The sequence below is a fragment of the Capra hircus genome, chromosome 14 (assembly GCF_001704415.2).
Source record: "Capra hircus breed San Clemente chromosome 14, ASM170441v1, whole genome shotgun sequence".
Lineage (NCBI taxonomy): Eukaryota > Metazoa > Chordata > Mammalia > Artiodactyla > Bovidae > Capra > Capra hircus.
The window spans coordinates 10,799,560-10,943,738 of record NC_030821.1 but is presented as its reverse complement, the minus strand read 5'-3'; the positions used below and the strand labels follow the sequence as shown (position 1 = coordinate 10,943,738).

Below are 144,179 nucleotides of genomic sequence, written 5' to 3'. Positions count from 1 at the left end.
AGCTTTATATGGTTGACTGGAATTCAAACTCGTGACCTGCCGTCAGTTGAAGAGATATATAAGACCCTCTGATAAATGAACAATCTTATTAATTTAAGAAGGCCGTTCCAATTCAAATGAAGTGCTACTTAAATCAGAAACCATAGCCATGCTTTCATTGGTTTAATGCCTTTTTCTTTTTAATGTTGATTGTGTTTCAAAGAACAAATAAAGATGCAAGGACTGGAAAGAAAAAAAAAAGAAAGAAAGAAATATAAAACCATCTGGGAAACAAAGAAAAAAAGGACAAAGCACCTGGAGGAGATTAATGGACGGAAGTACATTCTCTTTGTTTCTATTTTTTATAAGACAAATGCATTATGTAAAATTTTAAATGTGAGGACTGTACGTAGATGTATGAAACACAACCTGCAAGAGGTTCTTGTGGTTTTTGATGCTACTGTTGGCAGTGTTTCCTCAACTACTGCCGGGCACTTTGGTTTCTGTAATGGTTACTCTCAGCGCAAGCCTCTGCAGTAACCCAATATCCAGGATGGACTATGATGAAGTCACTACTTCTGCCTTGGGGACATAACATTTTAGTACTGAAATTAAAACAAACAGAAAACTCCACTCTTTTCTTTTCCTGGAAGAATCGGGCACGAGTGCGGTCTGTATTTAGGAATTAGTGAGTGAAGGTCTAAAAACTCAACACAAGAATCATATTTCTCAAAGACTTTCATTCCTCACCATCTGCTGTCATCAATGACAATAGTTTCTTAACTACATTAGCAAATACAAATACAGGACATGGACTTTAGTTTTCAGACAAAAAAAATAATTTTAGTATGATGATGTCCCATCCAGTATTTGGGATACACTTACACTTAAAAAAAAAAAAGAAAAAAAAGGGCTTCCCAGGTGGCGCTAGCGGTAAAGAACCTGCATGCTACTGCAGGAGATGTAATAGACCAGGGGTTTGATCCCTGAGTCAGGAAGATCCGCTGGAGGAGAGCATGTCAATCCACTCCAGTGTTATTGCCTAGAGAATCCTATGGACACAGGAGCCCGGTAGGCTACAGTCCATAGTGTCGCACAGAGTTGGACACGACTGAAGCAACTTAGCATACATGCATTCTAAAATTATTTGTGTTTTTTTCCAAAATTCAAAATTAATAGATTGTCCTGTATTTTTATTTGGCAGCTCTGTGGCTAACAGACTTCCCTCCTCTTTTACTCTGACTTCCCTCATTACAGTGTCAGAAAAATGGGATAGCAAAATTTATTGAAGAAGTGAAATATCTAAGTTAACAAGAGTCGTTAAAGATGGAAAAACTTCTGTGCAGTCTTTCAATCATTCAAAAACAGTGAATTGTAGTGTCGTCTATTCATATGACATAGTATCAATACTTAACATGATAATATCAGTAAATACCTGAAAAGTCATTTTGTGAAATTTAAAACACTCGTTCTTCATAAAGACACGGAAATAATACCAATGAAAGGTCAGTATTCAACATAATAAATAATCGAATATTTAGTAACTAACATTCTTGACCTCTTTCTATGTGTCATGGCAGTAAGGGAAACACATAGAAAATATTTAATTTTAACTTATTTAAATCCTTACATCACAATTAAGGTTTTAAATATTATCTTATTTAATCCTCACAATAATGAGAAATAAAACCTTATAAGGCAGAAAAAAATAATTATTATTCCCATAATCATTTTTCATGGGAAGACTCAAATAGAGAATTTAAGCAATTTGTTTCAAAGCACACAGCCATAATTTAGGGAGCTAGGCAGTCCAACCTCAGAGCCCGTACTCTATACACTATACTGCCATTGTTCATAGCAGCAGTAATAAATGTACATTGTTTAAGAATAAGGCAAATAGAAGATATTCAGAACTCCCACTATTAAAAGCAGCTGAATGACTAGATATATGTCTTGTGTTTTATTAAAAGACAACTCTTGTTAACACCTCAGTTCAGTTCAGTTCAGTTCAGTCACTCAGTCGTGTCCCACTCTTTGCGACCCCATGAATTGCAGCACGCCAGGCCTCCCTGTCCATCACCAACTCCCGGAGTTCACTCAAACTCACGTCCCTCGAGTCAGTGATGCCATCCAGCCATCTCATCTTCTATCGTCCCCTTCTCCTCCTGCCCCCAATCCCTCTCAGCATCAGAGTCTTTTCCAATGAGTCAACTCTTCCCATGAGGTGGCCAAAGTACTGGAGTTTCAGCTTTAGCATCATTCTTTCCAAAGAAATACCAGGGTTGATCTCCTTCAGAATGGACTGGTTGGATCTCCTTGCAGTCCAAGGGACTCTCAAGAGTCTTCTCCAACACCACAGTTCAAAAGCATCAATTCTTCGGTGCTCAGCTTTCTTCATAGTCCAACTCTCACATCCATACATGACCACTGGAAAAACCATAGCCTTGACTAGACGGACGTTTGTTGGCAAAGTAATGTCTCTGCTCTTCCCAAATACATATATGACCAGAATTCACTCAGATTTCAAATCATGTTTTTGAGGAAGTTGGCAAAATATTCTAAGATTAATTTGTAAGGGTGCATTAGAAAAAATATTTGAGAGAGTTGCCTGATGGCCTAATGGTTAGAACTTAATTCTGGCCTTCACTGTCGAGGCCCAGAGTTCAATCCCTGGTCAGAGTATTGAGATCCCACAGGCCCATTAGTGGCACAGAGTTGCCAAAAAAAGGAAAGAAAAAAGTTGTTGAGTAAAGGGGAATAAGTAGAGAGAGTTTGATCTACAAAATTGATACAATAGGGAGAGTAAATTTTATAAAGATACCGATTTTTCCCAAATTAATCTTTAAGTTTAATACATTTCCAGTAAACTGCAAACAGGTTTGTGTGCATGTAAAGAAATGTTTAAGCCAATGTTAAAATTATGTGACTGGGATTCGTGGTGGTCAGTCAGGTAACACCTCAGTTCAGTTAGTTCAGGTAAAGAATCCACCTGCAATGCAGGAGACCTGGGTTCGATTGCTGGGTTGGGAAGATCCCCTGGAGGAAGGCACAGTGACCCACTCCAGTATCCTTGCCTGGAGAATCCCCATGGACAGAGGAGCCCGGTGGGCTACCGTCCATGGGTGTTGCAAAGAATTGGACAAAGCTGAGCGACTAGGCACAACACAGCGCAAAATTATATAACTGGGATTAGTAAATGAAGTATCTTTCACTTCATTCAATAATTTTGCCTGTCTAAAATATAAGAGCTTACTCTTTTTGAAAATTGTAGCTAGCCACCAGTATATCATTCTACCTATCTTAATATTGTCAAATACCCACTTAACGTTCAAATTTCCAATTATTTCATAAATGTAGTAATTATTTTACAGTTCCTTTTATTGATTCAGGGTTCAAAGAGGGCCCCTGCATTGCAATTGGTGTAAAGGCTATATATTTCCTCCCACCCCTCAGTCTACTGTTTTTCTTTTTTGCAATTTAATTGTAGGAGAAGTCAGGGTGTTTGTCTTATAAACCTCTTACAGTGTGTGCTGTATCTCATAGTTTTCGTCTTCCTCTGACTTCTGTTTTTCCTGGAAACTGTTAGTTATATGTAAAGACTTGATAAAACTCAAGTACCATTGTATTTTATTTTGCTTTTTGACCAGACGCTTACATGGCATTCTTCTCTTTGAAATATTATCGGTCATTGTTCATCAATGACTAGATCATTAATAAAGATGAGATTTTAAAATGGTGATACTCTAATGCTATGATAATAATTCTTCTACATTATTAGTTAGAATCCTTCTATAAAAAGAAACATTTCTTCACTTACTATTTAATTATCCAGAGTACAGTTTGAAAAGGCAGGAAAACAGCTGATTATTTTAGCTAACATACATTTGATAAACAGTAACAAAGTTAAAAACTCATTCTCTTGGATGTGAAGGTTTATTTTTAAGTATAATAATAAATACAGTCTGGTATTGGCACAGGCATACAGGGGCAAAGCAACAGAATGACTTAGGTCCACAATAAATATTTATCAATCTTTTGAAATTCTTTATTGAATTAGCTGGCAAACAGATGAAGAATCAGAGCATTATCAGCAATTCAGAAACCACTATCTTGGTTCCTTTTGATTACTACTCTTTCTGAAAGGCAGGCACTATTCTGATGTCTAAGAGCTGCCTGTATTATACTTCAAATAAATGGAATCATGGTAAGTACTCCATACTATTTGGCTTCTTTTGTTCAATATTATATTTATGAAATCCAGCCATGTCATTGTATCCAGTTATAAATAATTTGTTCTTATAGTCTGTATAATCTACCATTTTCCTAAGCACTGTTCCAATGCTGAGCATAGAGCAGATTAAAAATAATTGTGTCTCTGCTTTACTGGAGCTTACATTCTGCTGAACAACATCTATGAAGACATATATATGTATGTTTATGTATATATGCTGTTTAGTCGATTCAGTTGTGTCTGACTCTGTGCAACCCTATAGACTGCAGCCTGCCAGACACCTCTGTCCATGGGATCCTTTAGGCAAGAGTACTAGAGTGGGTTGCCATGCCCTCCTCCAGGGGATCTTCCCAACCCAGGGATCAAACCCGGGTTTCCTGCTTTGCAGGCATATTCGTTACCACTGAACTACCAGGGAAGCCCCTATATATATATATTTATATATAAGAGCTGCATATATGCAGTGGTTGGGATATTGAATTCATGGGGCTGAGATAATTTGTTTCCATTTGGAAAACAAAAATAGAACTCTGTTTTATGTCATACACACAAAAATAATTCAAAGATATTTAAAGCCAAATCTTTTATAAGAATAAATATTAATTTATTAATTATGAATATTTATTAAACATTTACTTATACCAAGCACTTTTCTAGGTATTAGGGATACATTAATAAAAATAACAGACAAAAATCCCAGCTCTTACAAAGCATGTATTTAATGTGGTGAGACAGACAATAAAAACATAAACAAATAAATTATATATTAGAAAATTATAAGTGCTCTGGAGAAAAGCAAAGCCAGTGGGAGTAGAGGATGGATAAAGAGTGCCTGCAGAGAAAGGGATAGGATTGTAATTCTCAATAGGATAGCAAGGAATATAGCAGAAAATTCTTTATAAGCTTAGAGTAGGAAGGATTTATGAAATAAGACTTAAAAAACCTAAATCAGAAAAGAGATGTTTGACTAATCTGACTACAGTAGAGGAGCAATGTTTATGCATTAAAAGCACAATAAAACTAAAAAGAAAATGAGAAGATATTTGCAATCCATATACTCACCCCAAGGACTAATATCCAGAATAGAATCAAAAGAAATTCTACAAATTAATATGAAAAATCTGACCAACTACCAGGAAAAATATGGACAAAGGATATAAATATGCAATTCATAGGAGAAGAAACCCAAATTATGACTAAACCTTTGGGGGGAAAAGAGCTGAATATCAAGGAAAATGTGAATTCAGTTTACAATGATTTTTAATTTAGTACAGTAAGTCCAAACACGTTCCATTCCTAAAGCACGTTTGTAAGTTCAGTTTGCTTTTAAGTCCAACAAAGTTAGCCTAGGAAACAACTAACACAATCAGATGCATTGTTCTATACTGCAATAGGTTTATAACACTTTTCAGATAAATAATACACTAAAAAAACCTCAAAAATAAAAAAAGCATTCCTGATCTTACAGTACAGCACCTTGAAAAGCACAGTAGTACAGTAGTAGAGTCAAGTGAACAGCCAAGAAGAGCTTCTAACTGGAGGAGGGAGTGGAGGTGGGAGACGCTAGAGCTGAAGGGTCGTCAGCAATGGGAGATGGAGGGTGAGCTGCAATTTCACTCATGCCTCACGTTAACTGCACAGGTTCTGGTTCCTTGCTGGATTCAATTCTGTCTTCGGTTCAGTTCAGTTCAGTTGCTCAGGCGTGTCCAACTCTTCTCGACCCCATGGACTGCAGCACGCCAGGCTTCCCCGTCCATCATCAACTCCCGGAGTTTACCAAATTCATGTCTATGGAGTTGGTGATGCCATCCAACCATCTCATCCTCTGTCGTCCCCTTCTCCTCCTGCCTTCAATCTTTCCCAGCATCAGGGTCTTTTCAAATGAGTCAGCTCTTTGCATCAGGTTGAAAACATGATCCAGTGAAGTTTGGGTAGTAGCTCTTTTTTTTTTTTTCTTTTTATAGATGACATAGTAGCCCTGGATTGCATTCTGAATGGCTGATGCAAGCTTCATGTACCAGATCCTGTACCTCAACACCTCACAGTGCCTTTCCAAATAAAGAACATTCCCTTGCCATTTCCTGCATTGTGACTCTCCTTGGTTCTTCAGTTTTATCTTCTTCCTCTTGTCTCTCTTTGTCCTTTCTCTGGACTTTCAATTCCATCGGGTCTTTGTAAGGAAGCTCCTTGGGTTGCACGGCAAGGAGCTCAAGAATTTGCCCTCTTGGAGACTTAGCTCCAGCTTCTCACTGAGGGTCACTAAATTGCTGAAGACGTCTTTGGACTCCTCAATAAACATAAGCCTTTGCCTCCAAGTTTTAAGGTCTTTGAAGATAAAAAAAGAAAAAAGTAATAAAGTGGGAGGATGTGAACTGAGGAAACTTGAAATGCCACCCAGCCAAGTTGTTGTCTAATTACTTAAGAAAAAGAAATCCAATTTTTGGATAACCCAGGACCCTTGTTTTCTAGTTTCCTTCTTGATGCTTAATTAATACTCATTTCAACTCAATACTTACTGATAACCCATCAGAAATGATGTAATTCAAATTTGTTAAAAATGGTTGCTCCTTAAAACTGATGTAAAAATGAAACATTCTGTATGTAACGGATATGTGATGGGTGGCTGAAATAGCTCAGTTGGGAGAGTGTTAGATCTTAAGATCTAAATGCTCCTGGTTCAATCTCAGATTTCGGCAACTGTTTCTGACCCTTTGGCTTCCCTGATAGCTCAATTGATAAAGAATCTTCCTGCAATATAGGAGACCCCCTGACCCAGATTCCTTGGTCCGGAAGATCCTCTGAGAAGGGATAGTCTACACACTCCAGTATTCTTGGGCTTCCCTTGTGGCTCAGCTGGTAAAGAATCCTCCTGCAATGCAGGAGACCTGGGTTCAATCCCTGGGTTGGGAAGATTCCCTGGAGAAAGGAAAGGCTACTCACCCCAGTATTCTGGCCTGGAAAATTCCATGGACTGCCATGGGGTCACAAAGAGTTGGACACGACTAAACGACTTTCACTTTTACTTTCTGTGTGTGATGTCAAAGAGAGCTTTCAAAAATGCAGATCGGATCACTACACCCCCATCTGCATTCTGAATTCCAGTTTTAATAAATGATGTGCTCTTCTGCAAACAGAGGACACCCTTGTAATGAATATAGTCTGCTCCCTCTACATGCTTTATTCAACAAGTATTTATTGAGCACGTACAGTGTTATATGAGCACCTAGGTTCCAGGCACTGAGGTTTTCTGTATGAATAAAAAATAAAGTTTCTATTTTTATGGAGCTTAAATTTAAGTGAAAGAAATAGACAATAAGCTGAAAAAAATATAACATGTTAATATATCCAGTGTTCTGAAGGCCTTTTTTTTTTTTTTTAAAGGAGCAGGGTACATAGTGATGGAAAAATGATATTTTAGGTATTTTGGTTAAAAAGAGTTTTTCAGATAAGAAATTTGAGTGAAGACTCGAGGGAAATAACAAGTAAGTCATGGTTATCAAAAAATGTGTACTCTATATTTGTTAACAACAGAATTAAAACAGAAGATTACAATAGTTTAAGGTCTAATATATGGGGAGGGGGAAGATTCTAGCCACTAAATGAGAATAATGTTTCAAATAGATTATATCAAAGAATATGTTTCTTTGAGGTGAAGAAAATGATGCAATTTTTTTTTAAATCCTGCACACTCTCTTGCTAGTTGCATTATCCGTTCTGTAAACCTTAAACCACAGAAACATTTAACTTCTGAAATTCAATATGGTACATTTTATTTTTTAAAAAAATTCTGTTATAGAAAATGAAAGTGTCTGATACTTGATTGAAGGCATCCATATGATTCACCCATTTTTACCTAAGCTAGCTCTTAGATTTCTCTCTGCTCCATGTATTATCATTTCTCATAGTCCTTTCCTCAAATTAAGACACTGAAAGCAGGATTACCAAGGTGTCTATGGACGCTTGAAAAACTCTTTAAAAAACTCTTTAAAGAGTTTTCCAACTATGAATTGAGTGGAAAAATGTGATAAATGTACCTGAACTTTCCTGGGGACATTTAAAAAGGGGGCGGTAATTTGAGGGTTTGTTGTCACAATTTTCCAGGTGGCCCAACCAGCCTTTCCAATAACTCCACTTTCTCAGGGGCTGAGCACAGGCTGAACTAACCACAAGTGTGACCCCCACTCTAGGCACCGGGTGCTGTCTCTCAGCCTCCTACCCAACCACCTAAACACAGAGTCCACTCTGAAATCCCCCCGTCTTCTGAGTTTCTAAAATGTACTAGACGTACTAACACCAAGCATAACTCATCCCGTGAACTCTCCTGGTGGGACATGGGGGCAACTGAAAGAGAACTGATATCAGTACAGTCGTATCTGGTATGGAAAGTACGCTTAAAACACAAAGCACAGGAGGAATATTTAAAGGCATCCCGATTACATATTAAACATGTAAAATAGCCACAGAATACTGGGGAAATAAAATGGCAGATTTTACCATTTGGAGAGCCATTCATTTTTAAAATTCATTCATTCACTTATTATGCATTCGACAAACACTTCATGAACATTTACTGTCCATCAGTTTTATAAGAGTGCCGAGAATTAAACGGTAGTTTCATAAGATAATCACTTGTCCTTGAAGAGCTAGTAGGTCACATAAACATATGAATTATTACAATACAATTTGGTGAGTGCTTTGGTACAGGTTTATGCAGTCAACTCAGATTGTGGAGAGTGAGGCCCAAAGCCCACTCTGTGTTGGGGAGAAGAGAATGTCGAAGAAAGCTGCCCAGAAACATTTTTTTTTTTGAATTTGAATAATCATTCTAGTAATTTAGTGTATCAAAACCTAGAATATTTCTTCACCATAAATGGTGCATAGATTAACAATTTCCTATTATTTGCACATGCATATATGCCTTTTCTTTAACTTTGTCATCAGTTACACCAAAATGATGGTCACTTTTCCAGCCATTCCCAGAAATGCTTACCTCCTCCTCCCCTCTCTGGGTCAGTGGTTTTTCCAGAAATAGATGATGACATGATCTTAACTGTTTAACCATACATGAGACTATGGGGCCATTCCTGGAAATCCTGCATTCAGGAGCTGACATGTGATCTGAAGACTGAACAGGCAAAGATTCCACTTGTTCCGCTTGTACCTCTGAAAATTATCTTTCAAAGCAGAGGCATTAGTCTCTGGAGAGAACTTGACCATTCTTCTACGATGGAGAAACATTTCAGCTAGTTTATAGGGTACAGTTGCTTTCTGCAGTGATTTCCTTTTGAAGAGCAGATGAGCGTCAATAAAGGCTCATTCACGCTGAACTTTCAGTAATCGACTCATAAGGAACTTTAATGTAATTTGTTTTTACATAATGCAGGCTCATAAAATGCATCGCTTTTCTTACTCAATTCATAGTTGGAAGATTTATCATTAGGAGGTTTTATTGAAGGCCAGACCCTTCAAAAAAATATGAACAGTTTCTTTCTCATTCTAGCAAAATCCTCCTGTTAAAGAAGTGAAAAAAGTGAAGTGCTTCAAACACCCTAGTAATGGTACAGTAAATTACATTTTCTCATTTGGAACATTGTAATAGATTTCTCTACAGAGTGATTTATCATGCAATAATTAGGAACCCAAGGGAATTAGATGACCATTTTAAATTTTATCAGCTTGTTTCAATAAACTGTTAATGTGACCCTAATGTTTGGGAAGCACTTTAATATAATCAGATTTTGGTTGTTCAATCTACAGACATTAATGGCCACCTCATTAATCATTGCATTCTCGCTGAGACCTTGGAGGCTGAACTAAGTTCAGTGGACCAATTCTTACAATAATAAAAACAGGCAATTTTTGACAGGGAAATAGTCTCACTTTAGCTACAAAATGCATTTTGTTGTTTCTGAGGGACTGACAGGGGTGACTGGAAGCTCTAAAAGCCTACAAAACAACAATTAAAAACCCTTTAGGTTTAATTCCCGAATTGATCAATTAAATCAAGATCTCATATAATTATTATCTGTAAAGATTTTCTATTATTTTAAAAGTATCAAACTATACAGCAAGACCTAAAATAGGCCAGACAACAAATACTTAATAAATGCCTGTCTCCCAAACCTGGGTAGCATCTGATGGCTTGTACAAATACTGTAGTGGTGAAACATTCCTTCAATTTTTAAAACCCTGTAGTTAATTCCTCAGTGGTCTTTCAGGAGGGAAATGAAAAAGGTACTACAGGTGACTTATAAGATTTCAGGAAATTGTGTGTAAATGTAGGGGTCAATTTTAGTGCTCTTGAGTTTTTTTATTGTGATAATAGACACTCTCTCAGTCTCTCAAATGTCTATAGAACTGAAACAAGAATTATTTTAAAACCACAATATCACTATAGTTTTCTGCTTCAGTTACTATTATAAAACACCTTGGTATTATATGTCATGACTGGAAAAAAGGACTTAGTACCATCTGTTTCTAAAATTATGGTTTTGTTTTATTAATTTTTCTTGTTAAACTTAATAGAATATGATCTTATTGGAAACAGTTTATAAAGCTATATAGTTAGCTGAAAACAGAAATATCAGATGTTTTTAAGTCAGGTTAAAATGCCCTGTGTTTTACAAGAATTTCATTTTTGGTTTCAAGGAAATCTCATCATTAAGTGTGTGGTTTGTACTCTGGGTTTTATATTACCCACAAAGATTAAACTACAGAAAACAGTCTTAAAAAATCAAATATAAAAATTCATAAAAATGAAACCAAATGTATCTACTCAAAGCAGAAAACTTTTTGAAATGTAATGTGGCTTAATCACTGTTCATATTATTTTTAGTTCTCAACTTTTTCTTTACTTAAAAATACATCATTTTGAGTAAAGATTCTTGAGTAGATAAGTTTAACTTTATTCTACTGTACAGAGGAATAAGCCCTCTGAAAATGTCTAGTACGATATGCCTTCTCAAGGTAATTATGAATTTCATAGTATAATTTCATTGCACCTTGAGTCATCAAATTCTTGTTAAGTATCTTATATCTTATAGGTGCTGTGTCTCTTAGACTCTGAATTCTGAAATTTTATGTGTTAGGTTAAGTGCATGTTTTGTGCGTAATAATACTTCGATGTTGTAAAGAAATGATGTCTATTATACTTTGCTTAGCATTCACCAGGCACTCAATTATTTCATGCATGTTAAATGGATACATTACTAGAATAACAAATAACAATCCTGCTTGTTAACAGTAACAAATAACATTTTAGAAACTGTGAACTATGTAATTCTCGGTATAAACAAAAGCCCTTCATTGGAGGACTCCGTGTTTTCAAGCAGACCACTTGCAGGGAAAAATTATGCTGTGCAAGCAAAGATAAAGGTGATTTCATTGTCAGATATGTCACACAGTTTTGTTGTTGTTGTTGTTGTTTAGTCACTCAGTCGTGCTGGACCCTTTGAGACCTCATGGACTGCAGCATGACAGGCTCCTCTGTCCTTCACCATCTCCCAGAGTTTGCTCAGACTCACGTATGTTGAGGGCTCCTCTGTCCTTCACCATCTCCCAGAGTTTGCTCAGACTCACGTATGTTGAGTTGGTGCTGCCATCCAACCATCTCATCCTCTGTTGTCCCCTTCTCCTCCCGCCTCAATCTTTCCCAGCATCAGGGTCTTTTCTAACGTGTCAGTTCTTCGCATCAGGTGGACAAAGTATTGGAGCTTCAGCTTCAGCATCAGTCCTTCTAACGAATATTCAGGACTGATTTCCTTTAGGATTGACAGGTTTGATCTCCTTGCAGTCCAAGGGACTCTCAAGAGTCTTCTCCAACATCACACTTCAAAAGCATCAATTCTTTGGCACTCAGCTTTCTTTATGGTCCAACTCTCACATCCATTCATGTCTACTGGAAAAACCATAGCTCTGAGTATGTGGACCTTTGTTGGTAAAGTAATGTCTCTGCTTTTTAATATGCTGTCTATGTTTGTCATAGCTTTTCTGCCAAGGATTTTAAATATATTATGCCATTCCTTTCTGGCCTGCAAAATTTCTGCTAAAAAATAAACTCATCATGTTATAAATTATTCATAGTTCCTTTGCACATAATATAACTAGCTGCTTTTCTCTTGCTGCATTTAAGGTATCTTTAAATTTTTGATATTTTAGTCATAATATGTCTTAGTGTGGGAACTTGCCCAATGGCTCAGGGGTAAAGAATCTGTCTACAATGCAGGAGCCACAGGAGATGCAGGTTAGATCCCTGGGGCAAGGAAGATTCCCTGGAGGAAGGCATGGCAACCCACTCCAGTACTGTTGCCTAGAGAATCTTACGGACAAAGGAGTGCGGTGGGTTACAGTCTACAGGGTCACAAAGCATCGGACACGACTGAAGTGTCTTCTCATCACGTCTTAATGTGGACCTCCTCGGGTTCCTCTTGTTTGGTGCTTTCTATGCCCCTGGAGCCATCTATTTTCTTCTCTAATTTAGGAAAGTTGTCAGGTAATATTTCTTCAAATAAGTTCTCTGCCCCTTCTTTCTTGTCCTTCTGAGATCCTTATAGTTCTATTATTAGCTTGCTTAATGTCTCAGAAATTTCCTAAACTATCCTCATTTTCAAATATTTAGAAAAAATTTTTTTTCTATTCAGCTTGGGTGATTTCCACTACTCTGTCTTCCAGATCACTGATTCCTTTTTTTCTATTTCATCGAATCTACTATTGATTCCTTCTAGTTTTTGTAAAAATTATTTTGGTTATTATATTCTTCAGCTGTTATATTTTTTAGTCCTTTGTTGAATTCTCATTGTGTTCATCCACCCTTCTCTTGAGCTTGGCAAACATCTTTACGAGCATTACCTTGGATTCTTTATCAGGTATTTGTTACGGCCACTTTGTTGAGTTCCTTTCCTGAGATTATGTCCTATTCCTCCATTTGAAATTTATTCCTCTCTGTCCTAATTTGAACCTGTTCTCTGTGTTAATTTCTCTGTGTTAGGTACGTTGGTTTCATTTTCTGCAATTGGAGAAGGTGCACTATTAGGCGCAGCTGCACACTAGCCTCTGGTCACCAGAGCCATTCTACGTGGGCGCCATCTGCAGTTCTGATTTTGTGGGGCCAGTTACTCTGGCTATCCTGAGAAGGTGGGCTGCTTTTCAGTCTCATTGGCTGCAATGCTCTGCCTGATGCAGTGGCTATCGGTCAGCGGGAGGGTGGGTTCACATTCCTATGCAATTGGCTCGTTAGCCTGTGGGGGCTTAGGGCTTGTGCCAGCTTGCAGTAGGCAGGGTCAAGTCCCCACCCATATGCCATAGAATTTTTATTGGGCAGCATTTTTCTGATTATTCCTCCAGCTTTCAATTTTTTTTTCCTTTAAACATGGATTTTTTTTTCCCAAAGAAGTATTTATCTATTAAGCTAATAAACTTTTCATTTTTGAGAGCTGAGAGACTCTATAGTCAACCTCTCTTCTCTCAGAGACTCCTTAGAATTCTATCTTGTGGCTGAAAACCACCATTTAGATTATTTCATTCTTTAGGATCACAAACGAAATTTATACCCCTCCATGTTTTCGGAAGGTATTTACAGACCTTGTTCCATATGGTGTATTTTTTCAACTGTGACAGAACTTTCTATGAATGACAGTGGAAATTACATATATGAAATGAGTGGGAAATTAATCTCAGCTGACACCAAAATTTTTCTTGAAAGATAAGTGCCTTTGTTTAGAAATATACTTTGAGAAACCTTTTAGAGTGGCATCTGAGACCCTCAAGTCATGAGCTTTGAAGATCAGCGTTAAAATGATAATTAAACTGCTCTGCCAAACAAATATTTAGGATGTAGAGGGCTGGAAAGGAATGAAGAGAAAGGAGCTAGTGAGAGAAGAGGCAGTGGACGTCAAACAAGACAGTGGGGGACGTATATTGTTTAAGTTTTTTATTTTATATTGGAGTGTAGTGGATTAACAACGTTGTGATAGTTTCAGGTGAACAGTGAAGGGACTCAGCTATGCATATATATGTGTCCATTCTCCCCCAAACTCTCCTCCCATCCAGGCTGCTACATAACATTGAGCAGAGTTCCATATGTTGTACAGTAGATCCTTGTTGGTTATCCATTTTAAGTATAGCAGTGTGTACATGTCCATCCCAAGGGACATATTTTCAAAAGCCAAAATGCATACCATACTCCATTAAAATTTCAATTATACATTTGTATGAGTCTCCTACTTTATGGAACATCAGTTTCTGTTACAGATGCTTTGAGGCTTTATCTAATTTATTTCTAATCCGCATAACAATCCCATAATGTACACTATATTCCCACTTGACGAATAAGGATAAGTAAGACCAGGATTCTCCATTTCCATATACATTCTGTTTGACAATGACTTATTGATCACTTACTAGCTGACACATACCCTGTTAGATGCTGGGGGTATGGTAGAAAACAATGGAAGTTAAAAGTTTCTGGTCTCAGTTAGTTTACATTTATTTGCATTATGCCTGTGATGAAAGATTCAATTCTAAGTTAAATTAATAGTCACAGGAATTGCATACTGTGTAATAGCTGAGAAGACTAAGCATTTTTGTTATGTAAAAGTTAAAGCCTGATGGATTTTTTTCAAGAAAATACAGTTCTAATAAGTCAAACTCTTTAAACAAGGCTACACTTAAGAAGTTAACAATCTTGGCTTTTCTACTTCTTTATGTCTTATAATAGACCCAAGGTGGGTGGATAACCTACTACAACTGCATACCTTACCATGTGTTATTGATTACTTCAGGCACCTTTCATAGCTGCTCACAGGACTTGGAACAGTGCTTTGAATTTAAAATGTATTCTTCTGTGCTTGATGTGCCTAATTATGTCAGCACCAGCTGGAAGGAGATATTGACAAGAGAGTACAACACGGCTATGTTCCCTACATAATTCAAATTCAGTGGCAGACTTCCACTTCCATCTCCCCTTCTACCTCCATCAGAATAAAGTGGCACAAGCCTACTGCTTCATATTTAAATGCACAAAAGAAAGGGCATGCAAAGACAGATTTTATTGTGCTTTCAATACTTCAGTATCAAAGGTCGCAAATATCAAAATTATCATCAACAGTTAAATTACTTAATAGTCACAGGAAATGTATACTGTGTGATAGCTGAAAAGACTAATCATTTTCGTTATGTAAAAGTTAAAGCCCAAAGGATTTTTTTAAAGAATTCTATATCCTTAAACTTCTATAATATGAACAATAATAAGAATATTATTTTAAAATAAAGCTATGCTAATTATTTTAATATTGCTATATGAAATTAGCATAAGTCCCTAACGCATTATATCTACACAAGTGCTTAAAATATGAGTTTATGGAAATAAACTCATACATTTCCCCCTATAGATTAGGCATGGAAAAGAAACAAAATATCTTGCTATAGAATGTAAAAGATTGTCCAGTATTAAAATCCTATAAATGCATTTTTTCATTATTGAATGTTGGTGCACTAATAAACTACATTAATACGGTACATATCTCAAGTCCCAAAGTTAACGATTTTTTCTGCTATTTTGGTTCTTATATAGGTTCTTTTGTTTGCAAGGAACAAGGATTCATTCAGGTTACCTCCTACAGGGAATCTTATAAAAATAAAGGAAACAGGAATCTTAGCCAATCCTCAAGGAAAGCCAGGAAAAAAAGAAAAAAAAAGGTGTTTTAAGCAAGAATAAGACTGAACAGCCAAACCTTGTGGCAACTGGAATGTAGACTTGATGCAAATGCAGGTTGTCTCCTTGTTTTCTCAGCTGCCTGGGCTCCACCCCCTGCTCTCTGTCCCTTCCATTCAGCTTCCAGTTTCTGCCTTGAATGGGCTCACTCGGGTATGTTTTCCCCTCCACTTCCACCACCAACAAGCTACCTCTCAATGTGTCTCCCAGTCTAACCCCCACCAAGAGGAAGACTGGGAATCAGTGTTACTATGAAGGAAGACTCTGACTTCACCCCTCCTCAGAAGCCCCCAGACACCCTGAAGTTAGACGTCCAACTGATACATCACAGTGGCCAAGACCACAGTCAGTTGGTAAGAGAACATGACCACCAGGACCAAGCTGCTGCCTGAAGTCCTTGCTTCGGGCCATTTATTAAATTACTAATTCTTACTTCTAACACTTTCAGGGTATAATGTAGCTTCTCATATGCTGATATGAGCGCTCTATGCAATAAAAGAGGGGATTATTCTCTAGGAGCTTCAGTTTTCTCAGGAAACATGAACAGCATGCAGACAAAATTGAAACCAGAAGCAAGTACATTATTTTTTGCATCAAACAACTTTGAAAAAACATAAGGGGTTTCCCTGGTAGCTCGGATGGTAAAGAATCTGCCTGCAATGCAGGAGACCTGGGTTCGATCCCTGGGTTGGGAAGATTCCCCTGGAGAAGGGAATGGCAACCCACTCCACTACTCTTGCCTGGAGAATTCCTCGGACAGAGGAGCCTGGGAGGCCACAGTCCATGGGATCGCAAAGAGTCAGACACAACTGAATGACTAACACTGTTGCTACTGCTAATAGTCAGTATCTGTCATTAAATAAAGTGGATGAACTAAAAATAGGATTTAAATCTTGAGGGATTTACCAGATGAAGCTTTATCAACACAAAATGAAACAATTAGTTGCCTCACTGAATTAACTAAAAGGTGAGGTCAAGAACCATGAACTCAAATCAATGTGTTAGCTATTCAATGTTTTCTCGTTGCCTATGTATTTTGGTAGCGCATACCTATCAATAGACATGCTGCAAATGGGCAAAGTCATGTGAATTGTTATTAATAATTTAAAATGTCAGTAACCCATTTGCCAACATTTATTGACTGATTAATATGTTATATACTCTGCTAAGTTATTTTGATATATTAGCTTATTTAACATCCCAGCCCAGTGAGTTAGCAAATATTAAAACACCCTACTTATAGTTGAGAAAATTATGTTGTAGAGAGGTTTGATTATTCGCTCAAGGTCAGTTTGCAGCTAGGGATTGCTGGGGCCAGGATTTTATAAGGCACCCTGGGTCCAGAAGCCCATTCTCTTTATCACCATTGTAGGAGGGTCTAAAGAGAAATGTTTAAATGAATAGATCATCCTGACTTTAGTGGAAATTTTGCTTCCTTACGTAATCCTGCTGAGGAAAAAGAGTTTTCTTTCAACCTTTAAGTATCTTGGTGGTCAACAGATCAGGAAGAAGAAGAAAAAACATAAGAAACATCTAACAGAATTGACACTGAGGATTAATTTTCAGAAAGGTTGGGTTTTTCTCCCTTGTTTTCAGACTCTAAACACATATAAACATTACATCACCCAAAGTACTTTCCCATAAATTTTGTTATTAACCAAGAGTTCACTAATTTTAATTGCTAAAAAAAAATGTTTTGTGTATATGTGTATAAATACATATATATGTTTCCCAGGTGGTGTTAGTGGTAAAGAATCTGAGCAGGAGATGCAAGAGATGTGGGTTTGATTCCTGAGTTAGGAAGATCCCCTGGAGCAGGAAATGGCAACCCGCTCCAATATTTTTTCCTGGAAAATTCCATGGACATAGGAGCCTGGAGGGCCACAGTCTTTGGGGCCACAGAGACTCAGATGTGACTAAACACACATTACACACACACACACACACACACACACACACACACATATATATATACTGTTTCTGCCCATCTTGTATTAATACTATGAGGTTTTGTGTTCCTCAACTTGTGGAAGGGAAGCTGACTCTGGTTAAGTTGATGCCAGGTCCATTTTGAGCTCTCACAATTGAGGAAAGCAGAAGAGAGCAAGGCTATTTATGTAATTGTGTGTGTGTTGTGGAGGGCAGGATCTCTATGTAGTATCAGGACTCTGAAAACTGTTAAATACAATGCCAATGAGCCTTTACTCAAGCACCTTTAAGTTTACTTGAAAGGCAAGGATAAAAGAAATTGTCAAAGGCACACATTTTATTCAATTTATTTTACTATAAAAACCTGCCTTTCTTATCTTTGGAGTTAAAAAACACACAAAACTCTCTTTAATGATCAGATTATTTCTCTTACCACCACCAGAATCTTGGATATTAGAAGAAACTCTGAAGCAGAAGTAAACCACATACAAACTGGGCTTTGGCTACACTGACAGTATTTCTGTCTGAAATCAGATGCTTTGGGGCAACATCCCTTTCCATTCATGGTATCCATCGTGAGGGATTTTCCATCAAAATATGTCAAAACAGGAAGGATGCAAAAATAGTACTATAGTTTTTGTCAATTTTTTATTTTCCTTTACCAGATTTCTTTTCTTTCTCATTTCTGTTCCAGGTGATCCTTAATCCAGGAAATGGACCTAGACTCATTAAGTTCAGAAGCGGTATGGCTTCAGTAAACTTTTGTCAGTTGTTCTTAGAACCTAACCCATCTACAAGGCATGTGAGTGTCTTCAAGATCTGTTCTTTGCCTACCTTTACTGCTAAGATTATCTCTAGCCTCATACTTTGTGTATGGAAAAATTCCAAACTTATAGAAGAATCAAACAAGTATCACAATATACATGTACCCTTCATCAAAAATAAATAAGTGTTAACATCCAGTGGTGCTTTCTTCAGAACATTTTTTTTTTTTTTTTAAGAAAATAAGGTCTTCATTCATTCAGCAAGTATTTTTGAGCACCTGCTGTGGGGCAGCAGTTCTTGGTGTTTAGGATTTATCAGGGAGCAAAACAGATCGCAGTTGCTGCAAATGGGAAGCTTGCATTCTTTGTAAGCCATTTTTAAATCTTCTAGAGAGGAAATCTTACTGCCTACTGGTGCTGTCTCCTTAGACATAGAGGTCACTGTCATTAGCGCAGCAATACTGGCCTCTCCAAACACTTAATCTGTTTTCTGAGGCGGGGCTGTTTATTTTGGTGAATCTGAGAGAAAAAAACAGGGTTTGGGCATTCACCTCCTCCTCTTCAGACAGTAAAATCACAATATTGCTCTCCCACAGCACAACAATTTTACAGGGAGAAAGACCCTACAAGATTTGACCCTCAAAGAATGATCTATTTACATACATATAATCTATTTATATACATAAACTTATGTCCAAAGCTGCTAGTGACAGTATGGACATCTTTGTCTAAGTTTATTTTCAGTATTATAAAATCTATTTTCCTGTATCTCTACACTGTAGTCCTCAACCTAGACTTCATTAAAATAGAGGCAATATTTTTCTCTTCAGTTGTCATCGTTTTTTTGTTTGTTAATTGATCCTGAGGTTAGTAAAGGAGAGAGTCAAATATTGGGACCTCTCAAATACTCTGAATAATATTTCTCTTCCAATCTTCCAAGAGCAATAGCTTTCTAATATTAGTGCATATTCTTCTGGTCTGTGGTCTTTTGTTTTTTAAATACATTTGTGTATAACCATTAAAAATTGAGTATTTATTTATGTAGTTTTAAACTTTACACATGTTCCACATGTTATATGGAACCTGTATTTAGGTGAAGATGCTACAGTTAGAACTGGACATGGAACAACAGACTGGTTCCAAATAGAAAGAGGAGTACGTCAAGTTTGTATATTGTCACTGTGCTTATTTAACTTATATGCAGAGTACATCATGTGAAATGCTGGGCTGGATGAAACACAAGCTGGACTCAAGATTGCCGGGAGAAATATAAATAACCTTAGATGATACCACCCTGATGGCAGAAAGTGAAGAGGAACTAAAAGAGCTTCTTGATGAAGGTGAAAGAGTAGAGTAAAAAAGCTAGCTTAAAACTCAGCACTCAGAAAACTAAGATCATGGCATCTGCTCCCATCATTTCATGGCAAATAGATGGGGAAACAATGGAAACAGTGACAGACTTTATTCTCTTGGGCTCCAAAATCACTGCAGATGGCGATGGAAGCCATGAAATTAAAAGATGCTTGGTCTTTGGAAGAAAAGCTATGACAAACCTAGACAGTATATTAAAAGGCAGAGACATTTCTTTGCTGACAAAGGTCCATCTAGTCAAAGCTGTGCTTTTCCTAAGTAGTCATGTATGGATGTGAGAGTAGGACCATAAATAACGCTGAGCACTGAAGAATTGATGCTTTTGAAGTGTGGTGTTGGAGAAGACTCTTGAGAGTCCCTTGGACTGCAAGGAGATCCAACCAGTCCATCCTAAAGGAAATCAGTCCTGAATATTCATTGGAAGGACTGACACTGAAGCTGAAGCTCCAATACTTTGGTCACCTGATGCGAAGAGCTGACTCATTGGAAAAAGCCTGATGCTGGGAAAGATTGAGGGCAAGAGGAGAAGGGGACGACAGAGGATGAGATGACTGGATGGCATCACCAACTCAATGGAGATGAGTTTGAGCAAGTTCCAGGAGATGGTGAAGGACAGGGAAGCATGGTGTGCAGCAGTCCATGGGGTCATAAAGAGTCAGACATGACTGAGCGACTGAACAAGAAGAGCAAAAACTATATGATATATATTCAATTGGGTGTTTCTTTTCCACTGAATTTTGTTATTAAATTTTATTCATGCTAAACTATGTTCCGCCAGTTTGTCTATAATAACTGTATAATTCTGTATCATATAAACGCAACAGATTTCTCCCCCTTTCCCTCTGTGGCCGGACTTCCTTTGTGGCTTTCTGACATTGCTCGAGCTGTCGCTCGGTTTTCGGCGCACAGTGTACTCTGCTCTCTGCCTTTGCGTCTGTTGCATATTCTACCATAAATACCTGCCTGTACTCAGCTCACCCCCATCCCCACGCCCTAAGCCTTTGGTCTGATGCCAGCTTTTAGGACTCAGCTCAGGCACGTCTTCTTTCAGGAAGTCTTTCCCAATCTGCATCAGACCATTGCCTTGCCCAGATCATAGGGATTGGATTCACATTTCAGAAACAAGGCCTGAATTTGAAAGTATTTCTAAGCTGGATTGAGTCTCTACGTAAGTGAAACATTTGCAAGGTTCATGTTGTAAATTCTCTGCGTTACATCTCAGCGAGATTAAAATTACAAGAACGCTTTTCTCCATTGTTGGTAGGTTTGTCTCTCCAAGACTAGTTTAGAAAAGCTAAATTGGTAATGAAGCCAAATATGCATCTCATACTCTCTTTTCTATCATGTCACACTGAATAATTTCTATTTAGAATATTAAAATATCCCCTGATTTAAAATCTCTCAGTGAGATCAATGCCAGAAGGCACACAGAAAAGTGAAAAAAAAAAAATTGATCTTTTTTGAATTAGCAAGTGGGCAGCATTTTGTGTTAAATAAGGGGCACTGCTTTGAAAAATATACTTTGTTCATTTATTGTGATGGCTGTACTCTAGTTTAAATTATTTATAATGATACTTTATACCATATTTTATAATCTGTGTAATATGAGTCCTCACTAAAGCTCTATGCTATTAAATCTTTGCTGAGAAGCCTTGAAGATCACTAGTTTTCAGTGAGGATTTCCAGAATTAGTAAAAGAATTAATATGTTTTTAGGGTATAGTATACATAATTAAGTTCTGAGGAATATATATATGTTTGTATACCTAAGGGAGGTTTTGCTTTATTTTATTAAGTTTTATTTGGAAAAAAAGATGGCTTTGTTTCTGATATATAAGGTGTTTTGTGGGTAACATTCATTAGGGTTAATGGGAGTAAGATGCAAAAATCTCTCCTGCTTTGTGAGAAGTACAGGCTCCATAATGTTTCCAGGAGGAATACTCTGAAACCTTCATAAAACATTTATATCAGTTGGATAGAAAAAAAAAAGAAAAGAAAAATCTCCTTTAATAAAACATTTGCCCCTATTACACTATGCTACCATTAGAATTTTATTTATTCAAGAATCACATGCAATAAATTTGCATCACATGTACATCTTGCAAAGAATGAGAAGATACCAATGCCCTCATGTCAAACAAAGGCAGTCTTCTGCACAGTGAAAGTGAAGATTTTGGTAAAAAATTGCATGTTTCTCTGCTGTTCTGGGTTTATATGTGTGTTATTGCTGGTTAGGGTTCCAAGACCTTTATTCAAACATTCGGCCTCAAATTAATATGAAAAGCAAGCTGAGAAAGCTTATGCTTATCTAACTTTCTCAGTGAGGGTTTAGTAAAACGATAAAACTAAAAAGATATAATGGGAAAAATAGTCCATTTAAAAAATAAAAAATATTTTTGCAGAATAACCACACACTATATTTATTTTGCAGTATTGTTTTTCTTTGACTATATGTTAAATGTTATAATTTGGCTGGGATCTTAGAAATATGCTGGAATTTTGGAGAGGGTTTTTTTAAATAATATACTTTTTTTTAAAAGTCTTTCAATACAAATAAAAAATCACAAAAGATAAAAACCTCTTTATGTATTACCTCATGTCCATATATATGCATACTTTTTATAAATTCTAACAAAATATTTCTGGTCAATTTTTGGTAGAGCAGTATATAGTTAATATTTATATCTTGAATAAACTATCCCATTCTTCTTGAGGAAATGTTAAAATGTTGAACATCTATGTTCTCCACAAGTAAATAACACATTGTATAGCTACATTATGACCAGATTATATCTATTAGTTACTGCTGTGCACGATGTAAATCTCTATAGAGTCCCCTGGGAAATGAGAAAATCATTTCAGACTTCAATAACTAACAATCAGTTATTGCTCTGGGCAATAATAAAGCTGAATGCAATTACCTAAAGTGAAGTTAGCAGTGTAACAAATGAAACACAGGTTTTTTTTTTCCCCTCTCTTAAAATAAATGTAGCATCTCACCCCACACTATTATGTATTATAACAGGGTCCTCTAAACAATGTATTCTCACATAGTCTTGATACTTGAAATATATGTGATTAAAAATTATAAAGTTATTTTTTATGATATCACTTAATTGTTACTCAAAACATCAATAACAATTTCAAACAAACAAAATCAAGTAGTAAGATTCTCAAAATTGCAAAACATAAAACATTTATTTTATTTAAAACATTTCTTAGATGGCTTGTGTCTTTAAAAATATTAAGTTTTTCAATGAAAATGTTAAAACTTATTCCTAGTATTTTGTTTATATAGCAAAATAATTTTAATGAAAAACGTTAAAAGAATTTTCAGAGTAAGCTATAATGGGCTTACATATATATTGTTACTTGATTGAAATGAATAGCAAAAAGAAAAAAGTTCTTCACAATAATGGCTAATTCACAAATTTTAATCTTACAAATCTTTTTTCTGTAACATTATTTATTTATCCATAATTGATTTCTAATTCATTATTTGCATATATTTCCTATTTGTCACAACAGAGTGCAATTATACTGAAACAGATTTCCCAGTAGAAAGTTAATCCTGCTGTTCCACATTTTGTTTAACCATTTTTTATGTATAATTGTAGTCTGTGTTTTGGCATAGACCACTCATGAAACAGTAGATTTTCTGGCAATTTGGCTGTTAGCATATATTTGATGGTGAATATAGCCTTTCATTAGCTCTGTATTCAAATAACACTGCCAAAGTATTTTTCATGTTCTTTACTCATTTCTGTTTATAATAAATCCTTGGAAGCTTGAAGCTGACATCTGTTTTCTAAAGTAATCCTTTCTCTTTCCTCTGTATGGGCGCATACTGACATTATTGTAGGGTTGTTTATTATAGTTGGGCTGCTAGCGATTATTATTATTTAAGAAAAATGGATTGTTTTGTGGCGGGAAGCACATAGGAAAACTGCATGAATAATGTTACAAAAGGACATGTAAAAATTAGCACCTACAAACACTGACAGCATCTGCTTAACAACTTATTTATATTCTGTAGTTTTATTATATGTTGAGTAATTTGGGAGATACTTCTATATTATGGACCACACACAATTTAAAAATCAAATTCATGCACAGAAGTAAAATCTTTATTGAACTTGCATGTCTGAAAACCCTATTTTCACTCCTTTATCTTGTTCAAGTTGCCTCTTCTTTCCTGCCCTTACAATCCCCCTTCCCACTTCCCTCATTCCTTCCAATAGCATGTATTATTTATTATTATTATAGCTTACTGTGTGACAAACACTGTGAAAATCAGTAAGACATGGACCCTAACCATAAGAAGCTCACCATCTAATAAGGAAAAGAGATAAATAAATGGACAATAATAATTATTTTTTAAGTTGTATATAGTCAAGCCAAATAGTCAAAGTGTTACTAAATAAAGCCTTATTTAATAAGAACAGAAGTGTTTAAAATGAGGATTTTCTGTGAATTGAATCTTGGAAGACTTTCTTTCCAACCATCATTGAGTGATCAAAAGTTCTTGTAATGTAAGTTCTGCTCAGTTCAGTCACTTAGTCATGTCTGACTCTTTGCAACCCCATATACTGCAGCATGCCAGGCCTCCCTGTCCAGCACCAACTCCCGGAGTTTACTCAGACTCATGTCCTTTGAGTTGGTGATGCCATCCAACCATCTCATCCTCTGTCATCTCCTTCTCCTCCTGCCTTCAATCTTTCCCAGCATCAGGGTCTTTTCAAATGAGTCAGTTTTTTGCATCAGGTGGTCAAAGTATTGGAGCTTCAGGTTGAGCATCAGTCCTTCTGATGAATATTCAGGATTGATTTCCTTTAGGATGGACTGGTTGGATCTCCTTGCAGTCCAAGGGACTCTCAAGAGTCTTCTCCAGCGCTACAGTTCAAAAGCATCAATTCTTTGGTGCTCAGCTTTCTTTATGAACCAACTCTCACATCCATACATGACTACTGGGGAAACCATAGCTTTGACTAGATGGTCCTTTGTCAGCAAAGTGATGTCCCTGCTTTTTAGTAAGCTGTCTAGGTTGATCATAACTTTTCTTCCAAGGAGCGAGCATCTTTTAATTTCATGGGTGCAGTCACCATCTGCAGTTATTTTGGAGCCCAAGAAAATAAAGTCTGTCACTGTCTGCACTGTTTCCCCATCTATCTGCCATGAAGGGATGGGCCCAGATGCCATGATCTTAGTTTTCTGAATGTTGAGTTTTAAGCCAACTTGTTCATTTTCCTCTTTCATGTTCATCAAGAGGCTCTTTAGTTCTTCACTTTCTGCCATAAGGGTGGTGTTATCTGTATATCTGAGGTTATTTATATTTCTCCCTGCAATCTTGATATCAGCTTGTGCTTCATCCAGCCTAGTGTTTCTCATGATGTACTCTGCATGTAAGTTAAATAAGCAGGGTGACAATATGTTGCCTTGATGTACTCCTTTCCCGATTTGGAACCAGTCTGTTGTTTTATGTCCAGTTCTACCTATTGCTTCTTAACCTGCATACAGATTTCTCTGGAGACTGATCAGGTGGTCTGGTATTCCCATCTCTTGAAGAATTTTCCACAGTTTGTTGTGATCCACACAGTCAAAGGCTTTGGTGTAGTCAATAAAGCAGAATTAGATGTTTTTTGGGAACTCTCTTGCTTTCTTGATGATCCAATGGATGTTGGCAATCTGATCTTTGGTTCCTCTGCCTTTTCTAAAACCAGCTTTAACATCTGGAAGTTCACGGTCCACATACTCTTGAAGCCTGGCTTGGAGAATTTTGAGCATTACTTTACTAGCGTGTGAGATGAGTGCAACTGTGCAGTGGTTTGAGCGTTCTTTGGCATTGCCTTTCTTTGGGATTGGAATTAAAACTGACCTTTTCCAGTCCTGAGTTTTCCAAATTTGCTGGCATATTGAGTGTAGCACTTTCACAGCATCATCTTTTAGGATCTGAAATAGCTCAACTGGAATTCCATCACCTCCACTGGCTTTGTTTGTAGTGATGCTTCCTAAGGCCCACTTGGCTTCATGTTCCAGTATGTCTGGCACTAGGTGAGTGATCACACCATTGTGGTTATCTGAGTCATGAAGATCTTCTTTCGTACAGTTCTTCTGTGTATTCTTGCCACCTCTTCTTAATATCTTCTGCTTCTGTTGGGTCCCTACCATATCTGTCCTTTATCGAGCCCATCTTTGCATAAAATGTTCCCTTGGTATCTCTAATTTTCGTGAAGAGATCTCTAGTCTTTCCCATTCTACTGTTTTCCTCTTTCTTTGCACTGATCACTGAGGATGACTTTCTTATCTCTCCATGCTATTCTTTTGAACACTGCATTCAACTGTGTGTATCTTTCATTTTCTCCTTCACCTTTTGCATCTTTTCTTTTCTCCGCTATTTGTAAGGGCTCCTCAGACAACAGGAACCAAAAACAAGATTTTTGGAGAAATTAATATAAACAAATCTGAAAACTATGGTCATGAAAAAGGAGGAGAACACATTAGGAGTTCAAGTTAATTCATTTATTGACTAAAGTTTAAAATATTGTAAGAGGATGTACAACATTAGACCATAAATTTTTAAGCCTACAAAAAAGTATATACTTTTGAGAAAGTGTGAATTTTCAAGTGTGTTCAAGAGGAAGTAGAACAACTGAATTAAACCTCTAACCCCCAAATAAACTGACGTTGTATCAGTCCCAGGTTTTTCCTTAGATAGTGAGTTCTGGTAAGACTTTACAAAGTAAACAACATCTCAACTTTCTGCAAAGTTTCCTAAAACAAAGAACATAAGGTGAAGCTTCCTAAGTCGTTTTATTAACCTAATATACCAAACAGTTCCCCAACTGGGCAATGATAGCAAACCAACACATGTCCCACAGTATGCCAATTATACTTCCAAAATAGATACAGAAAACATAAAAAGTATTAACCAATAAAATTAGACAGTGTATTTTAAAAAAAATCATGACCAATAATGTTTCTCTAGGATAAAATACATTCCCACATTAGAATAGCGGCTAATGTGACACTGTAAAATGCTGTTGCTCATTTCAATGGGCAATGATAAACATTAAATAGAAGCAAATATTCACTCATGATAAAAATATTTAACAAAACGAATCTAGACTAGAACCTCCTTAACTTAGTGAAGTTAAGTGATCATCATATCATAATGCTGAAACTTTAGAAATATTTCAAATTAGAATTGATGCCAAGATGAAGATTCTCTATATTGTTGTTATTCTTCAACATCATATTAAAGGTACTAGCTAAAGGAATAGTAAAAATGAAAGTATATACATTGGAAAGGGAGAAACAACTCTATCAGTTATATATAATTCTAAATTCCAAGACAGTTCATTATTATTTTTACATGATTCTGAAGTTCAAATCACTCAACAGACAAACATTTATAGCAGCTAAGAAATTAAACCAAGTTGAATGGCTGTATATATAATTAGTTTGCAAAAATCAATAGCTTTCTCACAAGCTAATAGTAAGCAATTAGAAAATATAATGCATATAGTTAATGCAATCCATAAAACAAAAAAACTACAGTATTCCAAATACCAAACCTAAAAACAAATATGTATAAAAAAATATGCATGACCTAAACATAAAAATTAGGCAACTTAGGTTGCTGCTGCTGCTAAGTTGCTTTAGTCGTGGCCAACTCTGTGCAACCCCATAGACAGCAGCCCACAAGGCTCCCTCGTCCCTGGGAATCTCCAGGCAAGAACACTGGAGTGGGGTGCCATTTCCTTCTCCAATGCATGAAAGTGAAAAGTGAAAGTGAAGTTGCTCAGTTGTTGCTCAGTTGTGTTCGACTCTTAGCGACCCCATGGACTGCAGCCCACCAGGCTCCTCCGTCCAAGGGATTTTCCAGGCAAGAGTACTGGAGTGGGGTGCCATTGCCTTCAGTGCAACTTAGGTTAATGAGATATAAAAAAAAAGATACACTATGTACGTTCAAGAATAACACTTAATATTGCAAAGGTATCTAAAAATACACTTGCTTCTCGGAAGAAAAGCTTTAACAAATCTAGATAGGATATTAAAAAGCAGTGACACTGATTTGCTGACAAAGGTCCATCTAGTCAAAGCCATGGTTTTTCCAGTAGTAATGTATGGATGTGAGAGTTGGACTATAAAGAAAGCTGAGCACCAAAGAATTGGTGCTTTTGAACTGTGGTGCTAGAGAAGACTCTTGAGAGTTCCTTGGACTGCAAGGAGGTCAAACCAGTCAATCCTAAAGGAGATCAGTCCTGAATAATTCATTGGAAGGACTGATGCTGAAGCTGAAGCTCCAATACTTTAGCCACCTGATGCGAAGAAATGACTCATTAAAAAAGATCCTGATGTTGGGAAAGATTGAAGGCAGAAGGAGAAGGAGACAACAGAGGATGAGATGGTTGGATGGCATCACTGACTTGATGGACATGAGCTTGAGCGAATTCCAGGAATCAGTGCTAGACAGGAAAGCCTGGCATGCTGCAGGCCCCAGAGTCACAGAATGGGACATGACTGAGGGACTTAACTGACTGAATCCCTTAAACGGGTAAGAATATTCAGATATTTATTTGCTGAGATTTGAATATGCAATTGAGAAAAGATTCAAATAATAATTCGCCATTTTAATTTAAATCTTACAGTATTTATTTACACAATATACTTATTAATTTAGAACCAGAACACATTTTAGCTTAAAGCCACATATTTTTAAAATATTGAAGTAACATAATGCAGATCATGAGTTATATAAATGAAAACACTTTTCGTACAGAATGATTCATAACTAGCAAACTTTCAGAAGAATTTGGAAATTTAGTACGTTAAGAGGATAAAATCATTTGTAACTGGAATGTGTTTCCTTTACTCCAACAGTTTTATCATAGTATGGTGGCCATTTTAATTGACTCTCAACACACTTATCCAAAGGCATTGTTTTTGTTTGTTTTTATTTTATTTCTTACTACGATATCTGACAAGATAAACACTTCTGGGTATTGGTATAATATAAGTATATATGATACTATGGTATAATACAGAAAAAGGATTTTACTATTTTAAACCTGCTGCTGCTAAGTCACTTCAGTTGTGTCCGACCCTGTGCGACCCCATAGATGGCAGCCCACCAGGCTCCCCGTCCCTGGGATTCTCCAGGCAAGAACAGTGGAGGGGGTTGCCATTTCCTTCTCCCCTGCATGAAAGTGAAAAGTGAAAGTGAAGCCGCTCAGCGACCCCAAGGACTTCAGCCTTCCAGGCTCCTCCGGCCATGGGATTTTCCAGGCAAGAGTACTGGAGGGGGGTGCCATTGCCTTCTCCCATTTTAAAGCTGCACACATGCAAATCTAGTTAAGACTATTAAGATAACTCCATTTAACGCTACAGCTATTTCTGGAAGGGGAACTGGAGACCAACAAAGGATTTAGAAGGACAGAAAATAAAATTACATTTTAGACTCAATTCCTGACCCTGATATCTTGGGACATCTCACAGAATTTTCTAGTTAGTCTGTTTATACTTGTCTCTTTTGTAAGCTATTCCTTTCTCAAGGTTTTCATGCACTTGTTTGTTTTGAAAGATTTGATGAACTGGCCTAGAGGAAAGTGACTTATACTTTAATGAGACAAAAATTAAAATGGAAGTCACGTAATGTTTTTAAAAAAGAAATTTAAGCTCATTTTACCACAGCATAAAAATAATGACTGCAGGCACTTTGACAATTGAATGAATGTCACTCTCCGACTCGGTTTCCTTGTCCATAGATTGTGGATAAAACTTTCATTGGGTGTTGTGAGGATTATATCAGGTATAAATCATTCAATCGTCAGACGCTGTTCAAAAGACAGCTAGTAACAATATTTCATTCCCATTTCGTATGTGTGAAAGGTGTGAAAACTGGGAATCTGGATATAACGCCAAACCTTAAATATTAGGTTTCAAGAATCACCTTTCCTAAACTAATCAGGCTGTTAAAAGCTTGCACCTGCAAACAACATTGCTTTCCTAGACAGTTCATCCTTCCCTCCAGGGATGTCCCCCAAAGAGTTTGGATGGGGATGTGGTGAGAAAAGTTCAATAATCAAAAGAACGTATTTCTGTGTTTTATATTTAAAAACAAGTGGCCGTCCTTATTTTAAATTTCTAGAGTCAGTTTGCTAGGCGGGAGTGAAGGCTTGAGACTCCCGTTTAACGTTGAGGAAAGGCCACATCGCCCGCGCATTTCCGTCGGGGGGCTCTAAGACAGGATAGACAGAGAGCCTGGCCAATCGGAGCGCAGGTTAGAGCTGCTCCCGCCCCCTTCCGTCGAGCCCGCCTCTTCCCCGTGCCGCCCTCTGGGAGTCCGGCAGGCTCGCCCCGCCCCCTCCCCTGAGTGACAGGACCGTGGACAGCAACATTTCCAGCCGGACACGTAGTTGGTCGGCCCTTGCGCTGGCTGAACTGAGGTGTGTGTGGTGTATGTGTGTCAGGCAGGGGCGGCGAGGGGATTGGGGAGGCCCTGCCCGTGAAGCTCGGGGTCTGGGGGCGAAAGCGGTTCCTCACTGGGCCCTCAGTGCATTTACGGGACGCTCGGTCCACCCCTGGGAGCCGCACTTGGGCGTACTGGGCGGAGTTGGGCGGGCAGGGGTCTTTGGCAGTGGAGGACCCCAGAGCCCAGGAAACCCCGTAGGAATGGTCGTGGCGTGAGGAGCCTTCCGGGCGCGTGGGGCGCTCGCGGTGGGGGTGGGGCGGCGGGCGCGGGGCTCGCGGGGGGGCGTGGCTGCCGCGGTTGCTAAGGAACGGCGGGCCCCGCCCTGCCAGCGTGTCTGGCTCTGGCCGCCCGGCCCTGCGAAGCGGGGCTCGGCCCGCCTCCCCGCGGCCTTCCCCTTGGCTTGGAGCTGGCCCCCGTTGTGCCTTCAGTGAACTAGCGTCCCCTAATATTGCTGTCCTTCTTTCCGGTGTAGTGGGTACAGAGCTCCCACTCAGGCCTCCCTCTCCCGTGTTACTCCTCTGCACACTTCAGCTCCTCGCCTTCCAAAATGAACAAGGATCTGCAGACCAGAACACGTTCAGAGAAGGGTTTCAGGCAGCTTGAGGTGGCTTTATTTGCCGGGATGGTGGGGCGGGAATGAGCCTTTTCCTGGGGTTTGGTGAATGCTTGAAGCCACAAGGTAATGGTGTCCCTGTGGATGAGTAGGACAGGGGAGATAAGAGATGTGATTTCTTCCACCTGGAAGTCTTTTTGATTGCTGCTGCTGTTTGAGTTCAAGGAGCTTCTCAGGAAGTTGAGGCAAGTCATTTTTGGACAGGTCCTAATGTATGACCCTCTTATAGAGAAGGGTGGTTGGTACTAAGTAACTGAAGCCCTCTTTGGCTTCAATGCCCCATTTAATGATTAACTGTGAGATAGAAATCATAGATAACCATTCAGATCTCTTCTTTGCCCCCATCGTCTGGCCCCAAATGATTCAGCAGAGCAAACAATCCACAGAGAAAACACAAAGAAACTAAAAGTCTGCTTTTACTTCCTTGTGCTAGGTTTACTGTATAAATCCCCAAGAAGGAAGCTTGTAGTGCCTGTTACCACTAGGAAGAAGATTGACCTAAAAATCAGGAATCTCGCTGTTATGAAATATTTGCCATTGGGCAGTAACCTTCATAACTTCTCTCATCTGTAAAGTGGAGATACCTATGTGCCCTTTGGTTATAAAACGTAAGGAGAGCTAATTGTAAACTGCTATTGATTACACTTTTAACCTTTTCTTTTTTTTGGTCTATATGATCTCTGTTGTTGATTCAGTATTGGCTCTTCTTACGTAGTACCTGAAATGTCCTGCATACATTTTTTTACCCATTGATATCACTAGATTTTTTCAAGTATATGCATAGCCTGAGAAAATTGGGACAGATTACTTTCTAATTCAATGATGAATGACCTTTTTGGTGGTATATACCATTTTGAGAAGCCAAGGGAAACTACTGACTCTCCCCTTAGAGAAAGACACAATTCGAAACATAAGTGGATGTTGGATAAGGAACATCTGTTTTCGATCAACTTCTTGAGTGTTAAGAAAATTACTCTCCTATCTTGCCTCATTTCAAAGAGTGACTTGAGTAATTTATATCCAAAAGTACTGGGAGGAGAGTTGGGTCTCTTCCATGTCTTCCAAAGTGCATCTTACTGTAGTTTAGTTTATGGTCTTCAATGAATCCTTTTTATTCTTCTTTAAAAAAAAATGTTTATTTTTTTTAGTATTTAACAAACATGAACTACCAATGATCAATAAATTATAGCTGACTCTTAAAACCATGTAAATTGAATTTTATTATAAATGCCATTTGATCATTCTTTCAAAGAATATTCTTATATTTAAGCAAATGAAGAGAGAAATTATTGTCAACTTGTTTGGGGAAATGTTAAATTGTATTTTTTAGACAAACATTAAATACACAAACTTTCTCTTCTATCAAAGTCCATTTTTGACAAATAAAAACATTACTTTTAGTATATGCTACTAGAATTCTTTAATTCAAATGAATGACCTTTATAATATAATTTCTCATGGCTAAAAAATACTGTATTTGACTCTGGTTTGGCTCTTTTCCTGATTTCTGTATTAAAATGGAAGGCAGTAAATAGAAATATTTTGTTTGCTAATATACCTTTAATCTAACTTCATTAATAAAAGTGGGCATCAGTAGTAGATACTATCATTAGATAGGGAAAATGATGAAAAAGGAAAATATGTATGTTTTGTAATAAACATGAGTATTGTTCTTTATCACTTACAATGTTATTCACACTGTTTAGTATTTGACTATTATTTTGTTAACTCACATCATTTATAGTAAAAAAACTAGTATGATGATAAATTGATTGCAGAGACAGTTCTAATGGAATTAGAGTTTTATGGGCTTAGTAAATAATAGCTATTGCATTTGTAAACAGACAGGTGGAGTTGGTAATATCCAGTTCATTACAACAGAGCTGACTGGATGCATTGCTTTCAGTGGGAGACCAAAACTGAGTACTAGTACTTCTTTCCCCTTTCTAGCTCTACTCCCTGTCTCAAAACCTAGACTTTAGTCCAGTGAGAGAAAATTTCAGTTTAAAGAACAGATAGATACACTTAGAATTGCTGGTCTATATGATCTAGTGCAGAGAGGGGAGAAAAAGAAGATAAACCTCTAGTGTTTACAGGTTTGTAATAGGTTATCTCTACCCATTGACATAATATGGACCAATGGATTTCAGCTTTGAATCAAATAACTTCCCTGTTGAGAACCTGTGAATACAGAGTGGGATCTGAAGTCAGGGCTATTAATCTAGTCCTCTGGTTTTTCATCCTGGATAGTACCTCTGGGCCATTTGAAGTTATTAGGGATGTTGTTAAATTGTTGTTGTTCAGTTGCTAAGTCGTGTCTAAAGCTTTGCAACCCTATGGATTGCATCAAGCCAGGCTTCCCTGTCCTTCATTATCTCTTGGAGTTTGCGCAAACTATTATCAGGATATCCTTAAAAGGTACTGACTTTTAGGACCTTGAAGTTTAAGGATGTTGAATATTGTATAATGTAGAGGTCCACCAGCTCAGTAAAAAATTTCCTTCCTCTACTCCAATGCCAAAATCATCTCCAAACTATTCCAATGGCGTTCCTCCATAAAGAAACATGAAACTAGAGCACATTTCCCCCTAGCCTTTGTTCCTGTGTACCATATTTTTTCTTTCTTTTTATTTGTTTTCTTTAAGTGTAATAGTTTTATAGTATTGTATCAGTTTTAGAAGCTACTGGGCTTCCATGGTAGTTCAGCTGGTAAAGAATCTGCCCGCAATGCAGGAGACCCCGGCTCTATTCCTGGTTCAGGAAGATCCCCTGGAGAAGGGCTAGGCTACCCACTCTAGTATTCTTGGGCTTCCCTGACAGCTCAGGCAATAAAGAATCTGCCTGCAATGCAGGAGACCTGGGGTTTGATCCCTAGGTTGGGACAATTCCCTGGAGGAGGGCATGGCAACCCACTCCAGTATTCTTGCCTGGAGAATTCCATGGACAGAGGAGCCTGGTGGGCTACAGTCCATGGGGTCACAAAGAGTGACAACTAAGTGGCTAAGCACACAGAGGAGCCTGGCAGGTCACAAGAGTGGGACATGACTTAGCAACTAAATCACCATAGCTTTCTTTTTAGTTTTGCAGTGTTAAAAAACAATGATAGAAAGATAAATCCTCTGTACTTAGTGGTTTAACAAGTGTTGTATGTGGCTAAGCACACATACAACATAGTGATTCAGAATTTCTGTAGATTATACCCCATTTAAATTTATTATAGAATATTAGGTATATTTCCTATGCTCTATGGTATATCCTTGTGGGATATTTATTTTATACATCGTAGTTTATGCCACTTAGTACCCTACCCCTGTCGTACCCCTGCTCTCTTCCAGTCTCCCCACTGATAACCAGTAATTTGTTCTATGTGAGTCTGTTTCTGATTTGTTATTTTCATTCATTTTATTTTTTAGATTCCACATATAAGTGATAATATACAGTATTTTATTTCACTGAGAATAATACCTTCTAGGCCCATTTGTATTATTGCAAATGGAAAGATTTTATTCTTTTTATGGCTAAATAGTATTCTGTTTTATATATATATGTGTGTATATATATATATACTGGCACACCACATCTCTGCAGCCCCATGGGCTATAGTCCCCCAGGCTGCTCTGTCCATGGAATTTTCCAGGCAAGGATACTGGAGCAGGTTGCCATTTCCTACTTCAGGGGATCTTTCGACCCTGGAGTCAAACCAGTACCTCTTGCATCTCCTGCATTGACAGGCAGATTCTGTACCAAGTGCCACCTGGGAAGCTTTTATATTTACATACCATATCTTCTTTATCCATTCATCTGTTGAGTATGTACCATGTTTTAGATATCAATAGATTTGACTCTAAGTGTGAAGGTCTTAAAAATACTGCATAGAATATGGTTATTTTTTGGTATTCTCTCAAAATGACTAAAATTATATTAGTGGAAAATAGTGATATATATTTAATTATATTTGATATTCTTAAGACTAAATATATCCTTATTGAACATAAAAGAATCATAGACTCCTAAGAGCTAAGTTTTGGTCACACTTATTATGTACATTTAATCCTTTCTTATATGGTTCAAGTGTTAAGTATCTTTGCAACAATAGAGTGAGTAGGTATATATTTTCATGAAAAAGAAAAGATGGTTTCTTAGCTTACTTTTTACTAATTCCCTTGTAGCTCAGTTGATAAAGAATCTGCCTGCAATGCAGGAGACCTGGGTTTGATTCCTGGGTCAGGGAGATCCCCTGGAGAAGGAAATGGCAACCCGCTCCAGTATTCTTGCCTGGAGAATCCCATGGACAGAGGAGCCTGGCAGGTCACAAGAGTGGGACATGGCTTAGCAACTAAATCACCATAGCTTACATGTTAGTTTTGCAGTGTTAAAAAACAATGATAGAAAGATAAATCCTCTGTACTTAGTGGTTTAACAAACTTTGTTGTGTTAAATCAGAAGGTGGAGACAGTTCCCTAAATGAGAGGATCTTATCAGTTTCATGGTTTTCAAGCCATTTAACATGGAGAATGAAGCAGGAATAAAGTAGCTTCGTTCTTCTGTAATGGTATTATACAGAACAAAGTTGAAAAAGCAGCAGACCAGTTAGACTGAACACCTTAAAATTTTGGTGAAGACAAAGATAGTTTAATCCCAAAGCATTTTTTACATACTTTGAATTTTAAAACATTCAAATATATATCTATATAAGAAATTATATGGATACCTGTGACAGATCCTAATTGTGGATTGCAGTTTATAACTTCTACCAGGTAGAAAGTGCACTGGATTGAAAGCTTCAGACCTGGCTTCTTGCAGTAGATATATCATTTGTTAGATTTTATAATGTTTTCAGGCATCAAGTTCCTTATTTGAGAATAGAAAGAGTTGAAGATTTTTATTGGTTTTCTACCATTTTTTTCTGAAGAATATGCTTGAGTATTATGAAAATTTTCATTATTCACAGTGATTCACTATAGCACTGAATCTTTCTGGGCTGGGATATATTAGATTTTTTTAAGGTATAATTTAAACAATAATCTCCCAGTTCCTGATTTCATTTTGTCTGTTCATAGACGTTTATTCTCTTCTCCTTTCTTCAGTATTTCCCTCAACCTCCACACATGCACACATTTGGAAAACACTGGATTATGTAGAAATGATCTATATAGGCTCTTTCAATGCCATTTTTTTCTGGATAAATATAGCATTTGAAATGAATAAAGTGGAACAAAAAAAAAAAATCCCACAAAGCCAAGAAAAAGGAAATTGGCAGAATACTCAGGCATACCTGTGAAAATCTGAGAAGAATTTTAAGGTAAGGAAGAACATTTGATAGAATTCTTTGATATCTAACACATAGAGAGGAGAACTCTATGTAAAAAGAGCCATGATTAAGTGATGGTGGAAAGAAGAAAAGGTAGAACAAAAAGAGGATGAAAAAACTGAAAAAAATGTGAGAATTGTATTAGATTTATATTCCTGATGTAACAAACTACCACAAATTCAGGATGTTATAATTCTATACTTCAGAAGTCTGATATAGGTTTTACTGAACTACAGTCTGTGTATGGGCAAGAATTTTTTCTTTTCAGGGGCCTCTGGGAGAGATGTTTCTTTGCCTTTTCCATCTTCTGGAGGCTGCACACATTCACTGATTTATGAAGATGGTTCCTCCATCTTCAGAGCCAGCAACATTGCATCTCTCTGACTAGTCTTCTGTAGTCAAATACACTTATGACCACAACTAGGATAACTTAAAACATTTAGAGACTCAGTTGGATAGTCCAGGAGGTTATTCATTGAATCACATCTGCAAAGTTCCTTTTGCAGTATAAGGTAACACATTCGCAAGTTCTAAAAATTAGAATTTGGGCATCTTTGAGGGGGAACATTACCCTGCCTACCACAATAACATACTAAATAAGTCCATATTTGAGACAGTCAAGAGTAGAACTGATGTTACTATAGAAAATTTAATGTGTGGAGAACAGACTTGAAAAGTTATCCTAGCTAAAATACTGAATGCATGAAAAGAAAACTGTGTTTGGAGAAAAAAGAATGAAGTCCATTATATGAACACTTGGAATTTCTGATAATTGTTCCTAAAGAAGAGGACAGAACAATTCAGAAAAATGTAATAAAGAGATTGTTGTTGTTGCTGTTTTTCAGTTGCTAAATCACGTCTGACTCTTTGCGACCCCTTGAACTGCAGCACGCCAGGTTTCCCTGTCCTTCTCTGTCTCCTGGAGTTTGCTTAAACTCATGTCCACTTAGTCAGTAATGCCATCCAATCATCTTATCATCTGTTGCCCTCTTCTTCTCTTGCCTTCAATCTTTCCCAGCATCAGGGTGTTTTCCAATAAGTCAGCTCTTCGCATCAGGTGGCCAAAGTATTGGAACTTCAGCATCAGTCCTTCCAATGAAAATTCAGGGTTGATTTCCTTTTGGATTGACTAGTTTGATCTCCTTGCTGTCCAAGGGATTCACAAGAGGCGTCTCTAGCACCAAAGTTTGAAAACATCAATTCTTCAGTGCTCATCCTTGTTTATGGTCCAACTCTCACATCCATATGTGACTACTAGAAAAACCGTAGCTTTGACTATATGGACCTTTGTTAACAAAGTGATGTCTCTGCTTTTTAATGAATTCTCTAGGTTTGTCATAACTAGTCTTACAAGGAGCAAGTGTCTTTTAGTTTTGTGGCTGCAGTCACCATCCACATTGATTTTTGAGTCTAAGTAAATAAAACTTTTCACTATTTCTACTTTTTTCCAATTATTTGCCATGAAGTGATAGGACTGGATGCTGTGATCTTTGTTTTTTGAATGTTGGGTTTTAAGCCAGATTTTTCACTCTTCTCTTTGACTTTCATCTAGAAGCTCTTTAGTTTCTCTTTACTTTCTGCCATTGAAGTGGTGTTATCTGCATATCTGAGGTTGTTGATATTTCTCTCAGCAATCTTGATTCCAGCTTGTGCTTCATCCAGTCCAGCATTTGCATGATGTACTCTGCATATAAGTTAAATAAGCAGGGTGACATTATGCAGCTTTGATGCACTCTTTCCCAGTTTGGAACTAGTTCTTCGTTCCATGTCCAGTTCTAACTTTTGCTTGTCTTGCATACAGGTTTCTCTGGAGGCTGGTAAGGTGGTCTGGTATTCCCATCTCATAAAGAATATTCCACAGTTTGTTGTAATTCACACAGAAAGATTTTAACATTGTCAATGAAACAGAAGTAGATGTTTTTCTGAAATTTCCTTGTTTTCTCTATGATCCGGCATATATTGGCAATTTGATCTCTGGTTCCTCTTCCTTTTCTAAATCCAGCTTGTATGTCTGTAAGTTCTTGGTTCATGTATTGCTGAAGCCTAGCTTGAAGGATTTTGAGCATAATCTCAATGGTATGTGAAATGTGTGCAATTGTATAGTAATATGAACATTTTTGGCATTGCCTTTCTTGAGATTGGAATGAAAACTGATCTTTTCCAGTCCTGAGGCCACTGCTGAGTTTTCCAAATTTACTGCCATAATGAGTGCAGCATGTTAATAGCATCATAAGGATTTGAAATAGCTCAGCCGTAATTTCATCACCTCCATTAGCTTTGTTCATAGTAATACTTCTTAAGGCTCACTTGATTTCACACTCCAAGATGTCTAGCTCTAGGTGAGTGACCACACCATCATGGTTATCTGGTCATTAGGAGCTTTTTTGTACAGTTCTGTGTATTCTTGCTACCTTTTGTTAATCTCTTCTATTTCTGTTAGGTCTTTGCCATTTTTGTCCCTTATTGTGCCCATCTTTGCATGAAATGTTCTCTTGGTATCTCCAATTTCCTTAAAGAGATCTCTCGTCTTTCCCATTCTATTGTTTTCCTTTATTTCTCTGCATTGTTCACTTAAGAAGACTTTCTCATCTCTTTGCTGTTCTCTGGAACTCTCCATTCAGTTGGGTATATCTTTCCCTTTCTCTTTTGCCTTTTACTTCTCCTCTTAGCTACTTGTAAGTCCTCCTCAGAGAACCACTTTGCCTTCTTTCACTTCTTTTTCTTGGGGATGGTTTTAGTATCCCCTTCCTGTACAGTGTTACGAATCTCTGTTCATATTTCTTCACATACTCTGTCTACCAGATCTAGTCCCTTGAATCTATTCATAAGTGTTTTGATATATTCATAAGAGTTTTGATTTAGGTCATACCTGAATGATCTACTTTCTTCATTTGGATCCTGAATTTTCAGTAAACAGAGTTAGCAGGAAATTAAATTTTCTGAGCTAAAAAAGATCAATACACACAGAAAGGATATTTCTTACATAAGATATGATAACTCAGAGACACAATGTCAACAGTTTTTCAACTCATAATGATAAAGGAAAAAAATCCTTCCTATATATAGAAGGAGAGAGGAGAAGATAGGGCATTATTATCAGGAAACCAAACTTAATATGGTTGCAGACTTTTTTTCTATAGTTTTAAATGCTAGATGACAACAGAGAAATATTTTTAGAGTTAAAAACAAAATTCCATGCAATTTGTTTTGTTCACACACAGCAACAGAAAACCATTCTTAAGTATATAAAACCTCTAAACTACATACTTTTTACTTCTGGAGGAAAAAAGATAATAATATGATACAATATAAATGCAAAAGCAATGGTATATTAAAAATCAAAACATATAGATTTCTGGGATATAGAGTGGCTTTAAATAATTAAGTCTAAAAATTTAAATGAAAAAAACTGCATGAGAAGATATATAATGTAAAAATTTATTCAACAACAATAATCCAGATTTAAATAAAGCATGTGATCGTCTGATTTATTTATGCCAGAGATGAAACCTGGTAATTCAAGAGTATGAATAAATTTAAAAATACATCCAGCAAATTGTGACCCAGGCCCACCCACATCTGGCTTGTTTTTATAGAACCCAGGAACCAAAAATAGTTTTTGTGTTTTAAATGGTTGAGAAAAAATTGAGATAATACGTTTTATAAGGTGAAAAGAATATGAATTTCTAATCTTATTGATTATAAATAAAGTTTTATTGAAACACAGTTACACTCATTTGTTTACATGTTGTCTATAGCTGCTTTTGCATTAAAACAGCAGTTTTGAGCAATTGCAACAGTGGTGTAAATGCAGTGCTCTCCTTGCTTTGCATTGCTCCTCAGAGCACTACAAATCACACTGACAAAATTGAGTTACAATTTGATTTTGCCTCTTCACCTGAAGGGCCTAAAGTATGTTTGATCTGACCTTTTACAGAGAAACTTTGCAACTCCTAATCTAAACTATGTATATGAACTTTGGTGTATAAGACTGAGACTTTGATTTCAATCCACAGTATCCAAATTTACTCAGCTATTGCCCTTCAATACGCTACTTACTGTAGCATCTCTTTGGTCTTATATGGACTGAGGTTAAAACCAAGTATGTATTATTCTGTATATTTAATAATCTAGATTTTCTCTTTTTCATTCCATGCTTTAAATGAAACAAAATTCATGTAAAGATTTCAAATATCACTTCCAAAGACAAAAGTCAGTTAATACTGCTGTAAGAAGAAAAAATGAATGCTTTACTATGGTATGCCAAAATCGTACGTGCTTTTAGAGGTAAGCACATACCATATTTAATAAGTTGGTTGTGTGTCAGTCATTTAATCAGCCTATATTTGTGGCAAGCATAGATGAATTATTTCAGAGGAAGGGGCATTGAAATGCAGTTTTGAAGGGTGCCTGCAAATTCAAGGTGAATGAGGCTGGCGCTAAGGTAACATGGAGAATAAGATGTATAAAGCCACTAGGCTGTCAGTAGGTTCGTGTGACGACAGAAATTCTGTAGCTGGAACAGAATTTGGAAAAACAGTGGCTGGAGTTGAAACAATAAAGACCTGCTAGCGAGCCTGGTGGGCTGCCGTCTATGGGGTCGCACAGGGTCGGACATGACTGAAGCGACTTAGCAGCAGCAGCGCAGGCTAAGAAGCCTAGTATATGTCATGCAAAACAGTCTTCATCTTGTGGGCAATGAGGATCCATTTCAGATGTTTGAACTGTAGAGACACATGATCAGATTAGTATTAATAATATATAGATATTGGTTCTTAAATTTTTCAAATATAGCCCCCTCCCTAAAATTCTCCAATGTTATGACTTGTAATTTCATATGGCATAAGTTGCCTTGAGATATAACCATTTATATTTTATTTATAACAGTTCTTCCTTGAGGGAGATATACAAACAATCCCCCAATGTCTTTTCTCCATTTTACAGATGTAAAATCTATATCTCAGATAAATGATCTGAACACAGCTCTTGCTTATAAAGGAAAGTCAGTGAGTTCTTTGATTAGATAGGTTTGAATTCAGTTTTCTATCTTTCCCCTGTTAACTGTGCATGCTTGAAAAACTCACTTAATAGTTAGAAAACCTAGTTTTCCCAGTTGGGTTTTATTGTATTTATCCCACAGGAATATGAGAATTTCTGATAATGTATGTGACATGCTTAACACAATAAATGGAAACTGCTGATATTTTTATTATTACTAATATTAATCATCATCATTATAAGGGTTCAACACCCATTATTCACATTTTCAAAATCCAAAGTTTTGAAAAATTATTTTTCCCAAGATTTTCACAAATTCATTTCATGGAAACCAGCCTTGAAGTGATAGGGGATGACTTATATAGTACTTATTTCTTTAGTCAGTGTCAATATTGATAAGATTTTGCTGTGAAGTATTGCTATGCTGCCCCCATACATGTTATATAATTATAGCAGCTGTGAGACATAGTTACTTTCTGTAGTCTCCAAGACACATCTGGCCCAAGCATTTTAGATAAAGACTATAGATCTATATTATTATGACACCTTTAATAGCAGCTTCATTGAGATATAATTCACAGTCATAAAATCTATGATTTTTAAGTGTACCATTCAGTGGTTTTAGCATATTCAGAGTGAGGTGTGTGATCATCACTATCTAATTTTAGAATATATTTATCACCTCAAAAAGTACCCTGTATTAGTCATTCCCTATTTCTTCTGCTCTCACCCTCAGCTATGAAAAGTTAAGTCGCTCAGTTGTGTCCGACTCTTTGCGACCCCATGGACTATAGCCCACCAGGCTCTTCCATCCATGGGATTCTCTAGGCAAGAATACTGGAGTGGGTTGCCATTTCCTTCTCCAGGGGATCTTCCTGACCCAGGGATCAAACCCAAGTCTCCTGCATTAGAGGCAGATGCTTTAACCTCTGAGTCACCAGGGAAGCCCTCAGCTATGAAAAGTGAAAGTGAAAGTCGCTCAGTCATGTTTGACTCTTTGTGACCCCATGGACTGTATAGTCTGTGGAATTCTCCAGGCCAGACTACTGGAGTGGGTAGCTGTTCCCTTCTCCAGGGGATCTTCCCAACCCAGGGGTTGAACCCAGGTCTAACACATTGCAGGCAGATTCTTTACCAGCTGAGTCACCAGGGAAGCCCAAAAATACATGAGTGGGTAGCCTATCCCTTCTCCAGAGGATCTTCCCTATCCAGGAATTGAACTGGGGTCTCCTGCATTGCAGGCAGATTCTTTACCAGCTGAGCTGCCAGCCTAAGTAACCAATTATCAATCTATTTTCTGTCCCTATGCTGCTGCTGCTGCTGCTGCTAAGTCACTTCAGTCGTGTCGGACTCTGTGTGGCCCCATAGACGGCAGCCCACCAGGCTCCCCCGTCCCTGGGATTCTCCAGGCGAGAACAGTGGAGTGGGTTGCCATTTCCTTCTCCAATGCATGAAAGTGAACAGTGAAAGGGAAGTCGTTCAGTTGTGTCCGACCCCTTGTGACCTCATGGACTGCAGCCCACCAGGCTCCTGCATCCAAGGGATTTTCCAGGCAAGAGTCCTGGAGTGGGGTGCCATCACCTTCTCTGGTAGATTTCTCATTCTGAATATAAAGAATATATATAAAGAGAACAAACAGGAATGATGCATTAATTGGACTTTTTGTAAATGACTTCTTTCACTTAGCATAAAGTTTTCAAAGTTCATCCATGTTGTTCCATGTATCAATATTTCATTACTTCTTTTTATGTTGAATTAATATTGAATTGTATGGTTATACCACATTTTGTTTACCTATTCATCATGGATTGTTTTCACTTTCTGGCTATAGGGATAATGCCTCTATTTACATTTGTGTACACATTTTTATGTGACCATATTTTCATTTCTGTCCCATGTATACCTGGAAATGGAGTTTCTAGGTCATTTGCCTCTCTGTTCAGACTATCAGGAGCTGCCAAACTGTAGGTCATTTGCCTCTCTGTTTAGACTATCAGGAGCTGCCAAACTGCTTTCCAAAATGGCTGCAGCATTCTGCTTTCCTACCAGCAATATGTGAAGGTTCTAGTTTGTCCACATCCACATCAATACTCCTTATTGTCTGTCTTTTGGTATAGCTATCCTTCTTGTTCAGTCTATAAGTTGTGTTTGACTCTTTGCAATTCTATGAACTGCAGCATGCCAGGCTTCCCTGTCCTTCACTCTCTCCCAGAGTTTGCTCAAATACATCTGTTCAGTCAGTGATGTCAATCCAACCATCTCATCCTCTGTTGCCCCCTTCTTCTCCTACCCTCAGTCTTTTACGGCATCAGAATCTTTCCCAATGAGTTAGTTCTTTGCATCAGGTGGCCAAAGTATTGGAGCTTGAGCTTCAGTAGCAGTCTTTCCAGTAAATAGTCTGGACTGATTTCCTTTAGGATTGACTGGTTTGATATACTTGCTGTCCAAGGGACTCTCAAGAGTCTTCTCCAGCACAATACTGGAAAAATTATAGCCTTGACTACACATTACTTTGTCTAGGTTTGTCATTGCTTTTCCTCCAAGGAGCAAGTGTCTTTAAATTACATGGCTGCAGTTACTGTCCACAGTGAGTTTGGAGCCCAAGAAAATAAAATCTGTCACTATTTCTACTTTTTTCCCACCTATTTGCCATGAAGTCATGGGACCACATGCCATGATATTCAATTTTTGAGTGTTGAGCTCTAAGCCAGCCTTTTCACTCTCCTCTTTCACCCTCATCAAGAGACTTTTTTTCCTTCACTTTCTGCACTTAGAGTGGTATCATCTGCATATGTGAAGTTGTTGATATTTCTCCCAGCAATCCAATCTTAATTGCAACTTGTGAGTCATCCAGCATGACATTTTGCATGATGTACACTGCATATAAGTAAATAAGCAGGGTGACAATATATGGCCTTTATCTACTCTTTCCCAATTTTAAACCAGTTCATTGTTCCATGTCTGGTTCTAACTGTTGCTTCCTGCCCTGCATATAGGTTTCTTAGCAGACAAGTAAGTTGGCTTAAAGCTCAACATTCAGAAAACAAAGATCATGGCATCTGGTCCCAGAATTTCATGGCAAATAGATGGGGAAACAGTGGAAACTGTCAGACTTTATTTTTTTGGGCTCCAAAATCACTGGAGATGGTGATTGCAGCCATGAAATTAAAAGATGCTTACTCCTTGGAAGAAAAGTTATGACCAACCTAGATAGCATATTCAAAAGCAGAGACATTACTTTACCGACTAAGGTCCGTCTAGTCAAGGCTATGGTCTTTCCTGTGGTCATGTATGGATGTAAGAGTTGGACGGTAAAGAAGGCTGGGCGCCGAAGAATTGATGCTTTTGAACTGTGGTGTTGGAGAAGACTCTTGAGAGTCCCTTGGACTGCAAGGAGATCCAACCAGTCCATTCTGAAGAAACTCAACCCTGGGATTTCTTTGGAAGGAATGATGCTAAAGCTGAAACTCCAATACTTTGGCCACCTAATGTGAAGAGTTGACTCATTGGAAAAGACTCTGATGCTGGGAGGGATTGGGGGTAGGAGAAGAGGACGACAGATGATGAGATGGCTGGATGGTATCACCGACTCGTGGAGTTGGTGATGGACAGGGAGGACTGGAGTGCTGCGATTCATGGGGTCGCAAAAAGTCAGACATGACTGAGCGACTGAACTGAACTGAATTGAAAGTGATCTGGAATTCCCATGTCTTGGAGAATTTTCCATAGTTTGTTGTGATCCACATAGTCAAAGCCTTTAGCATAGTCAGTGAAGTAGAAGGAGATGTTTTTCTGGAATTCCTTTGCTTTTTCTGTGATGTAATGTCTTTTTGAATTAGTGTTTATTCTCTTCAGAAAAATACTAGGAAATAGAATTAATAGATTATATAGTAGTTCTATTTGTAATTTTTTAAGGAACCTCCATTCTGTTTTCTTAATGGCTATACCAACTTACATTCTCACCAACAGTTTCCTATGTTCCTTTTTCTCTACATTCTTGCCAACCCTTGTTAATTTTTGTCTTTTTGATCATAACCAGTCTGACAAGTGTGAAGTAATATCTCATTTCCCTGATGATTAATGATTTTGAGCATCTTTTAATGTGGCTGTTGGCCATCTGTATGTCATTGGAAAAATGTCTATTCAAGTCTTCTGTGCATTTCGTATTTTTTTTTAAAGCTGAGGTTTATGCATCCTTATTATGTTTTGAATATTGACCCTGTATCAGATCGGTCATTTGCAAATACCTTCTGTCATTCAGTGGGCAGCATTTTCATTTTGCCATAGTTTCTTCAGCTGTGCAGGAGCTGAAGAAATACATTCTTATTTAATGTAGTCCTATTTGTTTATTTTTGCTTCTATTTTCCATGCCTGGTAAGGCAGATCCAAAAAAATATTGCTGAGACTAACATTAAAGAGCATATTATGTTTTTTTTCTAGGAGTTTTATGGTTTCATGGCTTACATTTAAGTCTTTAATCCATTAATTTTTTTTTTTTTGTATATTATGTGAAAAAGTAGTGCAATGTGAGTCGGTCACATGTAACTGTCCAGTTTACCCAACACCATTTATTGAAGAGGTTGTCTTTTCCCTATTTCATAGTCTTACTTCCTTTTTTGTAGATTAATTGATCAGGAAAGTGTACATTTCTTTCTGGACTCAGTTCTAGTCCATTGATTTCTGTGTCTTTTTTTGGTGCCAATATCCTACTGTTTTGATTACCATAGCTTTGTAGTGTAGTTTGAAGTAAGGGAGGGTGATGTCTCCATCTTTGCTCTTCTTTCTCTATATTGCTTTGACTCTTCAGGGTCTTTTTGTGTTTTCATACAAATTTTATAGCTATTTGTTCTGGTTTGGTAAATAATCCTTTGGGATTTGATAGGAATTGCAGAAGTCTGCTGATTTCCTTGAATAATAGGATCATTTTAACCATAATATTTGTCCATGAGCAAAGTATATTTTTCAATTATTTGTATGGCTTCAGTTTCTTTCATCAGTGTCATAGTTTTCTGAATACAGGTCTTTTGCAACCTTCGTTAGATTTATTTCTAGTATTTTATTCTTTTTAATGTAATTATAGGTGGGATCATTTTCTTAATTTCTCTGATAGTTCATTGCTAGTGTACAGAAATAAAACAGTTTCTGTATATCAACATTTTGAATTCTTTGAGGAGTCCTAACCGTGGAGTCCTAACAGTTTTGTGGTTATATCTTTAGAATTTTCTATATATTTGTATATGTATATAAATTATATGGGTTTCCCTGGTAGCTCAGCTGATAAAGAATCCACCTGCAATGTAAGAGACTCCAGTTCAATTCCTGGTTCGGGAAGATCCTTTGGAGAAGGGATACCCAATCCGGTATTCTTTGGCTTTCTTGGTGGCTTGGATATAAAGAATCCACGTGCAATGTGGGAGACCTGGGTTTGATCCCTTGGTTGGGAAGGTCCACTGGAGGAGGACATGGCAATCCACTCCAGTATTCTTGCCTGGAGAATCCCCATTGTCAGAGGAGCCTGGAGGGCTACAGTCCATGGGGTTGCAAAGAGTTGGACATGACTGAGCAACTAAGCACAGCACAGCATAAATTGTATAGGACATACATATTTTACATATATATGTGTATATATAGTATACACACACATATATATATTTATGTCATCTCTAAATAGTCAATTTTGTCTTTTCTTTTCCAATTTGGATTTCTCATTTCTTTTTCTTGTTTGATTGCTGTGTCTATGACTTCTAATACTATGAAGCCATCTATGCCTAGACTTTGTTGAGAGTATTTTTTTTTTAATATATTACTGATTAAATTTTATTACTGGTAATTTTTCCTCTTCATATTTTTTAATTCTTCCTGATTCAGTCTTGGGAAATTCTACATCTTTAGAAATTGATCCATTTCTTCTAGGTTTTCCATTTTGTTGGCACATAATGGCTTGTGGTGATCTCTTATGAGCCTTTTATTGGCACATAATAGCTTATAGTAATCTCTTATGGGCCAACTGTGGTATCAGGTGTAACGTCTGGGCTGACTGTGGTATCAGGTGTCGTGTCTCCTTTTTCATTTTGATTTAATGTTTTGAGCCCTCTCTGTCTTTCTTGATGATTCTGGCTAAAGAGTCATCCATTTTGTTTGTCTTTTCCAAAAAACCAACTCTTAGTTTTATTGAACTTTTCCCTCTCTCCCTCTCTCTCCGTTTTAGTCTCTGTTTATTTCTGTTCTGGTATTTTTTATTTCTTTCCTTCTATTAACTTTGGATTTTGTTAGGTCTTTATTTGCTAATTTTTTTGGTGTAAGATCAGATTGTTTATTTCATATTTTTTTGTTTCCTGAAAAAAACAGGCTTTTATCACTGTAAATTTCCATCTTAGAACTAATTTTTCTGCATTTCAAAGATTTTGGGTTGTTGTGCTTTAATTTTCACTTGTCTCCAGGTATTTTTTTTTTCCTTCATTTAATTTTTGTCTGTTTCTCATTGCTTGTTTAACTAGCATATTGTTTAGCTTCCACATGTTTGCATTTTCTGTAGTTCTTTTTTTTTTTTTTCCCTTCTTGTATTTGATTTGTAGTCTCATAGCATTTTGGTAAGAAAAAACTGCTTGATATATTTTCAGTCTTCTTACATTTATTAAGGTGTATTTTGTGGCCTAGCATGTGATCTATCATTCAATGTCCCATGTGCACCTGAAAAAATTGTGTACTGTGATATTTTGAAATGGAATATTTCATGTGTATCTACTAATTCCATCTGCTCTAATATGCCATTTAAGGCCAGTGTTTTTCTCATTAATTTTCTGTCTAGATGATTTGTCCATTGATGTAAGTATGGTGGTAAAATCCTTTACTACTATTGTATTACTGTAAGTTTCTCCTTTTATATTGGTTAATATTTGCTTTATTTAGGTACTCCCATACTGTATGCATTTATATTTACAATTATTATATCTTCTTGTTGGACTGGTCCCATTATCATCATGTCATGACATTCTTTATCTCTTGTTACAGTTTTTGTTCTAAAAAATTTCATCTGTCAGTGCTGCTGCTGCTGCTGCTACTAAGTCGCTTCAGTCGTGTCCAACTCTGTGCAACCCCGTAGACGGCAGCCCACCAGGCTCCCCGGTCCCTGGGATTCTCCAGGCAAGAACACTGGAGGGGGGTTCCCATTTCCTTCTCCAGTGCATGAAAGTGAGAAGTGAAAGTGAAGTCGCTCAGTCGTGTCCAACTCCCAGCGACCCCATGGACTGCAGCCTACCAGGCTCCTCCGTCCATGGGATTTGCCAGGCAAGAGTACTGGAGTGGGGTGCCATTGCCTTCTCCAAGCAGCCTCTTCCATTTCTCACTGTTATTGGCTTCCTCTCCATTTTATGCCAGGCTTTTTTGTTTCAATTCACATGAATAGTTTTTTCATTTCCTCACTTTCAGTCTATATGTGTCTTTAGATATGTAATGAATCTTTTGTAAAAAGGATATATGTGGGTCTTAATTTCTTAATCCTTCAGTGAATGCCTTTTCATTGGAACATTAAGTCCATTTAAGCTTAAAGTAATTATTTGATAAGTATGTACTTACTGTCACTTGATTAATTGTTTTTGGGTTTTTTCTGTAGTTCTTTTTTCTTTCTTTGTTCTTTTTCTTCCATTTTGATTTGATGACTATTTTAATGTTGTTTAGATTCTCTTTTTTTGCAGTTTTGTGTGTATGTCTATTTTAGGTTTTTGATTTGTGGTTACTGTGTGGTTCATATATAACAACCTATGTATGTATGTATACACATATGTGTATGTGTGTGTGATTATTTTATGATCTATTTAGTTTGAAGGCATTCTGACCATCTTATATTTTTATTCCCCCACTGCTACATTTGAGATTTGTATTTTTGTGTCTCTTAACTATTTGGACTTCCCTGGTGGCTCAGACCAGAAAGTGTCTGTCTACAATGTGGGAGACCAGGGTTCGATGCCTGGGTCGGGAAGATCTCCTGGAGAAGGAAATGGCAATCCACTTCAGTACTGCTACATTTGACTTTTATATTTTTGTGTCTCTGAACTATTTATTGTGGATATAGGTGATTTTACTACTTTAGTCTTTTAATAGTCCTACTAGGTTTATAAGTAGGTGATTTATTACTTTTGCTGTATGTTTACCTTTATCAGTGAGATTTTTTTCATTTCATAATTTTCATATTTCTAATGTGGCCTTTTCTTCTTAGAGGAGTCCCTTTAACATATCTTTTAGACTAAGTTTGATGGTGTTGAATTCAGCTTCTGCTTATCTGTAAAACTTCCAGTTTTGCTAAGAAATCTGAATAAAAGCCATGTCAGGTAAAGTATTTTTGGTTGTGGGGTTTTCCCTTTCATTGTTACATATATTATGCCACTACTTTCTCATCTGCAGAGTTTCTGCTAAAAATCAGCTGATATGGGAGTTTCCTCAGACTTAACTTGCTGCTTTTAATAGCCTTAGCAGAGTTCCGTTGTATAACTTGTTGCTTTTAACTTACTGTTTTTAATATCCTCTTGTTATCTTTAATTTTTGCCATTTTATTTATAAAGTGTTTTGGAATGAGCCTTTTTGTGTTCATCTTGTTTTGGAATCTCTGTGCTTCCTGGACTTGGATGTCTGCTTCCTTCCCCTGGTTAGGGACATTTTCAGCTATTATTTCTGCTCCTTCCTCTCTTTCTTCTGAGACTCCTATAATGTAGATGTTAGTTCCCTTGATATTGTCCAAGAGAACTGTTAAATTATCCTAATTTTTTTAAATTCTTTTTTTTTATTTTCCAGTCAGCTTGGTTAATTTCCGCTAGTCTATCTTCCAGATGGGTTATCTGTTCCTCTGTATCTAATCTACTATTGATTTCTGCTAGTAAATTTTTTATTGCAGTTATTATAATTTTTGCTCCATTTGGGTCTTTTTTATATTTTCTAGTACTTTGTTGACATTCACACTGTGTTCATCCATTCTCCTGAATTTGGTGAGCATCTTTATGATTGTTACCTTGAACTCTTTATTGGATAGATTGCTTATCTCACCTTTGTTTGGGTCTTTTTCTGAGATACGTTCCTTCATTTAAGACATATTTCTCTGTCACCCCATTTTGCCCACTTCTCTGTGTTTGTCTTTGTTAGATAGATCCATTACATTTCGTATTCTTGAAGTGGCCTTATGTAATAGACATCCTGGGTGGCCCAACGGCATCCTCCACTCTGGTCACCAGAACTATATGTTCTGAGAGTGTTTCCTACGTGGACTGAATGTGCTGTCTGTTGTGGCGGGGCCAACTACCATGTTTGTGGTGGTAGATGAGGCTGGCCCAGCCTGGTTGACTGTGAAGTCACGTGTTGTATGTTAGCTGTAGGCCTGCTAGGGGTAGAATGAGCTTCCTATGCAGTTGGTTGTACAGCTTGGGGGAAACAGAACTTGCTTCTCACCTATTGTTGGGTGGGGCTGGGTCCTAACATGACTGCATGGTCCGGGGAGACACTGGGCTGGTGCTTATTGCTAGAGAGAGGAGCCAAGTCTTTGGGTGGCTGTTTACGCATTCCAGGGAGGTATGGGCCTTTTGCTGTCCCACTAGTGGCTTGAGGCACGATTCCAAAATGAGAGTTGACAATGCTGATTTTACTGCCATAGAATGAGCTCCCAGAAATCGTTGTTGCCAGATTCTCTATCCCCACAGGGAGCCCCAGTTGCTTCCTGCCTCTCTGGGAGGCTCTCTGAGTCAGCAAGTGGACTGTTGCCTCTGTGCTGGGAGGCAAAGCTTGTGAGGTTTGGGGCATGCCCTTTGAGAGCAGAGAGTCTATTCCTGTAGCTTTCTGGTTTTCCCAAACACAAGACTTTCTGGTTTTCAAAGCCAAGTGTTCTGAGGGTTTGTCTTCCTGATGCAGGACCCCAGGCTAGGGAGCTTAGTGTGGGGCTCAGACCCCTTAGTCCTTGGGGAGGAACTCTAAGATTTTGATATTACTTTCATTTGTGGTTGGACAACTTGAGGAAATGGGTTCTGACTATATAGCATCTCTCCCTCTCATATTCATCTCTGTGTTTTCCCTTCTTTATGTGTTTATTTGTAGAAGATTCTTTATGGTAGTCTTAATGTTGTTTTCATGGAGAATTGCTCTATAAGTAGGTGTAATTTTAGTGTATCTATTTGGGACAAGGTGTGCTCATGGTCTTCCTACTCTATCATCTTGGCCACTTCTGCAAGATGTTTTTAATGATGTGATTATAATTAGTAAAAATTGTATTCTCAAATACTGAGAGTTACATTTTGAGTTGCTTATTATTATCAGATAGCAGTTTGGAACCACTTAAATTTGATATTCTCATTTATGTGAGAACAGTTGGAACATAAAGCTAGAGATAAGTTCAGTTCCTGGATAATAAATATTTAATAATTTTTTTTTAAACAAAATGAATAAACTACATTATTTTATTTTCTTATTTTTAATGAAAATTTGGCTTAGAAAGTAACATGTACTTAACAAATTGTGGTTGAATAAATATAATTATGTTTATAAATCAACTCTACAAATTGCACTAATGGAAAATAAATTCAAATCAGTCTCTATATTCATATTTAAGTCTAAAATGTAGAAGAAACATCTCTTACTGCTTTACAGATAATCACTATACAGTGAATCATTCTTAAAATATGATCTGCAGAAATAATGTTGCTGTTGATTATAGTGAAAGAAGGTCTTTACTTAAATAAGTTTGGGACACCTCGGTTTAAATAAATTTCAATAGGCTTTTCTATTACAGGACTTCTCAGAGCCTTTTAATGAAATTGTATCTTGTGTAAAGGGGGAATAGTATGCAATGTTTTTTCAAGTATATGTTGGCATAGAAACTTAATTTGAATGAACATATAATAGAGTTAGCAAACCATAAACCACAACTTGGAAAATGCTACTACAGTGATTTTATTTTGCATACACTAAGGAACTGGAGATCATCCATTTAATATTTCCATATACTCTATTTGAATTTCAGTAAGAAAAAGCAATCAGAGTATTATTATTGGTGGAATTGAATTTGCCAGGAATGCGAGCACAGCTTCCTCAGTAAAGATCTTGCCTTTGGAAACATCTTACCTCTTGGCAGCTCTCCAGAGTTCAGACTTGGCAGCCTCAAGGACAAAGCACAAGGTGTGTTTATTTGATTTAACATTTGGCAAAAGGTGTTTTGACTTGTTTGTTTTCTTTCACTTTGTTTTTCTTGTTTTTGTTTGTTTTTGGCAATGAACTTGAGTTTGGAATTTGTTCTTTCTTATGGGAGGCAGGATTACGATGGGGAAATGTTTTTACTTGAATTTATTTTGTAATTTTGGACAAATCCAAGAAAACAGAGTGAGATCTATAAAACCATAAACCTTTATCTGATTAATTTGTTAAATCATTTAGTATTATTGTCTATGAGAATTTGTTGCCAAAGTAAAATATTTGCTCTCTCTTGATATCTGGTACACTATGATATTTTGGTAAATTACTGTATTTTGATAATTATACATTGGTTAAAATCGATGTACCTGCATATAAGCAATTAAGGTCATAGAACAAATTAAGATAATAAAATATCGATTATTCAACATTATTTTAAATCTTTCTTGATTAATTGATACATTGATGTCTCATAAGTTTCATGGAGAGAAGAACTCTGTCGTAAAATGGAAGAAAATGGGCCCCTATTGTATATGTGACCTTATCCTCTACTCTCTTCTGGCACCCCTCATTCTAATCAGAACTCTTCAGTGGTTCCCCATATATTTATGGTGTGGACTCCAGGGCACAAAGGAAGTAGGACACTTTCTATACTTGAAGGAGATGGGACACATCTTACACTGAGATCAAAGTACTGACACGATCAATGTTTGTGTCTGAGCACTCGTATGTGGATTTTTGTCTGTTTGGTGTATGTAAATGTGTGTTTTGGTGTGTGTGAGAGAGTGAGAGTGAACTTGCAAAGTCAGTTGACCTTACCTAAAGATCTATATTTTTGTGATTTGGGAAACAAACTCATGTGCCCAGACTGAGATGTGTTTCAGGAGAAACACAACCTGGAGTTGCTACTGAATCAAACAGGAGATGAGATCAACTTGGGACTGAGAGGTTGCTGGGCAGAGTTCTGTACTTGTACAAAATCAGGTTAAACATTTTACTGTAAAAATTGCTTTGGGAAGTTCAATTATTTTTTTTTCTTCAAATTGTTCAGAGTTCAGTAATAATTTGAAAATAAACATTTTAAGTGAATTTTGTGTATGCCATTTTCATTAAAAGGGCCCATGATATGTAATCTATTCCCTGCTTCCAAATTTTGGTTAAAATAATAAAGACCTAATAGTAGGGGAAATATTTCTAAAATTAGTGAGGTAGCTATCAAGTGCTTTTATAAAATCATTTTTATGATGGACCTTGAAATAAATAGTATGTTATAGTGAAGTTAATTTTCAAAAATAAAATAGAGAAGTGATTTGAATATTATTATATTTTTCTTAAGGGTTTTTTTCTGGAAAACATTGGAATGGACTGTAATATAAAGGATATCCTAAAATTATATTTCTTACTCAGCATTATATTTTAGAGTTAAGGTCATTTTTAACATTTGGAATGCTAAATTTGGTACTGCAAATTCAAGTTTTGAACATTAATGGAACCAGTTTTATCTAATGTCTGATTACCACTGCTCTAGTAAAAAGAACTATACTGACCTACCTAATGCAAGTGTGAATATATAAGAGAAATTGTGACATATAGACTTAGAAATAACATCAAGGATTTACAACTCCTGAACTCCTGAGGAAGAAATAGCAGAAGTAGAGCAAGTGTTGAACAGAGAAGATTCTTTTCTTAGACTGGAGAATAATTTGAGATTTCTGACAAAGATTAAATTGTTATTTAAAAAAAATGGGGCCAGTGTTCAAGATTTTTGTTGTTGTTCAGAAGCCTTCCATTTTAGAAAGTATTTTAGAATGCTCCTTATGCACATAAACTGTAAGCATATAAGCAATAATCTATTCATCCAAAGTTTTCAACACGTTAAGAAGACCGTATATGTAATTTGCTGTTTTAAGTTATCCAAAGATACTTTTGCTGAAGCCACTTAGCTGATGCTAGAAGATGGTTAAGAGACCAAATGATAGCAGAAAGGGTACTATTTATATGTAATTAAGTTACACATAGATATGAGACCATCCTTTTCTTTTTTTCTTTATATATCTCAGTGACTTTTTACGTGAATGTGAGGTCTTCAAGTTCAGATTAGTTTTTTCCTCTTAAAAAGCTTATTTGAACTGTATGGTGACTCCACAGTGAGTAAGTGATTAAGTCAGTATGATGTAATGATGCTAACAACATTTATCCAGCACTTACTATGTGAGGAGCACCATGTTAAGTACTTTAAATGAGCTAGCAATTTGATTTAACACTTAGCAGCCACATGAGATAGGAATTCTTACTGTACTGATTTGAAAAATGGTAAATGAGCTTAGCTTAGTAAACAACTAAAAAGGGACAGAACCAGAAAGGAAACAAGTTAAAGCAAGGAAGAGTTAACTCATAGTTTATCAGACTCATCTCCTTATAAAAGAGAACTTATATTTTAAAATTCAAAGCTTTTAAAATCAAATTTATAATAATTAAGCATAAAATGTGGATGTTTTAAGTTAACATAATAGTTCTGGAAAATATCTGTTCAAAAAAGTACTGAGTATCCAGTGTTCTAATTTGTTTGAGATTTTTTAGTATACAAACAGTTGTACAAACCTTCTACTGAAGGGAAGCCAGAAAATAAAAAAGACTAAATTTAATAAGAAAAGAGCTTTTTAACCTTTTAAAAGTAACAATTGATAGGTCTAAGGTAAAATAACTTTCCTCTTGCAACACTTATCATCTAATTGTTTATATTTTGTCATGCTTGTATCAAATCATGAAGAAATGAAATATTGATTGCTATAATATGGTTATTTATTTTAAATATTATTGACATGACTTTGAAGAAATTGCTTCTCTCCTCCCTTCTTATACACTGAAGATGCAGCATTCCAAGAAAGCAATTAAATGTCCTTTGTAAAGGAACTTTTATTTTCTATAATTACAGACCTAGGTGGTCTGTGGCTTGTATGGATTGACAGTGAGAAGTCTTAGGACATATTTTTCCTATGAAGGACACATTTAAGTGCATTTTAGCATCAAAATAGCTACAAATGCTCATTATTAAAGATTCAATCTTTTTGTTTGCAGTATATAGGGGTGTGTTTATGTGTGTATAGAAAAAAAGAGGAAGGGAAAGAATAAACATGAAAATGAGAATGAATTATGCCAAGGCTCCCTAGGTGTTTTGTTTTAGTAGCTTTTCAGAATCCTAACCACTGTAATTCAGGGGATTGACTAAACATTTACATTTATCATTAAAATACAAGATACCATTTTTTTCTGTTCTCTGTTTTCTCTCAGGTGGTCTCATATTACTGTAGTGGATATTCTTTTATGTAGATATCTTTACTATACCACTCTGAATGTCTCTGCTTGGTAGGTCATCTTACATCTATTCTTTCTTGTAAATGCTTTAAGGAGTTAAAAAACGGATATGGTTTATGAACTTCGTTATTAAAGATGTAATAATGTGGCACAGTGAAAAATTGAAGTGTTCAATCACAAGGTCATTAACAAAGAATGAAAAATCATTAAGGGCAAAAGATGAAAGGAGGTTTTAAGGTAACTTTGAAATTCAGGCATGAAAACACCACTGTGTTGAGAGAGGCATAGGAGAGATTTTTGCAGAGGATAGAACCTGTATTGAAAGTCTGGTTCTGTAGTAACTAGACTTTTGTACTGAAAGAGATAACATGTAAGTCTTAGGAACAGGCTGTAAAAAAATTTTGGAAAAAGGTAGCAAAAGTGACAAATGTATTATAGTTAAAATTAAACAGTAAGGAAATATGATTCATCAAGGAGAAATTTGGACCAGAGATTGTGATTATGGTCAATAATGTAAAAAAGTTGAACAATTATATTTTATTTTGGGCTTCCCTGGTAAAGAATCTGCCTGCAATACAGGAGATCCTGGTTCAATTCCTGGGTTGAACAGTTGAAAAATTATACTTTTTTCTTCATTACAGTTGCTTCATACAGTTTATGAGTACACTCAGTTATTTACTTTCATAAAATCCCATTTTCTAAAAGAACCGAAAAGGGCAAGTTTAAAGACAGGGACCCAGAAGAGTTCACAGCCTTTTTATGACATTCATTTCTAAATGCCTTATTTGAAAGAGAATGTCCTGGTTTATGATTTTCTTTTCTTTTCTTTTCTTTTTTTTTTACTTTTAGAAAGAGGCAGATGGTATGAAAACTGGACTCCCTTATTTAAAGGGAATGTTGATATTTATAACCAAGCTTATCTCCAGCAAGATTTGTTTTTTGCAGCTGTTCCAGGTTGAAAAAAAAATATCTTAAAGTCCTGGCTTGTTTTTCTTTCCACATTTGGGGTGGGGGGGAGAATCTTCAGAATGTGAAAAAGTGATGTTTGATTTTAAACATGAATGCAATGTAAACTGTGATTTTTTTGCTTCTATATGTGAATTTTCTGTTTGTATGCTGTGATGATACTATTCTTTTTGTTTCACTGATCTATTTCCTAGATACATCACACTTGGGAAATAATTTACTCATCATTTTCCTATCATCAAAGTATTCTAGGAAATGTAGTAGATTTTCACTGAGTTAGCCTTTATTATTAAACTATCTTCTGACTTAAAAAAATTTTTTTTTATTTTCTGACTTTTCATTTTGATATATTAGTCATTTTCTTTCTTCCCAGAGTGAGTATATTTTTCACTGGGAAATAAATGTTTTCTGTCCTTTTTTATAGTTATATTATTTTTTATAAGGTGTGATATTCTTTCTTATTCTATTCTTTGCTTCTATTTTCAGTTGTAAAAGCTGCTGTTTCTCTGAACATATATATCTTAGCAACTTCCTTTTATAATTTCATTGAACATTAATTGTATTTTATACTCTAAACTTAATACATGAAACTGTCTTTTTGAGAACACGACAGCACTGAAATGAATATCTAAGTTCAGTTCAGTTCAGTTCAGTCGCTCAGTCGTGTCTGACTCTTTGCGACCCCATGGACTGCAGCACGCCAGGACTCCCTGTCCATCACCAACCCCCGGAGCTTACACAGACTCATGTCCATCGAGTTGGTGATGCCATCCAACCATCTCTTCCTCTGTCAGCCGCTTCTCCTCCTGCCTTCAGTCTTTCCCAGCATCAGGGTCTTTTCACGTGAGTCAGTTTCTTTGCATCAGGCGGCCAAAGAATTGGAGTTTCAGCTTCAGCATCAGTCCTTCCAGTGAACACTCAGGACTGATTTCCTTTAGGATGGACTGGTTGGATCCCCTTGCAGGCCAAGGAACTCTCAAGAGTCTTCTCCAACACCACAGTTCAAAAGCATCAATTCTTTGGTGCTCAGCTTTCTTTATAGTCCAACTCTCACACATCCATACGTGACTACTGAAAAACCATAGGTTTGACTAGATATACCTTTGTTGGCAAAGTAATGTCTCTACTTTTTAATATGCTGTCTAGGTGACTATCTAAGCTTATATACAAACATAATATTTGTTCATATGTGTTATGATTATGTACCTACATATACAGTTTTCCATAATGAAGGATATTTTATCATGAGATATATAATTTATTGTGAATAAATGTGATTATTGATATAAATGGAGATCAATTACATAGTTTGCTTGTCAAATTGGAGCAAGCCCCACTGTTTACATACAGATAACTTCCTGAGTATAAAATATTATGTAAATTATGATTATATCAGGTAAATATTTTTCCTTTTCAATAATTAAAACTAAAATATTTATTTAAAAGTTTTTGTCTGTCGACACTTACAGTTAATCTATTTGATTGAGTATTATGAAGACCAGCATATTGCTTAAATTTATAAAAGCCCAACCATTACTAGTGGGCTTCTCTGAAAGCTTAGTTGGTAAAGAATCCGCCTGTAATGCAGGAGACCCCGGTTCGGTTCTTGGATCAGGACGATCCTTTGCAGGAGAAATAGGCCACCCATTCCAGTATTTTTGGGCTTTTCTTGTGGCTCAGCTGGTAAGGAATCCGTCTGCAATGCGGGAGACCTGGGTTCAATCCCTGGGTTGGGAAGATACCCTGGAGAAGGGAAAGGCCACCCACTTCATATTCTGGCCTGGAGAATTCCATGGACTGTTTAGTCCATGGGGTCACAAAGATTTGGACACAACTGAGTGACTTTCACTTTCAACCATTACTGCTGCTGCTGCTGCTGCTGCTGCTAAGTCGCTTCAGTCGTGTCCAACTCTGTGCGACCCCATAGACGAGAACCCACCGGGCTCCACCGTCCCTGGGATTCTCCAGGCAAGAACACTGAAGTGGGTTGCCATTTCCTTCTCCAATGCATGCATGAAAGTGAAAAGTGAAAGTGAAGTTGCTCAGTCGAGTCCGACTCTTTGCAACCCCTTGGACTGCAGCCTACTAGGCTTCTCCATCCATGGGATTTTCCAGGCAAGAGTGATAGAGTGGGTTGCCACTGCCTTCTCCATCAACCACTACTAGTACCAAACTATTTATTTCCAGAGAGTCTCTGGCTGTTTTCTGAATAAACCCTTTAAATATCAATCTTTGATTCATAAAGTAATCACTCTCTGTCTTTAATCCCGTAGAACGTTTATCAGTTTAGGTTATTCCACACCTCCTTTTATTCTTTCTTTTAGACTTTGGATTGATTTTCTTTTCTTTTATTGGAGTATGGTTGCTTTATAATGTCTTAGTTTCTGCTGTACAAGGAAGTGAATCAGCTGTAGTATACCTATATCCCCTCCCATGTGGACCTCCCTCCCACCCCAGCCCACATTTCACCCATCTAGGTTGTCATAGTCACTCAGCTGAGATTCTTGTGCTATGATAACCGTAGTTAAATGTGCTAAGTGAAAAATACATGAACTATTTGCGTATCACCTCTGCCTATCTTTTTGTAAGGATTCACTCTAGTTGTTCAGCCCCTCAGTCATGTCCGACTCTTTGTGACCCTGATGGGTTGCAGCATGCCAGGCTTCTCTGTCCTTTACTATTTCCCTGTGTGTGCTCAAACTCATGTCCACTGAGTCAGTGATGCCATCCAACCATGTCAGCTTCTGTTGCCCCCATCTCATTCTTCCCTTCGTTTTTCCCAGCATCAAGGTCTTTTCCAGTGAGTTGGCACTTTGCATCAGGTGGCCAAAGTAGTAGAGCTTCAGCATCAGTCCTTCCAATGAATATTCACGTGTTGATTTTCTTAGAATTGACTGGTTTGATCTCCTTGCTGTCCAAGGGACTCTCAAGAGTCTTCTAGAGCACCACAGTTCAAAAGCATCAATTTTCTGGTGCTCAACCTTCTTTATGGTCCAACTCTCATATCCATACATGACTACTGGAAAAACTATAGCTTTGACTACATGGAGCTTTGGAAAGTGATGTCTCTGCTTTTTTTTTTTTTTTTCCTCCCTTTTTTTGCCACTTTATTTTTTAATTCAAGGATAATTGCTTTACAGAATTTTATGGTTTTCTGTTGAACATCAACAAGAATTAGCCATAGATACACACCCATGTTTGCTCCCTTCCATCTCCCTCCCCATCCCACCCTTCTAGATTGTCACAGAGCCCCTGTTTGAGTTCCCTGAGTCATACAGAGAATTCCATTGGCTATCTATTTTACATATGGTATTGTAAGTTTAGTATGCTGCTCAGGTTTGTCATAGCTTTTCTTCCTCGTAGCGAGTGTCTTTCAATTCCATTGATGCAGTCATCATCCGCAGTGATTTTAGAGCCCATAAAAATAAAAGTCTGTCAGTATTTCCACCTTTTTCCATCTGTTTGCCATGAAGTGATGGGACTGGATGCCAGGATCTTAGTTTTTTGAGTGTTGAGTTTTAAGCAAGGTTTTTCACTCTCCTTTTTCACATTCATCAAGGGGCTTTGGTTCCTCTTTGCTTTCTGCCATTAAAATTGTATCATTCGCCTATCTGAGGTTGTTCATATTTCTCCTGGCAATCTTGATTCCAACTTGTGATTCATCCAGCCCAGCTTTTTAAATGATGTACTCTGCATAGAAGTTAAATAAGCAGAATGACAATATACAAACTTGATGTGTTCCTTTCCCAGTTTTGAATCCATCCATCGTTCCATTCACTCTAGTAAGTTAGTTCACTTTACAAATGCCATTTTTCCTTGCATGAGTGTTTGCCTAATGTGGGTTTAGTAAAAATTTAAATGGAATTCTCACAATAAACAAATTGACTTGAAACATTCAGTAAAACTTGCTAGTATTCTATTACTCTGTACTCTCACCATGTAATAAAGCAAGTGATTCTATAAGAAATGTGAAACTGTACAAACAAAAGTCTTGCACCTCACTACTGATTTTGTTGTTATTGCTCATGTTCCCAATGGATACCATGTGAGTGAGCACTTAAAGATCATTGACCAAGGTTGTCTGTATTCATCTCTGCTTCTTTAACCAGAAGATACAAAGTGTATGTTTCTCAGATTCTCTGAAAATAATAAAAATAAGAAAGATGAAAGGATGTTTTTTCAATTAGTGCTATAGATATCTGAATAACATTTAGTTCAAATATCAATGGCTAAGGCAGAAATAAAGTACATTATTTTATTATATGTTATGGCTGAAGGAGATTTGTGCTTAGTTATATTAGAAGTAACAATGCATAAAGGAAAGTGATTTAAATATATATTTATAAACCATATTAAAATAATTGAATTTTTAATTCAGAAGCATTTATGTATTTCCCAGGCTTGCAGAATTTCATTTTGAACATCAGCAATCATAATTCTATTAGTTCATGGGAAAAATAGCACACTGCTCACAATAATTACCCTCTTTTTTTATGAAATATTCTTCTAGAGGACCTGATTCTGAGATAAAATGTTAGCTTATATCAAGGAGGATTTAATTAACACTGTTGACAATTGACCAGTGGGAAAGAGAGAAAACTTGCAAAGTAGTAATGCCAATTTATAAAGAATAAAAATTGATTATAAAATAGAAACCTTTAAAGGATATGTTAGTAGAGTATAATGGCAATTGAATTTCCTAATAAGAATGTAGCTTAGAGAGCATCTAAGAAACTTGACACATTTCTTTTTTTGTCTTTAAAAATAATTAGTGAGAATTCCCTGGTAATGGTTAGGAGCCAGTGCTTTCATTGTGGGAACCAGATCCAGTTCCTGGTTGGGGAATTAAGAACTTGCAAGCAGTGTGGTGCTGCCATCAGAACAAAAACAAAAACAAAATAAGTAATTGCTAATGATAACCAACGGCTATGTTTAACTGATTGAATAAACTAGATACTCAGTTCAGTTCAGTTCAGTCACTCAGTCGTGTCCAATTCTTTGTGACCCCATGAATTGCAGCACGCCAGGCCTCCCGGTCCATCACCAACTCCCAGAGTTCACTCAGACTCACGTCCATCGAGTCAGTGATGCCATCCAGCCATCTCATCCTCTGTCGTCCCCTTCTCCTGCTCCCAATCCCCCCTAGCATCAGAGTCTTTTCCAATGCGTCAACTCTTCGCATGAGGTGGCCAAAGTATTAGCTAATTCATTTCTAGATATGTATTAGTTTTCTATAAATACATAATTTGTTACCATAAACTTAGTGGCTTACAACAACAATCACTTATTAGCTCACAATTTTGTGGGTCAGGAGTCCAACGTGGTCTCAATAGGTTTTCTGCTTGGGATCTTGCAAACCTGAAACGCCAGCCAGACTGTTCCAAGCTTTGTGAAAAAATCTACTTCTAAGTTCTTATAGGTTGTGGGCATAATTTAATTTCCTGTGGTTGTAGGACTAAAGACCTCCTTTCCTTCTTGGTTGACTGATCTTCTCCATGTCAACCTTATTTCTTGCTACATGGACCCTTCCATCAATGGAGAATTTCTCATTCATAAAATTCCTTTGAATTTCTCTGACTTGTCTTACTTTGACCTCTAGACTGTGATTTAAAATGCTCATATGATTAGATCAGTACCACTTTGATGATGTCCTTATTTTAAAGTCAGCTGATGTAGAAGTAACTAAATGTTTGAAACCCTTTTGCTGTTAATGTAATATAATCTTAGGAGTTATATTTTGTCATATTTACAGATTCTACCCACACTCTAGATGAGGAAGAGATTCACAAAGAACAGCATATTGGAGGCAATCTTAGAATTCTACCAATCATATTTGATATAGTCATTGCTTATCAGTATAATGTATGGGTAATTTTTAATTTACTGGGTGCTCCAGGGTTGCCTCCAGAGAAGGCAGTGGCACCCCACTCCAGTACTCTTGCCTGGAAAATCCCATGGAGGGAGGAGCCTGGAAGGCTGCTGAGGGTCAGACACAACTGAGTGACTTCACTTTCACTTTTCACTTTCATGCATTGGAGAAGGAAATGGCAACCCACTTCAGTGTTCTTGCCTGGAGAATCCCAGGGACGGTGGAGCCTGGTGGGCTGCCATCTATGGGGTGGCACAGAGTCGGACACGACTGAAGCAACTTAGCAGCAGCCAGGGTTGCCTCATTATTTTTGTAGTTAATACCAGCTCTTTCTTTCTCTACTTACTTACCATTTTTGTATTTGTATCTAACATCCTACTTTCTACATGTCTGTTGCTATTATTATAACTTTCTTCTTATCTGTGTTTAGAACCAATGAGACTTAGGAACCAACACACTGAGATTCCTACTTTTAAAAAGCAGCTGATGAATTCCTATGGAGAGTTATTCTTGGCCTCTCTTGGTCATTCAAAACTGTTTTGAGAAAACACAGTTAATTGTACAAAGCTGTATTGTATTTAGAAATTGATAGGGCAGAAGTCGAGTAATGAATTATATATTTTACCACCGGCTCCCCAGACAACAGATTCTGAGGCACAGCTTAAACTTGGATGCAATACAAGGGAGACAAGAGTGAGTGAAAAATAGAAGGAAAAAAACTAGATAAGGAGGAAAAACAAATATAAGGTGGTTACTGAACTGGCCACAGTGTAAGAGAAAATAGAGACTTTTATTTAGTCATGTGGGACATCTCCAGGCTGGCTGTATAGAGCCAATTAGTTGGATTGAGGAAGAGAAAAGAAATTTATCTGCTAACATCTTCCTGTCACTTATTTTTTATTGGTCAAAGCTCTATCCTTGTACTTTTCAGATTGTTTTGGGGCTAAGGGGCTTGGGATTTGGAAGTGGTAGGGGAAGCCAAGCTTCCTATTGATCTAGGTGTAGGTATTGCTGTAGCTGTGGAGGTGGTGTTGGAAGTTGTACCTTCACCCACCCCCCAGAGGAACCATGTCAACTAGCACTAGTAGATTAGTTGTGGGTAATTGCTGGTGCTATTCATTGGGCAAGTGGCTGAGCATCCAGGAGACAGTGAATATGGGAAAATACATCAGTTCAATTCAGTCACTCAGTCATGTCTGACTCTGCGACCCATGAATCGCAGCACGCCAGGCCTTGCTGTCCATCAGGAACTCCAGGGTTCACTCAGACTCATGTCCATCGAGTCAGTGATGCCATCCAGCCATCTCATTCTCGGTCGTCCCCTTCTCCTCCTCCCCCCAATCCCTCCCAGCATCAGAGTCTTTTCCAATGAGTCAAGTCTTCTCATTAGGTGGCCAAAGTACTGGAGTTTCAGCTTTAGCATCATTCCTTCCAAAGAAATCCCAGGGCTGATCTCCTTCAGAATGGACTGGTTGGATCTCCTTGCAGTCCAAGGGACTCTCAAGAGTCTTCTCCAACACCACAGTTCAAAAGCATCAATTCTTCAGCACTCAGCCTTCTTCACAGTCCAACTCTCACATCCATACATGACCACTGAAAAACCATAGCCTTGACTAGACAGACCTTAGTTGGCAAAGTAATGTCTCTCCTTTTGAATATGCTATCTAGGTTGGTCATAACTTTTCTTCCAAGGAGTAAGTGTCTTTTAATTTCATGGCTGCAATCACCATGTGCAGTGATTTTGGAGCCCCCCAAAATAAAGTCTGACACTGTTTCCACTGTTTCCCCATCTAATTCCCATGAAGTGATGGGACTGGATGCCATGATCTTCCTTTTCTGAATGTTAAGCTTTAAGCCAACTTTTTCACTCTCCACTTTCACCTTCATCAAGAGGCTTTTTAGTTCCTCTTCACTTTCTGCCATAAGGGTGATGTCATCCGCATATCTGAGCTTATTGATATTTCTCCTGGCAATCGTGATTCCAGCTTGTGTTTCTTCCAGTCCAGCATTTCTCATGATGTACTGTGCATAAAAGTTAAATAAGCAGGGTGACAATATACAGCCTTGATGCACTCCTTTTCCTATTTGGAACCAGTGTGTTGTTCCATGTCCAGTTCTAACTGTTGCTTCCTGACCTGCATACAGATTTCTCAAGAGGCAGGTTAGGTGGTCTGGTATTCCCATCTCTTTCAGAATTTTCCTCAGTATATTGTGATCCACACAGTCAAAGGCTTTGGCATAGTCAATAAAGCAGAAATAGATGTTTTTCTCGAACTCTCTTGCTTTTTCCATGATCCAGGGGATGTTGGCAATTTGATCTCTGGTTCCTCTGCCTTTTCTAAAACCAGCTTGAACATCAGGAGGTTCACGGTTCACGTATTGCTGAAGCCTGGCTTGGAGAATTTTGAGCATTACTTTACTAGCGTGTGAGATGAGTGTGATTGTGCAGTAGTTTGAGCATTCTTTGGCATTGCCTTTCTTTGGTATTGGAATGAAAACGGACCTTTTCCAGTCCTGTGGCCACTGCTGAGTTTTGCAAATTTGCTGGCATATTGAGTGCAGCACTTTCACAGCATCATCTTTCAGGATTTGAAATAGCTCAATTGGAATTCCATCACCTCCACTAGCTTTGTTCATAGTGATGCTTTCTAGGGCCCACTTGACTTCACATTCCAGGGTGTCTGGCTCTAAATGAGTGATCACATCATCATGATTATCTGGGTCGTGAAGATCAGGACTTCCCTGGTGGCTCAGACGGTTAAGCGTCTGTCTACAATGTGGGAGACCAGGGTTCAATCCCTGGGTTGGGAAGGTCCCTGGAGAAGGAAATGGCAATCCATTCCAGTACTATTGCCTGGAAAATCCCATGGACAGAGGAGCCTGGTAGGCTACAGTCCATGGGGTCGCAAAGTGTCGGACATGACTGAGTGATCTTCTTCAATGGCACCCTCCAAGAGGACTTATGCCAAGATGCATCTTTAAATATTTAAGTATCTTTAAATAATCTTTCAGGATTATTTGTAATATGTATGTATGCCTTTGCTAGGATGCAGGTCAAAGTTATAACTCCTTAAATGTTTAATTTTTATATAAAATATCCTCCTTTGTTCTCAGATGTGAAGTGCAGTGAAAGTCATTCAGTCATGTCCAACTCTTTGCTACCCATGGACTATACAGTCCACAGAATTCTCCAGGCCAGAATACTGGAGTAGGTAGCAGTTCCCTTCTCCAGGGGAATCTTCCCAACCCAGGGATAAAACCCAGGTCTCCCTCATTGCAGGTGGATTCTTTACCAGCTGAGATTCTCAGATAGTCCTTTCAAAATTTAGATAGCTTTTTTTTTTTAAAAGATGGGGAAGTTAACCAAGCATAATTAATGTGATATATCATTCCTTTGGACATCCTTTGTTAGTTGAGTCCTAGAGTTTTACTGAAAGACATCAATTTTGTGGATGTGTTGCTTTTCAAATATGAGCATTCCTAGGTCAATATTCTTTACTAGTGGAGACAAAAGCCAGTTGTCTATTTTCACATGATTACTGTAATAGCAGAATCTGAGATCAGTATTTACATGATCCTTCTTAGACAAAGATTTTGTTATTATTTATTTTTTGCTATTGTTAGTAGGATCAGTGTAGGGTTGAACTCAGGTTCTCCAGTAAGACTTGTTGGACTTTCTAAGCTAAAACGGTTAAGAACAAATGGATGTATTTAATCTCTTATGTTTCTTCTGATTCTGTGATTCTGTTGTACTAAATCAACTGATATGCTGGCTAGTTATTCTCAGCTCCTACCTTTAAAATATTTAAGGTAGGTTCCATGACTTCAACACTGACATTCTTATTCGCAAGTTTGGGTATATTCATATGTCTTTTCAATGGTGAGGCTGGGGATCCCTGAGCCTTTTGAGGTTCCTGGGTGGCGGATCAGCCCCAGGGCAGCCAGTGGCAGCAGAGAGGCTGGGAGCCCTCCACTCCTGGGCATCCTCAGCATTCGTCAGCTCCAGTCAAAAAATCCAGCAGATCCTTTGCTCAGGCCCTGGGGCGGCACATTGACCAATACCCAGTAGCCAGTAAAGGTTTGGTGGTTGTTGTTCAGTTGCTCATTCATGTCCGACGTTCTGCAGCCTTATAGACTGCAGCATACCAGGCTTCCCCAGTCTTTCACCAACTCCCTGACTCTGCTAAAAGTCATGTCCTTTGAGTCAGTGATGCCATCCAACTATCTCATCCTCTGTCGACCCCTTCTTCTCCTGCCTTCAATCTTTCCAAGCATCAAGGTCTTTTCAAATGAGTCAGCTCTTCACTTCAGGTGGCCAAAGTGTTGGAGCTTCAGCTTCAGCATCAGTCCTTCCAATGAATATTCAGGGTTGATTTCCTTTAGATTGACTGGTTTGATATCCTTGCAGTGCAGGGGACTCTCAAGAGTCTTCTCCAACACCACAGTTCTAAAGCATCAATTCTTCGGCCCTCAGCCTTCTTTCTGGTCCAACTCTCACATCCATACATGACTACTAGAAAAACTGTAGCTTTGATTATATGGTATTTTGTTGGCAAAGGTCTCTGCTTTTTAATACACCACCTAGGTTTGTCATAGCTTTTCTTCCAAGGAGTAAGCATCTTTTAATTTCATGGCTGCAGGCACCACCCACATTTTAGAGCCCAAGAAAATAAGGTCTGTCACTGTTTCCATTGTTTCCCCGTCTGTTTGCCATGAAATGATGGGACCAGATGCCGTGATCTTCATTTTTGGAATGTTGCATTTTAAGCCAGCTTGTTCTCTTTCCTCATTCACCTTCATCAAGAGGCTCTTTAGTTCTTCTTTGCTTTCTGCCATAAGGATGGTGTCATCTGCATATCTGAGGTTATTAATATTTCTCCCAGCAATCTTGATTCCAGCTTGTGCTTCATCCAGCCTGCAATTTCTCATGGTGTACTCTACATGCAAGTTAAATAAGCAGGTTGACAATATATAGACTTGATGTACTCCTTTCCCTGTTTTGAACAAGTCCATTGTTCCATGTCCAATTCTGACTGTTCCTTCTTGACCTGCATACAGGTTTCTCAGGAGGCAGGTAAGATGGTCTGGTGTTCCCATCTCTTTGAGAATGTTCCATAGTTTGTTGTGATCCACACAGTCAAAGAATTTAGCATAGTCAATGAGGCAGAAGTAGATGTTTTTCTGGAATTTTCTTGCTTCTTCTATGATCCAACAGATGTTGGCAATTTAATCTCTGTTTCCTCTGCTGTTTCAAAATCTAGCTGGCACATTTGGAAGTTCTTGGCTCACATACTATTGAAATCTAGCTTGAAGGATTTTGAGTATTACCTTGTTAGCGTGTGAAATACCTGCAATAGTCTGGTAGTTTGAACATTTTTTGGCATTGCCCTTCTCTTGGATTGGAATGAAAACACATATTTTCCAGTCCTGTATTCACTGATTTTTTTCAAATTTGCTGCCATATTGAGTGTAGCACTTTAACAGCATCATCTTTTAGGATTTTGAATAGCTCAGCTGGAATTCCATCACCTCCACTGGCTTTGTTTGTAGTGATGATTCCTAAGACCCACTTAACTTCGTACTCCAGGATGTCTGGCTCTAGGTGACTGATCACATGATGGTTAGCTGAATCATTAAGATGTTTTCTGTATAGTTTGTCTGTGTATTCCTGCCACCTCTTCTTAACATCTTCTGCTTCTGTTAGGTCCATACCATTTCTGTCCTTTATCATGCCCATCTTTGCATGAAATGTTCCCTTGGTATCTCTAATTTCCTTGAAGAGATCTCTGGTCTTTCCGAAATTATTGTTTTCCTCTATTTCTTTGCAGTGTTCACTTAGGAAGGCTTTCTTACGTCTTCTTGGTATTCTGCATTCAGATGGGTATATCTTTTCTTTCCTAGATCAGTGAAAGTTTACACACTCAAGAGGATCAACAGTGGGGCAGCCGGTACCTGGGCATGTCCTATAGCTATGTGGAATAGCTGAAGGGCGTGTCCCTGCTTGTCTGGGCCTGAGAAAACGTTGTCCACTGGAGAAGGGAATGGAAAGTCACTGTCTTGCCTTGAGAATCCTATGAAAAGTATGAAATATGACACCAAAAGATGAGCATTCCAGATTGGTAGGTTTCCAGTATGCTACTGGAGAAGAGCAGAGAAATAGCTCCAGAAAGAATGAGGAGGCTAAGCCAAAGAAGAAATGACACCCAGTTGTGCATGTCTGGTGATGAAAGTAAAGTCTGATGCTTTAAGGAACAATATTGCATAGGAACCTGGTATATTAGGTCCATGAATCAAGGTAAACTGGACGTGGTCAAACAGGAGATGGCAAGAGTAAGCATTGACATTTTAGGAAGCAGTCAACTAAAATGGAGGGGGATGGGGCAAATTTAATTCAGATGACCATTATATCTACTACTGTGGGCAAGAATTCCTCAGAAGAAATGGAGTAGCCCTCTCATGGTCAAAAAAAGAGTCCAAAATGCAGTTCTTAGGTGCAGTCTCAAAAATCAACATAACGATCTCGGTTCAGTACCAAGGAAAACCATTCAACATCTCAGTAATACAAGTCTATGCCCCAACCACTAATACCAAAGAAGCTGAAGTTGAACAACTCTCTGAAGTGCTCTAGGTGAGTGACCGCACCATCATGGTTATCTTAGTCATTAAAACCATTTTTTTATAGTTCTTCTGTGTATTCTTATCACCTGTTATTTTCTTCTGCTTCTGTTAGGTCCTTACTGTTTCTGTCCTTTACTGTGCCCATCCTTGCATGAAATGTTCCCTTGATATCACCAGTTTTCTTGAGGAGATCTCTAGTCTTTCCCATTCTACTGTTTTCCTCTGTGTCTTTGCATTGATCCCTTAGGTCAGGGCCAGGGATATAGGTCCTTGGGATATATAAGTACATCTGTGATGGAGTGGGGCACCCAAGGAGAGCACATGTGGACTGGTTGTGCTATGCTGTGCTTAGTCACTCAGTCACGTCTGACTCTGCAACCTCATGGACTGTAGCCCACCAGGCTCCTGGGTCCACAGGGGTTCTCAAGGCAAGAATACTGGAGTGGGTTGCCATCTCCTCCTCCAGGGGATCTTCCCAGCCCAGGGATCAAACCCAGGTCTCCTGCATTGCAGGCAGATTCTTTACCATCTGAGCCACCAGCGAAGCCCAGTTGTACTGTGGGTGGCACCAAAATTTAACAAGCAGACAGGAAAAAATGCTTATGATGGTTGTAAGCAAGAGATCAAGTTGATGGAGGTGGAAAATCAGGTGAGTACTGACTTGAAAACTAATGCCTAACAGTTTCAATACTAAGTACAGTTGGCCTTCCATATCCCTGGGTTCTGCATCCACTGATTCAACCAACAATGGGTCAAAATGGTTCAAAACAAGAAAAGAATTCTAGAAATTTTCAAAAAGAAAACTTGAACTTGCCACATACTGGCAACTAGTTTGATAGCATTTACATTGTATTAGGTATATAAATAGTCTAGACGTGATTTAAAGTATGTGGCTGGATGTATATAGGTTATATTGGAGAAGGAAATGGCAATGCACTCCAGTATTCTTGCCTGGAGAATTCCATGGACAGAGGAGCCTGGTGGGCTGCAGTTCATGGGGTCACAAAGAGTCGGACACGAATGAGTGACTAACACCACTGCTATATAGGTTATATGCAAATATTGTATTATCTTATATAAGGGGCTTGAACGTGAAAGATCCTGGCATCCTTGGGGATCCTAGAATTAATCTCTTTATGGGTACTGAGGGACAGCTGTACTCAGTACTGCCACATATCACCAAGAGAGAGGTTTCATAAATAAGAACTGTTTGTCCTGTGGGACAACCTGATCTTGTGGTATTCTCATATCTGCAGCATATGTTGTCTAAAATAGTCATCTGTTTCCTGAAATGTAAATATTCCAGAAGAAGATTTGCCATTCTAACCTTCACCCTCCAACACTTTGTAAAAGACAAACCAGTTGAGCTACAGTGTGTTGTGAATTGCCCTTGTGTGCTTCATAGTTGGGGTTAGAGTAATACTGATGGGCCCTGGTTTATAGTTGTTCACCTGGTATCACAGGGCCTCATTGACATGAGACCTCAAAAGTGCCCTGATTTGGGATGGTAAATTGTATAGTCCCCCTATTTTAGGTTCCTGTTGACAGAATATTTCTTTCACATCTGAAGCTGGGAAGCTGGTTGATGAGCATGTCTCTTAACCAGTTCTTGATAACTTTTATTCATTAACCAGATGCTTATTCCCGTCCGTTATAATCCTAAATCAGCTTTCTGATAATCCCTTTATTTCACCAAACGTTGCATGAAACAGAAGTTTTATAGGGTAATAATGTGCAAAATTTGAAAAGTCGGACAAGTAACATTGGAAATGTGGCATTTTCAAATTTTCTCTTAGAAACTGACAAGGCACAAGTGGAGGCTTGGTAAAGCTTTTAAGTAAAGCCAAACTAATAATGGTATATTGTCCTAAAACATTTTGGGAACTTGATTCATGTTTACTTCAATGTAAAATAAATGTAAATTAAGAAAGAGATTTTTAACTTTGAAATAAGCCAAACTTGGTTATGAATAGTGATTTTGATAGATTTAGAGTGAATCAGAACATTTGATCTATACAGATATATTATTTAGAAATTACCAGTCAAATGTGTAACATTGGGCTAAACATAACGAGTTGTACATTTTGCTCCTAAAACCTGTGTCTCAGGTAACTTATTAAAAGCTCTGAGAAGAATTTGCTAATATTACTTCACAGCCAAGAAAAGGGAATTCATATTGAAGAATTATCATAAAACAAACATATATCTGTTTACTTAGGAATTTCAGAGATAAGAATAGATGCCATCTGAGATGTTTGCATCTGGAGCTTATTGTTTTCTCTCATCATTTAGCTACCAGTTTTGGGTACCATCTGGATAGAATCAAGTTTTTTGTTGTTGGTATAATTGAAACAATGTTAGGTTTCATAAAATTCTCTTAAAATAACCAAATTTTAAAGGGATTTTAAGTATTGAAAAACCAGTTTGTGACCTTTATAACTAGAATCCTATTTTTAATTACTTGTTTTCTCATCAGGAAAAACAATCTGAAAGTGTTTTGGTCAAAGATATGAAACTGCCTTTTCTCTACTTCGAGTCACTGAAGCCAAAGCCAGCCTTGGTATCTCTCATTCTGAGCTACTGTTAGTAGCTTGTAGCATGCAATGTACACACTGCCTAACTTACTGATTTATATTAGAATTGTGGATGTCTTTGCTCTTTTTTTACATGGTTGAGTATGTTTCTCTTCTTATATCAGCTTATATATTACTTTGTATTAGTAAAAGCAGGGTCTGCAGTATTATTTGGTACCATATTATGGTAACCTATAAACTTTTTACAAGTACAGTTTCTACTCAAAATAACCTTTATTTGAAGTGTTAGTTGCTCAGTCATGTCTGACTCTTTGCAACCCCTGGACGGTAGCCCAGGGTAGGCTCCTCTGTCCATGGGATTTCCAGGCAAGAATACTGGAGTGAGTTGCCATTTTCTTCTCCAGGTGATCTTTCCAACCAAGGGATCGAACCCTGGACTCCTGAATTGCAGGCAGATTCTTTATCATCTGAGCCACCTGGGAAGCCCCCTTTATTTGAAAGACAGTATGTCATTAATGATTGTTTTATTAACTATTAAAAGTTATATGATATGCCAGTCTAGCTTAATTAACACATCTTTTTTTGTAAATATAGTACAGGAAATTAAAATACATTTCCGATTTTGCTGATTTTAAACCTTGTAAATCATAATGATCGTTTCTCTGCTTAGGAACACGGTCCAGATAGAAATCCTTCCTAGATTTGAAGTGCCTATTTCTTTGATATTTATGCAATTCAGAATTAAAAAAAATAATGTAACTAATCTCCCTACCCCTAAATGATGCACGTTGTTGATGGTACATGCAAGGCAGCCTTTTTGTCTATTCTGGGCAGTATAAATTTAATGTGTTGTTTTCAAGTATGTCATGTGTCCAGATGCCACAACAATCTGTGCATCAGAAAGGCATTAAAATAAAAGTAAAATATTTGTTGATATTTTTTAATGAAGACCAGTGAATTTGTGGTGCATTATGTTTGGATTAACTAATTCTATTAGGTTTCAGGAAAAAAGGACATTGTTTTCTTATAGCCATTTGAAACATTTTATAATATGAATTTATAATAATATTCTGCCCTCACCACCTACCCCATACCTACTTCTCCCACTGTATTACCTATTTCTGTTGATGATGGTATCATATCTCTAACCCAGTATTTTGCCAAGTATGGCCCACATAACAAATTAGTTGGAAAACTCTGGCATGGAGTTGGTGCTTGTTTAAAATGCAGCTTCCTTGACCCCTCCTCAACATTACTGACCAGGTATCTCTGAAGAGTGCGACCTGGGACTTTGTTTTTTAATTATGACTCTACTTTTAAAGCACAGTTGGCTTCCCCATTTCCTCTGCCTCATGCCCCCATCCAGGGTGTCCCCATAGTCTAAAAGTCGAATACCAAACTGTCACTTCCTACCCACTTGCTGCATTCTTCCCCTAGTGGGTTGCCTTTGAATATAATTTGGCTTTTTAAAAGCTTATTAACTATGTTCAAACCTTCTAGTCTTTCTAATATCATTAAAAAGTATCTGATTTACTCACCACATTGCACAATACCCTTTTATAACTTTCTGTTGAATTCAGAAAAAGCCTGAGGTTTCAGCTGGTCCTGAAAAGCTTCCACAAGGCAGACTGTCCACTCAGCCTCTACTGAAGAGGCCAAAAAGTTCTCATGGTCCCAGTGCAGGCTTCACATCTACTTCTAGCAGTGTTCCTCAAATGCTCCCACAGAGGAGAGTTACCCAACAGCTGGTTAAAAAGAAAACTAGTATCTTTCAAACGTTAATGGCCTAAACAAACAAACAGAAAAACCCCTGGAGATTCCTGGACCTTAGCCCTTGGGATTCCTGGGGCCCAGAAATCTACATTTTTGCTGGTGATGGAACACATTTTGGGAAATACTGGCCTAGGGGCTCTAGTCACTCCTGGTGAATTTGTGTGCCTAGTTAGACTCTTGAGTCCTGAGCCTTTTCTCTGGAACTGAGATCCTCAGGTCTGGGCAGCAGATTCTTCCCACTGGTACTGGGATCTCCCATGTTTACCCAGGTCTCAGCTGACTGCTAGGAGGCCTGAGTACTCCGTGCAATTTTGAGATGAGTTAGTTCAATATACTCCAGATTCCTGGTATTTTCATTCACCATTTGGTGTTTTCAGTTGCTAAGTTGTGTCTGACTGGCAAGCCCATGGACTGTAGCCTGCCAGGCTTCTCAGTCCATGGGATTCTCCAGGCAAGAACACTGGAGTGGGTTGCTGTTTCCTCCAGGGGATTTTCCCAACCCAGGTATTGAACCTGGGTCTCTTGCATTGCAGGCAGATTCTTTACCAACTGAGCTATGAGGGAAGCCCTCATTCACTGTTTAAGATGACCTATTTGACCATTTGTTCTTCCTTTAACACATATGCATCCCATTATTTTGTGGCTTATTTGTTTTTGTTTTTCTTTTTTTTTCAGACCAGTCTTTTGCTATTTCCTTGTCCTTCTATAATTTTCTTTATGTCCCTCTTGAACCCCATACTCTCAAGCAGTTATTACTTTAACCTCTTGATGTTAATTGAAACCTTATTCTTGTCATAGACACCATTTCCCTGAAGCTTTTTAAAGCAGCGGCTATTCTTTCTTTAACCCTCCACATACCCATGGATTAAGAGTCAGTTGTTACCTTTTTATTTCTTTATTATCGCTTCTAGACTGTTTCCTTTTCCATGCATATGGAGTGACAAGTGAAACAAAAGACCTGGCTCCTTTGTGGTTCATCCCGTTAGATGTGGTGCTGTTTACCGCTCTTCTTTGCTGTTATCTGTGGGCATTCAGCTTCCCTGGCAGCTCAGAGGTTAAAGCATCTGCCTCTAATGCGGGAGAGAGTCTCCCTGTCTTAGCTTTTCCTTCCATCCGAGCTCCAACTGTACCACCCTGCAGGTGCCTTCATTATTCATATGTATCAAAGTATGTATTATTCTGGTCTCACCTTTCCTTATCAGCCATAATGTTTTTCTGTCATTTTAGTCACCCTCTATCATAACCTACTCCATCTCAATGATAACATAAATCGCCTCACATGTTCTATTAATTACCCTTAGTTCTTCTTGAGTGAAATAAGACTTTGGTAATTTGGCTTCATCCAAATCTTTTAAGTCCAAAAATCAATCTGCTTTCTTCTTAACTCTTAAATTGCTGCTATCTCCACTTCTTTTTTTTTTTTTTTTTTTGGATAGTGTTTATTTTATTTTAATTAATTTTTTAAAAAATTTTGTATTAAGTATAGCCAATTAACAATATTGTGATAATTTCAAGTGGACAGCAGAGGGAACTCAGCCATACATATCCATATGCATCTGTTCTCTGAAAACTCCCCTCCCATCTAGGCTGCCACATAACACTGAGCAGAGTTTTCTGTGCTATGCAGTAGGAGTTATTGGTTATTCATTTTTAAATATAGCAGTGTTTACATGTCAGTTACAAACTCCCTAAATATCCCTTCCCCCTTTACTTCTCCCACAGCAACCATAAGTTCATTCTGTAAGTCTGTTGAGTCTATTTTCATTCCTTTTTGTATTCTGCATATGAGAGATGTCATATGATATTTCGCCTTCTCTGACTTACTTAACTGAGTATGACAATGCCTAGGTCCACCCATGCTGCTGAAAATAGCATTATTTTGTTCATTTTATGACTGAGTAATATCCAGCTGTATGTGGGTACCACGTCTTCTATATCCATTCCTCTGTCAATGGGCATTTAGACTGTTCTATAATCTATGTCTTGGCTATTGTAAACAGTGCTGTGACAAATATTTGGGGTGCATGTATCCTATGTTTTTTCTCTGGATATATGCCCAGCAGTGGGAATGCAGGGTCATATGGTACCTCTGTTTTTAGTTTTTAAAGTACCACCAAATTCTGCATTGGAGGTACCAAGTTACATTCCCACTAACAGTGTAGGAGGGTTCCCTTCTCTCCACACCCTCTCCAGCATTTGTTATTTAATAGATTTTTTTTTTTAGATAGCTATTTTAACTGGCATGAGGTGATAGCTCATTGTAATTTTGATTTGCAGTTCTCTAGTGATTGTAGCCATGAAATTAAAAGATGCTTACTCTTTGGAAGGAAAGCTTTGACCAACCTAGATAGCATATTCAAAAGCAGAGACATTACTTTGCCAACAAGGGTCCATCTAGTCAAAGCTATGGTTTTTCCAGTGGTCATGTATGGATGTGAGAATTGGACTGTCAAGAAAGCTGAGCACCGAAGAATTGATGCTTTTGAACTGTGATGTTGGAGAAGACTCTTGAGAGTCCCTTGGACTGCAAGGAGATCAAACCAGTCCATCCTAAAGGAGACCAGTCCTGGGATTTCTTTGGACAGAATGATGCTAAAGCTGAAACTCCAGTACTTTGGCCCCTTCATGCGAAGAGTTGACTCATTGGAAAAGACTCTGATGCTGGGAGGGATTGGGGGCAGGAGGAGAAGGGGACAACAGAGGATGAGATGGCTGGATGGCATCACCGACTCGATGCACGTGAGTTTGAGTGAACTCTGGGAGTTGGTGATGGACAGGGAGGCCTGGCGTGGTGTGATTCATGGGGTCGCAAAGAGTCGGACACGACTGAGTGACTGAACTGAACTGAACTTAACTGAATAATTACCAGTGCTGAGCATCTTTTCATGTGCCTCTTGGCCATCTTTGTATATATTTTGGAGAAATGTCTATTTATGTCTTTTGCCCATTTTTTGATTGGGTTGATTGTTATGATGATAGTTAAGCCTCATAAGCTGTTTGTAGATTTTGGAGACTAATCCCTTCTCAGTCACATCATTTACAAATATTTTATCCCAATCTGTGGGTTGTCGTTTCACATAGTTTATTGTTTCTTTTCTGTGAAAAACTTTGAGTTTAATTTGGTCCAATTTGTTTATTTTTGTTTTAATTTCCATTATTCTGGGGGATGGATTGAAAAAAATATTGCTGTAATTTATGTCAGAGAGTGTTCTACCTGTTCTCTTCTAGGAGTTTTATAGTGTCTGGTCTCATATTTAGGTCTTTAATGCATTTCAAGCTTATTTTTATGCATGGTGTTAAAGAATAATCTAGTTACATTTTTCTTTTTTCACATGGCTGTTTTCCCAGCACCAGCTGTTGAACAGACTATCATTTCAACATTGTGTAATCTTGCCTTTTTTGCTGTATATTAATTGTGTGGGGTTATTTTTAGGCTTTCTTTTGTGTTCCATTGATCTATATTTGTATTTTTGTGCCGATACCATGCTATTTTGATGACTATGGTTTTGTCATATAGTCTGAAGTCAGGGAGCTTATTACTCCAGCCTGCTTTTCTTTCTCAGGATTGCTTTGTCTATTAGGGATCTTTTGTGTCTCCATGTAAATTTTAAGACCTTTTTTTTTTCTTTGTTCTAGTTCTGTGAATAATGCCATTGGTAATTTGATAGGGATTGCACTGAATCTGTAGATTGCCTTGGGCAGTATAGCTGTTTTGACAATACTGATTCTTTCAGTCCATGAACATGGTCTCTCTTTCCATTTGTTTGTTTCTTCTTTGATTTCTTTCATTAGCGTCTTACAGTTTTTCAGAGTTCAAGTCTTTTGTTTCTCCTAGCTAAGTTTATTCCTAGGTATTTAATTCTTTTTGATATAATAATAAATGGGGTTTTCTCTTGAAATTTTCTTTCTGATCTTTTGTTGTCAGTGTCTATAAATGCAACAGATTCCTGTGTATTAATTTTCTAAACTACACGTTTACCAAATTCATTGATGAGCTCTATAGGTTTGTGGTAGCACATTTAGTATCTTCTATGTACAGTATCATGTCACTTGCAAACACTGACAACTTAACTTCTTTCCCAGTTTGTATTTCCTTTATTTCTCTTTATTCTCTGATTGCTGTAGCTAGGATTTCCAAAACTGTGTTGAATAGAAGTGGCAAGAGTGAACATCCTTGTCTTGTTTCTGTTCTTAGAGGAAATGATTTCAGCTTTTCACCACTGAGTATGATGGTAGCTGTAGGTTTTTTGTATGGCCTTTATAATGTTGAGGTGTGTTCCTTCTGTGCCCACTTTCTGGAGAGTTTTTATCATAAGTTGGTGCTGAATTTTGTTAAAAGCTTTTTCTACACCTATTGACATGATTATATGGTTTTTATTCTTTAGTTTGTTGATGTAGTTTATCATAATCATTTATAAATATTGAAAAATTATTGCACTCCTGGGATAAATCACACTTGATTATGATGTATGATCTCTTTAATGTATTGTTGAATTCAGATTGCTCATATTTTGTTGGGGATTTTTGCATCTATGTTCGTCAGTAATATTGGTATGTAATTTTCTTTTTGTGTGGTATCTTTGTCTGGTTTTGGTATCGGGGGATGGTGATCTTAGAGAATGAGTTTTGGAGTTTTCTTTTCTCTGTAGTGTTTTAGAATGGTTTAAGAATAGGTGTTAGTTGTTCCCTAAAAGTTTGATGGAAGTCTCTTGTGAAGCCTCAAGTCCTGGACTTCCGTTTGTTGGGATTTTTAAAACCATAGTTTCAATTTCAGTGCTTGTGATTAATCTTTTTATATTTTGTATTCCTGATTCAGTAGTGGGGGACAGTATCTCTCTAAGAATTTTTTCACTTCTCCCAGGTTGTCCACTTCATTGGCATTAAGTTGTTTGTAGTGATCTCTGATAATCCTATGTATTTCTCTGGGGTCAGTTGTAACGTCTCCTTTTTCATTTCTTATGTTATTGATCTGAATTTTCTCCCCTTTTCTCTTGAAGAATCTGGCTAAAAGTTTATCACTTTTGTTTATCTTTTCAAAAAACAAACTTTTGCTTTCATTGATCTTTGTTGTTTTCTTTGTCTCTGTTTCATTTATTTTTGCTCTAATCTTTATGCTTTCTTTCCTTCTACTAACTTTGATTTTATTTGTTCTTTCTCTAGTTTTTTTTTTAGGTGTAAGGTTAGGTTGTTTATTTGAGACGTTTCTTGTTTCTTGGATATTGTATTGCTATAAACTTTCCTCTTAGATCTGCTTTTGCTCCATACCGTAGGTTTTGAATCATTGTGCTTTCATTTTAGTTTTTCTCACAGTGTATTTTTATTTCCTCTTTGATATCTTTAGTGATTCATTGACTAGTAGATATTTTTATAGTCTTTTTCTTGTAGTTTATTTCTAATCTCATAGTGTTGTGACCAGAAAAGACACTTGATGTGATTTAAGTTTTCTTAAATTTACCAAGGCTCACCTTATGACCTAGTATGTGATCAATCCTGGAGAATATTCTGTGTGCATATGAGAAGTAGTCTACTGCTTTTGGATGGAATGCTCTGTAAATATCAATTAACTTCATCTGGTCCAATGTGTCATTTAAGGCCTTTGTTTCCTTTTTAATTTTCTCTCTGGATGATCTGTCCATTGATGAAAGCAGGATGCTAAAGATACCCATTATTATTGTGTTACTGTCAATTTCTCCATTTGTGGTTGTCAGTATTTGCCTTACATTTTGAGATGCTCCTATATTGGGTGCAAATATATTTACAGTATTATATCTTCTTGAACTGACTTCTTGATCATTATATAATGTCCTTTTTTGTTTTAACAGTCTTTGTTTTAAAGTCTATTTTGTTTGATATGAGTATTTCTACTCCAGCTTTCTTTTGATATCTGTTTGTGTAGAATACCTTCTTCCATCTCCTAACTTTCAGTCTGTATGTGTCCCTAGGTTTGAGGTCCATCTCTTGTAGACAGCATATATAGATAGCATACTTGTAGGAACATCTTGTTTTTGTATCCACTTATCTAGTGTATGTCTTTTGGTTGCATTAAATGATACATTTAATCTATTTACATTTAAGGTAATTTTCAGTATGTATGTTTCTGCCCATTTTCTTGTTTTGGATTTGCTTTGTAGGTGTTTTTCTTATTTCATATTTCCTGCTTAGAAAAGTTCCTTCAGAGTTTGTTGTAATGTCAGTTGAGTGGTGCTGAAATCTCCTAATTTTTGCTTGTCTGTAAACCTTTTGATTTCTCTGTCAATTCTGTACGAGAGCCTCACTGGTTAGTGTGTTCTTGGTTGTAAGTTCTTCGCTTTCATCACTTTAAATATATCATGCCATTCCCTTCTGGCTTGCAGAATTTCTGCTGAGGAACCAGTTGTTAACCTGGTGGAAATTCCCTATGTTATTTGTAATTTTTCCACTATCGTTTTTAATATTTTATCTTTGTTTTTTCCTTCTGGGACCCCTGTAACGTGAATGTTGGTGCATTTAATATTGTCCCAGCAATCTCTTAGACTGTCTTCATGTCTTTTCATTCTTTTTTCTTTGTTCTGAGACAGCAATTTCCACCATTCTCTTTTCCAGGTCACTGATCCATTCTTCTGCCTCAGTTATTCTGCTATTGATTCCTTCTAGTGTATTTTTCATTTCAGTTATTGTATTGATCATCTCTGTTTGTTCTTTAGTTTTTCTAGATCTCTGTTAAACGTTTCTTGTATCTTCTCTCTCTTTGCTCCCATTCATTTTCTGAGATGGTGGATCATCTTCACTTTCATTATTCTGAATTCTTTTCCTGGAACATTGACTACCTTTGCTTCATTTAGTTGTTTTTCTGGGATTTTATCTTGTTCCTTCATTTTGGACGTAATCGTCTGAATTTTCTTTTTTTTTTTTTTTTCCTTACAATTAATTTTATTTTATTTTATTTTATTTTTTATTTTTTTTTTAATTTTAAAATCTTTAATTCTTTTCTTTTGTTTTTAACTTTCTGTGATTGTGGTTTTAGCTTGAAGGCTGCAGGATTGTAGTTCTTGCTTCTGCTGTTTGCCTTCTGGTAGATGAGGCTAAGAGGCTTGTGCAAGCTTCCTGATGGGAGGGACTGGCAGTGGATAGAACTGGGTTTTGTTCTGGTGGGCAGGGCCATGCTCAGTAAAACTTTAATCTGCTTGTCTGCTGATAGGTGTGGCCATTCTCCATCCCTATTAGTTGTTTGAGCAGAGGCTACCCAGCCCTGGAGTCTGAAGGGTCTGTGGAAGGGTGACTTCCAGGAGAGCTCCTGCCAACAAGTACTTCCTAGGACTTCTGTTGCTGGTGCCCTTGTTCCTGTGGTGAGCCACTGCTGCCCCATGCCTCTGAAGGAGACCCTTCAGATAGGTCTTCAGTTTTCTGTGGGATTACCACTCCTTTGCCTTGGGTCTTGGTTTGCACAAGATTTTGTGTGTGCTCTGCAAGAGTAGAGTTTCTATTTCCTCCAGTCCTGTGGAAGACCTGCAGTCAAATCCCACTGGCCTTCAAAGTCAGAGTCCCTGGGGTTTCCTACTCCCTTTTCAGGACCCCTTGCTGGGAAGCCTGACATGGAGCTCAGAATCTTCACAACAGGAGAACTTCTGTGATCTGTTCTCTAGTTCTAGGATGCACCCAGTGGGTATGGAATTTTATTTTATCATGATTGTGCGCCTCCTCCCATCTCATTGCAGTTTCTCCTTTGTCTTTGGACATAGGGTATCATTTGGTGGGTTCCAATATCTGCCTGTCAATGGTTGTTCAGTAGTTAATTGTGATTTTGATGTTCTTGCAGGAGGAGAGTGTACATCCTTCTACTCTGCTACTCTGAACCAATCTTCACCTCTTTTTCTATCTTTAAACTCCTTGATACATCATTTCCCCTACTTTATAAAGTAGCCTAGTCTTTTTCGCTCTACTGCCCTTCTGTTATGCCTGTCAGAGAAAATTGAAACTTTGCTTGATCCAGCTGTCTACCCCTTCCCTAAACCAGCAATGCACAACTGAGCACTCAGAAATACATTATTTCCAATCATGTAGTTTGCTGCTACCATGGATTCATGGTTACCAAATTAATGCAGTCTCATAATGTTACTGATTTATCCTATTTTCCCTAGACACCTCTTTCCATTTCTCCACAACAGAAATTTCAGCCTTTGTACTCTTAAATCTCCAAACTTCTCACCTCCTGTTTAACTTTTAGGAGATAACCTTGCCTCCTAATTCATATGAAAGGAGAACTACCACTTAGAGCTCCCTCTACTTTTATCTGCCAAACCTCAAAACTTACATATAATTTTACTCATTGTTTTTCCTCTTTCCTGCTGAAGTGAAGTAAGTAAGTAAGTATCTGCTATGATTAGTACTTCAGTATACATTGAATTCTGTCCCTTCCTATCCACTTGGCAACCTCCACGATTCTCTAGTGTTTTTCCCCTGTATCTTCACCTCCTTACTTTGTACTAGCTCCTTCTAATTACTGTTAGACCAACTCAAATTTCCATGTGTTCTCAAAAACAAACATCTCAGACTTTCATGGTGGTTTAGTGGTAAAGAATCCACCTACCAATGCAAGGAGCATAGGTCTGATCCTTGGTCTGGGAAGATTCCAGATGTTGTAGGGAGACTAAGCCTATGCACCATGATTACTGAGGTGACATGCTGCAACTACTGAAACCCATATACCCTAGAGGCTGTGCTTTGCAATAAGTGAAGCCACTGCAATGAGAGGCCCATGCATCACAACTAGAGAGTAGCGTCCACTCACAACTAAAGAAAGCCTGTGTGCAGCAAAGATGACCCAGGATAGCCAAAAATAAGTTTGTAAACAAGTATAAAAAATCAAAAAGCAAACCTAAAGAAAAAACAAACATGCTCTGAAATGTAATGAAACAAGACATAACAGAAAATCTCCCTCAACCTTAGTGCCTCTCTACTCACTATCCTATCTCTCTCCTTCCTTTTACTTATTTTGTAATAGAGTTGTCTAGACTTTTTTTGATTTGTGCTTTCTCACCTTGTACATATTTCTTAGCCCACAGAAAGTAGACTTAAGTGTATGTGTCAGAGAAGGAGCGGGGATTACAATTGTTAATTCATGTTATAAGGCCACTTATAATGAAATGGTAAATGCCTATTCAATTTAGGTCCAAAAGAGCCATAGCTTCTTTTGCTCAGCATACTATTTTTGAGATTAATTTCCATTGTTACATATTATTATCAGTAGTTTTTTTCTGGGTAGTATTTCTTTATGTGAATAAACCACAGTTGACCAGTTTTTATATTTATCAACATTGGGGTTGTTTCCATTTTTTGGCTATTATGAATAATAATACTATGAATATCCTTTCATGAAGCTTTTCTTGTGAACATATGTATTTATTTCTCTTAGATAAATGCATAAGAGAAGAATTATTAATAGTTAATTTTATGAGAAATTGCTTAATAAAGTGGCTGTATGATTTTACAGCTTACACATATGAGAGTTTCAGTTGCTCCATATTCTCCCATTGTTCTGTAGAGCAAATCTTTATGTGAATTATTCTAGTGGGTGTATAATGATATCTCAATTCTAATTTTAATATACTTTTTACTGGTGTTGAGAAATTTTTTGTGTGCTTATTTGTCATATGCATATCTTCTTTGGTGAAGTTTCTTTTACCCATTTTTTTTTTTTTTTGGTTTGTATGTCTTACATTATTGAGAGTTCTTTATACAATCTAAATACAAGTTCTGTTTGTCATATGTAGGTATTATGAATATTTACTTCCTATATATAACTCAGCTATTTATTTTCTTACTTGATTAAGTCCAGTACATCCTTTTTTTTCCCTTTGATGCTACATACTATCTGTGTTCTCTCTAAAGTGTTATTTGCCTACCCCAAGGTCATGAAAATAATCTTCATTTTTTTCCCTAACAGCTTTGTTGTTTTATTATTTATATCTTTTTTGAGTTTTGTATGTGATAAGGCATGGTCCTGGGTTGTTTTTTTTTTTTTTTCCTGTAAGGATATACAGTTGTCCCAGCACTATTTGCTGATACTGTAATCACTTTAGTTCTAAGTGTAGTGGAAGGATAATCCCAACCACTAAGATTTCTTTCTTAGAATGTAACTTTTTAGAGTCATATGGAGTACTGTCCTATAGTTACTTTTCTTGTTAATTTTTATGTCAATGTTGGCAAGTGATCACCATTTTAAAAATCACCTTTTCACACATTCAAGTTTTTACATGCTCTTTCTGTGCCTGCAAAGGAAAGTAATTTGGCAAAGAATGACAAAAATGGTCACTTTGATCCCTGAAAACATTAGGAAGACCACTGTTGAGCTCTCCAACTTTATACAGTAGGAATGTGTTCCCTAACAGACCTGTCTCACTATTACGCTTATGTCAAAGTGTAAACTGTCTACTTGAACGCTATGTCACACTTTGATAGTCAGTCTCTAAGTCATGTCTTACTGTTTGTGACCCCCATGGATTACAAGATTCCAGGCTCCTCAGTCCTCTGCTATTTCCCAGATTTTGCTGAATTTCAAGTCCATTGAGTCAGTGATAGTATCTAACCATCTTATCCTCTGTTGCCCCCTTCTCCCTTTGCCTTCAGTCTTCCCCAGTATCAGGACTTTTTCCCAATGAGTCAGCTTTTTTAATCAGGTGGCCAAAGTATTGGAGCTTCATCTTTAGCATCAGTCCTTCCAGTGAATATGCAGTGTTGATTTTCTTTAAGATTGACTGGTTTGATCTCCTTGTTGTCCAGGGGACTCTCAAGATTCTTCTCCAGCATCAAAATTTGAAAGCATCAATTCTTCAGCATGCAGCCTACTTTATGGTCCAACTCTCACATCTGTACATGATTATTGGAAAAACCATAGTTTTGATAGTCTTTTAATTAGCTAATTTTCATTTCCTTAGCATGGCCTTGCCCATCAGAACAAGACCCAGCTTCCCCTTCAGTCAGTGTCTCCCATCAACAAGCGTTTATAAGCTTCTTATCCTTCTCCATTAGAGGGCAGACAGACTGAAAACCACAATCATGGAAAACTAACCAATCTGATCACATGGACCACAGTCTTGTCTAACTCAGTGAAACTATGAGCCATGCTGTGTAGGGCCACCCAAGACAGATGGGTCATGGTGGAGAGTTCTGACAAAACGTGGTCCCTTGGAGAAGGGAATGTCAAACCACTTCAGTATTCTTGCTTTGAGAACCCAATTTACAGTATGGAAAGGCAAAAAGATAGGACACTGAAAGATGAACTCCCTAGGGTCAGTAGGTGCCCAATATGCTACTGGAGATCAGTGAAGAAATAACTCCAGAAAGAATGAAGAGATGAAGCCAAAGCAAAAACAACACGCAGTTGTGGGTGGAACTAGTGATGGAAGTAAAGTCCGATGTTGTAAAGAGCATTATTGCATAACTGGAATGTTAGGTCCATGAATCAAGGCAAATTGAAAGTGGTCAAACATGAGATGGCAGGAGTGAATGTCAACATTTTAGGAATCAGCAAGCTAAAATGGACTAGAATGGGTGAATTTAACTCACATGACCATTATATCTACCACTGTAGGCAAGAATCCCTTAGAAGAAATGGAGTAGCCATCATAGTCAATACTAGGGTGCAATCACAAAAAAGACAGAATGATCTCTGTTCATTACCAGGGATCACCATTCAATATCACGGTAATCCAAGTCTATACCCTGACCATTAATGGTGAAGAAGCTGAAGGTGAATAGTTCTATGAAGACCTACAAGATCTAGAACTAACACGCAAAAACAGATGTCCTTTTCATGATAGGGGACTGGAATGCAAAAGGAGGAAGTCAGGAAACACCTGGAGTAACAGGCAAATTTGGCCTTGGAGAATGAAGCAGGGCAAAGGCTAATAGGGTTTTGCCAAGAGAAGGCATTGGTCATAGCAAACACCCTGTTCCAACAACAAAGAGAAGCCTCTGCACATGGACATCACCAGATGGCCAACACTGAAATCAGATTGATTATATTCTTTGCAGCCAAAGAGGGAAAAGCTCTATACAGTCAGCAAACACAACACTGAGAGCTGACTGTGGCTCAGATCATGAAATCCTTATTGCCAAATTCAGACTTAAATTGAAGAAAGTAGGGAAAACCACTAGACCATTCTGGTATGACCTAAATCAAATCCCTTATGATTATACAGTGGAAATGAGAAATAGATTTAAGGGACTAGATCTGATAGAGTGCCTGATGAACTATGGATGGAAGTTCATGACATTGTACAGGAGAGAGGGATCAAGACCATCCCCAAGAAAAAAATGCAAAAAAGCAAAATGGCTGTCTGAGGAGGCCTAACAAATAGCTATGAAAAGAAGAGAAGTGAAAAGCAAAGGAGAAAAGGAAAGATATACCCAATTGAATGCAGAGTTCCAAAGAATAGCAAGGAGAGATAAGAAAGCCTTCCTCAGTGATCAGTGCAAAGAAATAGAGGAAAACAACAGAATGGGAAAGACTAGAGATCTCTTCAAGAAAATTAGAGATACCAAGGGAACATTTCATGCAAAGATGGGCTCAATAAAGGAAAGAAATGGTATGGATCTGACAAGCAGAAGATGTTAAGAAGAGGTGGCAAGAAGACACAGAAGAACTATTAAAAAAAATCTTCATGACCCAGGTAATAACAATGGTGTGATCACTCACCTAGAGCCAGACATCCTGGAATGTGAAGTCAAGTGGGCCTTAGGAAGCATCACTACAAACAAAGCTAGTGGAGGTGATGGAATTCCAGTTGAGCTATTTCAAATCCTCAAAGATGATGCTGTGAAAGTGCTACACTCAATATGTCAGCAAATTTGGAAACTCTTCAGTGGCCACAAGACTGGAAATGTCAGTTTTCATTCCAGTCCCAAAGAAAGGCAATGCCAAAGAATGATCAAACTACTACAATTGCACTCATCTCACACACTAGTATAGTAATGTTCAAAATTCTCTAAGCCAGGCTTCAACAGTACATGAACCGTGAACTTCCAGATATTCAAGCTGGAATTATAAAAGGCAGAGGAACCAGAGATCAAATTGCCAACATCCGCTGGATCATGGAAAAAGCAAGAGAGTTCCAGAAAAACATCTGTTTCTGCTTTATTGACCATGCCAAAGCCTTTGACTGTGTGAATCACCACACACTGTGGAAAATTCTGAGAGATGGGAATACCAGACCACCTGACCTGCCTGTTGAGAAATCTGTATGCAGGTCAGGAAGCAACAGTTAGAACTGGACATGGAACAACTGACTGGTTCCAAATAGGAAAAGGAGTATGTCAAAGCTGTATATTGTCACCCTGCTTATTTAACTTTTATGCAGAGTACATCATAAGAAACGCTGGGCTGGATGAAGCACAAGCTGGAATTAAGATTGCTTGGGGAAATGTCAATAACCTCAGATATGCAGATGACACCACCCTTACGGCAGAAACCGAAGAACTAAAGAGACTCTTGATGAAAGTGAAAGAGGGAAATGAAAAAGTTGGCTTAAAGCTCAACATTCAGAAAACTAGGATTATGGCATCTGGTCCCAGCACTTCATGGCAAATAGGTGGGAAACAGTGGAAACAGTGAAAACAGTGACAGACTTTATTTTCTTGGGCTCCAAAATCACTGCAGATGGTGACTTCAGCCATGAAATTAAAAGACGCTTACTCCTTGGAAGGAAAGTTATGACCAACCTGGATAGCATATTAAAAAGCAGAGACAATACTTTGCCAACAAAGATCTGTCTAGTGAAGGCTATGGTTTTTCCAGTAGTCATGTATGGATGTGAGAGTTGAACTATAAAGAAAGCTGAGCACCAAAGAATTGATGCTTTTGAACTGTGGTGTTGGAGAAGACTCTCTAGAGTCCCTTGGACTGCAAGGAGATCCAACCAGTTCATCCTAAAGGATATCAAACCTGAATATTCATTGGAAGGACTGATGCTGAGCTGAAACTCAAATACTTTGGCCACCTGATATGAAGAACTCACTCATTGGAAAAGACCCTGGTCCTGAGAAAAACTGAAGGCAGAGGATGTGATGATTGGATGGCATCACCGACTCAATGGACATGAGTTTGAGTAAACTCCGGGAGTTTATGATGGACAGGGAGGCCTGGCGTGCTGCAGTCCATGGGTTCACAGAGTCAGACACAACTAAGTGACTGAACTGAACTGAACTTCATTTCCTTAAGTGTGGAGAATTATCTCCGGAGTTCTGAATCATGTACACTTGTTTGAAATATTAAAATATAGTTTGCATGAATTTGGAGATATGGAACTGACATTTAAAGTAAATTCTAGAGTGAATGACCTTGTCAAAATCATGGGCCTAGAAGCTGAATTTGATAGTGCACAGTAACAAGAGTGGGGAGCAAATGATAACCCTGAATCATTAATAGCTCTTTATAGTAAGGAGTTTTGCTTAATATAGGGAAAAGGGCCATCACTTGGATGACTTAAGCATGTTAATTACATGATCAATTTTGAATTTTTAGAATATTACTCTGGAATGTTAGATCAGAGATGTTTATCTTTCTTCATTTCAGCAGCCAGCATAATATTGTATTTTCATAAGTGGCTCTCAGTTCTGATCAAGTCATAGCCAAACATTTTTGGTTTCTTTATAACTTCATACTTAAATAAGAGCGTTTTTTTTTTTTTTTAAGTTCTATCTTACAGCCTTAATAACTGAGCTGGTTATTTTTTTGTGGTCATGGGTTGAGTATTTTTAATAACCTATGTTTTAATCTGTATTTAAATGTCACAGTCTGGATTAAATTCTTTTTCTGGAAGCAGAGACATATGTGAAGGCTTCATGTTTCTTGTTTATTTACATGTGCTTTCTAGATTTCATAAGAGAGGTATAAATGAGCAATAAAATAAGTTCATTGGAATATGATTGAATATAACACTGTCTTTGTTTTAAAGGTCACATGTTATGCTTAAAATTACAGGTAGCAAATCGCGGTGCAAAATTCAGGTTAAGAAGAGATATTAAAAACTAAGTATTCTTTTTAATTTTAAAAGTCTTAAAGGACATACAGTTTTAATCAAGTAAAGTTAATTATGAATTGTTTTAATATGCAATTTAGGCATTAAATAAAATTAGCATTTTTTTCTTCCTTAAAAATGTGCTATCAAGTTTCAAGAATGTTAAAAACTTCTCTGATGATTTAATCTGAAATCATTCCTACAGCAAAATTCATAAATAATAAATATTATCTTATTAATCCATATTTTAGTTTAGCTGGATCTCAGAGCAAGTTAATTCCTCAGGGAATGTAGTATTCTTTATGAAAGAAGGTGATGAGATGTAATCTCTAAGGAATTAAATTGTGAAAACAATCTTGGTATTGTACATGCTAATATAAATCTGTTATTCCCTTTCCGCATCTATCACAACACATTTTAAACTGTGGCTGATCTGATATGCAAATAGCTGTCTTATTAGAAATTGTGGCTGTATGTGCTAATGTCTCCCTGGATTTCTTGGGAGTTTGCTATCTAACCATCAAAGCAATAGAAATGAATGATGATTACTGCAAGGCTTTGAAGAACAAAGAAAGTCAGAGCATTTTAGAGGTTCTAGATGTGTGAGGTATTGACAGTTTGTACCATAGACATGCATGGGTTTCTCCATAGGTTTTTTAAAATAGCTCAATATGTTTATTAGGAAAGTAAAATATTTCCCATCTTCTTGCATTTTTGCAACCAATATTGATAAAAATCTGAGCCATTTGTACATATGTGTGTCCTCTAGGCATTTTTTGTTTGTTTCAACATTTGTTAAAATGTAACCTTGCTTTAAAAATAGAAGATAATTTGAAATACAAGAATAAAGTTTAAATTTTTGAAATTTTACATAGGAATTACCAGTCACCTAAATAGAAAAACTAGTTCCTCTTTAATGTCTCTCCTAGGTTGAAATCCTCTTAAAGTTTTTATATTCACAGGTTATTATATACCTAAAATGTAGCATAGAGTATAGGACCTTATAGTGATAAAACTTTAGGTTATTTAGCTTTTTAATTTTTGCTATAGTTTTTTATATTTAAAGTATATTTTAAAGTAGATAAAGTTCAATTTACTTTGGTGAAAAGATAGTCTCTGTGAGTTCCTGACATTTTTTAAATTTACTCCAGGTAATAAAAGAATAAAATACTGGTCTCTAAAGTGTTATCTTTATTTGACTCTTTTTGACCCCCATGGACTGTAGCCCACCAGTCTCCTCTATCCATGAATTCTCCAGGTAAGAATACTGGAGTGGGTTGCCATTTCCTTTTCCAGGGCGTCTCCCCAACTCAGGGATGGTAGCTGGGTCTCCTGCATTGCATGTGGCTGCTTTATCGTATGAGCTACTAGGGAAGCCCAAAGTGTTCTGTTTGTTTAGATGTTTGTTTAAATGACCAGGAAAGAATTGAGGGAAACATAGTGAGTGACTGTGTTGGTAAGTAGCCTTAATAACTTGCTTTTTAAACATTTAAGCTATTCCATGAGGGTGAACAACAACAAAAAGAATAAATTAAAGAGGGAATAATATATGGTGCCTCTATTCATTTAAACTAACTTCCTAAAATGTATTGATATCTTGTCTAGTCTCATGCAATCAAGATCAAAATAACTTGAGTCCTATCTACAATTAACAAATGTAAAACACTTGCAAATGGAATTGCTATATGAATAAATTATAAAATTATTGACATTTATGGGTTTTGTATTATTAGAATTATTTTTAATGTTCTGAATTATAACAAGTGAGAATATAGGATTAGGTGATGTTTTGGTTTCAATTCTGAAATTTAAGGATGTGTTATCTTATATGTAATAACTACATGGTTTATGAGATATGAAGACAATTTATTTGACTTTTTGTTTAACTTTGTACATTCCTCAGACTCGGACATGACTGAAGCAACTTAGCAGCAGAAGCAGCAATTACTGTAATATTAAATCAGAAGATTATTATGAATATAAAAGTAATTTTAGGTGAATTTATAATTTTCTTACATATTGGTAGAAATTATTACTTTGGAGATGTCTTTTACTGTATAACATGTGATCATTGTTATTATTGCTCTGTGTGACCATGTGTTAGTCACTCAGTCATGTCCAACTCTGCAACCTCATGGACTGTAGCCTGCCAGACTCTTCTGTCCATGGAATTTTCTAGCCAAGAATACTGGCATGAGTAGCCATTCCCTTCTCCAGGAAATTAATTTATTTATATTCCATTAACTGAAATTCAGTCACAGGCCTACAGGAAGCTGAAATATGTAATTGAGTGTGACCGGGAAAGAAAAAAAGGAGAACATGCAATTTAGTAAATAGCTTTCCCTAAATTCCACATTTCTGATCATGAGTTAGCCACGTGCATCCTTTTCTTGCCTGCCCAGTAGGGAAATCCTAAAGTTCTCCATCTCCAAAGTCATGGTTCTCAAGCCAGTACACAGTCAGTGGTTCCTTGAGGTTTACAGATAATGAAACTTACCTACTATTCCCAGCCTCACCTGGCTTCTAATAAATAATAGTGAAGCAAAGGATAACTGCTTCATATCTCCGATAATTGTTTCCATTTAGAAAGGCAAGATGAGAAACACAGTGGGATCATTGATCCATGTTGTACAGGATACCACTGAGAAGGCCCATTATAGTGACAGTAGGAGTTTCTTGCTTAGCCTCTAATTATGGTCTTTTTGGAGAAATTCCCTTCTCTGCCTTCTGGATGACTCCTCTTCATGGTCACATATGAAGAACGTTGCATATCCACAGTTTGCCTTCTTGGTGGCAACACTCTGTTGGTTTAAGTTTGGAGGGCCAAGGATTGGTTTTCATTCACAGACGCTTTAAAACAAAGTTTCTGGTTTCCCTGTAAATACAATTCCCTCAGATTTTAGTACCATTCTTACCATTTCCAGTTAGTTCCATGTGCCAGTAATCACACCGCAATTTCTTTCCTAGACATGGTTCTCAAGTCTGCTTTCTTTATCAGCATCAGACCTCCTATGTCTCTCTGTAGTGGCTGCCTCCAGGTGATCTGGAACAATAGGTTCGGTGAGAAAGGAGCATTCTTGATCTGCTCTGGGTCCCCTCTTCCATTTTAAAACTGAGAAGTCTTAATGAGCACTTTTTTCTTCAAGATCTCATTAATTTTTTATTTTCTGTTATTTGGTATTTAGAAGTCGCCTTTTCCACACTTGTTCCCAAATTACTGGGCCCTCTAATCCCTCGTGGTTTTGCTTGTTAACTGGCTAGGTCTTGCCTGAATTCATCTCTATCCTGTAGCTCCTTCCTGGAAGCAGGTGGGGGGCAACTTCTAGGCCCCACTCTGGGGAACACTAATGTCTATAATAGACCCCACCAATGTACATGATTCAGTTACAGTAGAATTTCCTTTCTTTTTCAGTAGAGTACAACGAGGGTGAGAACTAAAACGTTGCTTTGCCATGTCAGTGAACAAAGGATATTGCAGCCATCAAGTCATTATGTTACAGCTGCTGGATGGTGAGCCCTGAGGGAACTCAGGATGGAGGCAAATGGGCTGCCTACTGCCAAGCCCACCTAGCAGGCAGCCACGGCAGCCACCCCTGATGGTGTACCTGAGGAAGCTGGGGACGAGAAGGCACAGGGTGCTGGCCCCAGATGGCTGAAGTGCATAACAAAGGAGTGATTTCAGTGAACCCGGGCTCCTGCATCTTCCCCTACATAGAAAAGTGCTAAATTTCTTAAACTTGACATGTCTGGTTTTCTTTTGTTAACAATAATCATGTTATGTTCCAATTTGGTCTTTTGTCACACACACACACACACACACACACACACACAAACTCCTCTTTATCCTGGATTCCCACTTTGCCTTTTTAGAGCAGTCTCTTAGAGTTATTAGGTATGCGTTACTCTCAATTTGTAGATTATGCATTTTTTCAGTCGACACTAGTAGTACGTAAGTGAGACAATACCCTCCTCCATCCCAAGCAGATCAGGATTCTGTGTCCTTACAAATATATCCAAGGATGGGTTTGTCAGGGGATTGTTTGCCTCCTAGCCAACTGGAAGGGAGAAAACCCAGGGAGATTTTTTAGTGTGCAGGTCTGGAGTGGCACACATCACTTCCGTTCATATTCTACTGACAATAATTCAATGAGATGTTTGACTTGAAGCTAGGAAATATAGTGCCAGGAAGAAAAGGAGAATATGGATTTTGGTTGGTAGGTTGCAGTCTGTGCTACAATATTTAAATTCAATAACAAGAATAGGATTTGAAAGATATGTTATGGATTAAATCAAACAGTGCATATAATGTAGTGTACAAGAGGAAGAAATTGTCTTCTACCCTTACAGGTTCTTCTTGCTGGTCTAAGAATTAACATAAGACAGACTGACAGGAGACAATCAAACAAAAGTTTATAGCATGCGTACATGGGAGAGACCCAGGAAAACAGAGTAGCTCATCAAAATGGCTGAAGCTCTCAACTTAAATACCATATTCAGCTCTGTAACAGCGTGGCTTAATTGAGCATTGATAGTTTTTGATAAAATGAATGTTCCAAGAACAAACATTTGGGAAATTTAATTACCAGCAATTGTATTTGAAATAATTTTGTAATTTTTGATAATTTATTTGAAGTAATTTTATGTTTTTTCCCAATATCTAATGGGAATAACATACTTCCCTGTTGGCTCAGATGGGGAAGAATCTGCCTGCAATATGGAAGACCTGTATTTGATCCCTGGGCTGAGAAGATCCCCTAGAGAAGGGAATGGTTACCCACTCCAGTGTTCTGGCCTGGCGAATTCCATGGACAGAGGAGCCTAGCTGGCTACAGTCCGTGGGGTTGCAAAGAGTTGGACATAACTGAGCGACTTTCACTCACTCTGGGAATAATTTTGGGAACAGTTACAGACTTTATTTTCTTGGGCTCCAAAGTCACTGCAGATGGTGACTGCAGCCATGAAATTAAAAGATGCTTGCTTCTTGGAAGCAAAGCTATGACAAGCCTAGACAGTATATTAAAAAGCAGAGACATCACTTTACTGATAAAGGTCCGTCTAGTCAAAGCTATGGTTTTTCCAGTAGTCATATATGGATGTGAGTGAGATTGGATCATAAAGAAGGCTAAGTGCTGAAGAATTGATGCTTTCAAACTGTAGCATTGGAGAAGACTCCTGAGAATCCCCTGGACCGCAGGGGGATAAAACCAGTCAATCCTAAAGGAAATCAATCCTAAATATTCATTGGAAGGACTGATGCTGAAGCTGAAGCTCCTGTACTTTGGCCATCTGATGAGAAGAGCTGACTTGTTGGAAAAGACCCTGATGCTGCTGGGAAAGATTGAAGGCAGGAGGAGAAGGGGACGACAGAAGATGAGATGGTTGGATGACATCACCAACTCAATGGACATGAGTTTGAACAAGTTACAGGAGATAGTGAAGGACAGGGAGGCCTGGTGTGCTGCAGTCCATGGGGTCGCAAAGATTCAGACACAACTGAGCAACTGAACTGAACTGAATGGGAATGAGTCAAATGAACTTTTACCCATTGCTTTAAAAGCAAATTTTATGAAATGAATTATTCCCAAAGTTTTTAAACAGTCCTTTTGATTTTTTTTAGGACTCCATCATAATAATTTTTTTTCTTTGCAGCAGGCATCTTGGAGATCAAAGATGGGCAGAAAAGATGCCTCCACTATAAAACTTCCTGTTGATCAGTACAGAAAGCAAATTGGTAAGCAATGAATCCCCTTTGATACATTCTTGTGAATTGAGATGAAGAAAAAAGCAATTGTTTGTGTGATATTAACAAAACAACTTTCCCCTCATACATATGATGCACAGAATACGACTAACAAGGGAATGCACAGAGGTTTTAAGGAACAAAAATAAGTGCAGCCTTATTTATCTATAAAGAAATACATTTTTGTACTTAGGATTTTTCAAAGCTCTTATAATTTTTATTGATTTGATAAAAGCAAAAAGACTTCTATTTTTATTCTTAAGGCTGTGTGCTTATATGTCGTCAATAATTTTAATATTATCATGTTTATTTCTTGTTATCCTTATGAAATCTTTCAGTTCTGTTGACTCTTAGTGGCAATAATGTGATAGCCTCAAAATTCTCCATTAAAATTTAACCTTAGTAAAATGGTGAACTAGAGAGAAGTCCAGTCATCAGCATAGAAAGATAAAAGGAATCTTCTCTGATTTAGACTGTGCTCTAAGTGCATGATTTCCTACCCAATCTTTTTAATAATGCCTGGAGTATTTACAAAAAATTACCTACATACTAGGTCACAACCAAGTCTCCTCAATTTTATAGAAGCAATATCCTACAACTACAACTTTGAAGAGTGTAGTAAATTAGAAATCAGTTAAAAGTCAAAAAGTTAACTTCTATGCCCACCATCACCCTCTCTTCTTACATGTTCCTTCCTGTTCTCACCTGTTCCCATCCCTTTGGAAATTAGAAAGTAATTATAATAATAATTAGTTAAAAAAACTCTTCTAAATAACTAACATAAAGAAGTTGTAAGTCAAAAAATAAGTATAAGTGATTGGTAGCAAAAGACTATATACCTGTTTTATAAATATGATACATAAAGTATACTCCTAAAGGAGAAGATATTTCTGCAAAACAAAGAAGATGCAGACAAAGGGAAAATATTTAAAATTTATAACCAGTTAAAAATTTACATGTTGAAAGATTAAACCCTGCGTGCATGTACACTAAGTTGCTTCAGTTGTGTCCAACTGTTTGCAACCCTGTGGACCATAGCCTGCGAAGCTTCATGAGATTCTCCAGGCAAGAACACTAGAGTGGGTTGTCATGCCCTTCTCCAGAGGATCTTCCTGACTCAGGGAATGAACCCACCTGTCTTATGTTTCCTGCACTGGCATTTGGGTTCTTTACCACTAACACCACTTGGGGAGCACTAAATAAAGTCCTACTATTAATAAATAAAATAATCTGGAAACCCAATAGTAAAATGGGCAGAAAATATGAGGAGCCAATTCATATAAGTGGAAATTTAAATACACAAATAAAAACAAACAATATACATTAAAAGGGCTTCAGGTGGCCGTAGTGGTAAAGACCCCACTTGTCAATTCAGAAGATGTAAGAGATGAAGGTTTGATCCTTGGGTCAGGAAGATCCCCTGGAAGAGGGCATGGCAACCCACTCCAGTATTCTTGCCTAGAGAAACCCATGGACAGAGGAGCCTAGTGGGCTACAACCCATAGGGTTGTAAAAAGTTGGATGTGACTGAAGTGACTTACTGTTTTGGAGATGCCTTTTACTGTATAATATGTGATCATTGTTATTATTGCTGTGTGTGACCATGGGTTAGTCACTAAGTCATGTCCAAATCTGCAGCCCCATGAACTGTAGCCTGCCAGGTTCCTCTGTCCATGGAATTTTGTATAATTTTACCTACTAAAAAAAAATAAAAAAAATAAAATAAATAAAAAAATATTTTTATGATGATAAAAAAAAAAATAAAACATAAAATCAAAAGTCTTATGAAAAGATCTCATTCATCTAATGGGTAACTGGAAAATAAAAAACTTCTGGCTATATTATTTCTTGAGAGAAGTTTTATGATATTTGATTTTTTATATCCTCCCTTCACTTATGGAATGCTATATCAATAATAGTATAGATTGTTATATTATTTATATATTTAAAGAGAAGGACTGACTTACCAGGTTGGAGTTTGATCAAATGGGATGTGCAAAACCACATGAATAAAGAATAAACATATTTGGGAACAATTCGCATCCAACTCATAAGCAATTTTTAGAATTTTGACAAGTGTATATATCCGTGTAACCATATATGCCAATCAAAATGCAGAACATTTCTATCCTCTCAAATAGTTCCAATGTCTTTATCCCACCCTCCCATATGCAACTACTGTTCTGATTTCTCTCATCATTGATAATAGAAAAAATAAAGCATCTGCTAGGATTTTTATTGAAATTGAATTATATCTAATAATCCATTTTTAAAAATAAACATACCAAGTATCTCTAAAGTATTCTGTTCTATAATCATTGTATATTTTCCTTTGATTTAGTTATATTCATACATATAAGAGCAAAGAAAAAATAAGAGAAAGTAACATAATTGTAAAGTCACATTCCTCTTCTTATACTAAATTGTTCTAAGGATTCTGTTATGCATTATTATTCAGTCGCTCGGTCCTGTCCGACTCTTTATGATTCCATGGACTGCAGCATGCCAGGTTTCCCTGTCCTTCACCATCTCCCAGAGTTGGCTCACACTCATGTCCAGTGAGTTGGTGATGCCATTCAACCATCTCATCCTCTGTCAGCCCCTTCTCCTGTCTTCAGTCTTACTGAGAATCAGGTCTTCTCTAATGAGTCAGCTCTTTGCATCAGGTGGCCAAAGTATTGGAGCTTCAGCTTCAGCATCAGTTCTTCCAATGAATATTCAGGACTGATTTCCTTTAGGATTGACTGGTTGGGTCTCCTTGCAGTCCAAGGGACTCTCAAGAGACTTTTCCAACATGACAGTTTAATACATCAATTCTTTGGCACTCAGCTTTCTTTATAGTCCAATTCTCACATCCATACATGACACCTGGAAAAACGATAGCCTTGACTAGACGAACCTTTGTCAGCAAAGTGATATCTCTGCTTTTGAATATTCTATCTAGGTTTGTCAAGCTTTTCTTCCAGGGAGCAAAGCATCTTTCAATTTCATGGCTTCAGGCACCATTTACAGTGATTTTGGAGCCCAAGAAAATAAAGTCTGTCACTGTTTCTATTGTTTCCCCATCTGTTTGCCAGGAAGTGGTGGGACCAGATGCCATGATCTTACTCTTTTGAATGATGAGTTTTAAGCCAGCTTGTTCACTCTCCTCTTTCACTTTCATTAAGAGGCTCTTTAGTTCCTCTTTGCTTTCTGCCATAAGAGTGATGTCATTTGCATATCTGAGGTTATTGATATTTCTCCCGGCAATCTTCATTCTTGCTTGTGCTTCATCTACCTCAGCATAGAAGTTAAATAAGCAGGGTGATGATATACAGCCTTGACATACTCCTTTCCCAATTTTGAAACAGTCTATTGTTCCATGTCTGGTTCTAACTGTTGCTTCTTGACCTTCATACAAGTTTCTCAGGAGGTAGTAAGGTGGTCTGGTATTCCCATCTCTTTATGAATTTTCCAGTGTGTTATGATCCACACAGTCAGAGGCTTTAGCATAGTCAATGAGTCAGAAGTAGATGTTTTTCTGAAATTCCCTTGCTTTATATTTGATTCAATGGATGTCGGCAATTTGCTCTCTGGTTCTTCTGCCTTTTCTAAATCCAACATGAACATCTTAAAATTCTTATTTCACATACTGTTGAAGCCTAGCTTGAAGGATTTTAAGCATTACCTTACTAGCATTTGAGATGAGTGCTATTGTGTGGTACTTTGAACATTCTTTTGCATTGCTCTTCTTTGGGATTGTAATGAAAACTGAGGAGCGGTGGCTGAGCAGGCACAGGGGGGCTAGAGGAGCTATAACACGTTGAAGGTCAGGAACGGCGGTAAGGAGATACCCCTTGTCCAAGGTAAGGAGCAGCGGCTGTGCTTTGCTGGAGTAGCTGTGAAGAGATACGCCACGCCCAAGGTAAGAGAAACTAAAGTAAGATGGTAGGTGTTTCAAGAGGGCATCAGAGGGCAGAAACACAGAAACCATACTTACAGAAAATTAGTCAATCTAATCACACTAGGACCACAGCATGTCTAACTCAATGAAACCAAGCCATGCCTGCGGGGCAACTCAAGACGGGTGGGTCATGGTGGAGAGATCTGGCAGAATCTGGTCCATTAGAGAAGAGAATGGCAAGCCACTTCAGTATTCTTGCCTTGAAAACCCCATGAACAGTATGAAAACGCAAAATGATAGGATACCGAAAGGAGAACTCCCCAGGTCATTAGGTGCCCAATATGCTACTGGAGATCAGTGGAGAAATAACTCCAGAAAGAATGAAGGGATGGAGCCAAAGCAAAAACAACACCCAGTTGTGGATGTGACTGGTGATAGAAGCAAGATCCGATGCTGTAAAGAGCAATATTGCATAGCAACCTGGAATGTCAGGTCCATGAATCAAGGCAAATTGGAAGTGGTCAAACGGGATGGGAAGCGTGGACATCGACATTCTAGGAATCGGTGAACTAAAATGGACTGGAATGGGTGAATTTAACTCAGATGACCATTATATCTACTACTGCGGGCAGGAATCCCTCAGAAGAAATGGAGTAGCCATCATGGTCAACAAAAGAGTTCGAAATGCAGTACTTGGATGCAGTCTCAAAAACGACAGAATGATCTCTGTTCATCTCCAAGGCAAACCATTCACTATCACAGTTATCCAAGTCTATGCCCCAACCAATAACGCTGAAAAAACTGAAGTTGAATGGTTTTATGAAGACCTACAAGACCTTTTAGAACTAACACCCAAAAAAGATGTCCTTTTCATTATAGGGGACTGGAATGCAAAAGGAGGAAGTCAAGAAACACCTGCAGTAACAGGCAAATTTGGCCTTGGAATGCAGAATGAAGCAGGGCAAAGACTAATAGAGTTTTGCCAAGAAAATGCACTGGTCATAGCAAACACCCTCTTCCAACAACATAAGACACATGGCCATCACCAGATAGTCAACATCGAAATCAGACTGATTATATTCTTTGCAGCCAAAGATGGAGAAGCTCTATTCAGTCAACAAAAACAAGACCAGGAGCTGACTGTGGCTCAGATCAAGAACTCCTTATTTCCAAACTCAGACTCAAATTGAAGAAAGTAGGGAAAACCGCTAGACCATTCAGGTATGACCTAAATCAAATCTCTGATGATTTTACAGTGGAAGTGAGAAATAGATTTAAGGGCCTAGATCTGATAGATAGAGTGCCTGATGAACTATGGACTGAGGTTCGTGACATTGTACAGGAGACAGGGATCAAGACCATCCTCATGGAAAAGAAGTGCAAAAAAGCAAAATGGCTGTCTGAGGAGGTCTTACAAATAGCTGTGAAAAGAAGAAAGGCAAAAAGCAAAGGAGAAAAGGAATGATATAAGCATCTGAATGCAGAGTTCCAAAGAATAGCAAGAAGAGATAAGAAAGCCTTCTTCAGCGATCAATGCAAAAAAATAGAGGAAAACAACAGAATGGGAAAGACTAGAGGTCTCTTCAAGAAAATTAGAGATACCAAGGGAACATTTCATGCAAGATGGGCTTGATAAAGGACAGAAATGGCCTGGACCTAACAGAAGCAGAAGATATTACGAAGACGTGGCAAGAATACACAGAAGAACTTTACAAAAAAGATCTTCATTACCCAGATAATCATCATGATGTGATCACTCATCTAGAGCCAGACATCCTGGAATGTGAAGTCAAGTGGGCCTTAGAAAGCATCACTACGAACAAAGCTAGTGAAGGTGATGGAATTCCAGTGGAGCTGTTTCAAATCCTGAAAGATGATGCTGTGAAAGTGCTGCACTCAATATGCCAGCACATTTGGAAAACTCAGCAGTGGCCACAGGACTGGAAAAGGTCAGTTTTCATTCCAATCCCAAAGAAAGGCAATGCCAAAGAATGCTCCAACTACTGCACAATTGCACTCATCTCACATGCTAGTAAAGTAATGCTCAAAATTCTCCAAGCCAGGCTTCAGCAATACATGAACTGTGAACTCCCTGATGTTCAAGCTGGTTTTAGAAAAGGCAGACGAACCAGAGATCAAATTGCCAACATCCGCTGGATCATGGAAAAAGCAAGAGAGTTCCAGAAAAACATCTATTTTTGCTATATGGACTATGCCAAAACCTTTGACTGTGTGGATCACAATATACTGTGGAAAATTCTGAGAGAGATGGGAATACCAGACCACCTGACCTACCTCTTGAGAAACCTATATGCAGGTCAGGAAGCAACAGTTAGAACTGGACATGAAATAACAGACTGGTTCCAAATAGGAAAAGGAATACGTCAAGGCTGTGTATTGTCACCCTGCTTATTTAACTTTTATGCACAGTACATCATGAGAAGTGCTGGACTGGAAGAAACACAAGCTGGAATCAAGATTGCTGGGAGAAATATCAATAACCTCAGATAAGCAGATGATACCACCCTGATGGCAGAATGTGAAGAGGAACTAAAAAGCCCCTTGATGAAAGTGAAAGAGGAGAGTGGAAAAGTTGGCTTAAAGCTCAACTTTAAGAAAACGAAGATCATGGCATCTGGTCCCATCACTTCATTGGAAATAGATGGGGAAACTGTGGAAGCAGTGTCAGACTTAATTTTTGGGGCTCCAAAATCACTGCAGATGGTGACTGCAGCCATGAAATTCAAAGACACTTACTCCTTGGAAGAAAAGTTATGATCAACCTAGATAGCATATTCAAAAGGAGAGACATTACTTTGCCGACTAAGGTCCGTCTAGTCAGGGCTATGGTTTTTCCAGTGGTCATGTATGGATGTGAGAGTTGGACTGAGAAGAAGGCTTAGTGCCGAAGAATTGATGCTTTTGAACTGTGGTGTTGGAGAAGACTCTTGAGAGTCCCTTGGACTGCAAGGAGATCCAACCAGTCCATTCTGAAGGAGATCAGCCCTGGGATTTCTTTGGAAGGAATGATGCTAAAGCTGAAGCTCCAGTACTTTGGCCACCTCATGCGAAGAGTTTGTTCATTGGAAAAGACTTTGATGCTGGGAGGGATTGGGGGCAGGAGGAGAAGGGGACGACAGAGGATGAGATGGCTGGATGGCATCACTAACTCAATGGACGTGAGTCTGAGTGAACTCCGGGAGTTGGTGATGGACAGGAAGGCCTGGGTTGCTGCGATTCGTGGAGTCACAAAGAGTCGAACACGACTGAGTGACTGAACTGAACAGAACTGATGAAGAACCTACAAGATCTACTAGAACTAACACCAAAAAAGATGTGCTTGTCAACATAGGGAACTGGAATGAAAAGTAGGAAGTCAAGAGATACCTGGAGCAACAGGCAAGTTTGGCCTTGGAATACAAAATGAATCAGGACAAAGGCTAACCAAGTTTAGCCAAGAGAATGCACTGATCATAGCAAACACCCTCTTCCAACAACATGAGAGACAAGTCTACAGATGGTCAATACCAAAATCAGATTGATTATGGAGCTTTTCCACCTTCGGGTGCAGGGCTTCCCTTTTGGCTCAGCTGGTAAAGAATCCAACTACAATGTGGGAGACCTGGGTTCATCCCTAGTTTGGGAAGATCCCCTGGAGAAGGGAAAGGTTACCCTCTCCAGTACTCTGTCCTGTAGAATTCCATGGACTGTATAGTCCAGGGGGGTCACAAGGAGTTGGACACAACTGAGAAACTTTCATTTTCACCTTAAGGTCCAACGAATATAGTCAGCAAATACAAGACCAGAAGCTGACTGTGGCTCAGATCATGAACTCCTTATTGCAAAATTCAGACTTAAAATGAAGAAAGTAGGAAAAACCACTCAGAGAAAGTGATGGCACCCTACTCCAGTACTCTTGCCTGGAGAATCCCATGGACAGAGGAGCCTGGTGGCTACAGCCCATGGGGTTGCAGAGAGTCAAACATGACTGAAGGACTTCACTTTGTTTTTTTTTTTTAAATTAATTAATTAATTAATTTTTTAAAATTTTAAAATCTTAAATTCTTACATGTGTTCCCAAACATGAACCCCCCTCCCACCTCCCTCCCCATAACATCTCTCTGGGTCATCCCCATGCACCAGCCCCAAGCATACTGTATCCTGCGTCAGACATAGACTGGCGATTCAATTCTTACATGATAGTATACATGTTAGAATGCCATTCTCCCAAATCATTCCACCCTCTCCCTCTCCCTCTGAGTCCAAAAGTCCGTTATACACATCTGTGTCTTTTTTGCTGTCTTGCATACAGGGTCGTCATTGCCGTCTTTCTAAATTCCATATATATGTGTTAGTATACTGTATTGGTGTTTTTCTTTCTGGCTTACTTCACTCTGTATAATCGGCTCCAATTTCATCCATCTCATCAGAACTGATTCAAATGAATTCTTTTTAACGGCTGAGTAATACTCCATTGTGTATATGTACCACAGCTTTCTTATCCATTCATCTGCTGATGGACATCTAGGTTGTTTCCATGTCCTGGCTATTATAAACAGTGCTGCGATGAACATTGGGGTACATGTGTCTCTTTCAATTCTGGTTTCCTCGGTGTGTATGCCCAGCAGTGGGATTGCTGGGTCATAAGGTAGTTCTATTTGCAATTTTTTAAGGAATCTCCACACTGTTCTCCATAGTGGCTGTACTAGTTTCCATTCCCACCAACAGTGTAGGAGGGTTCCCTTTTCTCCACACCCTTTCCAGCATTTATTGCTTGCAGATTTTTGGATCGCAGCCATTCTGACTGGTGTGAAGTGGTACCTCATTGTGGTTTTGATTTGCATTTCTCTAATAATGAGTGAAGTTGAGCATCTTTTCATGTGTTTGTTAGCCATCCGTATGTCTTCTTTGGAGAAATGTCTATTTAGTTCTTTGGCCCATTTTTTGATTGGGTCGTTTATTTTTCTGGAATTGAGCTGCATAAGTTGCTTGTATATTTTTGAGATTAGTTGTTTGTCAGTTGCTTCATTTGCTATGATTTTCTCCCATTCAGAAGGCTGTCTTTTCACCTTGCTTATATTTTCCTTTGTTGTGCAGAAGCTTTTAATTTTAATTAGATCCCATTTGTTTATTTTTGCTTTTATTTCCAGAATTCTGGGAGGTGGATCACAGAGGATCCTGCTGTGATTTATATCTGAGAGTGTTTTGCCTATGTTCTCCTCTAGGAGTTTTATAGTTTCTGGTCTTACATTTAGATCTTTAATCCATTTTGAGTTTATTTTTGTGTGCAGTGTTAGAAAGTGATCTAGTTTCATTCTTTTACAAGTGGTTAACCAGTTTTCCCAGCACCACTTGTTAAAGAGATTGTCTTTACTCCATTGTATATTCTTGCCTCCTTTGTCAAAGATAGGACTTCACTTTGACTTTTCACTTTCATGCACTGGAGAAGGAAATGGCAACCCACTCCAGTATTCTTGCCTGGAGAATCCCAGGGACAGAGGAGCCTGGTGGGCTGTCATCTTTGGGGTCGCACACAGTCGGTCACAGCTGAAGTGACTTAGCAGCAGCAGCAGCAGCAGGAAAAACCATTAAGCCATTCAGGTATGACCTAAATCAAATCCCATACAGTGGAAGTGACAAATAGATTCAAGGGATTATATCGACAGAGTGCGTGAATAACTATGGATTGAGGTTCATAATATTGTACATGAGATAGATTAACAGGACAAATATCAAACAAAAGTTTAATAACACATTTACATGGGAGAGACCTGGGAAAAATTAACTCAGCCACATGTCTGAAACCCTCACCTTGAATACAATCTTCAGCTAAAAATAAAGAAGGACTTGGGGATGGTGGTTTGGTATTTCAAAGGAGAGGAAGGCAATTCACATGAAGGTGGAAAGCAAATGTTTGTTAAACAAATGTTTTCTGGGTCCTGCAGAGATAATGTGTGCTTCCCTGTCTCAGAAGGCAGAGTCTGCCTGAGATTCAGAAGACCTGGGTTTGATCCCTGGGTCAGGAAGATCTACTGCAGAAGGGAATGGCAACCCACTCCAGTATTCTTTCCTGGAGAATCCTATGGACAGTGGAACCTGGTGGGCTACAGTCCATGGGGTCGCAAAGAGTTGTGCACAACTGAGCGACTAAGCAGGCAGACAGGCAGAGATGATGGAACACAAGAGTTCACTCTGATCTCCAGGCACTACTGAGTTTCTCCCACCACACTGCCCCATATATTTTGCAGATATCTCTAGTAATAGCTCTATTCTTAGAGCACACCTTCTATCTAAATTTTTTAAGTGGGAGAAGGTACAGGTTTCTTCCTGAGTGTTTCTGGGCCTTGGTGGTTTTCAGCTCAAATGATCTGCATACCAAAAAGACATTTGAGGTGGTAAATTTTGCTCCCCTACACATACATATAAAAATTGTTGCTTGGTTAGTATTTTTAATGCATTTTCTGAGAAGTTTATTTATATAAGCAACTTACTGCATTATCTTTGTAGGAGTCCAAAGTAAAGTGCTTGTTTTTTAGTACTAATGCCATTAAATAATGGTATGTCCTTCGCAACGTAGAATTAATGTCCAGTTATTTTGTCTAAAATTTGAAAAATCATCATTGTTTGAGTTACCTCTGTAATATAATTTCAAAAGTTTTCCTGAGATTTTTGTTTCTGAGGATGAACTCACTAGTTTTCTCTGTATAGCCCAGGTATCCTTCAATAATTTTAAGAAAAATACTTTTTTCAAATATTATTTTTATAGATAATACCTCTTTCTTTTTCTTTAGGTAAGTATGTGGCATCATTTTGTAAGACTAGCCGAGTATAAAGGTATCCAGTGATCATGAAACTCTATTAGATCTGTATTTTATTGTGTTTCTGGTTTTTGTAATAATTTTCTTTTATCAACTTGACTGATTAAAACTATAATGTTATTTTGCTTGTGATCATGTAATTTGTGAGTTTATTAATCTTACAGCTATCAAAATGCAGATGTTTTGTTTACTGGCCTAGCTATTGGAACTTGCTATAGACTCTTGACCCTTGCTTTTGCAAAGAATTTTCTACAGTTATTTGTAATTTATAATATAATAACTAAAAATTGTGTTCATTATAGTAGTTGGAAAATGACTCTATGTCAAATTGTAGTGTTCTTCTATGTATAATTTTGATAATATGAAAAAAATAATGTTCCAAATAGCTTTTTGCTTTTTTAAGGAAGGGAGAAGGGATTTGAAGCAGTGATGAGAAATTATTTTAAAATGTTGAAAGAAATATAAAAGTCTTTATTGTTGATTAGCAAATTTTATTATTTGTCAGTAATTTTGGCATGCTGTAAATAACTCGTCTTCTAATAATTCATTTGAGTAATTAAATTTAGATTGCAAATTTTTCTTTTCAAATATTTTGACTCTTATCTCTTCGCTTTTCTATTGTATCTTAATTGGTGTGGTCTATATAAATGGACAATAAATTATATATCCTTGTTATAGAGATCAGACAGTGAATAGAACTTGGTATTCATCCCAGACAGAATTATGATTGAATGTATTTGCAAGATTAAAGCACTGAATTTACTTTTTTCTAATTAAAGGCAATTAAAGATTTCCAGACACAAATAAAAGACAATGAATTGAGGAATAAGTGTAGGAGCAAGTCCATTTGCAGGTGAAAAGATGTGCCTTTGAAGCAGAACCAGCTGTATTTTCATTGAAAGAATAACAGTTTAGGAAGCTTTTCTGCATGTGCTTGCTTGATAGCATAATGTACTCATAAGCAGCTTATGCAGTATTCAGAAAATAACAGTGCATTAATTTTTAAAGCAGCAAAGGCAGGAGAAGAGCAGTACTGCCACACGATGATAATGAGTGGGGCTAGTGTAAAGTCTACTGTTCTAAGAAAGGAAAAAAATCAGTGAGCTTCTGAAAAATGAACAGTTATAAAACAATAACTGGATATTCAAATGATAATGAGCTTAGACAGCAGTATCAACAAAGGGCAAAGATGCAGTCTTGTTTCTAGGCAAAACGAAGGAATCAAAAAGCAAAAAGCGGTTAATCTATTCTTTTATTAAACTAAGGAGACTGTAAAACTGCGGCATAGTTAACACTGACTATTGCTTTAAGTGTAAAATAATTCACAGCATAAATGTAACTTTTTATGTTGAATTAAATAGAACATATTGATTACTTTGTTCTTTCCTAAATTAATGTAATATGAGGAATAGTAAATGATAATATTGAGGTACCGAAATATTTATGATCTTTATTAAATATATGCTCTTATGATTCTTTACAGAAACAGTGCTTATGCTAAAGTTAAATATATTTTAATTACATGGAATAAGAAAGGAAATTTTACCATACATAGCACCTACTGATTAGAGATTATAAATGAAAATGACTTTTTAAAGTATTCTGTTTAAAAAAACAGATATTACACAGATTATTTGCAAAGTACACATAAATAAAAATTATGAGAATGTATAGTATCATATTTGCTATCAAAACATTCAGGCATACATAATTCAAATATCTTTGGTATAAATGTTTTGTTTTTTAGTTATTATTTTGCTTTTAGTTGATACTTGTGATCCCTATTTAAGACTTAAAGCAGAATATTCTGGTGATTATATATGATGAGTTTTCAAGTATAAGTTTTCAGTATATTTAACAGCAGAAATCAGAGACAGAGTAGTTTGCTTTGTTAAAGTTGCTTGAATTGGAAACTGTACACATATTGAATGAATCTTAGTTTTCCATCATTGGAAGTAACTTGTGAGAGAACCTTTTGGAGCATACAAATTATTAAAATGATCCCAAGGAAAAGTATCCTTTCCACTTTGCTCTTAGTTTTGTGAGAATGTGAGTCAGGGCTGGAGATAGCCATGACTCCAGACTGAAACAAGAAATAAACTTTCTTCTTCTTCTCTTATCTCCTGGAAACAACAGTAATCAATTATCCTCTCTCTCTCCCCTCTGTTTCTTTCTCTCTCTCATTTTCATGTTATTTCAATTTGACTTTCTGTTCCTTATCATGAAATAATCCTAAGACTATCTAAGAAGATTCTCAAAAGCTACCCAGATATTTTCCAACCAAACCAGGGGCTATTGCTTTCCAAGTCTAGGATCTTGAGTTATATTTAGACTTTTATCTTTCTTGTGAGAAAGAAATATTTAAATGTTTATAATGCTGTTTTTCCCTAGAAATTGGTTGTGTAGAGAGGATAGGCATTACACTTTAGGAGAGGAATAAGTAAGGGATTATAGGTTCAGGTTATTATTGTCAGTCTTGTAGCTGGTCATTGTGGTTTTAATTTATGATCTCCATTCTCAAATATTCATTCTAGATCTTCCTATTTTAGCAAGCTTCTTAGTTTGATGAGCCCTTTGCCTTTAGTGAGAAACATAAATCTTCATTCCTGAAGGTTCTAAGTGATTTTTCTTGTTATAAAGACAGATAGTTGGCCTTGCTATCCATGGGAGATTGGTTCTAGAACCCCCATGGATACTCAAGTCCCTTATGTAAATAAAATGGCAAAATACAGTTGACCCTTGGACATCATGTGTTTGAACTGCTCAGGTCCACTTATATGAATTTTTTTTCCTCCAATAAATATATAGTAGAGTACTACAGGATCCTGAGTTGGGTGAATGCATGGATGTGGGACCAGAGATACAGAAGGCTGACTGCTGACAATAAAGTTGTACTATATTTTTGACTGTGCAGAAAGTCAGAGCCCCAACCCCTGCATTGTTCAAGGGTCAGCTGTATTTGTGAATAACCTATGCACATCCTCCTGTATGCTTTAAATCGTCTCTAGCTTACAGTTGTGCAGGAACAAAAACCTGAAACTGAAGTCGCTCAGTCATATCCAACTCAGTGCGGCCCCATGGACTATAGCCTGCCAGGCTTCTCCATCCATGGGATTTCCCAGGCAAGAATACTGGAGTGAGTTGCCATTTCTTTCTCCAGGGTATCTTCCCAACCCAGGGATCGAACCCCCCGGGTCTCCTGCACTGCGGGAGACCATCAGGGTAGCCCTGGTGTTGATGTGTGGCAACACCAATACAATATTGTAAAGTAATTAGCCTCCAATTAAAATAAATAAATTTAAATTTAAAAGAAAAAGGGAAAAAAATGCATGCTAAGTTGCTTCAGTTGTGTTCAACCCTTTGTGACCCTGTGGACTGTAGCCCACCAGGCTCCTCTCTCCATGGGATTCTCCAGGCAAGAATACTGGGGTGGTTGCCATGCCCTCCTTCAGGGGATCTTCCCAACCCAGGGATGGATCCTGTGTCTCTTAAGTCTCCTGCTTTGGCCGATGGGTTCTTTAAAACTAGTGACACCTGAAAAGTCCAAGATTACAGTTGACTGTATAGTTATTCCATTACAGTCTACCATTGGTCATAGCAATACATGGAATTAACCCAGGAGTTCCTTCACAGCTTTCCATATTTCTTTTAGCCCTCACTGTGTATTAACAAATAATTTTTTCCTTGATAACAAACATTATTATAATAATTAATGTTACCCCACCCAACACAATGAATCCCCATTTTACTGTTTACTCATAGGCATGAAGAATCCAAACTGATTAGACAGAAGGCTCAGTTTCCAATTCAGGAAAAAATAATACATATTATCTTAGGTTACCTGTCTTTCTAGGTAAACTATACCACAAAATGTATTACTTAAACTTTGGCCCCTGGGAGGATTTCCCTTATAGATAGTGTTTTAGGGCCACCTCCAAAATAGCAGTTTACTTCCATTGTGCAGCATATTTTAAAGAACCATCCACATACATTTTATAAACTGCTAAAATGGCACACAACTTTATGAATTTGTTGAATTAGATGACTCCCAGTTCATGACTGGTAGCTCAGGCCAGATGGTCCCTGAGTGTCATCATCAGATAGTCGGTCTTCATCAGAGCTTGGTAGCAATCCAGGCGTTGTTTCATAGCAGTTGTTTCCTGTTGAAGGGTGTATGGAATTGTTTCAAAACCCTAGAGGCTGCCACTTCTTGTTTTATGGGGACCTGCTAAGGGCTTATTTCTATGTTTCAGTTAGTTAGATGCACTTAAGGCTGCACTGACTCTGCCCTGTCATAAGCTCTAAGAGGTAGAAGCACTTGCACAGCGATCTGCCAGAGAACTTTCATTGTCCCATGTCTTAGCACCTTTCCACGTTCTCTCCATGCATAAAATATGCGTACAGATTAAAAAGCTTGACAGCTACATAAGCAGCCATGTATCCATTATCTAGGTTAAATACAAGATATATACTTCTTTATGCGCTTTCCCAGTTGCAACACCCTCTATGCCACTGTATTTGTGAGAGAGAACCACTATCTTGAGTTCGTGTTAATTTCATTTATGAAATTTCCACCTAGGTACATTGTAAACAATGTATTTTTTGTTTATGAACTTATATAAATGAAATCATGCTGTATATATTGTCATAAAACTTGCTCTTATTGAACATCATATTTTTGAGTTTTATTCTTATTGATAAATGGTGATATGGTCCATTCATTTTCTATGCCTTATAATAATCCATGATCTGCCTATACCAATATTTTCCAGCCTATTCTCTTGGTTTTGACAATTGCATGGTTCTCAGGTTTTCCTCTATGAATGATATTATAAGGTTTCTATAAATAATTTCAGACATATCTGCTCTTTGGTTCACAGGCACAAGAATTTCTCTGCAATATATACACAGTAGAAAAACATTGGATCAGAGGTATAGATATTTGACATTATCAAGTAATGCCAGTTTTACAAGAAGTTGTGCCTATGTTTCATTCTTAATGATAGATATGGCACAAGTGCAGCAAGTTGACTTATTTTTTGCAGATAATCCTGCTGTGCTCTAAATCAATGCAATTTCATGTATCAAATGTAGTTGACAAGCCTCTGTGTTTTTAACAGAATGCTCTGTGTTCTCTCTCATATATATGATATATATATTATGTATATCAATGCATGCGTGCATGCTAAGGTACTTCAGTCATGTCCAACTCTTTGTGACACTGTGGACTCTAGCCCACCAGGCTACTCTGTCCATGGGATTCTCTAGGCAAGAATACTGGAGTGGGTTGCCATGCTTCCTCCAGGGAATCTTCCCAACTCAGGGATCCAACCTATTTCTCTTATGTTTCCTGCATTGGCCTGTGGCTTCTTTACCACTAGTAAAGAAGCCCATATATGAATTATATATATATATGATATGTATAAAAATGAATGATATATATCTGAATGAGGTATCTCACGAAGTTTTCATATCTTCTCCAAGGCTTATTTCGTACCAGTGCCATGATGTGCTCCAGGTTGGTGAGGCAGTTACTCTCAGAATTAGACTATAGCAGTGAGTGGAGAGCTGATTTAGTACACAAACAGTATACTACTGTTCCTTCCAGTAAAGGTGTATAGTCTCTTATGGTATCTGTGATCAGAATTTAGAAAAACTCATTGGGTAGATTAATTAACAAGTTGTGACCATGTGGAAAAGACATTTATATTTTGCTAGAATAAGAAGGCAAAGTGGTTGTCTGAGGAGGCTTTACAAATAGCTGAAGAAGGAAGAGAAGCAAAAGGAAAGGGGAAAAGGTGAGCACAGAATTCCAGAGACTAGCAAGGAGAGATAAGGACTTCTTAAATTAATAATGCAGAGAAACAGAGGAAAGCAATATAATGCGAAAGACTAGAGATCTCTTCAAGAAAATCTGAGATATCAAGGGGACATTTCATGCAAGAATGGGCACATTAAAGGACAGAAAGAGTAAGAACCTAACAGAAGCAGAAGAGAGTAAGAAGAGGTAGCAAGAATACACAGAAGAACTACAGAAAAGATCTTAAAGACCCAGAAAAACCGTGATGATATGGTCACTCACCTAGAGCCAGACATCCTGCAATGTGAAGTCAGGTGGGCCTTAGGAAACGTTACTACAAACAAAGCTAGTGGAGGTGATGGAATTCCAGTGAGTTATTTCAAATCCTAAAAGATGATGCTGTGAAAGTGCTGCACTCAGTATGTCAGCAAACATAGAAAACTCAGCATTGACCGCAGGACTGGAAAAGGTCAGTTTTTATTCCAGACTGCAAGAAGGACAATGTTAAAAAATGTGCAAACTACCATACAATTGTACTCATTTCACATGCTAGCAAGGTAATGCTTGAAATCCTTCAAGCTAGACTTCAGCAGTATGGGAACTGAGAACTTCCAGATGTACATGCTGGGTTTAAAGAGTCAGAGGAAACAGAACAAATTGCCAACATTCACTGGATCATAGAGAAAGCAAGGGAGTTCAAGGAGAACATCTATTGCTTCATTGACTATGCTAAAGCCTTTGTGTGAATCACAAAAACTGTAGACAATTCTTATACAGAAGAAGTACCAAACCATCTTACTTATCTCTTGAGAAACCTGTATGCGAGTCAGGAATCAACAGTTAGAACTGGTCATGCAACAACTGACTGGTTCCAAATTTGGGAAAGGATTATGACAAGGCTGTATATTTTCACCCTGTGTATTTAACTTATATGCAGAGTACATCATGCGAAATGCCTGGCTAAATGAATCACAAGCTGGAATCAAGATTGTCAGGAGAAATATCAACAACCTCAGATATGCAGATGATACCACTCTAATGGCGAAAGACGAAGAGGAACTAAAGAGCCTCTTGATGAGGATGAAAGAGGAAAGTGGAAAAGCTGGCTTAAAATTCAGCATTTAAAAAGCTAAGTATGACATCCGGTTCCATCACTTCATGGCAAATAGAAGAGGAAAAAGTGGAAGCAGTGACAGATTTTATTTTCTTGGGCTCCAAAACCACTGCAGACGGTGACTGCAGGCATGAAATTAAAAGATGCTTGCTCCTTGGAAGGAAAGCTATAATTAACCTAGACAGCATATCTAGGTTAAAAAGCAGAGACATTCCTTTGCCAACAAAAGTCCATATAGTTAAAGCTATGGTTTTTCCAATAGTTTGTATGGATGTGAGAGTTGGACCATAAAGAAAGCTGACCACTGAAGAATTGATGCTTTCCAACTGGGGTGCTGGTGAAGATTCTTGAGAGTTCCTTCGACTGCAAGGATATCAAACTAGTCAATCCTAAAGTAAATCAAGCTTGAATATTCATTTGAAGGACTGATGCTAAAGCTGAAGCTCCAATACTTTGGCCACCTAATGCAAAGAGCCAATTCACTGGAAAAGTCCCTGTTGCTGGGAAATATTTAAGGCAAAAGCAGAAGGGAGTGGCAGAGGACAAGATGGTTAGATTGTTAGTTATGTTCATCACTGACTCAATGAACATGAATTTGAGTAAACTCTGGGAGATAATAGGGGACAGAGGAACCTGGTGTGCTATAGTCCATGGCATCGCACAGCTTAGCAACTGAACAACAGGTGCATTAAAAAAAAAAATTCTACCATAGTAGATTTAATATTACTCAGTTAGTCTCTAAGACCAACTAGACAGTGAGGAAATAAATAGCTTTGTGAAAATAATCAATGTAAGCACATATTTAGTTTTTCATAATATAATCAGTTTCTGAAACTTCTCCAGGAATATGCATTCCCTTTGATTTACCACTTTAGTAAGCAAGGGGAATAATATTTTTACTTCACTCTTGCTTTCCAAAGCTCTCACATCACATGTCAGGAAACCAAGCTGGAGATTTTGCCTATTTCCAGGTATATTATTTGAGCCCATATACTCAGATATTGACACTTGGTTTCTGAGCAATGAGCCTGACATCAGACACTGAACTTTTAAATTTTATTACCTATTAAGCTCTCTTTCTGACTTGAGAAACTTCAGTGATGTTTTGACCTCCTCCAAAAGTTAGTGTTTTCTGAGTCTTTACAGCTCTATATGCCAGTATTTGGAATCACTTCCAGTAGGTATCCACATGACTTCCTAAATTCTTTCAAGTATCTGATAAGTGACATCAACTGATAATGCCAAGTGCTGTTACCAAGAAGGGCTTTCCTGACCACTCTACTTGAAACAATACGTCTTTTGCTATTACTTTCTGCCCCTTGCCAACTGTGTTTTTCTCTTTAGTGCTTTCCATTACCTGGCAAATTGAACTATTCTTTTTATGTGCTTATTATCCATCTTTTTATAATGTTCAAGATAACAGGCATTTGGTCTGTTTTGCCTAAATTTTATTTTCAGTTCTTTGAACACTGTTTATATCTAGTATAAGTGCTCAATAAATAATTTTTAATGAATGAATGAAAGCATAATTTAAGAAAATAGGAGTTCTTGTGACCAATTGTGAATATTGTCAGTTATTCTTTGACATAAGATTAACTAAAAAAATTGTGATATGTTCTGATGTTACAGTGTTTACAACACTGTTCTCAGAGAATCTAGCAACTCTGTCTGCTAACCATAAAAATAATGTTTCATGTAATTAAGAGCTTGAATCCAGGTGAAAAATTTTTTAAAAATATTATAGATATATAGACATACAGATATAACTTTTGTATTTCCTTATAGATAATAATATTTTGTTACTTGCTAGCCAGAATAAGCTATTTAATATATATGTGTACAGTCACAGTGATTTGATAATCAGTTGCTAATATTTGTTCAAAGAGAAATTTTATAATACAGATTTCCTGTGTGAAAATGAAAATTTTAATGTTACTCATTCGAAATGTCCATTTTTCAGCATTAAATGCAGATTGTAGTTTAGTCACTAAATTGTGTCCGACTCTTTGCAACCCCATGGACTGCAACAGACCAGGCTTCCCTGCCCTTCACCATCTCTTGGAGTTTGCTCAAACTCATGTCCATTGTTTCAGTGATGCCTCTAACCATCTCGTCCTCTGTCATTCCTTTCTCCTCCTGCCTTCAATCTTTCCCAGCATCAGGGTCTTTTCTAATATATCCGCTCTTCTAATCAGGTGGCCAAAGTATTGGAGCTTCAGCTTCAGCATCAGTCCTTCCAATGAATTATTCAGGACTGATCTCCTTTAGGATTGACTGGTTTGACCTCCTTGCAGTCCAAGGAACTCTCAAGAGTCTTCTCCAGCACTGCAGTTCAAAAGCATCAATTCTTCAGCACTCAGCCTTCTTTATGGTCCAGCTCTCACATCTGTACATGATTGCTGGAAAAGCCATAGCTTTTACTATATGGACCTTTGTTGGCAAAGTGCTGTCTCTGCTTTTTAATACACTGTCAAGTTTAGTCATAGCTTTTCTTCCAAGGAACAAAATCTTTTAATTTCATTTGTACAGTCACTGTCCACAGTGATTTTCGAGCCCAAGAAAATAAAAGCTGCCACTATTTCCATTGTTTCCCTGTATATTTGCCATGAAGTGATGGAACCAGATGCCATGATCTTAGTTTTGTGGATTTTGAGGGTTTTTAAAAAAATAATTATTTATTTTTAAATTGATGATGATTGCTTTACAATATTGGTTTCTGTCATACATCAATATGAATTAACAATGGGTGGATATATGTCCCGTCCCTCTTCTGTCATACATCAATATGAATTAACAATGGGTGGATATATGTCCCGTCCCTCTTCAATCTCCCTCCCACCTCCCACATATTCCCACCCCTCTAGGTTATTACAGAGCCGCAGTTTGAGTTCCCCGAGTCATAGAGCAAATTCCCATTGGCTCTCTACTTACATATGTCAGTGTGTACCGTTCCGTGCTACTCTGCATTCATCTCACCCTCTGCCTCTCCTCCTCCACACTTGTCCGTAAGTCTGTTCTCCATGTCTGCATCTCCTTGGCTGGTCTGAGAACAGGTTCAGCAGTACCATCCTTCTAGATCTTATATATATATCTATATATATATACACACATTAATATATGATATTTGTTTGTTGGGTTTTAAGCCAGCTTTTCACTCTCTTTCACCTTCAAGAGGCTCTTCAGTTCCTCTTTGCTTTCTGCCATTAGGGTGATATCATTTGTATATCTGAGGTTGTTGATATTTCTCCTGGCAATCTTGATTCCACCTTATGCTTCATACAGCCTGGCATTATGCATGATGTACTCTACATATAACTTAAATAAGCAGGGTGATAATATACAACCTTGCCATACTCCTTTGCCAATTTTGAGCCAGTCTGTTGTTCAATGTTGGGTTCTAACTGTTACTTCTTGACCTGCATACAGGTTTCTAGGGAAGCAGGTAAGGTGGTCTGGTATTCCCAGATTAATTTTTAAAATGCAGATTATTTTGAATTTTGAAGAAAGCTGTTAAATTATATTATGTAACACAAATAGCAAAATTTACATATTCTAAGTGTTTTTTCCCTTATATAGTTACTATAAGTCCAGTGATTAACATGAAATTTAATGTTTTATTGCTCCAAGTACATTACTTATCATTAGCATATTTGGGGAAGGCTTTTTAAATTTTTTCCTAATAATTATCTTAGATTCTACATACAAAAGGAGAACCTTTCTAATGAGATATTGACAGAAACACTCTATTTCACATAGTACTGAAGGAATTTTAACTTTCAATGTCAGGATTTCAGAGAAATTTTCTTTTTTTATTGGCAATATAATATAGTCATCTAAAGATATATTAATATTTATTTTTAAGAATTGTACATAATGGATAATAGAATCTATATTCTTACTAAGGCATAAAAACTGTTTTCCATGTCACAGAATTTTTATTAGAATTTTGATTTTGCAACTTTATTTTAAACATACAAAGATGACATTTCATTAGTATACATAAATCTCATAAGTTTAAGTTTTAATATATAGTTATTTTAGAGAAAATCAGAGAGAGTGTTATGGCTGTTTTGATGAAGGTGATTGAGATTGAGGTTTAAGAGTGGTATTTGTCATCATTTATCAACCTGAACATTGCATTTATTCCTGCCATTTGTTTGTTTTATTATATCAAGGAAATCTTTTAATATGAATAAATAGTTAACATAATAATGTAACTTTAAAAAATGAATGTTTATTTTTAATTGGAGGATAATTGCTTTACATATTGTGTCAGTTTCTGCCAACAATCAGCATGAATCAGCCATAGGTATACATACGTCACCTTCCTCTTGAACCTCCCTCCCTCAGAGGGAACCACCCGATCCCACCCCTCAAGGTCGCCACAGAGAAAAATTTAACTTTTTAATAGTACAGATCTACCTAAAGCTATTCTTCAACAAAACTGAGTACAACACTTGACAGAGGAGTAGTTAGAAATTTTACTCCAGAATGAAACTACGAGTATTATCTAAGGACAACTTGGAGTTTTTATCACGAATATAAAATTTCAGTAACCAAGTATAATAGTCCTTCTGACTATGCATGTGCCTTTCACTTTTTACTGCAAAACAGTTAAGCTATAATAAGCGCATGCATCAAACAGGGACGCCAGTCTCTTGCCTAGCATTTTTAAGGAAAATACATCTGTTCTGCAATAGTATATTCACTTGTATGACTCTTTGCAGACATTTAGAGGCTTGAATTATTAAAAGTCATTTACATATAATGGAAACAACTTTCCTGACCTATGACATATGTCCAAGACAATAAAATATAGGCCCAGGAAAGTCCAAAGTGGGGACAACTAATAAATCTCGCACTACAAAGCAGTGTGTTGCTTGTTGACATTTTATTACAATGTGGAATGTATTGCATTGCATGTTAAAATTTTTTAATGATATAGAATATGTTTAAAATATGAAATTGTATAAAATATTGATTTGAATTAGACTCCTAAAAGTTAAGTGTATATTTTATAATCTCTAAGGAGGGTATTACAACATTATTTTAAGAGATATATCAAAATACAAAACATATGATTTGAATGTAATATTGAAAAATATTCAAATAATTCAAAAAAAGGTATGAGCAGTCCAACAGAAGGAAATCAAAGAAAAAAAAAAGAAAACAAAAATAAAATGGTAGGCCTAAATAAAAATGCGTCAATAGTTTCATTAAACGCTCACCCTCATGCTCAGTCGCTTCAGTCATGCCCGACTCTTCGCAATCCCATGGCCTGCCCTCTAGGCTACTCTGCCCTTGGGATTTTTCAGGCAAGAATACTGGAGTGGGTTGTCATTCCCTCCTCCAGGGGATCTTCCTGCCCAGGGATGAAATATGTATCTCCTGTGTCTCCTGCATTGCAGGCAGATTCTTTACTGCCGAGCCGCTGGGGAAGCCCTCCATTAACTATGTATAGTCTAAACATACCAATGAAAGGACAGGGGGTTTTCAGATGGAAATTTTATAAACTGACCTAAATATAGGCTGGAGATAAGAAACTCACTTCAAATATAATGATATTAAAGGTAACAGGATGGAAGAGAAGTACTTCTTGGATGGCAAGTAAGGACCTCAAAAGTGTGTTTTTCTAGACAAATGGATGGCTGATAAACACATAAAAAGATGCTGAATATCACTAATTATTAGACAAATGCATATCAAAACTATAATGAGGTATCACCTCAGACTGGTTAGAGTGGCCATCATCAAAAAATCTACAGACAATAAATCCTGGAGAGGATGTGGAGAAAAGGGAACCCTCCTTTTCCAATGATTTGTCCACAGTTGGTGGAATTTTAAACTGATACATTTAGTATCCTACAGTTGAAAGAAATGTAAACTGATAGTTATTATGGAGAACAGTATAGAGATCCCTTGAAAACTGGGAATAAATCTACCATGTGACCCAGCAACCCCACTACTGGGCATATACCATGAGGAAACAGTAATTGAAAAAGTCACAGGTACCCCAGTGTTCATGGCAGTAGCATTTACAATAGCTAGGACATGGAAGCAACCTAGATGTCCACTGGCAAACGAATGGGTGAAGAAGTTGTGCCTATATACAATGAAATATTGCTCAGTCATAAAAAAAAAGAATACATTTGAGTCCGTTTTAGTGAAGTAGATGAACCAAGAGCCTGTTATACAAAGTGAAGTAAGTCAGAAAGAGAAAAACAAATATATATATATATATGAACCTAATTGAACTCATCTCACATGCTAGTAAAATAATGCTCAAAATACTCCAAGCCAGGCTTTAGCAATACGTGAACCGTGAAATTCCTGATGTTCAAGCTGGCTTTAGAAAAGGCAGAGGAACCAGAGATCAAATTGCCCACATCCGCTGGATCATGGAAAAAGCAAGAGAGTTCCAGAAAAACACCTATTTCTGCTTTATTGACTATGCCAAAGCCTTTGACTGTGTGCATCACAATAAACCGTGGAAAATTCTGGGAGAGATGGGAATACCAGACCACCTGACCGGCCTCTTGAGAAACCTATATGCAGGTCAGGAAGCAACAGTTAGAACTGGAACATGGAACAACAGACTGGTTCCAAATAGGAAAAGGAGTACGTCAAGGCTGTATATTGTCACCCTGCTTATTTAACTTCTATGCAGAGTACATCATGAGAAATGCTGGGCTGGAAGAAGCACAAGCTGGAATCAAGATTGCTGGGAGAAATATCAATAACCTCAGATATGCAGATGACACCACCCTTATGGAAGATAGTGAAGAGGAACTAAAAAGCCTCTTGATGAAAGTGAAAGAGGAGAGCAAAAAAGTTGGCTTAAAGCTCAACATTCAGAAAAGTAAGATCATGGCATCTGGTCCCATCACTTCATAGGAAATAGATGGGGAAACAGTGGAAACAGTGTCAGACTTTATTTTGGGGGGCTCCAAAATCAGCCATGAAATTAAAAAAACGCTTACTACTTGGAAGAAAAATTATGACCAACCTAGACAGCAGAGACATTACTTTGCCAACAAAGTCCTGTCTAGTCAAGGCTTTTTTTTTTTCCCAGTAGTGATGTATGGAGCTGAGCACTGATAAATTGATGCTTTTGAACTATGATGTTGAGAAAACTCTTGAGAGTCCCTTGGACTGCAAGGAGATCCAACCAGTCCATCCTAAAGGAAATCAGTCCTGAATGTTCATTGGAAGGACTGATGTTGAAGCTGAAACTCCAATTGTTTGGCCACCTGATGCAAAGAGCTGACTCATTTGAAAAGATCCTGATCCTGGGAAAGATTGAAGGTGGGAGGAGAAGGGGATGACTGAGGATGAGATGGTTAGATGGTGTCACCAACTCAATGGACTTGAATTTGAGTAAACTCCGGGAGTTGGTGGACAAGGAGGCCTGGCGTGCTATAGTCCATGGGGTTGCAAAGAGTCAGACATGACTGAGTGACTGAACTGAACTGCAGAAACCAACAAAACATCATAAAAATGTTTAAAAATTAAATTAAAAAGTCTACTCTTCTATAAAAGCAAGAACAATGGCAAAAAAACTGTCAAAATTAACTTTTTGAAAAATGTATAAATTAATGCAAATTTTAAAACAGTGCAAGTATATTTATTTGAGAAATACAGCTAACTCTGAGTAAAAACATCAAGCTTTGTTTTGTTCGTCTCACCTTAGTCCCTCCTTCCTCTCCTGAACCTTACAATGATAACAGTCATGAATGACAGCAGCCTGCAGTCACTGGAGAAGGTGGTTACCCTTTAGAGGTAACCACGGGCTGCCCCAAATCCCATCCTCTGAGAAATGTCACTATTTGACCCATCCAGCAACTCACTGAATATCCCCATTCTCAGAACTTGTCTTTATTTGACCTGCCTTATAGCTCATTCTGTGTGAAGGGTCCTTTCCTGATGGCGTGTGGCAAATACAATCCATGGCAAACATTTAATATCACAACCCCCTGAGGCAGCATTACTAGCATGAGGCTGACCTAAAAAAACTTTTTTTCTTTTTAGACTGGGCAATGAGATGTTCATAGTGCCTTTGAAAATCCCTGATATAGTTTCTTGGGGATCTAGAAAGTCATGAACCTGTGGAGGGCTATGTCATGTCCGGTAAAGACCTGGGAAAGCTATAAACTCTCACTTCTTGCTGATCTTGAGGAAGCTAGCAGGAAGTTAAGGCTAAGGCAGAAGTATAAACTCTTGTTAAAGCATGAAACATCTCTTCAGCAAACTGGTTCAAGACATTTAAGATAATATCTATCCAGTTTCTAGATGAACATTAAGTGACTCCATATGACAAAGAATACAGACTCTATAGAATTAGCCCATTAAAGTCACTAAACAAACAAACAGGCAAACACTAACACCAACAAAAGAAGAACAAAGACCAGTAACAACGAATTCTAGGGGAAATCTGTTTTGCAGAGTTGCCGTTTTACATTATTTAACTGTTGCCACATAACATTATTTTGTAGAAAACTGTTTTCCACAAAAAGTATGAAAAAAAAATTAGCAAATTATGGTCCATGCACAGAAAAAGGATAGAAACTGTCCCTAAAGCTCAAACTTTGGACTTACTAGACAAAGACTTTAAATCAGTCATTTTAAATATGTTCAAAAAACTAAAGAAAACCATGTCTAAAGATATATGAGACTGATGTCTCAACAAATAGAGAATAATATTCAGTTCAGTTCAGTTCAGTCTCTCAGTCATGTCTGACTCTTTGCGACTCCATGAATCGCAGCATGCCAGGCCTCCCTGTCCATCACCAACTCCCGGAGTTCACTCAGACTCACGTCCATTGAGTTGGTGATGCCATCCAGCCATCTCATCCTGGGTCGTCCCCTTCTCCTCCTGCCCCCAATCCCTCCCAGCATCAGAGTCTTTTCCAATGAGTCAACTCTTCCCATGAGGTGGCCAAAGTACTGGAGTTTCAGCTTTAGCATCATTCCTTCCAAAGAAATCCCAGGGCTGATCTCCTTCAGAATGGACTGGTTGGATCTCCTTGCAGTCCAAGGGACTCTCAAGAGTCTTCTCCAACACCACAGTTCAAAAGCATCAAGTCTTCGGCGCTCAGCTTTCTTGACAGTCCAATTCTCACATCCATACATGACCACTGGAAAAACCATAGCCTTGACTAGACGGACCTTTGTTGGCAAAGTAATATTATAGTAATGTAAATTGTGTATAGAAGGAAATAGAAATTCTAAAGTTGAAAAAATATAATAATATTTCACTTAAAGAGTTTCACAGTAAGTTTAACCTTATAGGAGAAACAGGGAACATGAAGAGAGGTTATTGAGATTATCCAGTCTGAAAAACATTACATAAAAATAATGAATAAGATGTAGTTAAATAGGAACAGAGCCATACATACCTGCAGGACTCTATCTAGCCTACAAGTCTATGCATAATAATAGTTCTAGAATAAGAGGAAGAAGAGAGAGGGTCAAAAATAATATTTGAAAAAATAATGTCAAAACCTTCTCTGATATGAAAAACTTTTAATTTGTATATTCAAGAACCTCACAAAATTTTGAGTAAGATAAACTGAAAGAGATCCACACCTGACCACATGATAATAAAACTGTTGAGAGTCAGACATAAAGAGTGAATTGATGTGATGAAAGCAAAGGAGTGCCAATCAAGAATTCTGTACCAAGCAAAGCTATCCTTTAAAAAAGGGAGAAATTAATGTGTTCTTGGATAAACAACCCCAGAAAATCCATCAGTAGCACACTTTCCCTACGAGAAACACTCAAGGATGTTCTGTAGGCTGAAGTCAATATACATAAGACAGTAATTAGAATCCACAAAGAAAAAATAAGCTAACATCAATAAAAGTGACTGCATAGGTAAATATATCTACAAGTGTTTTTGTATATAATATTTTCTTCTCCTTTCTGACTTACGAGATGCTGATAAAGCAGTCTTTAGATGTAAATTTATACCTGTTAATGACTTTATTAATAAAAAAGATTTAAAATAATAACCTTTATCTCTATCTACAAAAATAGAAAAAGAAGAGCAAACTGAACTCAAAGCAATGTGAAGGAAGGAAATAAGATTAGAGTGGAAATATAATATGAAAAGGAAAATCAGTAGAAAGAAATCAATAAAACCCAAATCTTGTTATTTAGAAAGACAGATGAAGTTTAAAAATCTTTAGTTAGACTATATAAGGGAGGAAAAAAGAAAAATAGTACTAATACCAGTGATAAACCAGTATACTATCAATCTTACAAATATATCATGGATTATAAGCGAATATGGGCTTCCCTGATAGTTCAGTTGGTAAAGAACCCACCTGCAAATGCAGGAGACCACAGTTCAATTCAGAGAAGGTGATGGCACCCCACTCCAGTACTCTTGCCTGGAAAATCCCATGGACGGAGGAGCCTGGTAGGCTGCAGTCCATGGGCTCACTAAGAGTCAGACATGACTGAGCGACTTCTCTTTCACTTTTCACTTTCATGCACTGGAGAAGGAAATGGCAACCAACTCCAGCGTTCTTGCCTGGAGAATCCCAGGGATGGTGGAGCCTGGTGGGCTGCCGTCTATGGGATCGCACAGAGTCGGACACAACTGAAGCGACTTAGCAGCAGCACAGTTCAGTTCTTGGGTTGGGAAGCTCCCCAACAAGCTTGGAGACCTGAAGAAGGGAAAGGCTACCCATTCCTGTATTCTAGCCTGGAAAATACCATGGTCTATATAGTCCATGGAGTCACAAAGAGTCGGACACGACTGATTGACTTTCACTTTAATAAGGGAATACTATGGACAATTATGGAGAAGGCAATGGCCATCCACTCCAGTACTCTTGCCTGGAAACTTCCATGGATGGAGGAGCCTGGTAGGCTACAGTCCATGGGGTCGCGAAGAGTCAGACATGACTGAGTGACTTCACTTTCACTTTCATGCACTGGAGAAGGAAATGGCAACCTACTCCAGTGTTATTGCCTGGAGAATCCCAGGGACCGGGGAGCCTGGTGAGCTGCTGTCTATGGGGTCTCACAGAGTCAGACATGACTGATGCAACTTAGCAGCAGCAGCAGCATGGATAACTATACACTGAAAAATTAGATAACCTAAATAAAATAATACCAAGGGCTAGTGGTGATGAAAAACTATCAGAACTCTAATTTGTTGCTAGTGCAAATGCAACCACACTGGAAGATGATTTGGCAATTTTTTCAAAAGGTAGATATGATCACTCACCTAGAGCCAGACATCCTGGAATGCGAAGTCAAGTGGGCCTTAGGAAGCATCTCTACAAACAAAGCTAGTGGAGGTGATGGAATTCCAGTTGAGCTATTTCAAATCCTCAAAGATGATGCTTTGAAAGTGCTGTGCTCAATATGCCAGCAAATTTGGAAAACTCAGGACTGGAAAAGGTCAGTTTTCATTCCAATCCCAAAAAAAGGCAATGCCAAAGAATGTTCAAACTACTGCACAATTGCACTCATCTCACATGCTAGCAAAATAATGCTCAAAATTCTCCAAGCCAGGCTTCAGCAGTACGAGAACCGTGAAGTTCCAGATGTGCAGGGTGGTTTTAGAAAAGCAGAGGATCCAGAGATCAGATTGGCAACATCCGCTGGATCATTGAAAAAGCAATAGAGTTCCAGAAAAACATCTATTTCTGTTTTATTGACTATGCCAAAGCCTTTGACTATGTGCATCACAATAAACTGTGGAAAATTCTTCAAGAGATGGGAATACCAGACCACCTGACCTGCCTCTTGAGAAATCTGTATGCAGGTCAGGAAGCAACAGTTAGAACTGGACATGGAACAACAGACTGGTTCCAAATCAGGAAAGAAGTATGTCAAGACTGTATATTGTCACCCTGCTTATTTAACTTTTATGCAGAGTATATCATGAGAAACTCTGGGCCGGAAGAAGCACAAGCTGGAATCAAGACTGCTGGGAGAAATATCAATAACCTCAGATATGCAGATGACACCACCCTTAAGGCAGATAATGAAGAAGAACTAAAGAGCCTTTTGATGAAAGTGAAAGAGGAGAGTGAAAAAGCTGGCTTAAAGCTCAACATTCAGAAAAGGAAGATCATGGCATCTGGTCCCATCACTTCATGGGAAATATATGGGGAAACAATGGAAACAGTGAAAAACTTTATTTTCTTTGACTCCAGAATCACTGCAAGCCATGAAATTAAAAGACGGTTACTCCTTGGAGGAAAAGCTGTGACCAACCTAGACAGCATATTAAAAAGCAGAGGCTTGACTTTGCCAACAAAGATCTGTCTGGTCAAAGCCATAGCTTTTCCAGTAGTCTTGCATGAATGTGCAAGTTGGACCATAAAGAATGCTGAGCGCTTAAGAATTCATGCTTTTGAACTCTGGTTTTCAGAAGACTCTTGAGAGTACCTTGGACTGCAAGGAGATAAAACCTGTCAATTTTAAAGGAAATCAGTCCTGAATATTCATTGGAAGGACTGATGCAGAATCTGAAACTCCAATACTTTGGCCACCTGATGAGAAGAATGACTCATTAGGAAGACTGTAATGCTGGGAAGGGTGAAGGTAGGAGGAGAAGAGGATGACAGAGGATGAGATGGTTGGATGGCATCACCAACTAGGTGGACATGAGTTTGAGTAAGCTCCAGGAGTAAGTGATGGACAGGGGAGCCTGGTGTGCTGCAGTCCATGGGGTCACAGAGAATTGGACATGACTGAGGAACTGAACTGAACTTATGCTGAATAAAAGCCCTTGTCACATTATTGCCACATTATTGAAAAGACAAGGCTAGAGAAATAGACGATAGATCAGTGGTTGCAAGGAATTACGGGTCGGAGGGAGGTTGAGTGTAGAAGGATAGTGCCGAGATTCTGTAAGATGTTATAGAAAAATACAAATGAAGGTTTTGGCCAACCCAATATAAACTTTCTATATCCAGACTGTAGTAGTAATTACATAAATCTGTATATAAGCATTAAAACTGATATAACTGTACACCAAAAGAAAAAAATGTTGACTTTATGAGAATTTAAAAATAAAATGAAATAATAGGCTTGTATTGGAGAAAGGCATAAATCAGTCCATCAGAAATTAAGGAGATGCCTTTGTTGGGGGAGAAAACTTTTGCTACTTAAACTATATCATGGGAAATTCAAATACGGAAATGTGATGAATAGTGAAAATGAGGGGGAAAAAGTGAGATGATTGAGTCCCTGTATTAGCTTCATGGGCTCAAATTTCTCCCATGTAAAATATAATGAGCAATTGCTAAACTGTTACTGTGATTATTGTGTTACTGATAGAATCAGATCCAATTGGATTTCAGAATTGCCTACATATAAAATCTAGATTATATAGGAGTGTTTTTTCCTAGGTGTAAGTAAGTAAAGTCAAGAGCTTCTTTTTTATATTTTTATCATGTGGGCATAGGTATTTTTTGAAACCATAAAAAATTAAAATGTTAAAATGCTCATTGGGTATAAAGGAAAGATCTGGTTTTAGTTACAAAGAACTTAGCAGATGTCCCTGTAAATGTTTTCCCTCAGTAGAATGAAACCACATTTTGCAGTATATACTTTTGGATATCATAGTCGGCAAAGAGAATGCTACATTAATGACAGACGCACTTTTTGAGGTATGAGGTGTGCAATAATTTTAAAAACTATTTATTATTAATATAGCTTCAAATGTTTGTATCAACATTAATATAAATCTATAAATATTATTCTTTAAGAGGTTATAGGAGTTGAATTGAAATAGAATGCATTATTTAGCCAACGGCAAGTGAAGTAGAATGATAAAATCCCACTTTAACACTGACTCTTTTAGGCATTTTTGTATCTGTTTTATGACAAACACATCATCCAAAATACTGTATGTCTCTGAAAGGCAAATGGGTTAAGGTAATTCTTTTTTGTTTATTTATTTTGTCGCTCTGGCACCGAGAGTTTATTATAGGGCATATATAAGATAATATAAGAAATGACTCCTTGGCTTCATATACATAATAATGAAATTTCTCTTTAGATTCTCACTAGAAATTTGCTTTGTAACCATGAGTGGAGACATTTGGTGTGTCACCAGTTTCATTGTTCTGACCTGTTTATAGCTCAGCAGGAATAATGACATGAATAGTTTGACCATTGAGAATGTGAAATCAGAGTGAACATTTGTCAAGGATTTTTTTTTTCAGCAAAATTAAATGTTGCTAATTTAAAATGGGTCAGAGTAATATTTTTCTGTATTTTATTCATTGTGTAATTTAAATTTAGATCATTTGATATATATTCTTACAGTTGGCTCATTTCTGGATCATTAAGCTCTACCATCAAATAATACTTATTAGACTTCTGCATGCTTATAGATCCAGAATGAGTGCAGTTAAGGAAATAGCATACATTCTTCTTTAATAAAAACATAATTCTTCAGCCAAACAAATACTTTGATGTGTCTAGCAAACACAAATACGGCATTTCTTCATTATTCCAATCTATTTGTCTCACTTCTCCCTGCCATTTCTAATTCTAAAAATCTAATAGAATTTTAAAGATACTCTTGAATCATTAGCAAACACGTTAAGAAATATATTGCACATTGCACTTTGATGATATACTTTAGATACACTGCTTTCAGGTTTACTTCAGTGTGGCCAAATAAGAGAATATAAAATACTCAAAGAGATTATTTGGTCACATGTTACTTCCCACTCAGAATGACATATGCTTATATTTGACACTCATTTGACTCAATTATTGGCTAAGAGTTTGGTTAACAAAAAAGTGTACATTATTCTAGTCAGTGTTTTTGTTGTTATTGTTGTTAAATCTATTTTCCTCACAGGCTGTGAAGTAGCTCTTTTGTTACTCATTAGTGGGGTCACCAGATGGTACGCAGAAAAAAGCAAATTTTGTGACTCTAACTCAATTTTGTTCATTTCTGGTTGTTAAATTTGGAAAAGAAGATTGAAATTAATATTTCAATATAGCTGCTGCTGCTAAGTTGCTTCAGTCGTGTCAGACTCTGTGCGACCCCATAGACGGCAGCCCACCAGGCTCCCCTGTCCCTGGGATTCTCTAGGCAAGAACACTGGAGTGGGTTGCCATTTCCTTCTCCGATGCATGAAAGTGAAAAGTGAAAGTGAAGTCGCTCAGTCATGTCTGACTCTTCGGGACCCCATGGACTGCAGCCTCCAGGCTCTTCTGTCCTTGGGCATTCTCCAGGCAAGAATTCTGGAGTGGGTTGCCATGTTCCTTTCCAGGATGAAGACAGTTAACCTTACCTATTTAATGGGATCTTATGTATATTCATTTATTTCCAAATTTGTCTCCAAATGCTCCAGATGCTCTTTGCTTTAAACATCTTATTCTCTAAAGGAATTTTTTTTCTTTTAAATCTTTGTTGATGTTCATTTCACAGGAAACTGAATATGTCTGTCAAGTCTTCTTCCTAAAAAAGTAGGAGAAAGAAAAGTTGACCTTTTAGGGTGGCCAGTTTATGGTGTCTGTAACTGGGAGTTACTTTGCAACTTTGTGTTCCAGATTTACTCTATTTAAAAGTTATTTGACGTTTCAGATGGCTATTACACTTGAATTATAGCTCATTGTCTGAAATTATTTCTTTTTAGGTAAACAGGATTATAAAAAAACCAAACCTATTTTACGAGCAACTAAATTAAAAGCAGAAGCAAAGAAAACAGCAATTGGCATAAAGGTACCTGTATTTGCTAACTTTAAAATTTGATATATTGCCTGCCACTTCATTTTCTAAAATGGATTGCATAAATGTTGAATTCTAAATGTTTTTTGACGTTTTAAAATCTAAGTCAAATGCCAGAATTAGAGGCTTTTGAAAAGAATTTACTTAATGAGAAACATCCTTCCCATTCTAAGATTTTATCAGGTCTTAGATTAAGACCCAATATCACTTAAGAGAACCAATTACACTTAAAGTTGCAACTTTAAGTTCTGTAGCTTCTGTTTCAGTTCAGTGATATATGTGGCCTGGATCAAAAACTTTTCTCATTTGCAAAACATTTCACTTTATGGTTGTTTATATTTTAATTATAATTGTATATACTCAGATCACTTCATGTATTAGTTTAGTTGTCAGTACTCTCGATGATGAAATTCTAATGATGTTCCCAGACGATGTTCTTTTAAAAAACCAGTGTTTTTACTGCTTAAGAAGGATAAAAGCTATTGAGAATGATGTTAACAGATAATCCAATGTGCTATCACAATGAAGTTCAACAAAATTACATTTACGTTATTACTCATGTCAACTCTGCCAAATATTTAGAGTAAAATTAAACTATAAATAGAAAAATTATTTTGGTGGCTCCAGTGTCAAATGTGTAAAGTTAAAGTGGCTAGTACATATATTTTATTTAAGTATTAAAATGTTAAAAGGAGATTTTGGTTTTTATCTGGCAGATGAAAAATCAATTTTTCTAAGTTATAGCTTATAGCAAATGCCAAGGTATTACTACCAAGCTGCAACAGCTGTTGAACTGCCAGATGATATATTTGGTTGTCTTCCAGAATTTGCTATTATGATCACAAAACACTGCCTTCTTTTTACTCCTGATTGCTGATTTTGATCAAGCATTGCCGTGTTCACAATAGCCTCCTCAGTTAGTTCTGTGTGTCGGTTTTTAATGAAGAAAATAGAAATAGTGAATTACCTTTTTGTTTAAAAGAGAGATGATTGATCTTTTGAAGTTTTCTTCTAATTTCACATGAAATTTCATTCATCTTTAAAATTATTTCTATGACGTGAACTTTCTAAAACCAGTGCTTATTTCCTTACTTTGCGGTTAGTTACCCGATGACTGTCTTTTGTAGTGAGAGCATTGTCTTGTCATTTTCCAGGAAAGCAATGTGTCATTTACTTTTATCTTTCACAATATAGTACTTTGCTTTTGTTTTGTCAGAAAAATATTGGGGTAGTACACTCTACTTGCGGCACAATATAATGAGAAACTATAAGTTAGAATTTGAAAACCAGTGCCGCCGCGCATTTATTGATGTATACCACTTTCCCATACACTTCCTTTTTCATTTGGTCTTGTAAGTTTTGCTGTGGTTTTACTTGGAGGAAATAACCATGTTTCTAGTATAAGTCTACTTTACAGTGCAGTCATTTAATGTATTTTTTCAAAACAATGTAAAATTTATCTCTTACGAGAAAAAAAATTGTTCTTAGATTTCATTTATGATTTAAAGCACGTACAGAAAAATTTTTGACCTCAAAAACGTAGCTCCTTTTTAATAAACTAGCATACCATTTTGATTTGTAAACCTGTGAAAAACAAAAACCTTAGCCTTAAACATCATTTACTTTGTTTGAAAATTTATGTGAAATGCCCATTAAAATGATAGGAAACTTTTTAGAATCAGAACCATGGAGGTGTTTTACATTTCAAATCTAGCGTACTAATTAGCTTGCCCTGTCAAACTTTGATTGCCTTCTCATTTTTAGCATAGTATTTTAAATAACGAAGTTTCTTTCAGGATTTCCATTTAATGCTATTTAATTTCCCTGGTGAGTGATTTTATCCATACCGATAATGTCAGAGAAGCAACTAAGAACTAACGAACATCAGACATGTTTGACTCTTACCTAGTTAATACAGGATGACCGTAATGTTATCTTTTATCACTTGACTACTTAGTTTTTAGAGGGAATCATAGTTACACTCTTCAAATAATGTAAATATATAGAAAATGTGAACAGCTGCATGGAATAGAAAAATAACAGCAATGATGACATTGAACACAAAATAAAGAGGCCTAGAATCACTTGCTTCTTTCCTCTAATGTTATAATGATGCAGAGTCTAAGATAGCACATTGTAAAATGGATTTTATGCCATTTACCTCACAGAATATTTGGGAGAGTTAAGTAATACAATGATACAATTAAAACACTTAACATAAATATGTGCTTGAACTAGGTATTACTGGTTTGCATAAATAAGACTTTCCTTGGATGCTTGTCATTGGCCTAAACATCCCCTACTTCAACTAAGTCTGCCTTGTGTGACTATACTACGTATTACAAAACGTTCTTAGTTTTGTTGTGAAGATAGTATTGTGGATGTTATTGCAGTAAAGTTTTCAAAGCAGTCTATAATTTTAATATATACCTTACTTATGAATTATATAAATCTGACTCAATCCTTCATTATCTATTTAGAAATTGTATTACCATATTGTAGAACCTGTGAAAGGAAAGAAAAGACATAATTATTTTGGAGAAATTTTTATAAGAAACCACTTGCAGATTTCAGTAGCATCTAAAATCAATTGATTGAGGAATCATGGATATGAGATATAAAAATTGCACAGTAGGGTACCTTACCCTCAGGGGCTTCCAGTGCATTTTAATAAATGAATGTTTAGCAACAGAAAAATTCAAGGAACAGTAATGATTCAGAATAAGACACGAATATGGCTGCTTCAAAATGTGAATTAATTTCTATTGTGAAGCTATTTTTGGTTCCTGTGTCTTACCAATGTAAACAAAATAATTTATGACCCAGTAAAGTGTACCACCTACAAAATATTTGCATGACTAATATTTGCTGTTTGGTTGCTGTTCAGTTTGAAAGCTTTTTTCAAGAATTGCAAATTAGTAAAAAAATAATTTTAGAATGTAAATACCTGTTTCCTAGTATTTACAAGGAAAAAATAATCTTTATTTATTAAGTAGTTTATTAAGTTTAAGAAAATAATAATAAAATAATAAGGATCAAAATTTGATTTATCTGTTATATAAATGACATATTCAAATGTCAACCACATCTTGCTAACATGAGCCACCTGGAATTATTATTTTTGTTCTTTTTTGTTATTTCTGATCTAAAGCTAAAAATGGCCAAGGGCAAGGAGTGTCGTCTTAGGGATATAAGTTATGATTTGCATAACCAGCATTCTGAAGGCAGTGTTTTCCAATTTTACCAGTTTTAACCTTCCAAACATGCAGTCCCCACAGTAATAATCTCTTTAACAGAAAAGGGACATTTTGATGAAAATGATTTGCTGTACCTCCTCATCTAATACTTCTTGAGCCTCACCTGCATAACGTAGTATAGTGAATAGACTTAATTGAATTAATAGATCCTCTGAAGTTGTATTCTATGAATGGTCTCCACTTTTACCCTTAAACCTCTTTTTTATGCCTCTGGATATTCTAAAAATGTACAATGAAGGTGAAACAATGTTGCTTGAAAGGATAAGAAGGAGTTGAAAAGCAGCAATTAGAGGTGATTATTAGTGAGAATGAGAATCATGGCCTCCAATCAAGAGTAAAAACTTTATTCTTGTGTTAAGCTAATGTGAACGGTGACTGCTGTTGAACAGTTTTGTTGTCCACTACATAGAACAGATGGAGTTTGCAGTTGTGTGTCACTTGTTCATTACATCCTCTTAAAATTAGTAGCTGTGTAACCAGATGGGTCTGGGAGCACAGCTGTGGATACAAGAAAATAAATGAAACCTGTCTGATGCTGCCGTGCCCTTTTGAGATGCCAAAGTATTCCAACTGCAACAGAGAAAAATTCACTTTAATTTGACATTATATTGATAGAGTAATTTTTGTTTTGTTTTGATTTCATTAAAGTAGATTTAGAAATCGAATCTTACAAAAATAGTTGACACTAAATCTTTCAACCCCATGATTTTCATTAATATTAATTTTTATAGTTTTCAGATCCAAAAATGTAATTTTTTGGAAAGCTAAAAATCTGTATAAAATATCCACTTGTAATTTCAAAATTCAGGTAAAAATGACATGTTTATTATAAACCAAATTGATTTTATTGTCTTTAAAGTTTATTAAGTGGCATATGAAAAGCTATATTTGTTTTAAGTGCAAGTAAATGGTTTCTCCATAAAATAGTATCAGGAAGGGGTGTGATATGAAAGTGAAAATTAGAAGGGAATATTTAAGCCCTTTAAGATACTGTACTAGCACTATTTGTTCTTTTTCCTGTTTAGCCAAGTGATATGCTAACATTGAGAAAATTCCTTCATGGTATGTCTCTATATCAATACAAAAAGTTTATAGATTTTCTAAAAAATAATATGATTTTGCTGTTGTGTATGTGGTAAACTTCCTGGCGATTATTTCAACATAATCAATATAATCTGCATCAGATCACTAAGTGAAGTACCCAGGACCATCCTTCATAGTTGTGATAATTCTATCGTATCATATCATGCTTCATGATCCAAGAGTATTGAGTTTGGTTCTGCCACATTGTAAACTATAGAATTTAGAGTTAAAAATAAGAGTTTTAACAAAATAATATTTAATAAGGATGTTTATGGGCTTCCCAGGTGGCGCTAGTGCAGGGACATAATCTAGAAACTTGTTATAGTTGTTTCTTCCCTTTAGAAAAGGAATGATCATTTTAGAATCTGTGTCCAATTGCTATAACTAATAATTAATGTGTTGAAGCAAGAAATACAGAGAAAGATAAACTGTGTAGGCAGAAACTATACTGCTTGCATCCAACATTTTGATATCTAAGCTATGAAAATATATTAAAATTATAAATGTTAATGTTACTATTAGAAAGATACAAGCTAAATAAAAGTAATAACAGGTATAAATATACTTCTGTTATTATACCCACTGATGTTGTTGTTTAGTCACTAAGTCATATCTGACTCTTTTGCGACCCCATGGCCTGTAGCCCACCAGGCTCCTCTGTCCGTGGGATTTTCCAGGCCACCAGGGAAGCCCACGCACTGTTGTACTTGCCATTATAATAGGTGTCCTCAACCGCAAAATAAGTTTCTTTGCTTAATGACAGAAAATGTTAAACAAAAACAATGTGATTATTGTAGACTTTTTTTTTAATGTCATGAAACTGTAAACATTAACCAATCGCATTTCATGAATTTCAAATCTACTTTTTTTTTTTCCTTCCTCAGGAAGTTGGCCTTGTGCTTGCAGCTATACTGGCCCTCCTGCTGGCTTTCTATGCTTTCTTTTATCTCAGACTGTCCACAGATGTTGACCCTGATCTGGAACCAGATGAAGATTAGTTGAGCAGCAATCAATGCATGAAAAGGAAATAATTTTATAAAAGCACCTCTAGGGACCAATACTTTCTGAAATACTGAGACAGCAAGATCTTGAATTTTTTTCTGCTGGTATTTTCAGTTTGCAGATTTTAAAATTTAAAAAAAATAAAAAAATTAAGTAGTTGCATAGGATATCAAGAAAAGAACCTTGCCTAGCAATGTAGTAGTGCTACCAGATACTTTTATAAATCTTTCTACTTTGACAGGCAACCTATTCATGGTGCATTTTGATAAAATGGGAAACAGATCCTAAATTCTTCGGATGTCTTAGGCAATTTATGTGTATAACTCCATCACTTGCAGATTACCAAATCTGTTTTGTTCGTATACATCATGAGTGGAAGTATATATCCTCATTTCCAGAAGCATTCTTTAGTCACATTGAGCGCCTAAGAAGGAATGAAAAGTCATGGGAAATTTTTCATTTCACAAAGAAGCCGTGCTTTCTTTCCAGACATATTTTATATCATTAGACTATCTGCACATGCATCTACAGTAATCTTTTTCCTTCTTTGCCAACTGTTCATTGCACATGTGCTCCATCAGAAATGGCACCTGGATGACAGAAGCTCAAAGAGTCACATATGTCTCTAAAGTAGAGTTCCTTTCCTCTTGGGCTGTCTGAACTGGTGTAAACAGAAAGTTCAGTGGATCTTGATTTTAATTAACTTATTACTCTACTAATATAAACTTGGAATCCTTTTTTAATTATGTTGTTCTGGCTGCTTGCTGTATCAGTTTGCCCCTCTTGTTAGAGAGTAACAATCTGTCATCTAACTGTGCAGTCTTTTTCATACAACAGTAATAGCAGAAGTCCTACCTACTCAGAGGCAGTTTCTTGGGTTGTCTCATATCTGAACAATACAGACTTGTTTTACAAAACTGTACTTTGCCTCTAGGGAATTAAATCAATTAAGACTCTCTTGTGAAAAGCAAGTAATAGAAGGAAATATGTGTCTTATATTACCTGCATATGGAGTTTTTTGTTTATATGATTTTTCAAGGTATTTTACATTTGTTGGGTTATAATGACTAATGTATTCAATATTTTTTACTGGTAGTGGATTTTTAAAATATTTTTACAGCACACAAATACATTAAGCTTAGAAAATGGAAAAATATGTGTCCACAGCAGAGTCGTTAGTTACTACCTTATATAAGTATGTGTAGAAAATGAATAGTTTGCAACGTGTTCTTAAGGCGTTTTATAGTGTATTTATAAAGACTGAATAAAATGTTAAGATTGTTTCCATACTCACATACTCACCAAGAGAACAAAGTTTTGATAAATATCTTTGTGACTTTTGCAGATAGTTGAATATGGCTGTATAGCATTTTGTTCTATAGAATTTTTTCAAGTCGTTTAATTTACTTCATTAGCATGCAAACAGCCAAAAGATCCAGTATCCTCATAGATACTTTTTGTCAAACAGCTGAGGGCAGAATTTAGCCAATGCTATTTACTGGATTCTTCGCCTTGAAATCACAAACTTAAGAGACAGACCAAGAGTTCCTATACACTCACCATAGTGGACCAATCCAAGTGGCATTTTTAGGAAAGGTTGCAGCATTTAATGCCATGTGGTATGTCTGTTTGTGAAGTGGGTGGCAAGGGAATATCCAAGCTGGCATTTTGGATATGATGGGTCTTTTACTTTCCTGAGTGACATGCCACATGTCAAGAAATACTGTTTTCCCTTACTCCTATCACATTTACGTGAACAATTTTCATTTAGTTATTTTCCCTCCCATCTGGTGCTAAATGCAGTCGTATTAAATAAAGATTATATCTAATTTCAGTGGTAATTTAAATGCAAGGATATGTAATACTTGTTTATTAGATACCTATCCAAGTGAGATATAACAGAATCTATAGTATTTAAAATACATGATTATGCTCTTAGAAATGTTTGAAAATTCATTATTACTCTGAAAAAATAATTTATTATCCTGTTCTACCTTTGAGGTATTCTTTGGGAGAAAATGTTGTTTTTGATAATAATGAATATTAGGCTAAACACAGTATGATTATAGGCAAGTTTCATTACATAGTTGTACCAATACTCTGAATCTATGGCTGGTCTGTTTGTATGACTGACTGACTTATGGTAAGTTCTAAGAGCTAAATTCTGATTTTAATAAATAGCAGGTAAAGTGAGACAGTGTATGTTTACAATACACTATTTTTGTGAAGTCCACATTTTTCAAACTTGCCTTAGTTATAAAGCAGCAGTTTTTTTATAAAGAAATCCCAAGTTGAAGTCTAGTTTGAATCTTTGAGGTCAGAGAGGTGTTATCCAGCCTGTGGTTTCAGGGCACTACACTTTTGAATAGTGAGGGGTATTTGGTGTAAGTCTGAGACTGGCACCAGACAAATTTTAGGAGTCGGTTTTTCCCCTGCAATAATTCATCGCTCAGAATAATTCAGAAGACAAAAACAGAAAAATTTAATTACTTTTCAGAATGTTAGAATCTGTTAACATGCTGTTTCTGCGGGAAAAATTAATTTCAACTAATGCAGCTGGACTTAATGTACAACCTAGGAAATGTTATGAATGAAGTGAAAATGGTTATTGCATCTTACCTTGCATGCAAGATAAAGAAAATGTAAATTCATCTGAGAGGAGATGTAAAAATATTACCTCAACTAGAATTTCTTTTGAAACAAATGTACTAAAAGCCTATTTTAGTACAGAGTTGGACACGACTGAGCGACTGAACTGAACTGAACTGATGAGGTTTGTTGTTTTAAGGTGACAAAATACTTGAAGATTTTCTAATCTTTTTCAATTTTTCATAAAATAGAAATATTTCCATTTCAACTGATGATTACAAAGTCCTGAGAATATATTCTTATTTTTCTGTAATTTCGGTAGTGTAGTGATCTGCATATATTTAATAAATGCATGTTAAAATTAATCTCTTTTAGTCTTCTCAGAGCCTGGCACAATTTTTGCATGTGATATATGGTCAAAAATTATTTGCATTTAATAAATAAAACTTAAAATCACAATATTTTTCAACTCAGCACTTAGCATTTATGATCTTTGCTTGTATTGGGGCACATATACATTTAATCCTGGTTTTCTTGATGATCAAGACAACTAGCATTAGATCTATTATAAAACAGAAATATTGCTCTTTTTTAGGAAGTCAAATATATTATTCTGATCTTAATCATCATTCAAAATCATACTCATTGTTTTAAATTTAACTTGGTCTAAATCTTCACTCTTACTGAAAATAAAACTAAATTTTCATTATAATGCTTATATTTATGTGAAAATGAACATGCTTTATTTTTCCAGATTCTGAAATTATATAGTCATGATAATTGAGTAGAACAAGTTATACTTTAGATAGGCTTCAGAAATAAACTTCTGGAAATTAAACAGATTTTAAATGTTAATATATTTCCTCCATAAATAAGGTTGTTGAGCCAGAGGCTAATCTAAGATAAGCTTTTATTTTCTTGTTACCAACAATTAGGCTTCTTTACACTTACCTGAGGCTTCTCTGGGGAGATTCGCACCACTTCTCCCTTAGCAGCACTGCCTTCTTTTATTAGAATTGCTCCAGTGCAGTCTGGTTAGGATGTTTGCTAGATTTTGTTCCACTGACACCGTATCTAAAATCAGTACAACCTACAGAAAATATTGTAGCGGATGAATCCAGTGCCTACAGAGACACTTTGCTATTTTGTATAGGTTGTAGCTATACAGGTAAATATAGAGGGAACTGGGAGAGTTGCTTAAAGAACTATACCAGTGTGGAAATATCTATAGTGGGTCAGTAAATGTATTTAATACAATTGAACTGCTGTCATATTCAGCACTGTGCCTCCTTGTTAAACAAAATTTTTTTATCCCTAGCAACAGACATGAGATCCGTATTTCAAGAAAAATAAGATACTTCACTTGCCAGAAGATTTTTTGATGACAGTACCCCCTCCTATTCTTCATTTTTTAAAACAACAACCAAATTGGTGGGGAGGCAGCCAAAATTTGAGGTACCAATGCCTCTCGAACAGATGTCGCACCATTATTTTTTAGCTCGTTTAGATGAATAAACATGTTAAACTGTGAAGTATTACATTTTAGATTTTTTCATTAAAAAAAGAGACAATCTGTTTACTGTCCTAATTGAGACAACAATCCTTGTGGTTGCCAGTTTTGGCAGTCATAACAATGAACTATAAATATTTGGACCCACCAAGTAAATGGTGGCTATAAAGGCTATAGCATGTGTAAAGTTCTGTTTTCATGGGCACCCATCTTAGTATGGCATTTTTTTTCTGACTTCTTCAAATACAATTGTTTGTGTAAATGTGAAGTTTCATGGTAAGCCTAAAAGAAATTGATTTCAATATCTAATTTTGTTCTAGTTTATCATCCTTTTCAGTGTTCAGCTATCCATCTGCTTGTAACAAATTGCTTCTGCAGTTGCTCTGTTGAATGTGACAAGGCAGGTCTTCATTGGCTTGTCTTCTCTGTACATCCTAGGATAACACAAAATTCAGAGGTCTTTTTTCTCCCCCTATTTTCATATTTATAAAGTGAAGGTAAAGGCATTTTTAAAACTCTCTTAAATTGTAGCAGTTTTTAAAAAGAAAGTTTTATAAATAAAACATGACCAAATATAACTCTTGGTATAGTGACCTATGATGGAGGTCATAGTGTTAGCCCATATTGGTATGCTGTACATAAAACAACAGGTGTGAGAAGTTGGTGGACCAAAGAGAAATAACCCAGACATTAAAAACTTACTTATTGCACTAGCGCCTACACATCTGTGATCAAGACAGTGCCCTTCTCGGCATCTTACTTGAGTTATCTTGTTTGCTTACTCTTTACCATCTCCCCTATCTGCCTCAGTTCTAAATTCTCAGCAATCTTCTCTGTTTGTATGAACCTCACATGTACTTTGTCATGCTTAACTGGTGCATACTATATTAACTACCTCTACATATCTACCATTTTACTTAGAAATATCACTGATCCTTCACTTTTTTTTTTCGATTGTCTTTCTTCTTACCTGCTTTCTTTATCTGTCACTAAATACAGGTATTACACAAAGCTAGAGAGAAGAGTACAGTGAACCTCAAGCCACCCATCACCTAGTTTCAACAACTACCAATGTTTTGCCACTCTTTTTATATACTCCACCCATTTTCTTCTGTAACCTGAGGTATTTTAAAGCAAATTTCAAAAATGCTGACATTTTTGTCTGCAAATACCTCACTGTGCGTTCCTGAAAGTACTTTGGTATTTTGCTTTTGTTTTCTGTTAGGTATTTTTTTTCTTTAGTTACTAAGCTAATCAAATTAAATAATTAGTTCCTCATATGACTTAATACCAAGGCGAGAGTCAAATGTCCTTAATTGTCTCTAAGATATCTATTTGATAGGTTTTGAATCAAGATCTGTACTACCTTTGTTTGTATGTCTCTTAAATTCTTTTAAAGCTGACCCTTGAACAATATGAGGACTAATCTGCCTCTAACTTATAGTCAGCCCTCCATATTCCTGGTTCCTCCATCCACATCTAAAGATTCAGCCAACCATAGATCGTGTAGTAGTATTTACTATTGAAAAATATTCCACATGTAAGTGGGCGCCTGCAGTTCAAACCCACGTTGTTCAGGAGTCAACTGTATTCAGCAACAAACCTCTCTTTCTTTCATGCCATTGGTTCTTGAAAAAACCAAGTTATTAGTCTTTCTGAATGTTCAACTTTCTAGATTTGGCCTTTTTCATTTTATTATTCATTGTTTTCCCTTTATTTTTCCTATTTTCTGAAAAATAGAAGTTAAGTTTTAAGTTAGATTAGATCCAGACAATTTTGTTGTCATTTGTTTTTAAAGCAAGGGTACTTCATAATTCCTCATGAGACACATGATATCTGCTTGTCTCACGGCAATGCCAAAATTTGTTGCTGGATTCATGTGCTAGTAGCCTGATTCCCTCCAAAATAAGGTTTCACATCAAGGTTTTACCTAAAGCTTTTTAATCCATTCATAATTGTTTCCTAGGTTATTAATCTCATTAGGCATTTCAAACTGGTGATTTTCCATCATTCCTTTAGCATATGTTAAGTGAAATTACAAACAATTCCTACCAATTATTTGGTTAACTTAAACAGCTTAAAGAAATCCAAATGTAAGAGTAATGACTTAGTACTCTTAACTATGGCCAATGGAGATGTACCATTGTTGTTCCAGTTGTTTTTTATTATCATTATAAAGGCATAGATTTTACATATGTGATATGATTCAATCCATTGCAATCTTTGTTCTTTTCAGTACTGAAATGAGAATTATGTTATCATGCTTCATATTATTAAAATCATGAAAGCTTCATGTTTTTACACTATTTTAAGTTATTCTGAAAGTGACAGCCAGTTAGTCAGATTTTTAAAATAGCAGGAATAAGTAGTAAATGTGGGGAAAAGTATTATATTTGCATATTATATGATTGACTAGAAAACTGAGAAAATATTAAGATTTATGTAGCATGCTCTTTTAGAAAAATATTTGTGAAATCAATAGCTTTATCTATCTATACAATAATTAGCTAAATATAATAGCATGAAAATATCTTTTACAATTGCAATCAAAACTATAGAATTATCTAGAAGAAAATCAGCAAAAGTATGAAGAGAATTCATTGGATAAAACAATGTAACAGGGTGACATAATGAAACTTTAAAAAAAGAATTAATAAAAATAGTCTTCTGCTCTGGAAATAGAAAAGAGAACCTTAACCCATCAGATATGAAAGTGTATTATAAAGTTATAATACATAAAATAATATCATTGTCAAGGAAAAGTAGACAAACCAATAGAAAAAGTGCAATGTCCAGAAATAGATCAAAATATGAATATTCATTGAATGTTTTCTATAAGTCAGGAGGATATAAATGTTATTTATTAAATACACTAACTGAATATCCATCTGGAAATTAAAAGATGCCTAAACCATGACTTAAAATTAATTTCTGATTTAATTTGATTTCTGTATGAAAATGAAATGATAAAAAGTATTAGAAGAAATTATAGATATTTTTAGAAGCTCTTAGTAGGGAAATTATTTCTGGGCATTGATTCATGAGTCAGAAGCCATAAAGGAAATACTGCTGGTTTATAACACATTAAATTAAAATCTAACACACAAGCCAGTACCCAGTGTTAATTAAAGATGTGAAGAAACAGTCTCTTTCATACACTGCTTCGGGGAATAGTAATCTCACACACTTTCTGGAAGAGACTTTTGCAGTGTACTTTAAAACTTCTTAAATTTGATGTATACTTTAAGCATTCTTCATAATGTTAAAAAACAAACAATTAAAGCTATGTAAATGTCCAATACAGGAGTCTTTTTAAATGTCTTTTTACTTCTATAAAATAAAATGTGATGGATTCACTAAAATAGCATGTATTTATATTTAACTGACATGGAGGGAGGTCAGAAAAGTTATAAAGGATTACAAGTGATTATGATACAGTTCTCTCTTTTTTTAATGTATATATGTCTTGGGCTTCCCTGGTGGATCAGTAGTAAAGAATCTGCCTGCAACGTGGGAGACACAGGAGACGCGGGTTGGATCCCTGCGTTGGAAAATCCCCTGGCAGAGCCTGGGGGACTGTGGTTCAAGAGCCTGAGGGACTGGGGTTGCAAAGAGTCGGACGCGACCTAAGCAACTGAGCACGGAACATGTCTCTGTGTTGTAAATGTGTTTGTGTGTTGGAAGAATATTTAGCAAGAATTAAAGAGTATTTCAGAAAAGAACTGATATTGTAATAGGGAAGAACCTTTTGTATCCTATTACCAGTCAATAACTAGAGATATTGCCTATAAGGTTAAGTTATACATAATGACTCATCTCTGGGAATCCTGCCTCCCCAGGTATTGAGTGTTAAGCTAAATTAACCTTTGTTTAGCTCATGGCTTCCTTGGTGGCTGAGATGGAAAAGAGTCTGCCTGCAATGCGGGAGATACAAGAGAGGCAGGTTCAATCCCTGGGTTGGGAATATCCCCTGGAGAAGGAAATGGCAACCCACTCCAGTATTCTTGCCTGGAGAACTCCGTGGACAGAAGAGCCTGGTGGGCTACAGTCCATGGGGTCACAAAGAGTCAGACAGGACTGAGTGGAAAGATTTTAGTTCAACAAGAAACATCCTGACCAGACCCAACCTGTGAATGACTAGACAGAAGAAGAAATTAACACATCTCTTCTGGAGGCTGATGAAAAAATCAGGAAATACTGCATTTTACTCCTTCCCATTTTGGTATAAAAGAAGCCTAAATTCTAACTCAGGCAATGTGGTTCTTTGAGGCATGAGCCCACCATCTTGGTTTGCTGGCTTTCCAGATAAAGTTGTTATTCCTTGCTCCAACAACTTGAATCTCCATTATTGGCCTGTCACGTGTCAAGTGGCATGAGCTTAGACGTGGTAACGATTTGGGGTTTATTCACTTGTTCATTTGAAAAAAATGAACGTTTGCTACATGCCAGAATTGTTTTTGTGCTTTCAACATATCCATAAACATTAAAGAGCAAAAAGGAACAAACAAAAGCAATACTCTTGCTTTCGTGACATGATCTTGAGAGATGGAGATGGCGATGGTTTCATCAAACAGACAGTGTGAAGTGTATTCTAAAGCGAGAGAAAACCAATGAAGGAGGATAAAGGCATACTAGCGCTTGGCCTGTTGCAGCCAAGAGTGGCTGGAACAAAGAGGGCATGAGGTAGATGGAGTGAGAAGGTCATTTGTTAATGTCCCTTTGTACTCACTGTCACCTTCTTTCTTTCCTCTGCCTAAAACTATTTCCTTATATTTAATCTTGGAAAATGCCTACCTATCTATCCGTGAAGACCTCTCTGTTCCCCGATTTTCCTTGCCTTTCCCCTTCCAGTCCCCATCCCTTCCAACTCAAGGCTAGGTGAGGTGATGATTCTTTGTCTTTCAGAGAATTTATTCCATGACAATTATTCATTTATATAATTCTCCAACTGGACTCTGAGGTTGTTCAGTGAGGATTCTGAGTTTTATTGCTGTAACTCAAATGCCAAGAATGCCTCTAGACCCATGGTTTTTGCCGCAGTAAATATTTTTGAATAAATAAATACTACACCCCGTTCTGTAAAACAGGGTTTCTCAGTGTTGGCACTGTTGACATTTTGGGCCAGATAATTCTGTTGTGGGGCCCTGTCCTGTGCATTGGAGGATGCTTAGCCCTATTCTCTACCCTGTATGCAAGTCTATGCCAGTAGGACCTCCTCCTGCCATTGTTTTATTGGAGGTCATCAAGAAGGTGTGAGCACCCATTGATCCATCAATTAGACTAGGGCAACTTTGTATTTTCTGTTGTTTTTGCTTTTTGAGCATGGTTGCTCTGTTATCTGGAGAAGGCAATGGCAACCCACTCCAGTACTCTTGCCTGGAAAATCCCATGGATGAAGGAGCCTGGGTAGGCTGCAGTCCATGGGGTCGCTAAGAGTCAGGCACGACTGAGCGACTTCACTTTCACTTTTCTCTTTCATGCATTGGAAAAGGAAACGGCAACCCACTCCAATGTTCTTGCCTGGAGAATCCCAGGGGTAGGGGAGCCTGATGGGCTGCCGTCTATGGGGTCACACAGAGTCAGACAGGACTGAAGTGACTTAGCAGCAGCTCTGTTATCTGGTGTCTTGTTATTTGGTGTATTGATATTCAAAGTTATTAAATCTTGATTATGAGTTTTGGCTTTTAGCATTGTAGAATGTCTTTGATGCTTTTATATCTGAGTTCTGTGGGGTTTTTAAAATAAAAATGTCACAATTCTTGCAAACTTAGTTTTTTTGATAAATTCTTTCTGTAGCTATAATTTCAACCTTCTGAATCACTGTATGTTAGGTGTGCCTTTACATAGAATTAACAATAGCAGAGTTCAGATTTTTTTATGAGCTGATTTGAAATCTTTTTGGAAATAGCTAAGTGAAACCCATTCACATTTTTCAATATTATTATCAATTCTGCAAATAATTTTATAATTTTATTTTACAGTCATCAAATGTATTGACATATATATGTTTCTGTATTTGATGTGTCTTTGCTTCTAAACATTTTGGTATTTTTGAACACTGGTATTTTTATTTAGAGATTTCACTTATATTCATACATTTTTAATATACTTAATATACATTTTCACAAATAATCTGTTACTCAGTGGATTGTCAAGCTTACATGATACCCTGACCTTCGTCTGTTACCTATAAAGCAGTCAATAATCTTAGACTGCTTTCTCCTTTGTCTTTCGCTTCATCCATCTCTAGTTGTTTTCTCTCTACTTTTCTAGAGCATATTCTTCTACCCTTTTTGGTATTTTACTCTGAAATTTAACTCTAGAATTAAAAATATATGAAATGCTTATCATCAGTTATTTTGCCAAAATTTTCCAGGTTATTTCCTAGTTGAATGAAGCTCAGCCAGCTAAGGAAGGGCTCATCTATAAAGTATTCCCTGGATCCATGAACCTTTTAAGTATTTTTTTTTTCTATTGTCTTTATACTTGAGGCAATATGGTTATTATAAAATACTTGCAATTTTTTTCCTTCAATTCAAAATGTTGCCCCAACATTGCTTTGTTTTTGTTGTTGCTGCCCTTGAAAAGCTTAATGCTAGTCTTTCCCAATTCCCCCTCTATAAGCAAGTAACTTGGTCTTATTGCCTGTATACGGAAAAGGCAATGGCACTCCACTCCAGTACTCTTGCCTGGAAAATCCCATGGGCGGAGAAGCCCGGAAGGCTGCAGTCCATGGGGTCGCTGAGGTTCGGACATGACTGAGCGACTTCACTTTCACTTTTCACTTTCATGCATTGGAGAAGGAAATGGCACCCCACTCCAATGTTCTTGCCTGGAGAATCCCAGGGACGGCGGAGCCTGGTGTGCTGCCATCTATGGGGTCACACAGAGTCAGACATGACTGAAGCGACTTAGCAGCACCCTGAATTCTAATTGTTTTTCTAGGATATGTCCCTCTCTTTTTTTTTTTTTTTCAGTTTCCTAGGCACACAGTGGGCCCTTTAAATATGTAAAAATAATATTTTCTTTGTTCTGAAAAGTTTTCTTCAATTATAC

At 37.1% G+C, this 144,179-nt stretch overlaps 1 protein-coding gene across 4 annotated transcripts; it reads left to right on the top strand.

Moving 5' to 3' along the window:
• Nucleotides 30,335-136,309, top strand: TRIQK (triple QxxK/R motif containing). Of its 4 annotated transcripts, none has more exons than XM_013969330.2 (5): nt 30,335-30,431; nt 52,375-52,529; nt 94,262-94,343; nt 127,591-127,676; nt 132,907-136,309. In XM_013969330.2, exons 3-5 carry the CDS (start codon nt 94,283-94,285, stop codon nt 133,018-133,020), a joined length of 261 nt encoding a protein of 86 aa, XP_013824784.1. In that variant the 5' UTR covers nt 30,335-30,431; nt 52,375-52,529; nt 94,262-94,282; the 3' UTR covers nt 133,021-136,309. The 4 variants fall into 4 exon arrangements, with proteins under 4 accessions (XP_013824784.1, XP_013824786.1, XP_017913697.1 ...); XM_018058208.1 differs by lacking the exon at nt 30,335-30,431 and adding an exon at nt 49,595-49,705 and having other exon boundaries at nt 94,265-94,343; XM_018058207.1 differs by lacking the exon at nt 30,335-30,431 and adding an exon at nt 49,595-49,705.

Coding starts and splice junctions, on each gene's coding strand:
- TRIQK (XM_018058207.1), top strand. Junction 52,530..94,261: donor CCTCAAGGACAAAGCACAAG/GTGTGTTTATTT, acceptor TTTTCTTTGCAG/CAGGCATCTTGGAGATCAAA. Junction 127,677..132,906: donor AAACAGCAATTGGCATAAAG/GTACCTGTATTT, acceptor TTCCTTCCTCAG/GAAGTTGGCCTTGTGCTTGC.